Raw genomic sequence first — 143,804 nt, 5'->3', positions numbered from 1 at the left:
GTTCCAGACTCATCATGAGGTCTCTCAGGTCCAGATCCACCCTGTTCCAGACTCATCATGAGGTTTCTCAGGTCCAGATCCACCTTGTTCCAGACTCATCATGAGGTCTCTCAGGTCCAGATCCACCTTGTTCCAAACTCATCATGTGGTCTGACGGGTCCAGATCCACCCTGTTCCAGACTCATCATTTGGTCTGACGGGTCCAGATCCACCCTGTTCCAGACTCATCATGTGGTCTGACGGGTCCAGATCCACCCTCTTCCAGACTCATCATGTGGTCTGACGGGTCCAGATCCACCCTGTTCCAGTATCATCATTTGGTCTGACGGGTCCAGATCCACCCTGTTCCAGTATCATCATTTGGTCTGACGGGTCCAGATCCACCCTGTTCCAGACTCATCATGAGGTCTCTAAGGTCCAGATCCACCTTGTTCCAGACTCATCATGAGGTCTCTCAGGTCCAGATCCACCTGGTTCCAAACTCATCATGTGGTCTGACGGGTCCAGATCCACCCTGTTCCAGTATCATCATTTGGTCTGACAGGTCCAGATCCACCCTGTTCCAGACTCATCATGTGGTCTGACGGGTCCAGATCCACCCTGTTCCAGACTCATCATGTGTTCTTACGGGTCCAGATCCACCCTGTTCCAGACTCATCATGTGGTCTGACGGGTCCAGATCCACCCTGTTCCAGACTCATCATGTGGTCTCACAGGTCCAGATCCACCCTGTTCCAGACTCATCATGAGGTCTGACGGGTCCAGATCCACCCTGTTCCAGTATCATCATTTGGTCTGACGGGTCCAGATCCACCCTGTTCCAGACTCATCATGAGGTCTCACAGGTCCAGATCCACCTTGTTCCAGACTCATCATATGGTCTCACAGGTCCAGATCGACCCTGTTCCAGACTCATCATGAGGTCTCTCAGGTCCAGATCCACCCTGTTCCAGACTCATCATGTGGTCTGACGGGTCCAGATCCACCCTCTTCCAGACTCATCATGAGGTCTCTCAGGTCCAGATCCACCTTGTTCCAGACTCATAATATGGTCTCACAGGTCCAGATCGACCCTGTTCCAGACTCATCATGAGGTCTCTCATGTCCAGATCCACCTTGTTCCAGACTCATCATGTGGTCTGACGGGTCCAGATCCACCCTCTTCCAGACTCATCATGTGGTCTGACGGGTCCAGATCCACCCTCTTCCAGACTCATCATGTGGTCTGACAGGTCCAGATCCACCCTGTTCCAGACTCATCATGTGGTCTGACGGGTCCAGATCCACCCTCTTCCAGACTCATCATGTGTTCTTACGGGTCCAGATCCACCCTGTTCCAGACTCATGATGAGGTCTCTCAGGTCCAGATCCACCCTGTTCCAGACTCATCATGAGGTTTCTCAGGTCCAGATCCACCCTGTTCCAGACTCATCATGAGGTGTCTCAGGTCCAGATCCACCTTGTTCCAGACTCATCATGTGGTCTCTCAGGTCCAGATCCACCTTGTTCCAGACTCATCATGTGGTCTGACGGGTCCAGATCCACCCTCTTCCAGACTCATCATGTGGTCTGACGGGTCCAGATCCACCCTGTTCCAGACTCATCATGTGGTCTCACAGGTCCAGATAGACCCTGTTCCAGACTCATCATGAGGTCTCTCAGGTCCAGATCCACCTTGTTCCAGACTCATCATGTGGTCTGACGGGTCCAGATCCACCCTCTTCCAGACTCATCATGTGGTCTGACGGGTCCAGATCCACCCTCTTCCAGACTCATCATGTGGTCTGACAGGTCCAGATCCACCCTGTTCCAGACTCATCATGTGGTCTGACGGGTCCAGATCCACCCTATTCCAGACTCATCATGAGGTCTGACGGGTCCAGATCCACCCTGTTCCAGACTCATCATGTGGTCTGACTGGTCCAGATCCACCTTGTTCCAGACTCATCATGTGGTCTGACGGGTCCAGATGCACCCTGTTCCAGACTCATCATGAGTTCTCTCAGGTCCAGATCCACCTTGTTCCAGACTCATCATGTGGTCTGACGGGTCCAGATCTACCCTGTTCCAGACTCATCATGTGGTCTGACGGGTCCAGATCCACCCTCTTCCAGACTCATCATGTGGTCTAACGGGTCCAGATGCACCCTGTTCCAGACTCATCATGAGTTCTCTCAGGTCCAGATCCACCTTGTTCCAGACTCATCATGTGGTCTGACGGGTCCAGATCTACCCTGTTCCAGACTCATCATGTGGTCTGACGGGTCCAGATCCACCCTCTTCCAGACTCATCATGTGGTCTGACGGGTCCATATCCACCCTCTTCCAGACTCATCATGTGGTCTCACAGGACCAGATCCACCTTGTTCCAGACTCATCATGAGGTCTCTCAGGTCCAGATCCACCCTGTTCCAGACTCATCATGTGGTCTGACAGGTCCAGATCCACCCTGTTCCAGACTCATCATGTGGTCTGACAGGTCCAGATCCACCCTGTTCCAGACTCATCATGTGGTTTTACGGGTCCAGATCCACCCTGTTCCAGACTTATCATATGGTTTTACGGGTCCAGATCCACCTTGTTCCAGACTCATCATGAGGTCTCTCAGGTCCAGATCCACCTTGTTCCAGACTCATCATGTGGTCTCTCAGGTCCAGATCCACCTTGTTCCAGACTCATCATGTGGTCTGACGGGTCCAGATCCACCCTGTTCCAGACTCATCATGTGGTCTCTCAGGTCCAGATCCACCTTGTTCCAGACTCATCATGTGGTCTGACGGGTCCAGATCCACCCTGTTCCAGACTCATCATGTGGTCTGACAGGTCCAGATCCACCCTGTTCCAGACTCATCATGAGGTCTCTCAGGTCCAGATCCACCTTGTTCCAGACTCATCATGTGGTCTGACGGGTCCAGATCCACCCTGTTCCAGACTCATCATGTGGTCTCTCAGGTCCAGATCCACCTTGTTTCAGACTCATCATGAGGTCTGACGGGTCCAGATCCACCCTCTTCCAGACTCATCATGAGGTCTCTCAGGGCCAGATCCACCCTGTTCCAGACTCATCATGTGTTCTTACGGGTCCAGATCCACCCTGTTCCAGACTCATCATGTGGTCTGACGGGTCCAGATCCACCCTCTTCCAGACTCATCATGTGGTCTGACGGGTCCAGATCCACCCTCTTCCAGACTCATCATTTGGTCTGACAGGTCCAGATCCACCCTGTTCCAGACTCATCATGTGGTCTGACGGGTCCAGATCCACCCTTTTCCAGACTCATCATGAGGTCTGACGGGTCCAGATCCACCCTGTTCCAGACTCATCATGTGGTCTGACGGGTCCAGATCCACCTTGTTCCAGACTCATCATGTGGTCTCTCAGGTCCAGATCCACCCTGTTCCAGACTCATCATGTGGTCTGACGGGTCCAGATCCACCCTCTTCCAGACTCATCATGTGGTCTGACGGGTCCAGATCCACCCTGTTCCAGACTCATCATGTGGTCTCTCAGGTCCAGATCCACTTTGTTTCAGACTCATCATGAGGTCTGACGGGTCCAGATCCACCCTCTTCCAGACTCATCATGAGGTCTCACAAGTCCAGATCCACCCTGTTCCAGACTCAACATGTGGTCTGATGGGTCCAGATCCACCCTGTTCCAGACTCATCATGTGGTCTCACAAGTCCAGATCCACCCTGTTCCAGACTCATCATGTGGTCTGATGGGTCCAGATGCACCCTGTTCCAGTCTCATCATGTGGTCTCACAGGTCCAGATCCACCCTGTTCCAGACTCATCATGTGGTTTTACGGGTCCAGATCCACCCTGTTCCAGTCTCATCATGTGGTCTCACAGGTCCAGATCCACCCTGTTCCAGACTCATCATGTGGTCTGACAGGTCCAGATCCACCCTGTTCCAGACTTATCATGTGGTCTCACAGGTCCAGATCCACCCTGTTCCAGACTCATCATGTGGTCTGACAGGTCCAGATCCACCATGTTCCAGTCTCATCATGTGGTCTCACAGGTCCAGATCCACCCTGTTCCAGACTCATCATGTGGTCTGACAGGTCCAGATCCACCCTGTTCCAGACTTATCATGTGGTTTTACGGGTCCAGATCCACCCTGTTCCAGACTCATCATGAGGTCTCTCAGGTCCAGATCCACCTTGTTCCAGACTCATCATGTGGTCTGACGGGTCCAGATCCACCCTGTTCCAGACTCATCATGAGGTCTCTCATGTCCAGATCCACCTTGTTCCAGACTCATCATGTGGTCTGACGGGTCCAGATCCACCCTGTTCCAGACTCATCATGCGGTCTCTCATGTCCAGATCCACCCTGTTCCAGACTCATCATGAGGTCTCTCATGTCCAGATCCACCTTGTTCCAGACTCATCATGTGGTCTGACGGGTCCAGATCCACCCTGTTCCAGACTCATCATGAGGTCTCTCATGTCCAGATCCACCCTGTTCCAGACTCATCATGAGGTCTCTCAGGTCCAGATCCACCTTGTTCCAGACTCATCATGTGGTCTGACGGGTCCAGATCCACCCTGTTCCAGACTCATCATGAGGTCTCTCAGGTCCAGATCCACCCTGTTCCAGACTCATCATGGGGTTTTACGGGTCCAGATCCACCCTGTTCCAGACTCATCATGGGGTTTTACGGGTCCAGATCCACCCTGTTCCAGACTCATCAAGTGGTCTCACAGGTCCAGATCCACCTTGTTCCAGACTCATCATGTGGTCTGACGGGTCCAGATCCACCCTGTTCCAGACTCATCATGTGGTCTGACAGGTCCAGATCCACCCTGTTCCAGTCTCATCATGTGGTCTCACAGGTCCAGATCCACCCTGTTCCAGACTCATCATGTGGTCTGACAGGTCCAGATCCACCCTGTTCCAGACTTATCATGTGGTTTTACGGGTCCAGATCCACCCTGTTCCAGACTCATCATGAGGTCTCTCAGGTCCAGATCCACCTTGTTCCAGACTCATCATGTGGTCTGACGGGTCCAGATCCACCCTGTTCCAGACTCATCATGAGGTCTCTCATGTCCAGATCCACCTTGTTCCAGACTCATCATGTGGTCTGACGGGTCCAGATCCACCCTGTTCCAGACTCATCATGAGGTCTCTCATGTCCAGATCCACCCTGTTCCAGACTCATCATGAGGTCTCTCATGTCCAGATCCACCCTGTTCCAGACTCATCATGAGGTCTCTCAGGTCCAGATCCACCTTGTTCCAGACTCATCATGTGGTCTGACGGGTCCAGATCCACCCTGTTCCAGACTCATCATGTGGTCTGACGGGTCCAGATCCACCCTGTTCCAGACTCATCATGAGGTCTCTCAGGTCCAGATCCACCCTGTTCCAGACTCATCATGGGGTTTTACGGGTCCAGATCCACCCTGTTCCAGACTCATCATGTGGTCTCACAGGTCCAGATCCACCTTGTTCCAGACTCATCATGTGGTCTGACGGGTCCAGATCCACCCTGTTCCAGACTCATCATGTGGTCTGACGGGTCCAGATCCACCCTGTTCCAGACTCATCATGTGGTCTGACGGGTCCAGATCCACCCTGTTCCAGACTCATCATTTGGTCTGACAGGTCCAGATCCACCCTGTTCCAGACTCATCATGTGGTCTGACGGGTCCAGATCCACCCTCTTCCAGACTCATCATGTGGTCTGACGGGTCCAGATCCACCCTGTTCCAGACTCATCATGAGGTCTCTCAGGTCCAGATCCACCTTGTTCCAGACTCATCATGTGGTCTGACGGGTCCAGATCCACCCTGTTCCAGACTCATCATGAGGTCTCTCAGGTCCAGATCCACCCTGTTCCAGACTCATCATGGGGTTTTACGGGTCCAGATCCACCCTGTTCCAGACTCATCATGTGGTCTCACAGGTCCAGATCCACCTTGTTCCAGACTCATCATGTGGTCTGACGGGTCCAGATCCACCCTGTTCCAGACTCATCATGTGGTCTGACGGGTCCAGATCCACCCTGTTCCAGACTCATCATGTGGTCTGACGGGTCCAGATCCACCCTGTTCCAGACTCATCATGTGGTCTGACGGGTCCAGATCCACCCTGTTCCAGACTCATCATGTGGTCTGACGGGTCCAGATCGACCTTGTTTCAGACTCATCATGAGGTCTGACGGGTCCAGATCCACCTTGTTCCAGACTCATCATGTGGTCTGACGGGTCCAGATCCACCCTGTTCCAGACTCATCATGTGGTCTGACGGGTCCAGATCCACCCTGTTCCAGACTCATCATGAGGTCTCTCAGGTCCAGATCCACCCTGTTCCAGACTCATCATGAGGTTTCTCAGGTCCAGATCCACCTTGTTCCAGACTCATCATGAGGTCTCTCAGGTCCAGATCCACCTTGTTCCAAACTCATCATGTGGTCTGACGGGTCCAGATCCACCCTGTTCCAGACTCATCATGTGGTCTGACGGGTCCAGATCCACCCTCTTCCAGACTCATCATGTGGTCTGACGGGTCCAGATCCACCCTGTTCCAGACTCATCATGTGGTCTGACGGGTCCAGATCGACCTTGTTTCAGACTCATCATGAGGTCTGACGGGTCCAGATCCACCTTGTTCCAGACTCATCATGTGGTCTGACGGGTCCAGATCCACCCTGTTCCAGACTCATCATGTGGTCTGACGGGTCCAGATCCACCCTGTTCCAGACTCATCATGAGGTCTCTCAGGTCCAGATCCACCCTGTTCCAGACTCATCATGGGGTTTTACGGGTCCAGATCCACCCTGTTCCAGACTCATCATGTGGTCTGACGGGTCCAGATCCACCCTGTTCCAGACTCATCATGAGGTCTCTCAGGTCCAGATCCACCCTGTTCCAGACTCATCATGTGGTATGACGGGTCCAGATCCACCCTGTTCCAGACTCATCATGTGGTCTGACGGGTCCAGATCCACCCTCTTCCAGACTCATCATGAGGTCTCTCAGGTCCAGATCCACCTTTTTCCAGACTCATCATGAGGTCTCTCAGGTCCAGATCCACCTTGTTCCAAACTCATCATGTGGTCTCTCAGGTCCAGATCCACCTTGTTCCAAACTCATCATGAGGTCTCTCAGGTCCAGATCCACCTTTTTCCAGACTCATCATGAGGTCTCTCAGGTCCAGATCCACCTTGTTCCAAACTCATCATGAGGTCTCTCAGGTCCAGATCCACCCTGTTCCAGACTCATCATGAGGCCTCTCAGGTCCAGATCCACCTGGTTCCCAACTCATCATGTGGTCTGACGGGTCCAGATCCACCCTGTTCCAGTATCATCATTTGGTCTGACGGGTCCAGATCCACCCTGTTCCAGACTCATCATGTGGTCTGACGGGTCCAGATCCACCCTGTTCCAGACTCATCATGTGTTCTTACGGGTCCAGATCCACCCTGTTCCAGACTCATCATGTGGTCTGACGGGTCCAGATCCACCCTGTTCCAGACTCATCATGTGGTCTGACGGGTCCAGATCCACCCTCTTCCAGACTCATCATGTGGTCTGACGGGTCCATATCCACCCTCTTCCAGACTCATCATGTGGTCTCACAGGACCAGATCCACCTTGTTTCAGACTCATCATGAGGTCTTACGGGTCCAGATCCACCCTGTTCCAGACTCATCATGTGGTCTGACGGGTCCATATCCACCCTCTTCCAGACTCATCATGTGGTCTCACAGGACCAGATCCACCCTGTTCCAGACTCATCATGAGGTCTCTCAGGTCCAGATCCACCCTGTTCCAGACTCATCATGTGGTCTGACAGGTCCAGATCCACCCTGTTCCAGACTCATCATGTGGTCTTACGGGTCCAGATCCACCCTGTTCCAGTCTCATCATGTGGTCTCACAGGTCCAGATCCACCCTGTTCCAGACTCATCATGTGGTTTTACGGGTCCAGATCCACCCTGTTCCAGACTTATCATATGGTTTTACGGGTCCAGATCCACCCTGTTCCAGACTCATCATGAGGTCTCTCAGGTCCAGATCCACCTTGTTCCAGACTCATCATGTGGTCTGACGGGTCCAGATCCACCCTGTTCCAGACTCATCATTTGGTCTCTCAGGTCCAGATCCACCTTGTTCCAGACTCATCATGTGGTCTGACGGGTCCAGATCCACCCTCTTCCAGACTCATCATGTGTTCTTACGGGTCCAGATCCACCCTCTTCCAGACTCATCATGAGGTCTCTCAGGTCCAGATCCACCCTGTTCCAGACTCATCATGAGGTCTCTCAGGTCCAGATCCACCCTGTTCCAGACTCATCATGGGGTTTTACGGGTCCAGATCCACCCTGTTCCAGACTCATCATGTGTTCTTACGGGTCCAGATCCACCCTGTTCCAGACTCATCATGTGGTCTGACGGGTCCAGATCCACCCTCTTCCAGACTCATCATGTGGTCTGACAGGTCCAGATCCACCCTGTTCCAGTCTCATCATGTGGTCTGACGGGTCCAGATCCACCTTGTTCCAGACTCATCATGTGGTCTGACGGGTCCAGATCCACCCTGTTCCAGACTCATCATGTGGTCTGACGGGTCCAGATCCACCCTCTTCCAGACTCATCATGTGGTCTGACGGGTCCAGATCCACCCTGTTCCAGACTCATCATGTGGTCTCTCAGGTCCAGATCCACCTTGTTTCAGACTCATCATGAGGTCTGACGGGTCCAGATCCACCCTCTTCCAGACTCATCATGAGGTCTCTCAGGTCCAGATCCACCCTGTTCCAGACTCATCATGTGGTCTGACGGGTCCAGATCCACCCTGTTCCAGACTCATCATGAGGTCTGACGGGTCCAGATCCACCCTGTTCCAGACTCATCATGTGGTCTGACGGGTCCAGATCCACCCTCTTCCAGACTCATCATGTGGTCTGACGGGTCCAGATCCACCCTGTTTCAGACTCATCATGTGGTCTGACGGGTCCAGATCCACCCTCTTCCAGACTCATCATGTGGTCTCACAGGACCAGATCCACCCTGTTTCAGACTCATCATGTGGTCTGACGGGTCCAGATCCACCCTGTTCCAGTATCATCATTTGGTCTGACGGGTCCAGATCCACCCTCTTCCAGACTCATCATGGGGTTTTACGGGTCCAGATCCACCCTGTTTCAGACTCATAATGAGGTCTTACGAGTCCAGATCCACCCTGTTCCAGACCCATCATGTGGTCTCACAGGTCCAGATCCACCCTGTTCCAGACTCATCATGTGGTCTCACAAGTCCAGATCCACCCTGTTCCAGACTGATCATGTGGTCTGATGTGTCCAGATCCACCCTGTTCCAGACTCATCATGTGGTCTCACAAGTCCAGATCCACCCTGTTCCAGACTCATCATGAGGTCTCTCAGGTCCAGATCCACCCTGTTCCAGACTCATCATGTGGTCTCACAAGTCCAGATCCACCCTGTTCCAGACTCATCATGAGGTCTCTCAGGTCCAGATCCACCCTGTTCCAGACTCATCATGTGGTCTGAAGGGTCCAGATCCACCCTGTTCCAGTCTCATCATGTGGTCTCACAGGTCCAGATCCACCCTGTTCCAGACTCTTTATGTGGTTTTGCGGGTCCAGATCCACCCTGTTCCAGACTTATCATATGGTTTTACGGGTCCAGATACACCCTGTTCCAGACTCATCATGAGGTCTCTCAGGTCCAGATCCACCTTGTTCCAAACTCATCATGTGGTCTCACAGGTCCAGATCCACCCTGTTCCAGACTCATCATGTGGTTTTACGGGTCCAGATCCACCCTGTTCCAGACTCATCATGTGGTTTTACGGGTCCAGATCCACCCTGTTCCAGACTTATCATATGGTTTTACGGGTCCAGATCCACCCTCTTCCAGACTCATCATGAGGTCTCTCAGGTCCAGATCCACCCTGTTCCAGACTCATCATGTGGTCTGACGGGTCCAGATCCACCCTGTTCCAGATTCATCATGAGGTCTCTCAGGTCCAGATCCACCCTGTTCCAGTATCATCATTTGGTCTGACAGGTCCAGATCCACCCTGTTCCAGACTCATCATGTGGTCTGACGAGTCCAGATCCACCCTGTTCCAGACTCATCATGTGTTCTTACGGGTCCAGATCCACCCTGTTCCAGACTCATCATGTGGTCTCTCAGGTCCAGATCCACCCTGTTCCAGACTCATCATGAGGTCTCTCAGGTCCAGATCCACCTTGTTCCAGTATCATCATTTGGGCTGACAGGTCCAGATCCACCCTGTTCCAGACTCATCATGTGGTCTGACGGGTCCAGATCCACCCTGTTCCAGTATCATCATTTGGTCTGACGGGTCCAGATCCACCCTGTTCCAGACTCATCATGTGGTCTGACGGGTCCAGATCCACCCTCTTCCAGACTCATCATGTGGTCTCACAGGTCCAGATCCACCCTGTTCCAGACTCATCATGAGGTCTCTCAGGTCCAGATCCACCTTGTTCCAGTATCATCATTTGGTCTGACAGGTCCAGATCCACCCTGTTCCAGACTCATCATGAGGTCTCTCAGGTCCAGATCCACCCTGTTCCAGACTCATCATGTGGTCTGACGGGTCCAGATCACCTGTTCCAGACTCATCATGAGGTCTCACAGGACCAGATCCACCCTGTTCAAGACTCATCATGAGGTCTCTCAGGTCCAGATCCACCTTGTTCCAGACTCATCATATGGTCTCACAGGTCCAGATCGACCCTGTTCCAGACTCATCATGAGGTCTCTCAGGTCCAGATCCACCTTGTTCCAGACTCATCATGTGGTCTGACGGGTCCTGATCCACCCTGTTCCAGACTCATCATGTGGTCTCACAGGACCAGATCCACCCTGTTCCAGTCTCATCATGTGGTCTGACGGGTCCAGATCCACCCTGTTCCAGACTCATCATGTGGTCTCACAGGACCAGATCCATCCTGTTCCAGACTCATCATGTGGTCTCTCAGGTCCAGATCCACCCTGTTCCAGACTCATCATGTGGTCTCACCGGTCCAGATCCACCCTGTTCCAGACTCATCATGTGGTCTCACAAGTCCAGATCCACCCTGTTCCAGACTCATCATGTGGTCCAACGGGTCCAGATCCACCCTGTTCCAGACTCATCATGTGGTCTTACGGGTCCAGATCCACCCTGTTCCAGTCTCATCATGTGGTCTCACAGGTCCAGATCCACCCTGTTCCAGACTCATCATGTGGTTTTACGGGTCCAGATCCACCCTGTTCCAGTCTCATCATGTGGTCTCACAGGTCCAGATCCACCCTGTTCCAGACTCATCATGTGGTCTCACAGGTCCAGATCCACCCTGTTCCAGACTCATCATGTGGTCTGACGAGTCCAGATCCACCCTGTTCCAGACTCATCATGTGTTCTTACGGGTCCAGATCCACCCTGTTCCAGACTCATCATGTGGTCTCTCAGGTCCAGATCCACCCTGTTCCAGACTCATCATGAGGTCTCTCAGGTCCAGATCCACCTTGTTCCAGTATCATCATTTGGTCTGACAGGTCCAGATCCACCCTGTTCCAGACTCATCATGTGGTCTGACGGGTCCAGATCCACCCTGTTCCAGTATCATCATTTGGTCTGACGGGTCCAGATCCACCCTGTTCCAGACTCATCATGTGGTCTGACGGGTCCAGATCCACCCTCTTCCAGACTCATCATGTGGTCTCACAGGTCCAGATCCACCCTGTTCCAGACTCATCATGAGGTCTCTCAGGTCCAGATCCACCTTGTTCCAGTATCATCATTTGGTCTGACAGGTCCAGATCCACCCTGTTCCAGACTCATCATGAGGTCTCTCAGGTCCAGATCCACCCTGTTCCAGACTCATCATGTGGTCTGACGGGTCCAGATCCACCCTGTTCCAGACTCATCATGAGGTCTCACAGGACCAGATCCACCCTGTTCAAGACTCATCATGAGGTCTCTCAGGTCCAGATCCACCCTGTTCCAGACTCATCATGAGGTCTCACAGGACCAGATCCACCCTGTTCCAGACTCATCATATGGTCTCACAGGTCCAGATCGACCCTGTTCCAGACTCATCATGAGGTCTCTCAGGTCCAGATCCACCTTGTTCCAGACTCATCATGAGGTCTCACAGGTCCAGATCCACCTTGTTCCAGACTCATCATGTGGTCTGACGGGTCCTGATCCACCCTGTTCCAGACTCATCATGTGGTCTCACAGGACCAGATCCACCCTGTTCCAGTCTCATCATGTGGTCTGACGGGTCCAGATCCACCCTGTTCCAGACTCATCATGTGGTCTCACAGGACCAGATCCACCTTGTTCCAGACTCATCATGTGGTCTCTCAGGTCCAGATCCACCCTGTTCCAGACTCATCATGTGGTCTCACAGGTCCAGATCCACCCTGTTCCAGACTCATCATGTGGTCTCACAAGTCCAGATCCACCCTGTTCCAGACTCATCATGTGGTCTGACGGGTCCAGATCCACCCTGTTCCAGACTCATCATGTGGTCTTACGGGTCCAGATCCACCCTGTTCCAGTCTCATCATGTGGTCTCACAGGTCCAGATCCACCCTGTTCCAGACTCATCATGTGGTTTTACGGGTCCAGATCCACCCTGTTCCAGTCTCATCATGTGGTCTCACAGGTCCAGATCCACCCTGTTCCAGACTCATCATGTGGTCTCACAGGTCCAGATCCACCCTGTTCCAGACTCATCATGTGGTCTTACGGGTCCAGATCCACCCTGTTCCAGTCTCATCATGTGGTCTCACAGGTCCAGATCCACCCTGTTCCAGTCTCATCATGTGGTCTCACAGGTCCAGATCCACCCTGTTCCAGACTTATCATATGGTTTTACGGGTCCAGATACACCCTATTCCAGACTCATCATGAGGTCTGACGGGTCCAGATCCACCCTCTTCCAGACTCATCATGAGGTCTCTCAGGTCCAGATCCACCCTGTTCCAGACTCATCATGTGTTCTTACGGGTCCAGATCCACCCTCTTCCAGACTCATCATGTGGTCTCACAGGTCCAGATCCACCCTGTTCCAGACTCATCATGAGGTCTGACGGATCCAGATCCACCCTGTTCCAGACTCATCATGTGGTTTGACGGGTCCAGATCCACCCTCTTCCAGACTCATCATCAGGTCTCACAGGTCCAGATCCACCCTGTTCCAGACTCATCATGTGGTCTCACAAGTCCAGATCCACCCTGTTCCAGACTCATCATGTGGTCTCACAGGACCAGATCCACCTTGTTCCAGACTCATCATGTGTTCTTACGGGTCCAGATCCACCCTGTTCCAGACTCATCATGTGGTCTCACAGGTCCAGATCCACCCTGTTCCAGACTCATCATGTGGTCTCACAAGTCCAGATCCACCCTGTTCCAGACTCATCATGTGGTCTTCCGGGTCCAGATCCACCCTGTTCCAGACTCATCATGTGGTCTTCCGGGTCCAGATCCACCCTGTTCCAGACTCATCATGAGGTCTCTCAGGTCCAGATCCACCTTGTTCCAGACTCATCATGTGGCCTCACAAGTCCAGATCCACCCTGTTCCAGACTCATCATGTGGTCTCTCAGGACCAGATCCACCTTGTTCCAGACTCATCATGTTGTCTGACGGGTCCAGATCCACCCTGTTCCAAACTCATCATGTGGTCTGACGGGTCCAGATCCACCCTGTTCCAAACTCATCATGTGGTCTGACAGGTCCAGATCCACCCTGTTCCAGACTCATCATGTGGTCTGACGGGTCCAGATCCACCCTCCTCCAGACTCATCATGGGGTTTTACGTGTCCAGATCCACCCTGTTTCAGACTCATCATGAGGTCTGACGAGTCCAGATCCACCCTGTTCCAGACTCATCATGTGTTCTTACGGGTCCAGATCCACCCTGTTCCAGACTCATCATGTGGTCTGACGGGTCCAGATCCACCCTGTTCCAGACTCATCATGTGTTCTTACGGGTCCAGATCCACCCTGTTCCAGACTCATCATGTGGTCTGATGGGTCCAGATCCACCCTCTTCCAGACTCATCATGTGGTCTGACAGGTCCAGATCCACCCTATTCCAGACTCATCATGTGGTCTGACGGGTCCAGATCCACCCTGTTCCAGACTCATCATGTGGTCTCACAGGTCAAGATCCACCCTGTTCCAGACTCATCATGAGGTCTCTCAGGTCCAGATCCACCTTGTTCCAGACTCATCATGTGGTCTGACGGGTCCAGATCCACCCTGTTCCAGACTCATCATGTGGTCTCACAGGTCCAGATCCACCCTGTTCCAGACTCATCATGAGGTCTCTCAGGTCCAGATCCACCCTGTTCCAGACTCATCATATGGTCTGACAAGTCCAGATCCACCCTGTTCCAGACTCATCATGTGGTCTGACGGGTCCAGATCCACCCTGTTCCAGACTCATCATGTGGTCTCACAGGTCAAGATCCACCCTGTTCCAGACTCATCATGAGGTCTCTCAGGTCCAGATCCACCCTGTTCCAGACTCATCATGTGGTCTGACGGGTCCAGATCCACCCTGTTCCAGTATCATCATTTGGTCTGATGGGTCCAGATCGACCCTGTTCCAGACTCATCATGAGGTCTCTCAGGTCCAGATCCACCTTGTTCCAGACTCATCATGTGGTCTGACAGGTCCAGATCGACCCTGTTCCAGACTCATCATGAGGTCTCTCAGGTCCAGATCCACCTTGTTCCAGACTCATCATATGGTCTCACAGGTCCAGATCAACCCTGTTCCAGACTCATCATGAGGTCTCTCAGGTCCAGATCCACCTTGTTCCAGACTCATCATGTGGTCTGACAGGTCCAGATCGACCCTGTTCCAGACTCATCATGAGGTCTCTCAGGTCCAGATCCACCTTGTTCCAGACTCATCATGTGGTCTGACAGGTCCAGATCCACCCTTTTCCAGACTCATCATGAGGTCTCTCAGGACCAGATCCACCCTCTTCCATACTCATCATGTGGTCTGACGGGTCCAGATCCACCCTCTTCCAGACTCATCATGTGGTCTCACAGGACCAGATCCACCCTGTTCCAGACTCATCATGTGGTCTGACGGGTCCAGATCCACCCTGTTCCAGACTCATCATGTGGTCTCACAGGACCAGATCCACCTTGTTTAAGACTCATCATGAGGTCTGACGGGTCCAGATCCACCCTGTTCCAGACTCATCATGTGGTCTCACAGGACCAGATCCACCCTGTTCCAGACTCATCATGTGGTCTGACGGGTCCAGATCCACCCTGTTCCAGACTCATCATGTGGTCTCACAGGACCAGATCCACCCTGTTCCAGACTCATCATGTGGTCTGACGGGTCCAGATCCACCCTCTTCCAGACTCATCATGAGGTCTCTCAGGTCCAGATCCACCCTGTTCCAGACTCATCATGTGGTCTCACAGGTCCAGATCCACCCTGTTCCAGACTCATCATGTGGTCTCACAGGTCCAGATCCACCCTGTTCCAGACTCATCATGTGGTCTGACGGGTCCAGATCCACCCTGTTCCAGACTCATCATGTGGTCTGATGGGTCCAGATGCACCCTGTTCCAGTCTCATCATGTGGTCTCACAGGTCCAGATCCACCCTGTTCCAGACTCATCATGTGGTCTGACGGGTCCAGATCCACCCTGTTCCAGACTTATCATATGGTTTTTAAGGGTCCAGATCCACCCTGTTCCAGTCTCATCATGTGGTCTCACAGGTCCAGATCCACCCTGTTCCAGACTCATCATGTGGTCTGACAGGTCCAGATCCACCCTGTTACAGACTTATCATGTGGTTTTACGGGTCCAGATCCACCCTGTTCCAGACTCATCATGAGGTCTGACGGGTCCAGATCCACCCTGTTCCAGACTCATCATGAGGTCTCTCAGGTCCAGATCCACCTTGTTCCAGACTCATCATGTGGTCTGACGGGTCCAGATCCACCCTGTTCCAGACTCATCATGAGGTCTCTCAGGTCCAGATCCACCCTGTTCCAGACTCATCATGTGGTTTTACGGGTCCAGATCCACCCTGTTCCAGACTCATCATGTGGTCTCTCAGGTCCAGATCCACCCTGTTCCAGACTCATCATGGGGTTTTACGGGTCCAGATCCACCCTGTTCCAGACTCATCATGTGGTCTCTCAGGTCCAGATCCACCTTGTTCCAGACTCATCATGTGGTCTGACGGGTCCAGATCCACCCTGTTCCAGACTCATCATGTGGTCTGACGGGTCCAGATCCACCCTGTTCCAGACTCATCATGTGGTATGACGGGTCCAGATCCACCCTCTTCCAGACTCATCATGTGGTCTGACGGGTCCAGATCCACCCTGTTCCAGACTCATCATGTGGTCTCACAGGTCCAGATCCACCCTGTTCCAGACTCATCATGTGGTCTGACGGGTCCAGATCCACCCTGTTTCAGACTCATCATGAGGTCTGACGAGTCCAGATCCACCCTCTTCCAGACTCATCATGTGGTCTCTCAGGTCCAGATCCACCTTGTTCCAACTCATCATGTGGTCTGACTGGTCCTGATCCACCCTGTTCCAGACTCATCATGAGGTCTCTCAGGTCCAGATCCACCTTGTTCCAACTCATCATGTGGTCTGACTGGTCCAGATCCACCCTCTTCCAGACTCATCATGAGGTCTCTCAGGTCCAGATCCACCCTGTTCCAGACTCATCATGTGGTCTGACGGGTCCAGATCCACCCTCTTCCAGACTCATCATGGGGTTTTACGGGTCCAGATCCACCCTGTTTCAGACTCATCATGAGGTCTGACGAGTCCAGATCCACCCTGTTCCAGACTCATCATGTGTTCTTACGGGTCCAGATCCACCCTGTTCCAGACTCATCATGTGGTCTGACGGGTCCAGATCCACCCTCTTCCAGACTCATCATGTGGTCTCACAGGTCCAGATCCACCCTGTTCCAGACTCATCATGTGGTCTGACGGGTCCAGATCCACCCTCTTCCAGACTCATCATGTGGTCTCACAGGTCCAGATCCACCCTGTTCCAGACTCCTCATGAGGTCTCTCAGGTCCAGATCCACCTTGTTCCAGACTCATCATGTGGTCTGACGGGTCCAGATCCACCCTGTTCCAGTATCATCATTTGGTCTGACGGGTGCAGATCCACCCTGTTCCAGACTCATCATGTGGTCTGACGGGTCCAGATCCACCCTGTTCCAGACTCATCATGAGGTCTCTCAGGTCCAGATCGACCCTGTTCCAGACTCATCATGAGGTCTCTCAGGTCCAGATCCACCTTGTGCCAGACTCATCATGTGGTCTGACGGGTCCAGATCCACCCTGTTCCAGACTCATCATGTGGTCTGACGGGTCCAGATCCACCCTGTTCCAGACTCATCATGTGGTCTCACAGGACCAGATCCACCTTGTTTGAGACTCATCATGAGGTCTGACGAGTCCAGATCCACCGAGTTCCAGACTCATCATGTGGTTTGACGGGTCCAGATCCACCCTGTTCCAGACTCATCATGTGGTCTGACGGGTCCAGATCCACCCTGTTCCAGACTCATCATGTGGTCTCACAGGTCCACATCCACCCTGTTCCAGACTCATCATGTGGTCTGACGGGTCCAGATCCACCCTGTTCCAGACTCATCATGTGGTCTCACAGGACCAGATCCACCCTTTTCCAGACTCATCATGTGGTCTGACGGGTCCAGATCCACCCTGTTCCAGACTCATCATGTGTTCTTACGGGTCCAGATCCACCTTGTTCCAGACTCATCATGTGGTCTGACGGGTCCAGATCCACCCTGATCCAGTATCATCATTTGGTCTGACAGGTCCAGATCCACCCTGTTCCAGACTCATCATGAGGTCTCTCAGGTCCAGATCCACCTTTTTCCAGACTCATCATGTGGTTTTACGGGTCCAGATCCACCCTGTTCCAGACTCATCATGTGGTCTCACAGGACCAGATCCACCCTGTTCCAGACTCATCATGTGGTCTGACGGGTCCAGATCCACCCTGTTCCAGACTCATCATGTGGTCTCACAGGTCCAGATCCACCCTGTTCCAGACTCATCATGTGGTCTCACAGGTCCAGATCCACCCCTTTCCAGACTTATCATATGGTTTTACGGGTCCAGATCCACCCTGTTCCAGACTCATCATGAGGTCTCTCAGGTCCAGATCCACCTTGTTCCAGACTCATCATGTGGTCTGACGGGTCCAGATCCACCCTGTTCCAGACTCAGCATGAGGTCTCTCAGGTCCAGATCCACCTTGTTCCAGACTCATCATGTGGTCTAACAGGTCCAGATCCACCCTCTTCCAGACTCATCTGGTCTGACGGGTCCAGATCCACCCTGTTCCAGACTCATCATGTGGTCTGACGGGTCCAGATCCACCCTGTTCCAGACTCATCATGAGGTCTCTCAGGACCAGATCCACCCTGTTCCAGACTCATCATGTGGTCTCACAGGACCAGATCCACCCTTTTCCAGACTCATCATGTGGTCTCACAGGACCAGATCCACCCTTTTCCAGACTCATCATGTGGTCTCACAGGTCCAGATCCACCTTGTTCCAGACTCATCATGTGGTCTCACAAGTCCAGATCCACCCTGTTCCAGACTCATCATGTGGTCTCACAGGACCAGATCCACCCTGTTCCAGACTCATCATGTGGTCTCACAAGTCCAGATCCACCCTGTTCCAGACTCATCATGTGGTCTTCCGGGTCCAGATCCACCCTGTTCCAGACTCATCATGAGGTCTCTCAGGTCCAGATCCACCCTGTTCCAGACTCATCATGTGGTCTGACGGGTCCAGATCCACCCTGTTCCAGACTCATCATGTGGTCTCACAGGTCCACATCCACCCTGTTCCAGACTCATCATGAGGTCTCTCAGGTCCAGATCCACCCTGTTCCAGACTCATCATGTGGTCTGACGGGTCCAGATCCACCCTGTTCCAGACTCATCATGTGGTCTCACAGGTCCACATCCACCCTGTTCCAGACTCATCATGTGGTCTCACAGGTCCACATCCACCCTGTTCCAGACTCATCATGTGGTCTCACAGGTCCAAATCCACCCTGTTCCAGACTCATCATTTGGTCTCTCAGGTCCAGATCCACCCTGTTCCAGACTCAGCATGTGGTCTGACAGGTCCAGATCCACCCTGTGCCAGACTCATCATGTGGTCTGACGGGTCCAGATCCACCCTGTTCCAGACTCATCTGGTCTGACGGGTCCAGATCCACCCTGTTCCAGACTCATCATGTGGTCTGACGGGTCCAGATCCACCCTGTTCCAGACTCATCATGTGGTCTGACAGGTCCAGATCCACCCTGTTCCAGACTCATCATGTGGTCTGACGGGTCCAGATCCACCCTGTTCCAGACTCATCATGTGGTCTCACAGGTCCAGATCCACCCTTTTCCAGACTCATCATGTGGTCTCACAGGACCAGATCCACCCTTTTCCAGACTCATCATGTGGTCTGACGGGTCCAGATCCACCCTGTTCCAGACTCATCATGTGGTCTGACGGGTCCAGATCCACCCTGTTCCAGACTCATCATGTGGTCTCACAGGTCCAGATCCACCCTGTTCCAGACTCATCATGTGGTCTCACAGGACCAGATCCACCCTTTTCCAGACTCATCATGTGGTCTCACAGGTCCAGATCCACCTTGTTCCAGACTCATCATGTGGTCTCACAAGTCCAGATCCACCCTGTTCCAGACTCATCATGTGGTCTCACAGGACCAGATCCACCCTGTTCCAGACTCATCATGTGGTCTCACAAGTCCAGATCCACCCTGTTCCAGACTCATCATGTGGTCTTCCGGGTCCAGATCCACCCTGTTCCAGACTCATCATGAGGTCTCTCAGGTCCAGATCCACCCTGTTCCAGACTCATCATGTGGTCTGACGGGTCCAGATCCACCCTGTTCCAGACTCATCATGTGGTCTCACAGGTCCACATCCACCCTGTTCCAGACTCATCATGAGGTCTCTCAGGTCCAGATCCACCCTGTTCCAGACTCATCATGTGGTCTGACGGGTCCAGATCCACCCTGTTCCAGACTCATCATGTGGTCTCACAGGTCCACATCCACCCTGTTCCAGACTCATCATGTGGTCTCACAGGTCCACATCCACCCTGTTCCAGACTCATCATGTGGTCTCACAGGTCCAAATCCACCCTGTTCCAGACTCATCATGAGGTCTCTCAGGTCCAGATCCACCCTGTTCCAGACTCATCATTTGGTCTCACAGGTCCACATCCACCCTGTTCCAGACTCATCATGAGGTCTCTCAGGTCCAGATCCACCCTGTTCCAGACTCATCATGTGGTCTGACGGGTCCAGATCCACCCTGTTCCAGACTCATCATGTGGTCTCACAGGTCCACATCCACCCTGTTCCAGACTCATCATGTGGTCTCACAGGTCCACATCCACCCTGTTCCAGACTCATCATGTGGTCTCACAGGTCCAAATCCACCCTGTTCCAGACTCATCATGAGGTCTCTCAGGTCCAGATCCACCCTGTTCCAGACTCATCATTTGGTCTCTCAGGTCCAGATCCACCCTGTTCCAGACTCAGCATGTGGTCTCTCAGGTCCAGATCCACCCTGTTCCAGACTCATCATGTGGTCTCACAGGTCCAGATCCACCCTTTTCCAGACTCATCATGTGGTCTCACAGGACCAGATCCACCCTTTTCCAGACTCATCATGTGGTCTGACGGGTCCAGATCCACCCTGTTCCAGACTCATCATGTGTTCTTACGGGTCCAGATCCTCCCTGTTCCAGACTCATCATGTGGTCTGATGGGTCCAGATCCACCCTCTTCCAGACTCATCATGTGGTCTCACAGGTCCAGATCCACCCTGTTCCAGACTCATCATGAGGTCTCTCAGGTCCAGATCCACCTTGTTCCAGACTCATCATGTGGTCTGACAGGTCCAGATCCACCCTGATCCAGTATCATCATTTGGTCTGACAGGTCCAGATCCACCCTGTTCCAGACTCATCATGAGGTCTCTCAGGTCCAGATCCACCTTTTTCCAGACTCATCATGTGGTTTTACGGGTCCAGATCCACCCTGTTCCAGACTCATCATGTGGTCTCACAGGACCAGATCCACCCTGTTCCAGACTCATCATGTGGTCTGACGGGTCCAGATCCACCCTGTTCCAGACTCATCATGTGGTCTCACAGGTCCAGATCCACCCTGTTCCAGACTCATCATGTGGTCTCACAGGTCCAGATCCACCCTGTTCCAGACTTATCATATGGTTTTACGGGTCCAGATCCACCCTGTTCCAGACTCATCATGAGGTCTCTCAGGTCCAGATCCACCTTGTTCCTGACTCATCATGTGGTCTGACGGGTCCAGATCCACCCTATTCCAGACTCAGCATGAGGTCTCTCAGGTCCAGATCCACCTTGTTCCAGACTCATCATGTGGTCTGACAGGTCCAGATCCACCCTGTTCCAGACTCATCATGTGGTCTCTCAGGTCTAGATCCACCCTGTTCCAGACTCATCATGTGGTCTCTCAGGTCCAGATCCACCCTGTTCCAGACTCATCATGTGGTCTGACGGGTCCAGATCCACCCTCTTCCAGACTCATCTGGTCTGACGGGTCCAGATCCACCCTGTTCCAGACTCATCATGTGGTCTGACGGGTCCAGATCCACCCTGTTCCAGACTCATCATGTGGTCTGACGGGTCCAGATCCACCCTCCTCCAGACTCATCATGTGGTCTCACAGGTCCAGATCCACCCTTTTCCAGACTCATCATGTGGTCTCACAGGACCAGATCCACCCTTTTCCAGACTCATCATGTGGTCTCACAGGACCAGATCCACCCTTTTCCAGACTCATCATCTGGTCTCACAGGTCCAGATCCACCTTGTTCCAGACTCATCATGTGTTCTTACGGGTCCAGATCCACCCTGTTCCAGACTCATCATGTGGTCTGATGGGTCCAGATCCACCCTCTTCCAGACTCATCATGTGGTCTCACAGGTCCAGATCCACCCTGTTCCAGACTCATCATGAGGTCTCTCAGGTCCAGATCCACCTTGTTCCAGACTCATCATGTGGTCTGACGGGTCCAGATCCACCCTGATCCAGTATCATCATTTGGTCTGACAGGTCCAGATCCACCCTGTTCCAGACTCATCATGAGGTCTCACAGGACCAGCTCCACCCTGTTCCAGACTCATCATGTGGTCTGACGGGTCCAGATCCACCCTGTTCCAGACTCATCATGTGGTCTCACAGGTCCAGATCCACCCTGTTCCAGACTCATCATGTGGTCTGACGGGTCCAGATCCACCCTGTTCCAGACTCATCATGTGGTCTCTCAGGTCCAGATCCACCTTGTTCCAGACTCATCATGTGGTCTGACGGGTCCAGATCCACCCTGTTCCAGACTCATCATGTGGTCTCACAGGTCCACATCCACCCTGTTCCAGACTCATCATGTGGTCTCACAGGTCCAGATCCACCCTGTTCCAGACTTATCATATGGTTTTACGGGTCCAAATCCACCCTGTTCCAGACTCATCATGAGGTCTCTCAGGTCCAGATCCACCCTGTTCCAGACTCATCATTTGGTCTCTCAGGTCCAGATCCACCCTGTTCCAGACTCAGCATGTGGTCTGACAGGTCCAGATCCACCCTGTTCCAGACTCATCTGGTCTGACGGGTCCAGATCCACCCTGTTCCAGACTCATCATGTGGTCTGACGGGTCCAGATCCACCCTGTTCCAGACTCATCTGGTCTGACGGGTCCAGATCCACCCTGTTCCAGACTCATCTTGTGGTCTGACGGGTCCAGATCCACCCTGTTCCAGACTCATCATGTGGTCTCACAGGTCCAGATCCACCCTGTGCCAGACTCATCATGTGGTCTGACGGGTCCAGATCCACCCTGTTCCAGACTCATCTGGTCTGACGGGTCCAGATCCACCCTGTTCCAGACTCATCTGGTCTGACGGGTCCAGATCCACCCTGTTCCAGACTCATCATGTGGTCTCACAGGACCAGATCCACCCTTTTCCAGACTCATCATGTGGTCTGACGGGTCCAGATCCACCCTGTTCCAGACTCATCATGTGTTCTTACGGGTCCAGATCCTCCCTGTTCCAGACTCATCATGTGGTCTGATGGGTCCAGATCCACCCTCTTCCAGACTCATCATGTGGTCTGATGGGTCCAGATCCACCCTGTTCCAGACTCATCATGAGGTCTCTCAGGTCCAGATCCACCTTTTTCCAGACTCATCATGTGGTTTTACGGGTCCAGATCCACCCTGTTCCAGACTCATCATGTGGTCTCACAGGACCAGATCCACCCTGTTCCAGACTCATCATGTGGTCTGACGGGTCCAGATCCACCCTGTTCCAGACTCATCATGTGGTCTCACAGGTCCAGATCCACCCTGTTCCAGACTCATCATGTGGTCTGACGGGTCCAGATCCACCCTGTTCCAGACTCAGCATGAGGTCTCTCAGGTCCAGATCCACCCTGTTCCAGACTCATCATGTGGTCTCACAGGTCCAGATCCACCCTGTTCCAGACTTATCATATGGTTTTACGGGTCCAGATCCACCCTGTTCCAGACTCATCATGAGGTCTCTCAGGTCCAGATCCACCTTGTTCCAGACTCATCATGTGGTCTGACGGGTCCAGATCCACCCTGTTCCAGACTCAGCATGAGGTCTCTCAGGTCCAGATCCACCTTGTTCCAGACTCATCATGTGGTCTGACGGGTCCAGATCCACCCTGTTCCAGACTCAGCATGAGGTCTCTCAGGTCCAGATCCACCCTGTTCCAGACTCATCATGTGGTCTCTCAGGTCTAGATCCACCCTGTTCCAGACTCATCATGTGGTCTCTCAGGTCCAGATCCACCCTGTTCCAGACTCATCATGTGGTCTGACGGGTCCAGATCCACCCTCTTCCAGACTCATCTGGTCTGACTGGTCCAGATCCACCCTGTTCCAGACTCATCATGTGGTCTGACGGGTCCAGATCCACCCTGTTCCAGACTCATCATGTGGTCTGACGGGTCCAGATCCACCCTGTTCCAGACTCATCATGAGGTCTCTCAGGACCAGATCCACCCTGTTCCAGACTCATCATGTGGTCTGACGGGTCCAGATCCACCCTCTTCCAGACTCATCATGTGGTCTCACAGGACCAGATCCACCCTTTTCCAGACTCATCATGTGGTCTCACAGGACCAGATCCACCCTTTTCCAGACTCATCATGTGGTCTCACAGGACCAGATCCACCCTTTTCCAGACTCAGCATGAGGTCTCTCAGGTCCAGATCCACCCTGTTCCAGACTCATCATGTGGTCTCTCAGGTCCAGATCCACCCTCTTCCAGACTCATCATGTGGTCTCACAGGACCAGATCCACCCTTTTCCAGACTCATCATGTGGTCTCACAGGACCAGATCCACCCTTTTCCAGACTCATCATGTGGTCTCACAGGTCCAGATCCACCCTTTTCCAGACTCATCATGTGGTCTCACAGGACCAGATCCACCCTTTTCCAGACTCATCATGTGGTCTCACAGGACCAGATCCACCCTTTTCCAGACTCATCATGTGGTCTCACAGGTCCAGATCCACCTTGTTCCAGACTCATCATGTGGTCTCACAAGTCCAGATCCACCCTGTTCCAGACTCATCATGTGGTCTCACAGGACCAGATCCACCCTGTTCCAGACTCATCATGTGGTCTTCCGGGTCCAGATCCACCCTGTTCCAGACTCATCATGTGGTCTCACAAGTCCAGATCCACCCTGTTCCAGACTCATCATGTGGTCTCACAGGACCAGATCTACCCTGTTCCAGACTCATCATGTGGTCTCACAAGTCCAGATCCACCCTGTTCCAGACTCATCATGTGGTCTTCCGGGTCCAGATCCACCCTGTTCCAGACTCATCATGAGGTCTCTCAGGTCCAGATCCACCCTGTTCCAGACTCATCATGTGGTCTTCCGGGTCCAGATCCACCCTGTTCGTGACTCATCATGTGGTCTCACAAGTCCAGATCCACCCTGTTCCAGACTCATCATGTGGTCTTCCGGGTCCCGATCCACCCTGTTCCAGACTCATCATGTGGTCTCACAGGACCAGATCCACCCTGTTCCAGACTCATCATGTGGTCTCACAGGACCAGATCCACCCTGTTCCAGACTCATCATGTGGTCTTCCGGGTCCAGATCCACCCTGTTCCAGACTCATCATGTGGTCTGACGGGTCCAGATCCACCCTGTTCCAGACTCATCTGGTCTGACGGGTCCAGATCCACCCTGTTCCAGACTCATCATGTGGTCTTCCGGGTCCAGATCCACCCTGTTCCAGACTCATCATGTGGTCTGACGGGTCCAGATCCACCCTGTTCCAGACTCATCATGAGGTCTCTCAGGTCCAGATCCACCCTGTTCCAGACTCATCATGTGGTCTGACGGGTCCAGATCCACCCTGTTCCAGACTCATCATGAGGTCTCTCAGGTCCAGATCCACCCTGTTCCAGACTCATCATGTGGTCTTCCGGGTCCAGATCCACCCTGTTCCAGACTCATCATATGGTCTGACGGGTCCAGATCCACCCTGTTCCAGACTCATCATGTGGTCTCACAGGTCCAGATCCACCCTGTTCCAGACTCATCATGTGGTCTGACGGGTCCAGATCCACCCTGTTCCAAACTCATCATGTGGTCTCTCAGGTCCAGATCCACCTTGTTCCAGACTCATCATGTGGTCTGACGGGTCCAGATCCACCCTGTTCCAGACTCATCATGTGGTCTCACAGGTCCACATCCACCCTGTTCCAGACTCATCATGTGGTCTCACAGGTCCAGATCCACCCTGTTCCAGACTTATCATATGGTTTTACGGGTCCAAATCCACCCTGTTCCAGACTCAGCATGTGGTCTGACAGTTCCAGATCCACCCTGTGCCAGACTCATCATGTGGTCTGACGGGTCCAGATCCACCCTGTTCCAGACTCATCTGGTCTGACGGGTCCAGATCCACCCTGTTCCAGACTCATCATGTGGTCTGACGGGTCCAGATCCACCCTGTTCCAGACTCAGCATGTGGTCTGACAGGTCCAGATCCACCCTGTGCCAGACTCATCATGTGGTCTGACGGGTCCAGATCCACCCTGTTCCAGACTCATCTGGTCTGACGGGTCCAGATCCACCCTGTTCCAGACTCATCTGGTCTGACGGGTCCAGATCCACCCTGTTCCAGACTCATCATGTGGTCTCACAGGACCAGATCCACCCTTTTCCAGACTCATCATGTGGTCTGACGGGTCCAGATCCACCCTGTTCCAGACTCATCATGTGTTCTTACGGGTCCAGATCCTCCCTGTTCCAGACTCATCATGTGGTCTGATGGGTCCAGATCCACCCTCTTCCAGACTCATCATGTGGTCTGATGGGTCCAGATCCACCCTGTTCCAGACTCATCATGAGGTCTCTCAGGTCCAGATCCACCTTTTTCCAGACTCATCATGTGGTTTTACGGGTCCAGATCCACCCTGTTCCAGACTCATCATGTGGTCTCACAGGACCAGATCCACCCTGTTCCAGACTCATCATGTGGTCTGACGGGTCCAGATCCACCCTGTTCCAGACTCATCATGTGGTCTCACAGGTCCAGATCCACCCTGTTCCAGACTCATCATGTGGTCTGACGGGTCCAGATCCACCCTGTTCCAGACTCAGCATGAGGTCTCTCAGGTCCAGATCCACCCTGTTCCAGACTCATCATGTGGTCTCACAGGTCCAGATCCACCCTGTTCCAGACTTATCATATGGTTTTACGGGTCCAGATCCACCCTGTTCCAGACTCATCATGAGGTCTCTCAGGTCCAGATCCACCTTGTTCCAGACTCATCATGTGGTCTGACGGGTCCAGATCCACCCTGTTCCAGACTCAGCATGAGGTCTCTCAGGTCCAGATCCACCTTGTTCCAGACTCATCATGTGGTCTGACAGGTCCAGATCCACCCTGTTCCAGACTCATCATGTGGTCTCTCAGGTCTAGATCCACCCTGTTCCAGACTCATCATGTGGTCTCTCAGGTCCAGATCCACCCTGTTCCAGACTCATCATGTGGTCTGACGGGTCCAGATCCACCCTCTTCCAGACTCATCTGGTCTGACTGGTCCAGATCCACCCTGTTCCAGACTCATCATGTGGTCTGACGGGTCCAGATCCACCCTGTTCCAGACTCATCATGTGGTCTGACGGGTCCAGATCCACCCTGTTCCAGACTCATCATGAGGTCTCTCAGGACCAGATCCACCCTGTTCCAGACTCATCATGTGGTCTGACGGGTCCAGATCCACCCTCTTCCAGACTCATCATGTGGTCTCACAGGTCCAGATCCACCCTTTTCCAGACTCATCATGTGGTCTCACAGGACCAGATCCACCCTTTTCCAGACTCATCATGTGGTCTCACAGGACCAGATCCACCCTTTTCCAGACTCATCATGTGGTCTCACAGGTCCAGATCCACCTTGTTCCAGACTCATCATGTGGTCTCACAAGTCCAGATCCACCCTGTTCCAGACTCATCATGTGGTCTCACAGGACCAGATCCACCCTGTTCCAGACTCATCATGTGGTCGTCCGGGTCCAGATCCACCCTGTTCCAGACTCATCATGTGGTCTCACAAGTCCAGATCCACCCTGTTCCAGACTCATCATGTGGTCTCACAGGACCAGATCTACCCTGTTCCAGACTCATCATGTGGTCTCACAAGTCCAGATCCACCCTGTTCCAGACTCATCATGTGGTCTTCCGGGTCCAGATCCACCCTGTTCCAGACTCATCATGAGGTCTCTCAGGTCCAGATCCACCCTGTTCCAGACTCATCATGTGGTCTTCCGGGTCCAGATCCACCCTGTTCGTGACTCATCATGTGGTCTCACAAGTCCAGATCCACCCTGTTCCAGACTCATCATGTGGTCTTCCGGGTCCCGATCCACCCTGTTCCAGACTCATCATGTGGTCTCACAGGACCAGATCCACCCTGTTCCAGACTCATCATGTGGTCTCACAGGACCAGATCCACCCTGTTCCAGACTCATCATGTGGTCTCACAAGTCCAGATCCACCCTGTTCCAGACTCATCATGTGGTCTTCCGGGTCCAGATCCACCCTGTTCCAGACTCATCATGAGGTCTCTCAGGTCCAGATCCACCCTGTTCCAGACTCATCATGTGGTCTTCCGGGTCCAGATCCACCCTGTTCCAGACTCATCATGTGGTCTGACGGGTCCAGATCCACCCTGTTCCAGACTCATCTGGTCTGACGGGTCCAGATCCACCCTGTTCCAGACTCATCATGTGGTCTTCCGGGTCCAGATCCACCCTGTTCCAGACTCATCATGTGGTCTGACGGGTCCAGATCCACCCTGTTCCAGACTCATCATGAGGTTTCTCAGGTCCAGATCCACCCTGTTCCAGACTCATCATGTGGTCTTCCGGGTCCAGATCCACCCTGTTCCAGACTCATCATGTGGTCTGACGGGTCCAGATCCACCCTCTTCCAGACTCATCATGTGGTCTCACAGGTCCAGATCCACCCTTTTCCAGACTCATCATGTGGTCTCACAGGACCAGATCCACCCTTTTCCAGACTCATCATGTGGTCTGACGGGTCCAGATCCACCCTGTTCCAGACTCATCATGTGTTCTTACGGGTCCAGATCCACCCTGTTCCAGACTCATCATGTGGTCTGACGGGTCCAGATCCACCCTCTACCAGACTCATCATGTGGTCTGACGGGTCCAGATCCACCCTGTTCCAGACTCATCATGAGGTCTCTCAGGTCCAGATCCACCTTGTTCCAGACTCATCATGTGGTCTGACGGGTCCAGATCCACCCTGATCCAGTATCATCATTTGGTCTGACAGGTCCAGATCCACCCTGTTCCAGACTCATCATGAGGTCTCTCAGGTCCAGATCCACCCTGTTCCAGACTCATCATGAGGTCTCACAGGACCAGATCCACCCTGTTCCAGACTCATCATGTGGTCTGACGGGTCCAGATCCACCCTGTTCCAGACTCATCATGTGGTCTCACAGGTCCAGATCCACCCTGTTCCAGACTCATCATGTGGTCTGACGGGTCCAGATCCACCCTGTTCCAGACTCAGCATGAGGTCTCTCAGGTCCAGATCCACCTTGTTCCAGACTCATCATGTGGTCTGACAGGTCCAGATCCACCCTGTTCCAGACTCATCATGTGGTCTCACAGGTCCAGATCCACCCTGTTCCAGACTCATCATGTGGTCTGACGGGTCCAGATCCACCCTCTTCCAGACTCATCTGGTCTGACGGGTCCAGATCCACCCTGTTCCAGACTCATCATGTGGTCTGACGGGTCCAGATCCACCCTGTTCCAGACTCATCATGTGGTCTGACGGGTCCAGATCCACCCTCTTCCAGACTCATCATGTGGTCTCACAGGTCCAGATCCACCCTTTTCCAGACTCATCATGTGGTCTCACAGGACCAGATCCACCCTGTTCCAGACTCATCATGTGGTCTCACAGGACCAGATCCACCCTTTTCCAGACTCATCATGTGGTCTCACAGGTCCAGATCCACCCTTTTCCAGACTCATCATGTGGTCTCACAGGTCCAGATCCACCCTGTTCCAGACTCATCATGTGGTCTGACGGGTCCAGATCCACCCTCTTCCAGACTCATCATGTGGTCTCACAGGACCAGATCCACCCTTTTCCAGACTCATCATGTGGTCTCACAGGACCAGATCCACCTTGTTCCAGACTCATCATGTGGTCTCACAAGTCCAGATCCACCCTGTTCCAGACTCATCATGTGGTCTTCCGGGTCCAGATCCACCCTGTTCCAGACTCATCATGAGGTCTCTCAGGTCCAGATCCACCCTGTTCCAGACTCATCATGTGGTCTCACAGGACCAGATCCACCCTGTTCCAGACTCATCATGTGGTCTCACAAGTCCAGATCCACCCTGTTCCAGACTCATCATGTGGTCTGACGGGTCCAGATCCACCCTGTTCCAGACTCATCATGTGGTCTCACAGGACCAGATCCACCCTGTTCCAGACTCATCATGTGGTCTCACAGGACCAGATCCACCCTGTTCCAGACTCATCATGTGGTCTCACAAGTCCAGATCCACCCTGTTCCAGACTCATCATGTGGTCTTCCGGGTCCAGATCCACCCTGTTCCAGACTCATCATGAGGTCTCTCAGGTCCAGATCCACCCTGTTCCAGACTCATCATGTGGTCTTCCGGGTCCAGATCCACCCTGTTCCAGACTCATCATGAGGTCTCTCAAGTCCAGATCCACCTTTTTCCAGACTCATCATGTGGTTTTACGGGTCCAGATCCACCCTGTTCCAGACTCATCATGTGGTCTCACAGGACCAGATCCACCCTGTTCCAGACTCATTATGTGGTCTGACGGGTCCAGATCCACCCTGTTCCAGACTCATCATGTGGTCTCACAGGACCAGATCCACCTTGTTTGAGACTCATCATGAGGTCTGACGAGTCCAGATCCACCGAGTTCCAGACTCATCATGTGGTCTGACGGGTCCAGATCCACCCTGTTCCAGACTCATCATGTGGTCTGACGGGTCCAGATCCACCCTGTTCCAGACTCATCATGTGGTCTCACTGGTCCAGATCCACCCTGTTCCAGACTCATCATGTGGTCTGACGGGTCCAGATCCACCCTGTTCCAGACTCATCATGAGGTCTGATGGGTCCAGATCCACCCTGTTCCAGACTCATCATGTGGTCTCACAGGTCCAGATCCACCCTGTTCCAGACTTATCATATGGTTTTACGGGTCCAGATCCACCCTCTTCCAGACTCATCATGAGGTCTCTCAGGTCCAGATCCACCTTGTTCCAGACTCATCATGTGGTCTGACGGGTCCAGATCCACCCTGTTCCAGACTCATCATGTGGTCTGACGGGTCCAGATCCACCCTGTTCCAGACTCATCATGACGTCTCTCAGGTCCAGATCCACCCTGTTCCAGACTCATCATGTGGTCTGACGGGTCCAGATCCACCCTGTTCCAGACTCATCATGTGGTCTGACGGGTCCAGATCCACCCTGTTCCAGACTCATCATGAGGTCTCTCAGGTCCAGATCCACCTTGTTCCAGACTCATCATGTGGTCTCTCAGGTCCGGATCCACCCTGTTCCAGACTCATCATGTGGTCTGACGGGTCCAGATCCACCCTCTTCCAGACTCATCTTGTCTGACGGGTCCAGATCCACCCTGTTCCAGACTCATCATGTGGTCTGACGGGTCCAGATCCACCCTGTTCCAGACTCATCATGTGGTCTGACGGGTCCAGATCCACCCTGTTCCAGACTCATCATGTGGTCTGACGGGTCCAGATCCACCCTCTTCCAGACTCATCATGTGGTCTGACGGGTCCAGATCCACCCTGTTCCAGACTCATCATGTGGTCTGACAGGTCCAGATCCACCCTGTTCCAGACTCATCATGTGGTCTGACGGGTCCAGATCCACCCTCTTCCAGACTCATCATGTGGTCTGACGGGTCCAGATCCACCCTGTTCCAGACTCATCATGTGGTCTGACGGGTCCAGATCCACCCTCTTCCAGACTCATCATGTGGTCTCACAGGTCCAGATCCACCCTTTTCCAGACTCATCATGTGGTCTCACAGGACCAGATCCACCCTTTTCCAGACTCATCATGTGGTCTCACAGGACCAGATCCACCCTTTTCCAGACTCATCATGTGGTCTCACAGGTCCAGATCCACCTTGTTCCAGACTCATCATGTGGTCTCACAAGTCCAGATCCACCCTGTTCCAAACTCATCATGTGGTCTCACAGGACCAGATCCACCCTGTTCCAGACTCATCATGTGGTCTCACAAGTCCAGATCCACCCTGTTCCAGACTCATCATGTGGTCTTCCGGGTCCAGATCCACCCTGTTCCAGACTCATCATGAGGTCTCTCAGGTCCAGATCCACCCTGTTCCAGACTCATCATGTGGTCTCACAGGACCAGATCCACCCTGTTCCAGACTCATCATGTGGTCTCACAAGTCCAGATCCACCCTGTTCCAGACTCATCATGTGGTCTTCCGGGTCCAGATCCACCCTGTTCCAGACTCATCATGTGGTCTCACAGGACCAGATCCACCCTGTTCCAGACTCATCATGTGGTCTCACAGGACCAGATCCACCCTGTTCCAGACTCATCATGTGGTCTTCCGGGTCCAGATCCACCCTTTTCCAGACTCATCATGAGGTCTCTCAGGTCCAGATCCACCCTGTTCCAGACTCATCATGTGGTCTTCCGGGTCCAGATCCACCCTGTTCCAGACTCATCATGAGGTCTCTCAGGACCAGATCCACCTTGTTCCAGACTCATCATGTGGTCTGACGGGTCCAGATCCACCCTGTTCCAGACTCATCATGTGGTCTCAGAAGTCCAGATCCACCCTGTTCCAGACTCATCATGTGGTCTTCCGGGTCCAGATCCACCCTGTTCCAGACTCATCATGAGGTCTCTCAGGTCCAGATCCACCCTGTTCCAGACTCATCATGTGGTCTTCCGGGTCCAGATCCACCCTGTTCCAGACTCATCATGAGGTCTCTCAAGTCCAGATCCACCTTTTTCCAGACTCATCATGTGGTTTTACGGGTCCAGATCCACCCTGTTCCAGACTCATCATGTGGTCTCACAGGACCAGATTCACCCTGTTCCAGACTCATTATGTGGTCTGACGGGTCCAGATCCACCCTGTTCCAGACTCATCATGTGGTCTCACAGGACCAGATCCACCTTGTTTGAGACTCATCATGAGGTCTGACGAGTCCAGATCCACCGAGTTCCAGACTCATCATGTGGTCTGACGGGTCCAGATCCACCCTGTTCCAGACTCATCATGTGGTCTGACGGGTCCAGATCCACCCTGTTCCAGACTCATCATGAGGTCTGATGGGTCCAGATCCACCCTGTTCCAGACTCATCATGTGGTCTCACAGGTCCAGATCCACCCTGTTCCAGACTTATCATATGGTTTTACGGGTCCAGATCCACCCTCTTCCAGACTCATCATGAGGTCTCTCAGGTCCAGATCCACCTTGTTCCAGACTCATCATGTGGTCTGACGGGTCCAGATCCACCCTGTTCCAGACTCATCATGACGTCTCTCAGGTCCAGATCCACCCTGTTCCAGACTCATCATGTGGTCTGACGGGTCCAGATCCACCCTGTTCCAGACTCATCATGTGGTCTGACGGGTCCAGATCCACCCTCTTCCAGACTCATCATGTGGTCTGACGGGTCCAGATCCACCCTGTTCCAGACTCATCATGTGGTCTGACGGGTCCAGATCCACCCTGTTCCAGACTCATCATGTGGTCTGACGGGTCCAGATCCACCCTGTTCCAGACTCATCATGTGGTCTGACGGGTCCAGATCCACCCTCTTCCAGACTCATCATGTGGTCTGACGGGTCCAGATCCACCCTGTTCCAGACTCATCATGTGGTCTGACGGGTCCAGATCCATCCTCTTCCAGACTCATCATGTGGTCTCACAAGTCCAGATCCACCCTGTTCCAGACTCATCATGTGGTCTCACAGGACCAGATCCACCCTGTTCCAGACTCATCATGTGGTCTCACAGGTCCAGATCCACCCTGTTCCAGACTCATCATGTGGTCTCACAAGTCCAGATCCACCCTGTTCCAGACTCATCATGTGGTCTTCCGAGTCCAGATCCACCCATTTCCAGACTCATCATGTGGTCTGACGGGTCCAGATCCACCCTGTTCCAGACTCATCATGAGGTCTCTCAGGACCAGATCCACCCTTTTCCAGACTCATCATGTGGTCTGACGGGTCCAGATCCACCCTGTTCCAGACTCATCATGTGGTCTCACAGGTCCAGATCAACCCTGTTCCAGACTCATCATGAGGTCTCTCAGGTCCAGATCCACCTTGTTCCAGACTCATCATGTGGTCTGACGGGTCCAGATCCACCTTGTTCCAGACTCATCATGTGTTCTTACGGGTCCAGATCCACCTTGTTCCAGACTCATCATGTGGTCTGACGGGTCCAGATCCACCTTGTTCCAGACTCATCATGTGTTCTTACGGGTCCAGATCCACCCTGTTCCAGACTCATCATGTGGTCTCACAGGACCAGATCCACCCTGTTCCAGACTCATCATGTGGTCTCACAGGTCCAGATCCACCCTGTTCCAGACTCATCATGTGGTCTCACAAGTCCAGATCCACCCTGTTCCAGACTCATCATGAGGTCTCTCAGGACCAGATCCACCTTGTTCCAGACTCATCATGTGGTCTGACGGGTCCAGATCCACCCTGTTCCAAACTCATCATGTGGTCTGACGGGTCCAGATCCACCCTGTTCCAGACTCATCATGGGGTTTTACGGGTCCAGATCCACCCTGTTCCAGACTCATCATGTGGTCTCACAAGTCCAGATCCACCCTGTTCCAGACTCATCATGAGGTCTCTCAGGACCAGATCCACCTTGTTCCAGACTCATCATGTGGTCTGACGGGTCCAGATCCACCCTGTTCCAAACTCATCATGTGGTCTGACGGGTCCAGATCCACCCTGTTCCAGACTCATCATGTGGTCTGACGGGTCCAGATCCACCCTCTTCCAGACTCATCATGGGGTTTTACGGGTCCAAATCCACCCTGTTTCAGACTCATCATGAGGTCTGACGAGTCCAGATCCACCCTGTTCCAGACTCATCATGTGTTCTTACTGGTCCAGATCCACCCTGTTCCAGACTCATCATGTGGTCTGACGGGTCCAGATCCACCCTGTTCCAGACTCATCATGTGGTCTGACGGGTCCAGATCCACCCTGTTCCAGACTCATCATGAGGTCTTCCGGGTCCAGATCCACCCTTTTCCAGACTCATCATGAGGTCTCTCAGGACCAGATCCACCTTGTTCCAGACTCATCATGTGGTCTGACGGGTCCAGATCCACCCTGTTCCAGACTCATCATGTGGTCTGACGGGTCCAGATCCACCCTGTTCCAAACTCATCATGTGGTCTGACGGGTCCAGATCCACCCTGTTCCAGACTCATCATGGGGTTTTACGGGTCCAGATCCACCCTATTCCAGACTCATCATGGGGTTTTACGGGTCCAGATCCACCCTCTTCCAGACTCATCATGTGGTCTCACAGGTCCAGATCCACCCTGTTCCAGACTCATCATGAGGTCTGACGGGTCCAGATCCACCCTGTTCCAGACTCATCATGAGGTCTCTCAGGTCCAGATCCACCTTGTTCCAGTCTCATCATGTGGTCTCACAGGTCCAGATCCACCCTGTTCCAGACTCATCATGTGGTCTCACAGGTCCAGATCCACCCTGTTCCAGACTCATCATGAGGTCTCTCAGGTCCAGATCCACCCTGTTCCAGACTCATCATGTGGTCTGACGGGTCCAGATCCACCCTGTTCCAGACTCATCATGTGGTCTCACAGGTCCAGATCCACCCTGTTCCAGACTCATCATGAGGTCTCTCAGGTCCAGATCCACCTTTTTCCAGACTCATCATGTGGTTTTACGGGTCCAGATCCACCCTGTTCCAGACTCATCATGTTGTCTCACAGGTCCAGATCCACCTTGTTCCAGACTCATCATGTGGTCTGACGGGTCCAGATCCACCCTGTTCCAGACTCATCATGTGGTCTGACGGGTCCAGATCCACCCTGTTCCAGACTCATCATGAGGTCTCTCAGGTCCAGATCCACCTTGTTCCAGACTCATCATGTGGTCTGACGGGTCCAGATCCACCCTGTTCCAGACTTATCATGTGGTCTCACAGGTCCAGATCCACCCTTTTCCAGACTCATCATGTGGTTTTACGGGTCCAGATCCACCCTGTTCCAGACTCATCATGTGGTTTTACGGGTCCAGATCCTCCCTGTTCCAGACTTATCATGTGGTCTCACAGGTCCAGATCCACCCTGTTCCAGACTCATCATGAGGTCTCTCAGGTCCTGATCCACCTTGTTCCAGACTCATCATGTGGTCTGACGGGTCCAGATCCACCCTGTTCCAGACTTATCATGTGGTTTTACGGGTCCAGATCCACCCTGTTCCAGACTCATCATGTGGTCTGACGGGTCCAGATCCACCTTGTTCCAGACTCATCATGAGGTCTCTCAGGTCCTGATCCACCTTGTTCCAGACTCATCATGTGGTCTGACGGGTCCAGATCCACCCTTTTCCAGACTCATCATGTGGTTTTACGGGTCCAGATCCACCCTGTTCCAGACTCATCATGTGGTCTGACGGGTCCAGATCCACCTTGTTCCAGACTCATCATGTGGTCTGACGGGTCCAGATCCACCCTGGTCCAGACTCATCATGTGGTCTGACGGGTCCAGATCCACCTTGTTCCAGACTCATCATGAGGTCTCTCAGGTCCAGATCCACCTTGTTCCAGACTCATCATGTGGTCTGACGGGTCCAGATCCACCCTGTTCCAGACTCATCATGAGGTCTCTCAGGTCCAGATCCACCCTGTTCCAGACTCATCATGAGGTCTCTCAGGTCCAGATCCACCTTGTTCCAGACTCATCATGTGGTCTGACGGGTCCAGATCCACCCTGTTCCAGACTCATCATGTGGTCTGACGGGTCCAGATCCACCCTGTTCCAGACTCATCATGTGGTCTGACGGGTCCAGATCCACCCTGTTCCAGTCTCATCATGTGGTCTGACGGGTCCAGATCCACCCTGTTCCAGACTCATCATGTGGTCTGACGGGTCCAGATCGACCCTCTTCCAGACTCATCATGTGGTCTGACGGGTCCAGATCCACCCTCTTCCAGACTCATCATGTGGTCTGACGGGTCCAGATCCACCCTGTTCCAGACTCATCATGTGATCTGACGGGTCCAGATCCACCCTGTTCCAGACTCATCATGAGGTCTCTCAGGTCCAGATCCACCTTGTTCCAGACTCATCATGTGGTCTGACGGGTCCAGATCAACCCTGTTCCAGACTCATCATGTGGTCTGACGGGTCCAGATCCACCCTGTTCCAGACTCATCATGTGGTCTGACGGGTCCAGATCCACCCTCTTCCAGACTCATCATGTGGTCTGACGGGTCCAGATCCACCTTGTTCCAGACTCATCATGTGGTCTGACGGGTCCAGATCCACCCTGTTCCAGACTCATCATGAGGTCTCTCAGGTCCAGATCCACCTTGTTCCAGACTCATCATGTGGTCTGAAGGGTCCAGATCCACCCTGTTCCAGACTCATCATGTGGTCTGACGGGTCCAGATCCACCCTCTTCCAGACTCATCATGTGGTCTGACGGGTCCAGATCCACCCTCTTCCAGACTCATCATGTGGGCTCACAAGGTCCAGATCCACCCTGTTCCAGACTCATCATGTGGTCTGACGGGTCCAGATCCACCTTGTTCCAGACTCATCATATGGTCTGACGGGTCCAGATCCACCCTGTTCCAGACTCATCATGAGGTCTCTCAGGTCCAGATCCACCTTGTTCCAAACTCATCATGTGGTCTGACGGGTCCAGATCCACCCTTTTCCAGACTCATCATGTGGTCTGACGGGTCCAGATCCACCCTCTTCCAGACTCATCATGGGGTTTTACGGGTCCAGATCCACCCTGTTTCAGACTCATCATGTGGTCTCACAAGTCCAGATCCACCCTGTTCCAGACTCATCATGTGGTCTGACGGGTCCAGATCCACCCTGTTCCAGACTCATCATGTGGTCTTACGGGTCCAGATCCACCCTCTTCCAGACTCATCATGTGGTCTCACAGGTCCAGATCCACCCTGTTCCAGACTCATCATGTGGTCTGACGGGTCCAGATCCACCCTCTTCATGACTCATCATGAGGTCTCTCAGGTCCAGATCCACCCTGTTCCAGACTCATCATGTGGTCTGACGGGTCCAGATCGACCCTGTTCCAGACTCATCATGAGGTCTCTCAGGTCCAGATCCACCCTGTTCCAGACTCATCATGTGGTCTCACAGGACCAGATCCACCTTGTTCCAGACTCATCATGTGGTCTGACGGGTCCAGATCCACCCTCTTCCAGACTCATCATGAGGTCTCTCAGGTCCAGATCCACCCTGTTCCAGACTCATCATGTGGTCTCACAAGTCCAGATCCACCCTGTTCCAGACTCATCATGTGGTCTGACGGGTCCAGATCCACCCTGTTCCAGACTCATCATGTGGTCTTACGGGTCCAGATCCACCCTGTTCCAGACTCATCATGTGGTCTCACAGGTCCAGATCCACCCTGTTCCAGACTCATCATGTGGTCTCACAGGTCCAGATCCACCCTGTTCCAGACTTATCATATGGTTTTACGGGTCCAGATCCACCCTGTTCCAGACTCATCATGAGGTCTCTCAGGTCCAGATCCACCCTGTTCCAGACTCATCATGTGGTCTCACAGGACCAGATCCACCTTGTTCCAGACTCATCATGTGGTCTGATGGGTCCAGATCCACCCTTTTCCAGACTCATCATGTGGTCTCTCAGGTCCAGATCCACCCTGTTCCAGACTCATCATGTGGTCTGACGGGTCCAGATCCACCCTGTTCCAGACTCATCATGTGTTCTTACGGGTCCAGATCCACCCTGTTCCAGACTCATCATGTGGTCTCACAGGTCCAGATCCACCCTGTTCCAGACTCATCATGTGGTCTCACAGGACCAGATCCACCCTGTTCCAGACTCATCATGTGGTCTCACAGGTCCAGATCCACCCTGTTCCAGACTCATCATGTGGTCTCACAAGTCCAGATCCACCCTGTTCCAGACTCATCATGTGGTCTTCCGGGTCCAGATCCACCCTGTTCCAGACTCATCATGTGGTCTCACAAGTCCAGATCCACCCTGTTCCAGACTCATCATGTGGTCTGACGGGTCCAGATCCACCCTCTTCCAGACTCATCATGGGGTTTTACGGGTCCAGATCCACCCTGTTCCAGACTCATCATGAGGTCTGACGGGTCCAGATCCACCCTGTTCCAGACTCATCATGAGGTCTCTCAGGTCCAGATCCACCTTGTTCCAGACTCATCATGTGGTCTCAAAGGTCCAGATCCACCCTGTTCCAGACTCATCATGAGGTCTGACGGGTCCAGATCCACCCTGTTCCAGACTCATCATGAGGTCTCTCAGGTCCAGATCCACCTTGTTCCAGACTCATCATGAGGTCTGACGGGTCCAGATCCACCCTGTTCCAGACTCATCATGAGGTCTGACGGGTCCAGATCCACCCTGTTCCAGACTCATCATGTGGTCTGACGAGTCCAGATCCACCCTGTTCCAGACTCATCATGAGGTCTGACGGGTCCAGATCCACCCTGTTCCAGACTCATCATATGGTTTTACGGGTCCAGATCCACCCTGTTCCAGACTCATCATGAGGTCTGACAGGTCCAGATCCACCATGTTCCAGACTCATCATGAGGTCTCTCAGGTCCAGATCCACCTTGTTCCAGACTCATCATGTGGTCTCACAAGTACAGATCCACCCTGTTCCAGACTCATCATGAGGTCTCTCAGGTCCAGATCCACCTTGTTCCAGACTCATCATGTGGTCTCACAGGTCCAGATCCACCCTGTTCCAAACTCATCATGAGGTCTCTCAGGTCCAGATCCACCTTGTTCCAGACTCATCATGTGGTCTCACAGGTCCAGATCCACCCTGTTCCAGACTCATCATGAGGTCTGACGGGTCCAGATCCACCCTGTTCCAGACTCATCATGTGGTCTCTCAGGTCCAGATCCACCCTGTTCCAGACTCATCATGTGGTCTCACAGGTCCAGATCCACCCTGTTCCAGACTCATCATGAGGTCTGACGGGTCCAGATCCACCCTGTTCCAGACTCATCCTGAGGTCTCTCAGGTCCAGATCCACCTTGTTCCAGACTCATCATGTGGTCTGACGGGTCCAGATCCACCCTTTTCCAGACTCATCATGTGGTCTCACAGGTCCAGATCCACCCTGTTCCAGACTCATCATGAGGTCTCTCAGGTCCAGATCCACCTTGTTCCAGACTCATCATGTGGTCTGACGGGTCCAGATCCACCCTGTTCCAGACTCATCATGAGGTTTTACGGGTCCAGATCCACCCTGTTCCATACTCATCATGTGGTCTGACAGGTCCAGATCCACCTTGTTTCAGACTCATCATGAGGTCTGACGAGTCCAGATCCACCCTGTTCCAGACTCATCATGTGGTCTGACGGGTCCAGATCCACCCTGTGCCAGACTCATCATGTGGTCTGACAGGTCCAGATCCACCCTGTTCCAGACTCATCATGTGGTCTGACGGGTCCAGATCCACCCTTTTTCAGACTCATCATGTGGTCTGACAGGTCCAGATCCACCCTCTTCCAGACTCATCATGTGGTCTCACAGGTCCAGATCCACCCTGTTCCAGACTCATCATGTGGTCTGACAGGTCCAGATCCACCCTTTTTCAGACTCATCATGTGGTCTGACGGGTCCAGATCCGCCCTGTTCCAGACTCATCATGTGGTCTGACGGGTCCAGATCCACCCTTTTTCAGACTCATCATGTGGTCTCACAGGACCAGATCCACCCTTTTCCAGACTCATCATGTGGTCTGACGGGTCCAGATCCGCCCTGTTCCAGACTCATCATGTGGTCTCACAGGACCAGATCCACCCTTTTCCAGACTCATCATGTGGTCTGACAGGTCCTTATCCACCCTGTTCCAGACTCATCATGTGGTCTCACAGGACCAGATCCACCCTGTTCCAGACTCATCATGTGGTCTCACAAGTCCAGATCCACCCTGTTCCAGACTCATCATGTGGTCTCACAGGACCAGATCCACCTTGTTCCAGACTCATCATGTGGTCTCACAGGTCCAGATCCACCCTGTTCCAGACTCATCATGAGATCTCTCAGGTCCAGATCCACCTTGTTCCAGACTCATCATGTGGTCTCACAGGTCCAGATCCACCCTGTTCCAGACTCATCATGAGGTCTGACGGGTCCAGATCCACCCTGTTCCAGACTCATCATGAGATCTCTCAGGTCCAGATCCACCTTGTTCCAGACTCATCATGAGATCTCTCAGGTCCAGATCCACCTTGTTCCAGACTCATCATGTGGTCTCACAAGTCCAGATCCACCCTGTTCCAGACTCATCATGTTGTCTTCCGGGTCCAGATCCACCTTGTTCCAGACTCATCATGTGGTCTGACGGGTCCAGATCCACCCTTTTCCAGACTCATCATGAGGTCTCTCAGGTCCAGATCCACCTTGTTCCAGACTCATCATGTGGTCTGACGGGTCCAGATCCACCCTGTTCCAGACTCATCATGTGGTCTCACAGGTCCAGATCCACCCTGTTCCAGACTCATCATGAGGTCTCTCAGGTCCAGATCCACCCTGTTCCAGACTCATCATGTGGTCTGACGGGTCCAGATCCACCCTGTTCCAGACTCATCATGAGGTTTTACGGGTCCAGATCCACCCTGTTCCAGACTCATCATGTGGTCTCACAGGACCAGATCCACCCTGTTCCAGACTCATCATGTGGTCTCACAGGTCCAGATCCACTCTGTTCCAGACTCATCATGTGGTCTGACGGGTCCAGATCCACCTTGTTCCAGACTCATCATGTGGTCTGACGGGTCCAGATCCACCCTCTTCCAGACTCATCATGTGGTTTTACGGGTCCAGATCCACCCTGTTCCAGACTCATCATGTGGTCTGACGGGTCCAGATCCACCTTGTTTCAGACTCATCATGAGGTCTGACGGGTCCAGATCCACCTTTTTCCAGACTCATCATGTGGTTTTACGGGTCCAGATCCACCCTGTTCCAGACTCATCATGTGGTCTGACAGGTCCAGATCCACCCTGTTCCAGACTCATCATGTGGTCTGACGGGTCCAGATCCACCCTCTTCCAGACTCATCATGTGGTCTCACAGGTCCAGATCCACCCTTTTTCAGACTCATCATGTGGTCTCACAAGTCCAGATCCACCCTGTTCCAGACTCATCATGTGGTCTCACAGGACCAGATCCACCTTGTTCCAGACTCATCATGTGGTCTCACAGGTCCAGATCCACCCTGTTCCAGACTCATCATGAGGTCTGACGGGTCCAGATCCACCCTGTTCCAGACTCATCATGAGATCTCTCAGGTCCAGATCCACCTTGTTCCAGACTCATCATGTGGTCTTCCGGGTCCAGATCCACCCTTTTCCAGACTCATCATGAGGTCTCTCAGGTCCAGATCCACCTTGTTCCAGACTCATCATGTGGTCTGACGGGTCCAGATCCACCCTGTTCCAGACTCATCATGTGGTCTGACGGGTCCAGATCCACCCTGTTCCAGACTCATCATGAGGTCTGACGAGTCCAGATCCACCCTGTTCCAGACTCATCATGTGTTCTTACGGGTCCAGATCCACCCTGTTCCAGACTCTTCATGTGGTCTGACGGGTCCAGATCCACCCTGTTCCAGACTCTTCATGTGGTCTGACGGGTCCAGATCCACCCTGTTCCAGACTCATCATGTGGTCTGACGGGTCCAGATCCACCCTGTTCCAGACTCATCATGAGGTCTGACGGGTCCAGATCCACCCTGTTCCAGACTCATCATGAGGTCTCACAGGACCAGATCCACCCTGTTCCAGACTCATCATGAGGTCTCTCAGGTCCAGATCCACCCTGTTCCAGACTCATCATGAGGTTTTACGGGTCCAGATCCACCCTGTTCCAGACTCATCATGTGGTCTGACGGGTCCAGATCCACCCTGTTCCAGACTCATCATGTGGTCTCACAGGACCAGATCCACCCTGTTCCAGACTCATCATGAGGTCTCTCAGGTCCAGATCCACCCTGTTCCAGACTCATCATGAGGTTTTACGGGTCCAGATCCACCCTGTTCCAGACTCATCATGTGGTCTCACAGGACCAGATCCACCCTGTTCCAGACTCATCATGTGGTCTCACAGGTCCAGATCCACCCTGTTCCAGACTCATCATGAGGTCTCTCAGGTCCAGATCCACCTTGTTCCAGACTCATCATGTGGTCTGACGGGTCCAGATCCACCTTTTTCCAGACTCATCATGTGGTCTGACGGGTCCAGATCCACCCTCTTCCAGACTCATCATGTGGTCTCAAAGGTCCAGATCCACCCTTTTTCAGACTCATCATGTGGTCTCACAGGACCAGATCCACCCTTTTCCAGACTCATCATGTGGTCTGACGGGTCCAGATCCGCCCTGTTCCAGACTCATCATGTGGTCTCACAGGACCATATCCAGCCTTTTCCAGACTCATCATGTGGTCTCACAGGACCAGATCCACCCTGTTCCAGACTCATCATGTGGTCTCACAAGTCCAGATCCACCCTGTTCCAGACTCATCATGTGGTCTCACAGGACCAGATCCACCCTGTTCCAGACTCATCATGTGTTCTTACGGGTCCAGATCCACCTTGTTCCAGACTCATCATGTGGTCTCACAGGTCCAGATCCACCTTGTTCCAGACTCATCATGTGTTCTTACGGGTCCAGATCCACCTTGTTCCAGACTCATCATGTGGTCTCACAGGACCAGATCCACCCTGTTCCAGACTCATCATGTGGTCTCACAGGTCCAGATCCACCTTGTTCCAGACTCATCATGTGGTCTTCCGGGTCCAGATCCACCCTGTTCCAGACTCATCATGTGGTCTCTCAGGTCCAGATCCACCCTGTTCCAGACTCATCATGAGGTCTCTCAGGTCCAGATCCACCCTGTTCCAGACTCATCATGTGGTCTGACGGGTCCAGATCCACCCTGTTCCAGACTCATCATGAGGTCTCTCAGGACCAGATCCACCCTGTTCCAGACTCATCATGTGGTCTTCCGGGTCCAGATCCACCCTGTTCCAGACTCATCATGTGGTCTGACGGGTCCAGATCCACCCTGTTCCAGACTCATCATGTGGTCTGACGGGTCCAGATCCACCCTGTTCCAGACTCATCATGTGGTCTGACAGGTCCAGATCCACCCTGTTCCAGACTCATCATGTGGTCTCACAGGACCAGATCCACCCTTTTCCAGACTCATCATGTGGTCTGACGGGTCCAGATCCACCCTTTTTCAGACTCATCATGTGGTCTCACAGGACCAGATCCACCCTGTTCCAGACTCATCATGTGGTCTGACAGGTCCAGATCCACCCTGTTCCAGACTCATCATGTGGTCTCACAGGACCAGATCCACCCTGTTCCAGACTCATCATGTGGTCTCACAGGTCCAGATCCACCCTGTTCCAGACTCATCATGTGGTCTCACAGGACCAGATCCACCTTGTTCCAGACTCATCATGTGTTCTTACGGGTCCAGATCCACCCTGTTCCAGACTCATCATGTGGTCTCACAGGTCCAGATCCACCCTGTTCCAGACTCATCATGTGGTCTCACAGGTCCAGATCCACCCTGTTCCAGACTCATCATGTGGTCTCACAAGTCCAGATCCACCCTGTTCCAGACTCATCATGAGGTCTCTCAGGACCAGATCCACCCTGTTCCAGACTCATCATGTGGTCTGACGGGTCCAGATCCACCCTCTTCCAGACTCATCATGAGGTCTGGAACAGTGTTCCAGACCTCAAACCTTTTTTATCAACTCATGATGAAAAAGGTTTGATCTTTTATTCCAGCTTCACCTTCACCTTACAAAATCTATTCTTCTGCTTTATCCACTTTAACATTTTTCTACTCTATTTTAGTGATTCTCTTCTTTCAAAATTAGAACAAATTAATGTAAAATTAAATTACTTTCTGTCATTAGCTCTACCAATATTACTATAATTATAATCCGTAAGATTTATCTAAATAATCACTGAAAGACGTATGATGTGGAATAATTATATATAAATGATCAAGTTAGGCTCCAGACTATTTATAAACTATGGAAGTGTTGTGTGTCACCAGAATGAAACATTTAGAATAAATAAAGATCTTAAACCTGAATATTATTTATTAATAATTTTACTATCAAAAGAAACACAAAGTTTGGAGAGTTGATGTTGACCTGCAGAAACATTTCAGTTCTTCTTGTCAAGGATAAATTGTTGTACTCTGATTCATAGTTGTAGACAGGGATGTTGGACAGACATGAACAACACGCCAGCTACAGTGTGAGTCTCCTCTTCTCCTCGCCTCACTTTGCAGGGATTTTACAGAAAAACTTCAGTTTTTTCACGCCGAGGTGAAGAGGTGAGTGTGCGCATGTCCCAGGGTGTGTGTGTGTATGTCGCTTTTGGTTATTATGTACCAGCAGTTTCACCAATGGCCTTGCTATCTTCTTGAAATTAACATTAATGTTGTGAAAGCAATATGCACCGCTGGGAAAACACAGAGATGTAATCCTGTCTGCTTTATAACAGTGTTCCCATAGTGTCCCTGTGGTGACCCCATGGTGACTCCATGGTGACTCCATGGTGAGTCCAGAGTGTCCCTATTGTGTCCCCATGGTGTCCCCATAGTGTCCCTATAGTGTCGCCATGGTGTCCCCATGGTGACTCCAGAGTGTCCCTATTGTGTCACCATGGTGTCCCCATAGTGTCCCAATGGTGACCCCACATTGTCCCCATAGTGTCCCTATAGTGTCCCCTTGGTGTCCCCATAGTGTCCCTTTACTGTCCCATAGTGTCTCCATAGTTTCCCTGTGGTGTCCCCATACTGTCCCTATTGGGTCCCCATGGTCTCCCCATTGTGTCCCAATGGTGACCCCATAGTGCCCCCATGGTGCCCCTATAGTGACCCGGTGGTGACCTCATACTGTCCCCATAGTGTTCCCATGGTGCCCCTATAGTGTCCCCGTGGTGACCTCATAGTGTCCCAATGGTGACCCCATAGTGTGCCCATGGTGTCCCTGTGGTGTCCATATAGTGTCCCAATGGTGCCCTCATGTTATCCCCATAGTGACCCCATGGTGTCCCTATAGTGACCCAATAGTGTCTCCATGGTGTCCCCATAGTTTCCCCATGTTGTCCCAATGGTGTCCCCGTGGTGTCCATATAGTATCCCAAAGGTGTTCTCATGTTATCCCCACAGTGACCCTATGTTGTCCCCATAGTGTCCCTTTAGTGACCTCATAGTGACCCTATAGTGACCCAACAGTGTCCACAAGGTGTCACTATAGTGTCTCCATGGTTACCCCATAGTTTCCCCATGGTGTCCCCATGGTGACCCCATAGTGACCCCATATTGTCCCCATGGTGTCCCCATAGTGTCTCCATGGCGTCCCCATAGTGTCTCCATGGTGACCCCATAGTGTCTCAATGGTGTCCCTATAGTGTCCCCATGGTGACCCCATAGTGTCCCTATAGTGTCCCCATGGTGACCCCATGGTGACCCCATGGTGACCCCATAGTGTCCCTATAGTGTCCATGGTGATCCCATATTGTCCCCACATTGTCCCCATAGTGTCTCCATGGTATCCCCATGGTGTTTCTATAGTGTCCATATAGGGCCCCCATAGTGTCTCCATGGTGCTTCCATGGTGTCCCCATGGTGTCCTCAGTTTTTCCATGAAGACTGTGATGGTGACTGTGATTAATCCAAGGTAACACATTTCAACACTACACCGACTGGCGTCAGACTGCTGTTCTCCTCCTGTCCAGCAGGTGGCGGCGCGCCGCCTTCTGCCGCAAGAGGAGGTAGAAGAAGAGTCACAGCCCGGCTCACATCTGACCACTGAGATCGGACGGACCGGAACCCCCAGAGGTGAACCCGTCCGGAACCATCAGAGATAGACCCGTCCGGAGCCACTGCTAAGTCATCTGTGTGTGGAGCGCAGGAAGCTCCAGCTCTCTAGCTTCCTCACCTGCTGGTTTATATACATTCTGAACTGGTCTGCGTGTTTCTGGACTGGTTTATATACATTCTGAACTGGTTTGGGTGTTTCTGGACTGGTTTATATACATTCTGAACTGGTTAGCGTGTTTCTGGACTGGTTTATATACATTCTGAACTGGTTTGCGTGTTTCTGGACTGGTTTATATACATTCTGAACTGGTCTGCGTGCTTCTGGACTGGTTTATATACATTCTGAACTGGTTAGCGTGTTTCTGGACTGGTTTATATACATTCTGAACTGGTTTGGGTGCTTCTGGACTGGTTTATATACATTCTGAACTGGTTTGGGTGTTTCTGGACTGGTTTATATACATTCTGAACTGGTCTGCGTGTTTCTGGACTGGTTTATATACATTCTGAACTGGTTTGGGTGTTTCTGCACTGGTTTATATACATTCTGAACTGGTTTGGGTGTTTCTGGACTGGTTTATATACATTCTGAACTGGTCTGCGTGTTTCTGGACTGGTTTATATACATTCTGAACTGGTTTGGGTGTTTCTGGACTGGTTTATATACATTCTGAACTGGTCTGCGTGTTTCTGGACTGGTTTATATACATTCTGAACTGGTTTGGGTGTTTCTGGACTGGTTTATATACATTCTGAACTGGTTTGGGTGTTTCTGCACTGGTTTATATACATTCTGAACTGGTTTGGGTGTTTCTGGACTGGTTTATATACATTCTGAACTGGTTTGGGTGTTTCTGGACTGGTTTATATACATTCTGAACTGGTTTGGGTGTTTCTGGACTGGTTTATATACATTCTGAACTGGTTTGGGTGTTTCTGGACTGGTTTATATACATTCTGAACTGGTCTGCGTGTTTCTGCACTGGTTTATATACATTCTGAACTGGTATGCGTGTTTCTGGACTGGTTTATATACATTCTGAACTGGTTTGGGTGTTTCTGGACTGGTTTATATACATTCTGAACTGGTCTGCGTGTTTCTGGACTGGTTTATATACATTCTGAACTGGTCTGCGTGTTTCTGGACTGGTTTATATACATTCTGAACTGGTTTGGGTGTTTCTGGACTGGTTTATATACATTCTGAACTGGTTAGCGTGTTTCTGGACTGGTTTATATACATTCTGAACTGGTTTGCGTGTTTCTGGACTGGTTTATATACATTCTGAACTGGTCTGCGTGCTTCTGGACTGGTTTATATACATTCTGAACTGGTTAGCGTGTTTCTGGACTGGTTTATATACATTCTGAACTGGTTTGGGTGCTTCTGGACTGGTTTATATACATTCTGAACTGGTTTGGGTGTTTCTGGACTGGTTTATATACATTCTGAACTGGTCTGCGTGTTTCTGGACTGGTTTATATACATTCTGAACTGGTTTGGGTGTTTCTGCACTGGTTTATATACATTCTGAACTGGTTTGGGTGTTTCTGGACTGGTTTATATACATTCTGAACTGGTTTGGGTGTTTCTGGACTGGTTTATATACATTCTGAACTGGTTTGGGTGTTTCTGCACTGGTTTATATACATTCTGAACTGGTTTGGGTGTTTCTGGACTGGTTTATATACATTCTGAACTGGTTTGGGTGTTTCTGGACTGGTTTATATACATTCTGAACTGGTTTGGGTGTTTCTGGACTGGTTTATATACATTCTGAACTGGTTTGGGTGTTTCTGGACTGGTTTATATACATTCTGAACTGGTCTGCGTGTTTCTGCACTGGTTTATATACATTCTGAACTGGTATGCGTGTTTCTGGACTGGTTTATATACATTCTGAACTGGTTTGGGTGTTTCTGGACTGGTTTATATACATTCTGAACTGGTCTGCGTGTTTCTGGACTGGTTTATATACATTCTGAACTGGTCTGCGTGTTTCTGGACTGGTTTATATACATTCTGAACTGGTTTGGGTGTTTCTGGACTGGTTTATATACATTCTGAACTGGTTAGCGTGTTTCTGGACTGGTTTATATACATTCTGAACTGGTTTGCGTGTTTCTGGACTGGTTTATATACATTCTGAACTGGTCTGCGTGCTTCTGGACTGGTTTATATACATTCTGAACTGGTTAGCGTGTTTCTGGACTGGTTTATATACATTCTGAACTGGTTTGGGTGCTTCTGGACTGGTTTATATACATTCTGAACTGGTTTGGGTGTTTCTGGACTGGTTTATATACATTCTGAACTGGTCTGCGTGTTTCTGGACTGGTTTATATACATTCTGAACTGGTTTGGGTGTTTCTGCACTGGTTTATATACATTCTGAACTGGTTTGGGTGTTTCTGGACTGGTTTATATACATTCTGAACTGGTTTGGGTGTTTCTGGACTGGTTTATATACATTCTGAACTGGTTTGGGTGTTTCTGCACTGGTTTATATACATTCTGAACTGGTTTGGGTGTTTCTGGACTGGTTTATATACATTCTGAACTGGTTTGGGTGTTTCTGCACTGGTTTATATACATTCTGAACTGGTTTGGGTGTTTCTGGACTGGTTTATATACATTCTGAACTGGTTTGGGTGTTTCTGGACTGGTTTATATACATTCTGAACTGGTCTGCGTGTTTCTGGACTGGTTTATATACATTCTGAACTGGTTAGCGTGTTTCTGGACTGGTTTATATACATTCTGAACTGGTTTGGGTGTTTCTGCACTGGTTTATATACATTCTGAACTGGTTTGGGTGTTTCTGGACTGGTTTATATACATTCTGAACTGGTTTGGGTGTTTCTGGACTGGTTTATATACATTCTGAACTGGTTTGCGTGTTTCTGGACTGGTTTATATACATTCTGAACTGGTTTGGGTGTTTCTGGACTGGTTTATATACATTCTGAACTGGTTTGGGTGTTTCTGCACTGGTTTATATACATTCTGAACTGGTTTGGGTGTTTCTGGACTGGTTTATATACATTCTGAACTGGTTTGCGTGTTTCTGGACTGGTTTATATACATTCTGAACTGGTCTGCGTGTTTCTGGACTGGTTTATATACATTCTGAACTGGTTTGGGTGTTTCTGGACTGGTTTATATACATTCTGAACTGGTTTGGGTGTTTCTGGACTGGTTTATATACATTCTGTACTGGTTTGGGTGTTTCTGGACTGGTTTATATACATTCTGAACTGGTTAGCGTGTTTCTGGACTGGTTTATATACATTCTGAACTGGTCTGCGTGTTTCTGGACTGGTTTATATACATTCTGAACTGGTCTGCGTGTTTATATCATCTGGTGGAGGTTCTGTCTTCTGGTTCTGTTCTGAGAATTTTCTAATGATCCACAGCACCCCGACGACCAGTTTGGAAAAACTAAAGTTGTTTTGAGACAAGATCGAGATGAACCTTGAGCCAAGACAGTGTCTCCAGGTTTGGTACGTCTAAGTCCAGTATCCTGCCTGGTACCTCCTGGTCTTGTACGTCCAGGTACGGTACCTTCTAGGTCGGATATCCCCGGTTCTCGGTACCAGCAGGTCTTTAAGCTGCTGTATGTTTGGGTTTTATTTGTTCTTCTGGAAAGATGAGATTGGAAAAGTTATTTTTCCAGTTAATAAAGCTGACTTTGACTGGGACGATGGGAAGTCGGGTCCAGGACGGTGAGACCAGAAGCAGACCCGCTGCTGGTTTGGTGTGAAGATGACAGCTGGACCGACAGAGGAGATAAAGAAACAGTTTTCCATATCTGCACTTGCAGACCTTGCTTTCATGACACACCCACCAAACACACACACACACCAAACACACACACACACACTCTGTCAGCTGATACTGACTCTACTCTCTTCCTCTATTTCAGCCAATGAGAACTGTAGCGGTCCTGGGAGGAGGAATAGGGGGTCTTGCTGCATCTTACTACCTCTGCAAGAACCCCCAGGTTACCAAGGTAGCACACACACACACACACACGTATTCCCAGTAAAATATTGTAACTGGAAAAAATTTTTGGTGTGTGTTGAAGCCGGGTGAGTTTCCGTGGGGGGGTGTATGACGTGTATGACACACACACTGCTGCAGTCGGTTCAGTCATGTATGTTGTTCTGCATCACACGTTTCAGGCTGTTTGCGGCGAGAAGCTCTCGCTCCTTGTCCCACATGGATGGGGTCGGCGGGGATTTTACAGAAACCTCCGCTTTATGGCGGCGAGGTGAAGAAGAGACCAACAAGCTTTTGATTTTTCCGTTTTCACGTGAAAGGCAGTTTCTCGATGCCGGGCTCCAGGGTCCACACTGCGTTTGGTTCTTCTTTGTCGAAGCGTAAACGGGTCTGTGACGGAAACTCAACATCAATCAGGATAAAATGTTCATCTTCATGACTGGTCTCATCAGCAAAGCAGTTTTTATGAGGAATAACTGAAAATAGTCGTCTCCCCCCCCCCCACGGTGGGTTTCCAGTAAGCGCCATGCTGCAGGGAGACCTCCAGCCTTGGGGCCTCTGACAGGTCCAGTCCACCGGCCCGCTCTCTGACGAAAGGCCGTCTCTGATTGGTGGATAAAACAGTCCTTTCTGTCTGTCTGAACGAAGGTGGTTCTGCTGGAGTTCAGCAGTCGTTTTGGCGGTTGGGTCTGGTCCTCGAGGCGATCAGATGGGACGGTGTTTGAACTGGGGCCGAGGGGGATCCGACCCGCTGGGGCGGTGGGACGCAACACACTCAACATGGTGGGTCCCATCATAGCCATGAATTCCAAAGCGGGACTGGAGCTGAAGGTTCTGACCCGGAGATGTGGTGTGTTTGCAGGTGGAAGAGCTGGGTTTGGGGACGGAGATCCTGCCGGTCCCGTTCAGCCATGTTGCCTCTAAAAACAGATTTCTGTACGTGAAGGGAAAACTGCACCGGATGCCTTCAGGAATCAGGTAACAGCTGTCAGAAATCCAGGTTCATCCGCCACGTTGAACCCTAAAACCTCCACCAGACCCCCCAAGGTCTTCCTCTCCTCCAGCAGAGGTCATGTGACCCTCCAGCTGGTCATGTGACCCTCCAGCTGGTCTACGGAGGTTTTCCAGCATTTCTATCCATCCAGGAGGTTTACAATCCAGACACAACATGTAGTGTTTATTCAGAGACTCTAGATGGTAAATCCACCATTATTTATCACATCTTCATCACCATCACTACCATGTTGCTAAGAGACCTCTATCTTCACCTGGACATGATGATGAAGACACTTCCTGTCAGACTTTCCACCAATCAGAGAGCTTAAACTGACGGTAACGTCCAATCAGGAGCAGAGAAGAAGGGAAGTAATGGCTGCCTTGGGAAATGTTCCTGAAGTTTCCTCTCAACGCTGTTTGAGACATAAACTGCTTTTCTTGTCCTGACGATGATTTTATTGGAATATTCCAGACGGTTGTGGAGCAAACTCCTAGACGGATTCCCGACACGTCTGGCTGCAAAATGTCTTGTTTGGTTACGGGCTGACATGTCTTTCCAACCCTTCTGTCTGTCTCAGCGGACTTCTCCGAACGGTGCCGCCCTTCTCCCGCCCCCTCCTCTTCAGCATCGCCACGGAGATTCTGGTGAAGAAAGGGACAAACGATGACGAATCCATCCACTCGTTCGTTTCCAGGAGACTCGGGAAGGAGGTGAGAGGCGTGATGGACGGATGAGGAGAGGCGTGATGGACGGATGAGGAGAGGCGTGATGGACGGATGAGGAGAGGCGTGATGGACGGATGAGGAGAGGCGTGATGGACGGATGAGGAGAGGCGTGATGGACGGATGAAGAGAGGCGTGATGGACGGATGAGGAGAGGCGTGATGGACGGATGAGGAGAGGCGTGATGGACGGATGAAGAGAGGCGTGATGGACGGATGAAGAGAGGCGTGATGGACGGATGAGGAGAGGCGTGATGGACGGATGAGGAGAGGCGTGATGGACGGATGAGGAGAGGCGTGATGGACGGATGAGGAGAGGCGTGATGGACGGATGAAGAGAGGCGTGATGGACGGATGAGGAGAGGCGTGATGGACGGATGAAGAGAGGCGTGATGGACGGATGAGGAGAGGCGTGATGGACGGATGAGGAGAGGCGTGATGGACGGATGAAGAGAGGCGTGATGGACGGATGAGGAGAGGCGTGATGGACGGATGAGGAGAGGCGTGATGGACGGATGAAGAGAGGCGTGATGGACGGATGAAGAGAGGCGTGATGGACGGATGAAGAGAGGCGTGATGGACGGATGAGGAGAGGCGTGATGGACGGATGAAGAGAGGCGTGATGGACGGATGAGGAGAGGCGTGATGGACGGATGAGGAGAGGCGTGATGGACGGATGAGGAGAGGCGTGATGGACGGATGAAGAGAGGCGTGATGGACGGATGAAGAGAGGCGTGATGGACGGATGAGGAGAGGCGTGATGGACGGATGAGGAGAGGCGTGATGGACGGATGAGGAGAGGCGTGATGGACGGATGAGGAGAGGCGTGATGGACGGATGAGGAGAGGCGTGATGGACGGATGAAGAGAGGCGTGATGGACGGATGAAGAGAGGCGTGATGGACGGATGAAGAGAGGCGTGATGGACGGATGAGGAGAGGCGTGATGGACGGATGAGGAGAGGCGTGATGGACGGATGAAGAGAGGCGTGATGGACGGATGAAGAGAGGCGTGATGGACGGATGAGGAGAGGCGTGATGGACGGATGAAGAGAGGCGTGATGGACGGATGAAGAGAGGCGTGATGGACGGATGAAGAGAGGCGTGATGGACGGATGAGGAGAGGCGTGATGGACGGATGAGGAGAGGCGTGATGGACGGATGAGGAGAGGCGTGATGGACGGATGAAGAGAGGCGTGATGGACGGATGAGGAGAGGCGTGATGGACGGATGAAGAGAGGCGTGATGGACGGATGAAGAGAGGCGTGATGGACGGATGAAGAGAGGCGTGATGGACGGATGAAGAGAGGCGTGATGGACGGATGAGGAGAGGCGTGATGGACGGATGAGGAGAGGCGTGATGGACGGATAAGGAGAGGCGTGATGGACGGATGAGGAGAGGCGTGATGGACGGATGAGGAGAGGCGTGATGGACGGATGAAGAGAGGCGTGATGGACGGATGAGGAGAGGCGTGATGGACGGATGAGGAGAGGCGTGATGGACGGATGAGGAGAGGCGTGATGGACGGATGAGGAGAGGCGTGATGGACGGATGAGGAGAGGCGTGATGGACGGATGAAGAGAGGCGTGATGGACGGATGAGGAGAGGCGTGATGGACGGATGAGGAGAGGCGTGATGGACGGATGAGGAGAGGCGTGATGGACGGATGAGGAGAGGCGTGATGGACGGATGAGGAGAGGCGTGATGGACGGATGAGGAGAGGCGTGATGGACGGATGAGGAGAGGCGTGATGGACGGATGAGGAGAGGCGTGATGGACGGATGAAGAGAGGCGTGATGGACGGATGAGGAGAGGCGTGATGGACGGATGAAGAGAGGCGTGATGGACGGATGAGGAGAGGCGTGATGGACGGATGAGGAGAGGCGTGATGGACGGATGAAGAGAGGCGTGATGGACGGATGAAGAGAGGCGTGATGGACGGATGAAGAGAGGCGTGATGGACGGATGAGGAGAGGCGTGATGGACGGATGAAGAGAGGCGTGATGGACGGATGAGGAGAGGCGTGATGGACGGATGAGGAGAGGCGTGATGGACGGATGAGGAGAGGCGTGATGGACGGATGAGGAGAGGCGTGATGGACGGATGAGGAGAGGCGTGATGGACGGATGAGGACTAACTTCCCCCTGCGGTCCAGCTGGCGGACATCGCCGTGGACAGTCTGTGCCGTGGCGTGTTTGCAGGCGACTGCAGGAAGCTGAGCGTGCGCTCCTGTTTTCCTTCCCTCTACAACGCCGAGCAGCACAGAGGATCGCTGACGCTGGGAATGCTGCTTGGATCAGGTACTATAGTTACTTTGGTCCACATGTGTCCTGCTGTGTATATCTGGACGTCTGGACATCTGGACGTCAGCAGCCTGCTTGTTGTGTCCACAGGTCCAACGCCGACCGTCTCTGCCGGACCGTTGGCTCAGAGGTCCATCAAAGAGTCGTGGGCCCAGTGGTCCCTGAAGAGGGGGATGGAATCGCTCCCAGAATCCCTCAGCGACTTCCTCCAGCGGAGCGGGAAGGTTGAGCTTCACAGAGACGCTGCAGTGAGGCAGATTAACCCTTCAGCTGCTGGTTGGACGGTCAGTAATCTGATTACTGCTCCAGCATTCCACCCCTGGTCTGCATCCAGTGTTGTAGCGTCCACATCTGTCTCCAGGTCCAGTTGGAGGATGGAGTCGTGTCTGCTGATCACATCATCTCGGCTCTTCCTGCAAAAGGTCAGACTGGTGGTCATGGAAACCTTCTGGTCAGACTGGTTGTCATGGAAACCTTCTGGTCAGACTGGTTGTCATGGAAACCTTCTGGTCAGACTTGTTGTCATGGAAACCTTCTGGTCACCTGACATTCACCACTGAATCTAGAAAGAAAACGACTTCACCGTCTCATAAACACAGTCTGAAGACCTGTCCTCTGTCCTGTCAGCCTTGTCCTCTGTCCTGCCGTCCTGCTGTCGGCCCCTCGTCCAGCAGCTCCAGGACATCTCTGCTGTCACCGTCGCCGTTGTAAACCTGGAATACGAAGGCGGCATCCTGCCCGTGACCGTAAGACAAACGCATGTTTTCACCTGCGGGTTTAAGAAGTTCCAAGTGTTTCCGATGCTTGGATAACTTTAATGAGACATTTCCTGTGGGAGAAATCAACATTCCTCCGACCCGAGTCCTTTAATCCAAGTCCTCCGACCCGAGTCCTTTAATCCTAGTCCTCCGACCCGAGTCCTTTAATCCAAGTCCTCCGACCCGAGTCCTTTAATCCAAGTCCTCCGACCCGAGTCCTTTAATCCAAGTCCTCCGACCCGAGTCCTCTAATCCAAGTCCTCCGACCCCAGTCCTCTAATCCAAGTCTTCCGACTCGTCCTCTAATCCAAGTCTTCCGACCCGAGTCCTCTAATCCTAGTCCTCCGACCCGAGTCCTTGAATCCAAGTCTTCCGACCCGAGTCCTCTAATCCAAGTGTTCCGACCCGAGTCCTCTAATCCTAGTCCTCCGACCCGAGTCCTTTATACCTAGTCCTCCGACCCGAGTCCTCTAATCCAAGTCCTCCGACCCCAGTCCTCTAATCCGACTCCTCCGACCCCAGTCCTCTAATCCGACTCCTCCGACCCCAGTCCTCTAATCCGACTCCTCCGACCCCAGTCCTCTAATCCTTGTCCTCCGACCCGAGTCCTTTATTCCTAGTACTCCGACCCGAGTCCTCTAATCCAAGTCCTCCGACCCCAGTCCTCTAATCCGACTCCTCCGACCCCAGTCCTCTAATCCGACTCCTCCGACCCCAGTCCTCTAATCCGACTCCTCCGACCCCAGTCCTCCGACCCGAGTCCTTTAATCCTAGTCCTCCGATCCGAGTCCTTTAATCCTAGTCCTCCAACCCGAGTCCTCTAATCCGACTCCTCCGACCCCAGTCCGCTACTCCTAGTCCTCCGACCCCAGTCCTCTAATCCAAGTCCTCCGACCCCAGTCCTCTATTCCTAGTACTCCGACCCGAGTACTTTAATCCTAGTCCTCCGACCCGAGTCCTTTAATCCTAGTCCTCCGACCCGAGTCCTTTAATCCAAGTCCTCCGACCCGAGTCCTTTAATCCAAGTCCTCCGACCCGAGTCCTTTAATCCAAGTCCTCCGACCCGAGTCCTCTAATCCAAGTCCTCCGACCCCAGTCCTCTAATCCAAGTCTTCCGACTCGTCCTCTAATCCAAGTCTTCCGACCCGAGTCCTCTAATCCTAGTCCTCCGACCCGAGTCCTCGAATCCAAGTCTTCCGACCCGAGTCCTCTAATCCAAGTGTTCCGACCCGAGTCCTCTAATCCTAGTCCTCCGACCCGAGTCCTTTATACCTAGTCCTCCGACCCGAGTCCTCTAATCCAAGTCCTCCGACCCCAGTCCTCTAATCCGACTCCTCCGACCCCAGTCCTCTAATCCGACTCCTCCGACCCCAGTCCTCTAATCCGACTCCTCCGACCCCAGTCCTCTAATCCTTGTCCTCCGACCCGAGTCCTTTATTCCTAGTACTCCGACCCGAGTCCTCTAATCCAAGTCCTCCGACCCCAGTCCTCTAATCCGACTCCTCCGACCCCAGTCCTCTAATCCGACTCCTCCGACCCCAGTCCTCTAATCCGACTCCTCCGACCCCAGTCCTCCGACCCGAGTCCTTTAATCCTAGTCCTCCGACCCGAGTCCTTTAATCCTAGTCCTCCAACCCCAGTCCTCTAATCCGACTCCTCCGACCCCAGTCCGCTACTCCTAGTCCTCCGACCCCAGTCCTCTAATCCAAGTCCTCCGACCCCAGTCCTCTAATCCAAGTCCTCCGACCCCAGTCCTTTATTCCTAGTACTCCGACCCGAGTCCTTTAATCCTAGTCCTCCGACCCGAGTCCTTTAATCCTAGTCCTCCGACCCGAGTCCTTTAATCCTAGTCCTCCGACCCGAGTCCTTTAATCCTAGTCCTCCGACCCCAGTCCTTTAATCCTAGTCCTCCGACCCCAGTCCTTTAATCCTAGTCCTCCGACCCCAGTCCTTTAATCCTAGTCCTCCGACCCCAGTCCTTTAATCCTAGTCCTCCGACCCGAGTCCTTTAATCCAAGTCCTCCGACCCGAGTCCTCTAATCCAACTCCTCCGACCCCAGTCCTCTAATCCAAGTCCTCCGACCCCAGTCCTCTAATCCAAGTCCTCCGACCCCAGTCCTTTGATCCTAGTCCTCCGACCCGAGTCCTTTGATCCATGTCCTCCGACCCGAGTCCTTTGATCCATGTCCTCCGACCCGAGTCCTTTAATCCTAGTCCTCCGACCCGAGTCCTTTAATCCAAGTCTTCCGACCCGAGTCCTTTAATCCAAGTCTTCCGACCCGAGTCCTTTAATCCAAGTCTTCCGACCCGAGTCCTTTAATCCAAGTCTTCCGACTCGAGTCCTTTAATCCAAGTCTTCCGACCCGAGTCCTTTAATCCAAGTCTTCCGACCCGAGTCCTTTAATCCAAGTCTTCCGACCCGAGTCCTTTAATCCAAGTCTTCCGACCCGAGTCCTTTAATCCAAGTCTTCCGACCCGAGTCCTTTAATCCAAGTCTTCCGACCCGAGTCCTTTAATCCAAGTCTTCCGACCCGAGTCCTTTAATCCAAGTCTTCCGACCCGAGTCCTTTAATCCAAGTCTTCCGACCCGAGTCCGCTACTCCTAGTCCTCCGACCCAGTCCTCTTATCCAAGTCCTCGGACCCCAGTCCTTTATTCCTAGTCCTCCGACCCCAGTCCTCTAATCCGACTTCTCCGACCCGAGTCCATTAATCCTAGTCCTCCGACCCGAGTCCTTTAATCCTAGTCCTCCGACCCGAGTCCACTACTCCTAGTCCTTCGACCCCAGTCCTCTAATCCAAGTCCTCCGACCCCAGTCCTTTATTCCTAGTCCTCCGACCCCAGTCCTCTAATCCGACTTCTCCGACCCGAGTCCATTAATCCAAGTCCTCCGACCCGAGTCTCTTAATCCAACTCCACCGACCCGAGTCCTTTAATCCTAGTCCTCCGACCCGAGTCCCTTAATCCAACTCCCCCGACCCGAGTCCTTTAATCCTAGTCCTCCGACTCGAGTCCTTTAATCCTAGTCCTCCGACCAGAGTGATTTAATTCTAGTCCTCCGACCCGAGTCCTTTAATCCTAGTCCTCCGACCCGAGTCCTTTAATCCTAGTCCTCCGACCCGAGTCCTTTAATCCTAGTCCTCCGACCCGAGTCCTTTAATTCTAGGCCTCCGACCCGAGTCCTTTAATTCTAGTCCTCCGACAGGAGTCCTTTAATTCTAGTCCTCCGACAGGAGTCCTTTAATTCTAGTCCTCCGACAGGAGTCCTTTAATCCTAGTCCTCCGACCCGAGTCCTTTAATCCTAGTCCTCCGACCCGAGTCCTTTAATCCTAGTCCTCCGACCCGAGTCCTTTAATCCTAGTCCTCCGACCCGAGTCCTTTAATCCTAGTCCTCCGACCCGAGTCCTTTAATCCTAGTCCTCTGACCCGAGTCCTTAAATCCAAGTCCTCCGACCCGAGTCCTCTAATCCTAGTCCTCCGACCCCAGTCCGCTACTCCTAGTCCTCCGACCCCAGTCCTCTAATCCAAGTCCTCCGACCCCAGTCCTTTATTCCTAGTCCTCCGATCCCAGTCCTCTAATCCGACTTCTCCGACCCGAGTCCATTAATCCAAGTCCTCCGACCCGAGTCTCTTAATCCAACTCCACCGACCCGAGTCCTTTAATCCTAGTCCTCCGACCCGAGTCCTTTAATCCTAGTCCTCTGACCCGAGTCCTTTAATCCTAGTCCTCTGACCCGAGTCCTTTAATCCAAGTCCTCCGACCCGAGTCCTTTAATCCTAGTCCTCCGACCCGAGTCCTTTAATCCTAGTCCTCCGACCCGAGTCCTTTAATCCTAGTCCTCCGACCCGAGTCCTTTAATCCTTGTCCTCCGACCCTAGTCCTTTAATCCTAGTCCTCCGACCCTAGTCCTTTAATCCTAGTCCTCCGACCCGAGTCCTTTCATCCACATCCACTTACCCGAGTCCTTTCATCCACATCCACTTACCCGAGTCCTTAAATCCAAGTCCTCCGACCCCATTCCTCTAATCCTAGTCCTCCGACCCGAGTCCTTTCATCCTAGTCCTCCGACCCGAGTCCTTTCATCCTAGTCCTCCGACCCGAGTCCTTTCATCCTAGTCCTCCGACCCGAGTCCTTTCATCCTAGTCCTCCGACCCGAGTCCTTAAATCCAAGTCCTCCGACCCCACCCTCTAATCCAAGTCCTCCGACCCGAGTCCTCTACTCCTAGTCCTCCGACCCCAGTCCTCTAATCCAAGTCCTCCGACCCCAGTCCTTTATTCCTAGTCCTCCGACCCCAGCCCTCTAATCCGACTTCTCCGACCCGAGTCCATTAATCCAAGTCCTCCGACCCGAGTCCCTTAATCCAAGTCCTCCGACCCGAGTCCTCTAATCCAAGTCCTCCGACCCGAGTCCTCTAATCCAAGTCCTCCGACCCGAGTCCTCTAATCCAAGTCCTCCGACCCCAGTCCTCTAATCCAAGTCCTCCGACCCCAGTCCTCTAATCCAAGTCCTCCGACCCCAGTCCTCTAATCCAAGTCCTCCGACCCCAGTCCTCTAATCCAAGTCCTCCGACCCCAGTCCTCTAATCCTAGTCCTCCGACCCGAGTCCTCTAATCCTAGTCCTCCGACTCGAGTCCTTTCATCCAAATCCACTGACCCGAGTCCTTTAATCCTCGTCCTACGACCAGAGTCCTTTAATCCTCGTCCTACGACCAGAGTCCTTTAATCCTCGTCCTCCGACCAGAGTCCTTTATTCCTAGTCCTCCGACCCGAGTCCTTTATTCCTAGTCCTCCGACCCCAGTCCTTTATTCCTAGTCCTCCGACCCGAGTCCTTTATTCCTAGTTCTCCGACCCCAGTCCTCTAATCCAAGTCCTCCGACCCCAGTCCTTTAATCCAAGTCCTCCGACCCCAGTCCTTTAATCCAAGTCCTCCGACCCCAGTCCTTTAATCCAAGTCCTCCGACCCCAGTCCTTTAATCCAAGTCCTCCGACCCCAGTCCTTTAATCCAAGTCCTCCCAGTCCTTTAATCCAAGTCCTCCGACCCCAGTCCCTTAATCGTCGTCCTCCGACCCCAGTCCCTTAATCGTCGTCCTCCGACCCCAGTCCCTTAATCGTCGTCCTCCGACCCCAGTCCCTTAATCGTCGTCCTCCGACCCCAGTCCCTTAATCGTCGTCCTCCGACCCCAGTCCCTTAATCGTAGTCCTCCGACCCCAGTCCCTTAATCGTAGTCCTCCGACCCCAGTCCCTTAATCGTAGTCCTCCGACCCCAGTCCCTTAATCGTAGGCCTCCGACCCCAGTTCCCTTAATCGTAGGCCTCCGACCCCAGTCCCTTAATCGTAGTCCTCCGACCCCAGTCCCTTAATCGTAGTCCTCCGACCCCAGTCCCTTAATCGTAGTCCTCCGACCCCAGTCCCTTAATCGTAGTCCTCCGACCCCAGTCCCTTAATCGTAGGCCTCCGACCCCAGTTCCCTTAATCGTAGTCCTCCGACCCCAGTCCCTTAATCGTAGTCCTCCGACCCCAGTCCTCTAATCCGACCCCAGTCCTCTAATCCGACTCCTCCGACCCCAGTCCTCTAATCCGACCCCAGTCCTCTAATCCGACTCCTCCTGCCCCAGTCCTCTAATCCGACTCCTCCGACGCCAGTCCTCTAATCCGACCCCAGTCCTCCAATCCGACTCCTCCTGCCCCAGTCCTCTAATCCGACTCCTCCTGCCCCAGTCCTCTAATCCGACTCCTCCTGCCCCAGTCCTCTAATCCGACTCCTCCGACCCCAGTCCTCTAATCCAAGTCCTCCGACCCCAGTCCTTTATTCCTAGTCCTCCGACCCCAGTCCTCTAATCCAAGTCCTCCGACCCCAATCCTCTAATCCGACTTCTCTGACCCGAGTCCTTTAATCCAAGTCCTCCGACCCGAGTCCCTTAATCCAACTCCACCGACCCGAGTCCTTTAATCCTAGTCCTCCGACCCGAGTCCCTTAATCCAACTCCTCTGACCCGAGTCCTTTATACGTAGTCCTCCGACCCGAGTCCTTAAATCCAAGTCCTCCGACCCGAGTCCGCTACTCCTAGTCCTCCGACCCGAGTCCGCTACTCCTAGTCCTCCGACCCAGTCCTCTTATCCAAGTCCTCCGACCCCAGTCCTTTATTCCTTGTCCTCCGACCCCAGTCCTCTAATCCGACTTCTCCGACCCGAGTCCATTAATCCTAGTCCTCCTACCCGAGTCCTTTAATGCTAGTCCTCCGACCCGAGTCCACTACTCCTAGTCCTTCGACCCCAGTCCTCTAATCCAAGTCCTCCGACCCCAGTCCTTCATTCCTAGTCCTCCGACCCCAGTCCTCTAATCCGACTTCTCCGACCCGAGTCCATTAATCCAAGTCCTCCGACCCGAGTCCCTTAATCCAACTCCACCGACCCGAGTCCTTTAATCCTAGTCCTCCGACCCGAGTCCCTTAATCCAACTCCTCTGACCCGAGTCCTTTATACGTAGTCCTCCGACCCGAGTCCTTTATACGTAGTACTCCGACCCCAGTCCTCTAATCCTAGTCCTCCGACCCCAGTCCTCTAATCCAAGTCCTCCGACCCCAGTCCTCTAATCCAAGTCCTCCGACCCGAGTCCTATAATCCTAGTCCTCCGACCCGAGTCCTTTAATCCTAGTCCTCCGACCCGAGTCCTTTAATCCTAGTCCTCCGACCCCAGTCCTTTAATCCTAGTCCTCCGACCCCAGTCCTTTATTCCTAGTCCTCCGACCCCAGTCCTTTATTCCTAGTCCTCCCACCCCAGTCCTCTATTCCTAGTCCTCCGACCCCAGTCCTTTATTCCTAGTCCTCCGACCCCAGTCCTTTTTTCCTAGTCCTCCGACCCCAGTCCTTTATTCCTAGTCCTCCGACCCCAGTCCTCTAATCCAAGTCCTCCGACCCCAATCCTCTAATCCGACTTCTCTGACCCGAGTCCTTTAATCCAAGTCCTCCGACCCGAGTCCCTTAATCCAACTCCACCGACCCGAGTCCTTTAATCCTAGTCCTCCGACCCGAGTCCCTTAATCCAACTCCTCTGACCCGAGTCCTTTATATGTAGTCCTCCGACCCGAGTCCTTTAATCCTAGTACTCCAACCCGAGTCCTTTAATCCTAGTACTCCGACCCGAGTCCTTTAATCCTAGTACTCCGACCCGAGTCCTTTAATCCTTGTCCTCCGACCCGAGTCCTTTAATCCTAGTCCTCCGACCCGAGTCCTTTAATCCAAGTCCTCCGACCCCAGTCCTCTAATCCAAGTCCTCCGACCCCAGTCCTCTGATCCAAGTCCTCCTACCCCAGTCCTCTGATCCAAGTCCTCCGACCCCAGTCCTTTGATCCTAGTCCTCCGACCCGAGTCCTTTGATCCTAGTCCTCCGACCCGAGTCCTTTGATCCTAGTCCTCCGACCCGAGTCCTTTAATCCTAGTCCTCCGACCCCAGTCCTCTAATCCGACTTCTCCGACCCGAGTCCATTAATCCAAGTCCTCCGACCCGAGTCCCTTAATCCAAGTCCTCCGACCCGAGTCCTCTAATCCAAGTCCTCCGACCCGAGTCCTCTAATCCAAGTCCTCCGACCCCAGTCCTCTAATCCAAGTCCTCCGACCCCAGTCCTCTAATCCAAGTCCTCCGACCCCAGTCCTCTAATCCAAGTCCTCCGACCCCAGTCCTCTAATCCTAGTCCTCCGACCCGAGTCCTCTAATCCTAGTCCTCCGACTCGAGTCCTTTCATCCAAATCCACTGACCCGAGTCCTTTAATCCTCGTCCTCCGACCAGAGTCCTTTAATCCTCGTCCTCCGACCCGAGTCCTTTAATCCTCGTCCTCCGACCCGAGTCCTTGAATCCAAGTCCTCCGACCCGAGTCCTTGAATCCAAGTCCTCCGACCCCAGTCCTCTAATCCAAGTCCTCCGACCCCAGTCCTTTATTCCTAGTCCTCCGACCCCAGCCCTCTAATCCGACTTCTCCGACCCGAGTCCATTAATCCAAGTCCTCCGACCCGAGTCCCTTAATCCAACTCCACCGACCCCAGTCCTTTATTCCTAGTCCTCCGACCCGAGTCCTTTATTCCTAGTTCTCCGACCCCAGTCCTCTAATCCAAGTCCTCCGACCCCAGTCCTTTAATCCAAGTCCTCCGACCCCAGTCCTTTAATCCAAGTCCTCCGACCCCAGTCCTTTAATCCAAGTCCTCCGACCCCAGTCCCTTAATCGTCGTCCTCCGACCCGAGTCCCTTAATCGTCGTCCTCCGACCCCAGTCCCTTAATCGTCGTCCTCCGACCCCAGTCCCTTAATCGTCGTCCTCCGACCCCAGTCCCTTAATCGTAGTCCTCCGACCCCAGTCCCTTAATCGTAGTCCTCCGACCCCAGTCCCTTAATCGTAGTCCTCCGACCCCAGTCCCTTAATCGTAGGCCTCCGACCCCAGTTCCCTTAATCGTAGGCCTCCGACCCCAGTCCCTTAATCGTAGTCCTCCGACCCCAGTCCCTTAATCGTAGTCCTCCGACCCCAGTCCCTTAATCGTAGTCCTCCGACCCCAGTCCCTTAATCGTAGTCCTCCGACCCCAGTTCCCTTAATCGTAGTCCTCCGACCCCAGTCCCTTAATCGTAGTCCTCCGACCCCAGTCCCTTAATCGTAGTCCTCCGACCCCAGTCCTCTAATCCGACCCCAGTCCTCTAATCCGACTCCTCCGACCCCAGTCCTCTAATCCGACCCCAGTCCTCTAATCCGACTCCTCCTGCCCCAGTCCTCTAATCCGACTCCTCCGACCCCAGTCCTCTAATCCAAGTCTTCCGACCCCAGTCCTCTAATCCAAGTCCTCCGACCCCAGTCCTCTAATCCAAGTCCTCCGACCCCAGTCCTCTAATCCAAGTCCTCCGACCCGAGTCCTTTAATCCTAGTCCTCCGACCCGAGTCCTATAATCCTAGTCCTCCGACCCGAGTCCTATAATCCTAGTCCTCCGACCCGAGTCCTTTAATCCTAGTCCTCCGACCCCAGTCCTTTATTCCTAGTCCTCCGACCCCAGTCCTTTATTCCTAGTCCTCCCACCCCAGTCCTTTATTCCTAGTCCTCCGACCCCAGTCCTTTATTCCTAGTCCTCCGACCCCAGTCCTTTCTTCCTAGTCCTCCGACCCCAGTCCTTTATTCCTAGTCCTCCGACCCCAGTCCTCTAATCCAAGTCCTCCGACCCCAATCCTCTAATCCGACTTCTCTGACCCGAGTCCTTTAATCCAAGTCCTCCGACCCGAGTCCCTTAATCCAACTCCACCGACCCGAGTCCTTTAATCCTAGTCCTCCGACCCGAGTCCCTTAATCCAACTCCTCTGACCCGAGTCCTTTATACGTAGTCCTCCGACCCGAGTCCTTTAATCCTAGTACTCCAACCCGAGTCCTTTAATCCTAGTACTCCGACCCGAGTCCTTTAATCCTTGTCCTCCGACCCGAGTCCTTTAATCCTAGTCCTCCGACCCGAGTCCTTTAATCCAAGTCCTCCGACCCGAGTCCTCTAATCCAACTCCTCCGACCCCAGTCCTCTAATCCAAGTCCTCCGACCCCAGTCCTCTGATCCAAGTCCTCCGACCCCAGTCCTCTGATCCAAGTCCTCCGACCCCAGTCCTTTGATCCTAGTCCTCCGACCCGAGTCCTTTGATCCTAGTCCTCCGACCCGAGTCCTTTGATCCTAGTCCTCCGACCCGAGTCCTTTGATCCTAGTCCTCCGACCCGAGTCCTTTAATCCAAGTCTTCCGACCCGAGTCCTTTAATCCAAGTCTTCCGACCCGAGTCCTTTAATCCAAGTCTTCCGACCCGAGTCCTTTAATCCAAGTCTTCCGACCCGAGTCCTTTAATCCAAGTCTTCCGACCCGAGTCCTTTAATCCAAGTCTTCCGACCCGAGTCCTTTAATCCAAGTCTTCCGACCCGAGTCCTTTAATCCTCATCCTCCGACCAGTCCTTTAATCCTAGTCCTCCGACCAGTCATTAATTCTAGTCCTCCGACCCGAGTCCTTTAATCCTAGTCCTCCAACCCGAGTCCTTAAATCCAAGTCCTCCGACCCGAGTCCGCTACTCCTAGTACTCCGACCCGAGTCCGCTACTCCTAGTCCTCCGACCCAGTCCTCTTATCCAAGTCCTCCGACCCCAGTCCTTTATTCCTAGTCCTCCGACCCCAGTCCTCTAATCCGACTTCTCCGACCCGAGTCCATTAATCCTAGTCCTCCGACCCGAGTCCTTTAATCCTAGTCCTCCGACCCGTGTCCACTACTCCTAGTCCTTCGACCCCAGTCCTCTAATCCAAGTCCTCCGACCCCAGTCCTTTATTCCTAGTCCTCCGACCCCAGTCCTCTAATCCGACTTCTCCGACCCGAGTCCATTAATCCAAGTCCTCCGACCCGAGTCCCTTAATCCAACTCCACCGACCCGAGTCCTTTAATCCTAGTCCTCCGACCCGAGTCCCTTAATCCAACTCCTCTGACCTGAGTCCTTTATACGTAGTCGTCCGACCCGAGTCCTTTATACGTAGTACTCCGACCCCAGTCCTCTAATCCTAGTCCTCCGACCCCAGTCCTCTAATCCAAGTCCTCCGACCCGAGTCCTATAATCCTAGTCCTCCGACCCGAGTCCTTTAATCCTAGTCCTCCGACCCGAGTCCTTTAATCCTAGTCCTCCGACCCCAGTCCTTTAATCCTTGTCCTCCGACCCCAGTCCTTTATTCCTAGTCCTCCGACCCCAGTCCTTTATTCCTAGTCCTCCGACCCCAGTCCTTTATTGCTAGTCCTCCGACCCCAGTCCTTTATTCCTAGTCCTCCGACCGCAGTCCTTTATTCCTAGTCCTCCGACCCCAGTCCTCTAATCCAAGTCCTCCGACCCCAATCCTCTAATCCGACTTCTCTGACCCGAGTCCTTTAATCCAAGTCCTCCGACCCGAGTCCCTTAATCCAACTCCACCGACCCGAGTCCTTTAATCCTAGTCCTCCGACCCGAGTCCTTTATACGTAGTGCTCCGACCCGAGTCCTTTAATCCTAGTACTCCAACCCGAGTCCTTTAATCCTAGTACTCCGACCCGAGTCCTTTAATCCTAGTACTCCGACCCGAGTCCTTTAATCCTTGTCCTCCGACCCGAGTCCTTTAATCCTAGTCCTCCGACCCGAGTCCTTTAATCCTAGTCCTCCAACCCGAGTCCTTAAATCCAAGTCCTCCGACCCGAGTCCGCTACTCCTAGTCCTCCGACCCGAGTCCGCTACTCCTAGTCCTCCGACCCAGTCCTCTTATCCAAGTCCTCCGACCCCAGTCCTTTATTCCTAGTCCTCCGACCCCAGTCCTCTAATCCGACTTCTCCGACCCGAGTCCATTAATCCTAGTCCTCCGACCCGAGTCCTTTAATCCTAGTCCTCCGACCCGAGTCCACTACTTCTAGTCCTTCGACCCCAGTCCTCTAATCCAAGTCCTCCGACCCCAGTCCTTTATTCCTAGTCCTCCGACCCCAGTCCTCTAATCCGACTTCTCCGACCCGAGTCCATTAATCCAAGTCCTCCGACCCGAGTCTCTTAATCCAACTCCACCGACCAGAGTCCTTTAATCCTAGTCCTCCGACCCGAGTCCCTTAATCCAACTCCCCCGACCCGAGTCCTTTAATCCTAGTTCTCCGACCCGAGTCCTTTAATCCTAGTCCTCCGACCCGAGTCCTTTAATCCTAGTCCTCCGACCCGAGTCCTTTAATCCTAGTCCTCTGACCCGAGTCCTTAAATCCAAGTCCTCCGACCCGAGTCCGCTACTCCTAGTCCTCCGACCCCAGTCCGCTACTCCTAGTCCTCCGACCCCAGTCCTCTAATCCAAGTCCTCCGACCCCAGTCCTTTATTCCTAGTCCTCCGATCCCAGTCCTCTAATCCGACTTCTCCGACCCGAGTCCATTAATCCAAGTCCTCCGACCCGAGTCTCTTAATCCAACTCCACCGACCCGAGTCCTTTAATCCTAGTCCTCCGACCCGAGTCCTTTAATCCTAGTCCTCTGACCCGAGTCCTTTAATCCTAGTCCTCTGACCCGAGTCCTTTAATCCTAGTCCTCTGACCCGAGTCCTTTAATCCTAGTCCTCTGACCCGAGTCCTTTAATCCTAGTCCTCTGACCCGAGTCCTTTAATCCTAGTCCTCTGACCCGAGTCCTTTAATCCTAGTCCTCCGACCCGAGTCCTTTAATCCTAGTCCTCCGACCCGAGTCCTTTAATCCTAGTCCTCCGACCCGAGTCCTTTAATCCTAGTCCTCCGACCCGAGTCCTTTAATCCTAGTCCTCCGACCCGAGTCCTTTAATCCAAGTCTTCCGACCCGAGTCATTTAATCCAAGTCTTCCGACCCGAGTCCTTTAATCCAAGTCTTCCGACCCGAGTCCTTTAATCCTCATCCTCCGACGAGTCCTTTAATCCTCATCCTCCGACCAGTCCTTTAATCCTAGTCCTCCGACCAGTCATTTAATTCTAGTCCTCCGACCCGAGTCCTCTAATCCTAGTCCTCCGACCCGAGTCCTTAAATCCAAGTCCTCCGACCCGAGTCCTTTCATCCTAGTCCTCCGACCCGAGTCCTTTCATCCTAGTCCTCCGACCCGAGTCCTTTCATCCTAGTCCTCCGACCCGAGTCCTTAAATCCAAGTCCTCCGACCCCACCCTCTAATCCAGGTCCTCCGACCCGAGTCCTCTAATCCCAGTCCTCCGACCCCAGTCCTTTATTCCTAGTCCTCCGACCCGAGTCCCTTAATCCAAGTCCTCCGACCCGAGTCCTCTAATCCAAGTCCTCCGACCCGAGTCCTCTAATCCAAGTCCTCCGACCCGAGTCCTCTAATCCAAGTCCTCCGACCCGAGTCCTCTAATCCAAGTCCTCCGACCCCAGTCCTCTAATCCAAGTCCTCCGACCCCAGTCCTCTAATCCAAGTCCTCCGACCCCAGTCCTCTAATCCTAGTCCTCCGACCCGAGTCCTCTAATCCTAGTCCTCCGACTCGAGTCCTTTCATCCAAATCCACTGACCCGAGTCCTTTAATCCTCGTCCTCCGACCAGTCCTTTAATCCTCGTCCTCCGACCCGAGTCCTTTAATCCTCGTCCTCCGACCCTAGTCCTTGAATCCAAGTCCTCCGACCCCAGTCCTCTAATCCAAGTCCTCCGACCCGAGTCCATTAATCCAAGTCCTCCGACCCGAGTCTCTTAATCCAACTCCACCGACCAGAGTCCTTTAATCCTAGTCCTCCGACCCGAGTCCCTTAATCCAACTCCCCCGACCCGAGTCCTTTAATCCTAGTTCTCCGACCCGAGTCCTTTAATCCTAGTCCTCCGACCCGAGTCCTTTAATCCTAGTCCTCCGACCCGAGTCCTTTAATCCTAGTCCTCTGACCCGAGTCCTTAAATCCAAGTCCTCCGACCCGAGTCCGCTACTCCTAGTCCTCCGACCCCAGTCCGCTACTCCTAGTCCTCCGACCCCAGTCCTCTAATCCAAGTCCTCCGACCCCAGTCCTTTATTCCTAGTCCTCCGATCCCAGTCCTCTAATCCGACTTCTCCGACCCGAGTCCATTAATCCAAGTCCTCCGACCCGAGTCTCTTAATCCAACTCCACCGACCCGAGTCCTTTAATCCTAGTCCTCCGACCCGAGTCCTTTAATCCTAGTCCTCTGACCCGAGTCCTTTAATCCTAGTCCTCTGACCCGAGTCCTTTAATCCTAGTCCTCTGACCCGAGTCCTTTAATCCTAGTCCTCTGACCCGAGTCCTTTAATCCTAGTCCTCTGACCCGAGTCCTTTAATCCTAGTCCTCTGACCCGAGTCCTTTAATCCTAGTCCTCCGACCCGAGTCCTTTAATCCTAGTCCTCCGACCCGAGTCCTTTAATCCTAGTCCTCCGACCCGAGTCCTTTAATCCTAGTCCTCCGACCCGAGTCCTTTAATCCTAGTCCTCCGACCCGAGTCCTTTAATCCAAGTCTTCCGACCCGAGTCATTTAATCCAAGTCTTCCGACCCGAGTCCTTTAATCCAAGTCTTCCGACCCGAGTCCTTTAATCCTCATCCTCCGACGAGTCCTTTAATCCTCATCCTCCGACCAGTCCTTTAATCCTAGTCCTCCGACCAGTCATTTAATTCTAGTCCTCCGACCCGAGTCCTCTAATCCTAGTCCTCCGACCCGAGTCCTTAAATCCAAGTCCTCCGACCCGAGTCCTTTCATCCTAGTCCTCCGACCCGAGTCCTTTCATCCTAGTCCTCCGACCCGAGTCCTTTCATCCTAGTCCTCCGACCCGAGTCCTTAAATCCAAGTCCTCCGACCCCACCCTCTAATCCAGGTCCTCCGACCCGAGTCCTCTAATCCCAGTCCTCCGACCCCAGTCCTTTATTCCTAGTCCTCCGACCCGAGTCCCTTAATCCAAGTCCTCCGACCCGAGTCCTCTAATCCAAGTCCTCCGACCCGAGTCCTCTAATCCAAGTCCTCCGACCCGAGTCCTCTAATCCAAGTCCTCCGACCCGAGTCCTCTAATCCAAGTCCTCCGACCCCAGTCCTCTAATCCAAGTCCTCCGACCCCAGTCCTCTAATCCAAGTCCTCCGACCCCAGTCCTCTAATCCTAGTCCTCCGACCCGAGTCCTCTAATCCTAGTCCTCCGACTCGAGTCCTTTCATCCAAATCCACTGACCCGAGTCCTTTAATCCTCGTCCTCCGACCAGTCCTTTAATCCTCGTCCTCCGACCCGAGTCCTTTAATCCTCGTCCTCCGACCCTAGTCCTTGAATCCAAGTCCTCCGACCCCAGTCCTCTAATCCAAGTCCTCCGACCCGAGTCCTCTAATCCAAGTCCTCCGACCCCAGTCCTTTATTCCTAGTCCTCCGACCCCAGCCCTCTAATCCGACTTTTCCGACCCGAGTCCATTAATCCAAGTCCTCCGACCCGAGTCCCTTAATCCAACTCCACCGACCCGAGTCCCTTAATCCAACTCCACCGACCCGAGTCCCTTAATCCAACTCCACCGACCCGAGTCCTTTAATCCTAGTCCTCCGACCCGAGTCCCTTAATCCAACTCCTCTGACCTTAGTCCTTTATACGTAGTCCTCCGACCCGAGTCCTTTATACGTAGTACTCCGACCCCAGTCCTCTAATCCTAGTCCTCCGACCCCAGTCCTCTAATCCAAGTCCTCCGACCCGAGTCCTATAATCCTAGTCCTCCGACCCGAGTCCTTTAATCCTAGTCCTCCGACCCGAGTCCTTTAATCCTAGTCCTCCGACTCCAGTCCTTTAATCCTAGTCCTCCGACCCCAGTCCTTTATTCCTAGTCCTCCGACCCCAGTCCTTTATTCCTAGTCCTCCCACCCCAGTCCTTTATTCCTAGTCCTCCGACCCCAGTCCTTTATTCCTAGTCCTCCGACCCCAGTCCTTTATTCCTAGTCCTCCGACCCCAGTCCTCTAATCCAAGTCCTCCGACCCCAATCCTCTAATCCGACTTCTCTGACCCGAGTCCTTTAATCCAAGTCCTCCGACCCGAGTCCCTTAATCCAACTCCACCGACCCGAGTCCTTTAATCCTAGTCCTCCGACCCGAGTCCTTTATACGTAGTCCTCCGACCCGAGTCCTTTAATCCTAGTACTCCGACCCGAGTCCTTTAATCCTAGTACTCCGACCCGAGTCCTTTAATCCTAGTACTCCGACCCGAGTCCTTTAATCCTTGTCCTCCGACCCGAGTCCTTTAATCCTAGTCTTCCGACCCGAGTCCTTTAATCCAAGTCCTCCGACCCCAGTCCTCTGATCCAAGTCCTCCGACCCCATTCCTCTGATCCAAGTCCTCCGACCCCAGTCCTCTGATCCAAGTCCTCCGACCCCAGTCCTTTGATCCTAGTCCTCCGACCCGAGTCCTTTGATCCTAGTCCTCCGACCCGAGTCCTTTGATCCTAGTCCTCCGACCCGAGTCCTTTAATCCTAGTCCTCCGACCCGAGTCCTTTAATCCAAGTCTTCCGACCCGAGTCCTTTAATCCAAGTCTTCCGACCCGAGTCCTTTAATCCAAGTCTTCCGACCCGAGTCCTTTAATCCTCATCCTCCGACGAGTCCTTTAATCCTCATCCTCCGACCAGTCCTTTTATCCTAGTCCTCCGACCAGTCATTTGATTCTAGTCCTCCGACCCGAGTCCTTTAATCCTAGTCCTCCAACCCGAGTCCTTAAATCCAAGTCCTCCGACCCGAGTCCGCTACTCCTAGTCCTCCGACCCGAGTCCGCTACTCCTAGTCCTCCGACCCAGTCCTCTTATCCAAGTCCTCCGACCCCAGTCCTTTATTCCTAGTCCTCCGACCCCAGTCCTCTAATCCGACTTCTCCGACCCGAGTCCATTAATCCTAGTCCTCCGACCCGAGTCCTTTAATCCTTGTCCTCCGACCCGAGTCCACTACTCCTAGTCCTTCGACCCCAGTCCTCTAATCCAAGTCCTCCGACCCCAGTCCTTTATTCCTAGTCCTCCGACCCCAGTCCTCTAATCCGACTTCTCCGACCCGAGTCCATTAATCCAAGTCCTCCGACCCGAGTCTCTTAATCCAACTCCACCGACCAGAGTCCTTTAATCCTAGTCCTCCGACCCGAGTCCCTTAATCCAACTCCCCCGACCCGAGTCCTTTAATCCTAGTCCTCCGACCCGAGTCCTTTAATCCTAGTCCTCCGACCCGAGTCCTTTAATCCTAGTCCTCCGACCCGAGTCCTTTAATCCTCGTCCTCTGACCCGAGTCCTTAAATCCAAGTCCTCCGACCCGAGTCCGATACTCCTAGTCCTCCGACCCCAGTCCGCTACTCCTAGTCCTCCGACCCCAGTCCTCTAATCCAAGTCCTCCGACCCCAGTCCTTTATTCCTAGTCCTCCGACCCCAGTCCTCTAATCCGACTTCTCCGACCCGAGTCCATTAATCCAAGTCCTCCGACCCGAGTCCCTTAATCCAACTCCACCGACCCGAGTCCTTTAATCCTAGTCCTCCGACCCGAGTCCTTTAATCCTAGTCCTCTGACCCGAGTCCTTTAATCCTAGTCCTCTGACCCGAGTCCTTTAATCCTAGTCCTCTGACCCGAGTCCTTTAATCCTAGTCCTCTGACCCGAGTCCTTTAATCCTAGTCCTCTGACCCGAGTCCTTTAATCCTAGTCCTCTGACCCGAGTCCTTTAATCCTAGTCCTCTGACCCGAGTCCTTTAATCCTAGTCCTCCGACCCGAGTCCTTTAATCCTAGTCCTCCGACCCGAGTCCTTTAATCCTAGTCCTCCGACCCGAGTCCTTTAATCCTAGTCCTCCGACCCGAGTCCTTTAATCCAAGTCTTCCGACCCGAGTCATTTAATCCAAGTCTTCCGACCCGAGTCATTTAATCCAAGTCTTCCGACCCGAGTCCTTTAATCCAAGTCTTCCGACCCGAGTCCTTTAATCCTCATCCTCCGACGAGTCCTTTAATCCTCATCCTCCGACCAGTCCTTTAATCCTAGTCCTCCGACCAGTCATTTAGTTCTAGTCCTCCGACCCGAGTCCTTTAATCCTAGTCCTCCGACCCGAGTCCTTAAATCCAAGTCCTCCGACCCGAGTCCTTTCATCCTAGTCCTCCGACCCGAGTCCTTTCATCCTAGTCCTCCGACCCGAGTCCTTTCATCCTAGTCCTCCGACCCGAGTCCTTTCATCCTAGTCCTCCGACCCGAGTCCTTAAATCCAAGTCCTCCGACCCCACCCTCTAATCCAGGTCCTCCGACCCGAGTCCTCTAATCCCAGTCCTCCGACCCCAGTCCTCTATTCCTAGTCCTCCGACCCGAGTCCCTTAATCCAAGTCCTCCGACCCGAGTCCTCTAATCCAAGTCCTCCGACCCGAGTCCTCTAATCCAAGTCCTCCGACCCGAGTCCTTTAATCCAAGTCCTCCGACCCGAGTCCTCTAATCCAAGTCCTCCGACCCCAGTCCTCTAATCCAAGTCCTCCGACCCCAGTCCTCTAATCCTAGTCCTCCGACCCCAGTCCTCTAATCCTAGTCCTCCGACCCCAGTCCTCTAATCCTAGTCCTCCGACCCGAGTCCTCTAATCCTAGTCCTCCGACTCGAGTCCTTTCATCCAAATCCACTGACCCGAGTCCTTTAATCCTCGTCCTCCGACCAGTCCTTTAATCCTCGTCCTCCGACCCGAGTCCTTTAATCCTCGTCCTCCGACCCGAGTCCTTGAATCCAAGTCCTCCGACCCCAGTCCTCTAATCCAAGTCCTCCGACCCGAGTCCTCTAATCCAAGTCCTCCGACCCCAGTCCTTTATTCCTAGTCCTCCGACCCCAGCCCTCTAATCCGACTTTTCCGACCCGAGTCCATTAATCCAAGTCCTCCGACCCGAGTCCCTTAATCCAACTCCACCGACCCGAGTCCCTTCATCCAACTCCACCGACCCGAGTCCTTTATTCCTAGTCCTCCGACCCGAGTCCTTTATTCCTAGTCCTCCGACCCCAGTCCTTTATTCCTAGTCCTCCGACCCGAGTCCTTAAATCCAAGTCCTCCGACCCGAGTCCTTTCATCCTAGTCCTCCGACCCAAGTCCTTTCATCCTAGTCCTCCGACCCGAGTCCTTTCATCCTAGTCCTCCGACCCGAGTCCTTAAATCCAAGTCCTCCGACCCCAGTCCTCTAATCCAAGTCCTCTGACCCGAGTCCTTTATTCCTAGTCCTCCGACCCCAGTCCTTTATTCCTAGTCCTCCGACCCGAGTCCTTAAATCCAAGTCCTCCGACCCGAGTCCTTTCATCCTAGTCCTCCGACCCGAGTCCTTTCATCCTAGTCCTCCGACCCGAGTCCTTTCATCCTAGTCCTCCGACCCGAGTCCTTAAATCCAAGTCCTCCGACCCCACCCTCTAATCCAGGTCCTCCGACCCGAGTCCTCTAATCCCAGTCCTCCGACCCCAGTCCTTTATTCCTAGTCCTCCGACCCCAGTCCCTTAATCCAAGTCCTCCGACCCGAGTCCTCTAATCCAAGTCCTCCGACCCGAGTCCTCTAATCCAAGTCCTCCGACCCGAGTCCTCTAATCCAAGTCCTCCGACCCGAGTCCTCTAATCCAAGTCCTCCGACCCCAGTCCTCTAATCCAAGTCCTCCGACCCCAGTCCTCTAATCCAAGTCCTCCGACCCCAGTCCTCTAATCCAAGTCCTCCGACCCCAGTCCTCTAATCCTAGTCCTCCGACCCGAGTCCTCTAATCCTAGTCCTCCGACTCGAGTCCTTTCATCCAAATCCACTGACCCGAGTCCTTTAATCCTCGTCCTCCGACCAGTCCTTTAATCCTCGTCCTCCGACCCGAGTCCTTTAATCCTCGTCCTCCGACCCGAGTCCTTGAATCCAAGTCCTCCGACCCCAGTCCTCTAATCCAAGTCCTCCGACCCGAGTCCTCTAATCCAAGTCCTCCGACCCCAGTCCTTTATTCCTAGTCCTCCGACCCCAGCCCTCTAATCCGACTTTTCCGACCCGAGTCCATTAATCCAAGTCCTCCGACCCGAGTCCCTTAATCCAACTCCACCGACCCGAGTCCCTTAATCCAACTCCACCGACCCGAGTCCTTTAATCCTAGTCCTCCGACCCGAGTCCCTTAATCCAACTCCTCTGACCTTAGTCCTTTATACGTAGTCCTCCGACCCGAGTCCTTTATACGTAGTACTCCGACCCCAGTCCTCTAATCCTAGTCCTCCGACCCCAGTCCTCTAATCCAAGTCCTCCGACCCGAGTCCTTTAATCCTAGTCCTCCGACCCCAGTCCTTTAATCCTAGTCCTCCGACCCGAGTCCTTTAATCCTAGTCCTCCGACCCCAGTCCTTTAATCCTAGTCCTCCGACCCCAGTCCTTTATTCCTAGTCCTCCGACCCCAGTCCTTTATTCCTAGTCCTCCCACCCCAGTCCTTTATTCCTAGTCCTCCGACCCCAGTCCTTTATTCCTAGTCCTCCGACCCCAGTCCTTTATTCCTAGTCCTCCGACCCCAGTCCTCTAATCCAAGTCCTCCGACCCCAATCCTCTAATCCGACTTCTCTGACCCGAGTCCTTTAATCCAAGTCCTCCGACCCGAGTCCCTTAATCCAACTCCACCGACCCGAGTCCTTTAATCCAACTCCACCGACCTGAGTCCTTTAATCCTAGTCCTCTGACCCGAGTCCTTTAATCCTAGTCCTCTGACCCTAGTCCTTTAATCCTAGTCCTCTGACCCGAGTCCTTTGATCCAAGTCCTCCGACCCCAGTCCTCTGATCCAAGTCCTCCGACCCCAGTCCTCTGATCCAAGTCCTCCGACCCCAGTCCTTTGATCCTAGTCCTCCGACCCGAGTCCTTTGATCCTAGTCCTCCGACCCGAGTCCTTTGATCCTAGTCCTCCGACCCGAGTCCTTTGATCCTAGTCCTCCGACCCGAGTCCTTTAATCCAAGTCTTCCGACCCGAGTCCTTTAATCCAAGTCTTCCGACCCGAGTCCTTTAATCCTCATCCTCCGACGAGTCCTTTAATCCTCATCCTCCGACCAGTCCTTTAATCCTAGTCCTCCGACCAGTCCTTTAATCCTAGTCCTCCGACCAGTCATTTAATTCTAGTCCTCCGACCCGAGTCCTTTAATCCTAGTCCTCCAACCCGAGTCCTTAAATCCAAGTCCTCCGACCCGAGTCCGCTACTCCTAGTCCTCCGACCCGGGTCCGCTACTCCTAGTCCTCCGACCCAGTCCTCTTATCCAAGTCCTCCGACCCCAGTCCTTTATTCCTAGTCCTCCGACCCCAGTCCTCTAATCCGACTTCTCCGACCCGAGTCCATTAATCCTAGTCCTCCGACCCGAGTCCTTTAATCCTAGTCCTCCGACCCGAGTCCACTACTCCTAGTCCTTCGACCCCAGTCCTCTAATCCAAGTCCTCCGACCCCAGTCCTTTATTCCTAGTCCTCCGACCCCAGTCCTCTAATCCGACTTCTCCGACCCGAGTCCATTAATCCAAGTCCTCCGACCCGAGTCTCTTAATCCAACTCCACCGACCAGAGTCCTTTAATCCTAGTCCTCCGACCCGAGTCCCTTAATCCAACTCCCCCGACCCGAGTCCTTTAATCCTAGTCCTCCGACCCGAGTCCTTTAATCCTAGTCCTCCGACCCGAGTCCTTTAATCCTAGTCCTCCGACCCGAGTCCTTTAATCCTCGTCCTCTGACCCGAGTCCTTAAATCCAAGTTCTCCGACCCGAGTCCGCTACTCCTAGTCCTCCGACCCCAGTCCGCTACTCCTAGTCCTCCGACCCCAGTCCTCTAATCCAAGTCCTCCGACCCCAGTCCTTTATTCCTAGTCCTCCGATCCCAGTCCTCTAATCCGACTTCTCCAACCCGAGTCCATTAATCCAAGTCCTCCGACCCGAGTCTCTTAATCCAACTCCACCGACCCGAGTCCTTTAATCCTAGTCCTCCGACCCGAGTCCCTTAATCCAACTCCACCGACCTGAGTCCTTTAATCCTAGTCCTCTGACCCAAGTCCTTTAATCCTAGTCCTCTGACCCGAGTCCTTTAATCCTAGTCCTCTGACCCGAGTCCTTTAATCCTAGTCCTCTGACCCGAGTCCTTTAATCCTAGTCCTCTGACCCGAGTCCTTTAATCCTAGTCCTCCGACCCGAGTCCTTTAATCCTAGTCCTCCGACCCGAGTCCTTTAATCCTAGTCCTCCGACCCGAGTCCTTTAATCCTAGTCCTCCGACCCGAGTCCTTTAATCCAAGTCTTCCGACCCGAGTCATTTAATCCAAGTCTTCCGACCCGAGTCCTTTAATCCAAGTCTTCCGACCCGAGTCCTTTAATCCTCATCCTCCGACGAGTCCTTTAATCCTCATCCTCCGACCAGTCCTTTAATCCTAGTCCTCCGACCAGTCATTTAATTCTAGTCCTCCGACCCGAGTCCTTTAATCCTAGTCCTCCGACCCGAGTCCTTAAATCCAAGTCCTCCGACCCGAGTCCTTTCATCCTAGTCCTCCGACCCGAGTCCTTTCATCCTAGTCCTCCGACCCGAGTCCTTTCATCCTAGTCCTCCGACCCGAGTCCTTAAATCCAAGTCCTCCGACCCCACCCTCTAATCCAGGTCCTCCGACCCGAGTCCTCTAATCCCAGTCCTCCGACCCCAGTCCTTTATTCCTAGTCCTCCGACCCGAGTCCCTTAATCCAAGTCCTCCGACCCGAGTCCTCTAATCCAAGTCCTCCGACCCGAGTCCTCTAATCCAAGTCCTCCGACCCGAGTCCTCTAATCCAAGTCCTCCGACCCCAGTCCTCTAATCCAAGTCCTCCGACCCCAGTCCTCTAATCCAAGTCCTCCGACCCCAGTCCTCTAATCCAAGTCCTCCGACCCGAGTCCTCTAATCCTAGTCCTCCGACTCGAGTCCTTTCATCCAAATCCACTGACCCGAGTCCTTTAATCCTCGTCCTCCGACCGGTCCTTTAATCCTCGTCCTCCGACCCGAGTCCTTGAATCCTCGTCCTCCGACCCGAGTCCTTGAATCCAAGTCCTCCGACCCCAGTCCTCTAATCCAAGTCCTCCGACCCGAGTCCTCTAATCCAAGTCCTCCGACCCCAGTCCTTTATTCCTAGTCCTCCGACCCCAGCCCTCTAATCCGACTTTTCCGACCCGAGTCCATTAATCCAAGTCCTCCGACCCGAGTCCCTTAATCCAACTCCACCGACCCGAGTCCCTTAATCCAACTCCACCGACCCGAGTCCTTTATTCCTAGTCCTCCGACCCGAGTCCTTTATTCCTAGTCCTCCGACCCCAGTCCTTTATTCCTAGTCCTCCGACCCGAGTCCTTAAATCCAAGTCCTCTGACCCGAGTCCTTTCATCCTAGTCCTCCGACCCGAGTCCTTTCATCCTAGTCCTCCGACCCGAGTCCTTTCATCCTAGTCCTCCGACCCGAGTCCTTAAATCCAAGTCCTCCGACCCCACCCTCTAATCCAAGTCCTCCGACCCCACCCTCAAATCCAGGTCCTCCGACCCGAGTCCTCTAATCCCAGTCCTCCGACCCCAATCCTTTATTCCTAGTCCTCCGACCCGAGTCCCTTAATCCAAGTCCTCCGACCCGAGTCCTCTAATCCAAGTCCTCCGACCCGAGTCCTCTAATCCAAGTCCTCCGACCCGAGTCCTCTAATCCAAGTCCTCCGACCCCAGTCCTCTAATCCAAGTCCTCCGACCCCAGTCCTCTAATCCAAGTCCTCCGACCCCAGTCCTCTAATCCTAGTCCTCCGACCCGAGTCCTCTAATCCTAGTCCTCCGACTCGAGTCCTTTCATCCAAATCCACTGACCCGAGTCCTTTAATCCTCGTCCTCCGACCAGTCCTTTAATCCTCGTCCTCCGACCCGAGTCCTTTAATCCTCGTCCTCCGACCCGAGTCCTTTAATCCTCGTCCTCCGACCCGAGTCCTTGAATCCAAGTCCTCCGACCCCAGTCCTCTAATCCAAGTCCTCCGACCCCAGTCCTCTAATCCAAGTCCTCCGACCCCAGTCCTTTATTCCTAGTCCTCCGACCCCAGCCCTCTAATCCGACTTTTCCGACCCGAGTCCATTAATCCAAGTCCTCCGACCCGAGTCCCTTAATCCAACTCCACCGACCCGAGTCCCTTAATCCAACTCCACCGACCCGAGTCCTTTATTCCTAGTCCTCCGACCCGAGTCCTTTATTCCTAGTCCTCCGACCCCAGTCCTTTATTCCTAGTCCTCCGACCCCAGTCCTTTATTCCTAGTCCTCCGACCCCAGTCCTCTAATCCAAGTCCTCCGACCCCAGTCCTTTAATCCAAGTCCTCCGACCCCAGTCCTTTAATCCAAGTCCTCCGACCCCAGTCCTTTAATCCAAGTCCTCCGACCCCAGTCCTTTAATCCAAGTCCTCCGACCCCAGTCCTTTAATCGTCGTCCTCCGACCCCAGTCCCTTAATCGTCGTCCTCCGACCCCAGTCCCTTAATCGTCGTCCTCCGACCCCAGTCCCTTAATCGTCGTCCTCCGACCCCAGTCCCTTAATCGTCGTCCTCCGACCCCAGTCCCTTAATCGTCGTCCTCCGACCCCAGTTCCCTTAATCGTAGTCCTCCGACCCCAGTCCCTTAATCGTAGTCCTCCGACCCCAGTCCCTTAATCGTAGTCCTCCGACCCCAGTCCCTTAATCGTAGTCCTCCGACCCCAGTCCCTTAATCGTAGTCCTCCGACCCCAGTTCCCTTAATCGTAGGCCTCCGACCCCAGTCCCTTAATCGTAGTCCTCCGACCCCAGTCCCTTAATCGTAGTCCTCCGACCCCAGTCCTCTAATCCGACCCCAGTCCTCTAATCCGACTCCTCCGACCCCAGTCCTCTAATCCAAGTCCTCCGACCCGAGTCCTTTAATCCTAGTCCTCCGACCCCAGTCCTTTAATCCTAGTCCTCCGACCCGAGTCCTTTAATCCTAGTCCTCCGACCCCAGTCCTTTAATCCTAGTCCTCCGACCCCAGTCCTTTATTCCTAGTCCTCCGACCCCAGTCCTTTATTCCTAGTCCTCCCACCCCAGTCCTTTATTCCTAGTCCTCCGACCCCAGTCCTTTATTCCTAGTCCTCCGACCCCAGTCCTTTATTCCTAGTCCTCCGACCCCAGTCCTCTAATCCAAGTCCTCCGACCCCAATCCTCTAATCCGACTTCTCTGACCCGAGTCCTTTAATCCAAGTCCTCCGACCCGAGTCCCTTAATCCAACTCCACCGACCCGAGTCCTTTAATCCAACTCCACCGACCTGAGTCCTTTAATCCTAGTCCTCTGACCCGAGTCCTTTAATCCTAGTCCTCTGACCCGAGTCCTTTAATCCTAGTCCTCTGACCCGAGTCCTTTGATCCTAGTCCTCTGACCCGAGTCCTTTGATCCAAGTCCTCCGACCCCAGTCCTCTGATCCAAGTCCTCCGACCCCAGTCCTCTGATCCAAGTCCTCCGACCCCAGTCCTTTGATCCTAGTCCTCCGACCCGAGTCCTTTGATCCTAGTCCTCCGACCCGAGTCCTTTGATCCTAGTCCTCCGACCCGAGTCCTTTGATCCTAGTCCTCCGACCCGAGTCCTTTAATCCAAGTCTTCCGACCCGAGTCCTTTAATCCAAGTCTTCCGACCCGAGTCCTTTAATCCTCATCCTCCGACCAGTCCTTTAATCCTCGTCCTCCGACCAGTCCTTTAATCCTAGTCCTCCGACCAGTCATTTAATTCTAGTCCTCCGACCCGAGTCCTTTAATCCTAGTCCTCCGACCCGAGTCCTTTAATCCTAGTCCTCCAACCCGAGTCCTTAAATCCAAGTCCTCCGACCCGAGTCCGCTACTCCTAGTCCTCCGACCCGGGTCCGCTACTCCTAGTCCTCCGACCCAGTCCTCTTATCCAAGTCCTCCGACCCCAGTCCTCTTATCCAAGTCCTCCGACCCCAGTCCTTTATTCCTAGTCCTCCGACCCGAGTCCATTAATCCTAGTCCTCCGACCCGAGTCCATTAATCCTAGTCCTCCGACCCGAGTCCTTTAATCCTAGTCCTCCGACCCGAGTCCACTACTCCTAGTCCTTCGACCCCAGTCCTCTAATCCAAGTCCTCCGACCCCAGTCCTTTATTCCTAGTCCTCCGACCCCAGTCCTCTAATCCGACTTCTCCGACCCGAGTCCATTAATCCAAGTCCTCCGACCCGAGTCTCTTAATCCAACTCCACCGACCAGAGTCCTTTAATCCTAGTCCTCCGACCCGAGTCCCTTAATCCAACTCCCCCGACCCGAGTCCTTTAATCCTAGTCCTCCGACCCGAGTCCTTTAATCCTAGTCCTCCGACCCGAGTCCTTTAATCCTAGTCCTCCGACCCGAGTCCTTTAATCCTCGTCCTCTGACCCGAGTCCTTAAATCCAAGTTCTCCGACCCGAGTCCGCTACTCCTAGTCCTCCGACCCCAGTCCGCTACTCCTAGTCCTCCGACCCCAGTCCTCTAATCCAAGTCCTCCGACCCCAGTACTTTATTCCTAGTCCTCCGATCCCAGTCCTCTAATCCGACTTCTCCAACCCGAGTCCATTAATCCAAGTCCTCCGACCCGAGTCTCTTAATCCAACTCCACCGACCCGAGTCCTTTAATCCTAGTCCTCCGACCCGAGTCCCTTAATCCAACTCCACCGACCTGAGTCCCTTAATCCTAGTCCTCTGACCCGAGTCCTTTAATCCTAGTCCTCTGACCCGAGTCCTTTAATCCTAGTCCTCTGACCCGAGTCCTTTAATCCTAGTCCTCTGACCCGAGTCCTTTAATCCTAGTCCTCTGACCCGAGTCCTTTAATCCTAGTCCTCCGACCCGAGTCCTTTAATCCTAGTCCTCCGACCCGAGTCCTTTAATCCTAGTCCTCCGACCCGAGTCCTTTAATCCTAGTCCTCCGACCCGAGTCCTTTAATCCTTGTCCTCCGACCCGAGTCCTTTAATCCAAGTCTTCCGACCCGAGTCCTTTAATCCAAGTCTTCCGACCCGAGTCATTTAATCCAAGTCTTCCGACCCGAGTCCTTTAATCCAAGTCTTCCGACCCGAGTCCTTTAATCCTCATCCTCCGACGAGTCCTTTAATCCTCATCCTCCGACCAGTCCTTTAATCCTAGTCTTCCGACCAGTCATTTAATTCTAGTCCTCCGACCCGAGTCCTTTAATCCTAGTCCTCCGACCCGAGTCCTTAAATCCAAGTCCTCCGACCCGAGTCCTTTCATCCTAGTCCTCCGACCCGAGTCCTTTCATCCTAGTCCTCCGACCCGAGTCCTTTCATCCTAGTCCTCCGACCCGAGTCCTTTCATCCTAGTCCTCCGACCCGAGTCCTTAAATCCAAGTCCTCCGACCCCACCCTCTAATCCAGGTCCTCCGACCCGAGTCCTCTAATCCCAGTCCTCCGACCCCAGTCCTTTATTCCTAGTCCTCCGACCCGAGTCCCTTAATCCAAGTCCTCCGACCCGAGTCCTCTAATCCAAGTCCTCCGACCCGAGTCCTCTAATCCAAGTCCTCCGACCCCAGTCCTCTAATCCAAGTCCTCCGACCCCAGTCCTCTAATCCAAGTCCTCCGACCCCAGTCCTCTAATCCAAGTCCTCCGACCCCAGTCCTCTAATCCAAGTCCTCCGACCCCAGTCCTCTAATCCTAGTCCTCCGACCCGAGTCCTCTAATCCTAGTCCTCCGACTCGAGTCCTTTCATCCAAATCCACTGACCCGAGTCCTTTAATCCTCGTCCTCCGACCGGTCCTTTAATCCTCGTCCTCCGACCCGAGTCCTTGAATCCAAGTCCTCCGACCCGAGTCCTTGAATCCAAGTCCTCCGACCCAGTCCTCTAATCCAAGTCCTCCGACCCGAGTCCTCTAATCCAAGTCCTCCGACCCCAGTCCTTTATTCCTAGTCCTCCGACCCCAGCCCTCTAATCCGACTTTTCCGACCCGAGTCCATTAATCCAAGTCCTCCGACCCGAGTCCCTTAATCCAACTCCACCGACCCGAGTCCCTTAATCCAACTCCACCGACCCGAGTCCTTTATTCCTAGTCCTCCGACCCGAGTCCTTTATTCCTAGTCCTCCGACCCCAGTCCTTTATTCCTAGTCCTCCGACCCGAGTCCTTAAATCCAAGTCCTCTGACCCGAGTCCTTTCATCCTAGTCCTCCGACCCGAGTCCTTTCATCCTAGTCCTCCGACCCGAGTCCTTTCATCCTAGTCCTCCGACCCGAGTCCTTAAATCCAAGTCCTCCGACCCCACCCTCTAATCCAAGTCCTCCGACCCCACCCTCTAATCCAGGTCCTCCGACCCGAGTCCTCTAATCCCAGTCCTCCGACCCCAATCCTTTATTCCTAGTCCTCCGACCCGAGTCCCTTAATCCAAGTCCTCCGACCCGAGTCCTGTAATCCAAGTCCTCCGACCCGAGTCCTCTAATCCAAGTCCTCCGACCCGAGTCCTCTAATCCAAGTCCTCCGACCCCAGTCCTCTAATCCAAGTCCTCCGACCCCAGTCCTCTAATCCAAGTCCTCCGACCCCACCCTCTAATCCAGGTCCTCCGACCCGAGTCCTCTAATCCCAGTCCTCCGACCCCAATCCTTTATTCCTAGTCCTCCGACCCGAGTCCCTTAATCCAAGTCCTCCGACCCGAGTCCTGTAATCCAAGTCCTCCGACCCGAGTCCTCTAATCCAAGTCCTCCGACCCGAGTCCTCTAATCCAAGTCCTCCGACCCCAGTCCTCTAATCCAAGTCCTCCGACCCCAGTCCTCTAATCCAAGTCCTCCGACCCCAGTCCTCTAATCCTAGTCCTCCGACCCGAGTCCTCTAATCCTAGTCCTCCGACTCGAGTCCTTTCATCCAAATCCACTGACCCGAGTCCTTTAATCCTCGTCCTCCGACCAGTCCTTTAATCCTCGTCCTCCGACCCGAGTCCTTTAATCCTCGTCCTCCGACCCGAGTCCTTGAATCCAAGTCCTCCGACCCCAGTCCTCTAATCCAAGTCCTCCGACCCGAGTCCTCTAATCCAAGTCCTCCGACCCCAGTCCTTTATTCCTAGTCCTCCGACCCCAGCCCTCTAATCCGACTTTTCCGACCCGAGTCCATTAATCCAAGTCCTCCGACCCGAGTCCCTTAATCCAACTCCACCGACCCGAGTCCCTTAATCCAACTCCACCGACCCGAGTCCTTTATTCCTAGTCCTCCGACCCGAGTCCTTTATTCCTAGTCCTCCGACCCCAGTCCTTTATTCCTAGTCCTCCGACCCCAGTCCTTTATTCCTAGTCCTCCGACCCCAGTCCTCTAATCCAAGTCCTCCGACCCCAGTCCTTTAATCCAAGTCCTCCGACCCCAGTCCTTTAATCCAAGTCCTCCGACCCCAGTCCTTTAATCCAAGTCCTCCGACCCCAGTCCTTTAATCCAAGTCCTCCGACCCCAGTCCCTTAATCGTCGTCCTCCGACCCCAGTCCCTTAATCGTCGTCCTCCGACCCCAGTCCCTTAATCGTCGTCCTCCGACCCCAGTCCCTTAATCGTCGTCCTCCGACCCCAGTCCCTTAATCGTCGTCCTCCGACCCCAGTCCCTTAATCGTCGTCCTCCGACCCCAGTTCCCTTAATCGTAGGCCTCCGACCCCAGTCCCTTAATCGTAGTCCTCCGACCCCAGTCCCTTAATCGTAGTCCTCCGACCCCAGTCCCTTAATCGTAGTCCTCCGACCCCAGTCCCTTAATCGTAGTCCTCCGACCCCAGTTCCCTTAATCGTAGGCCTCCGACCCCAGTCCCTTAATCGTAGTCCTCCGACCCCAGTCCCTTAATCGTAGTCCTCCGACCCCAGTCCTCTAATCCGACCCCAGTCCTCTAATCCGACTCCTCCGACCCCAGTCCTCTAATCCGACTCCTCCGACCCCAGTCCTCTAATCCGACCCCAGTCCTCTAATCCGACTCCTCCTGCCCCAGTCCTCTAATCCGACTCCTCCTGCCCCAGTCCTCTAATCCGACTCCTCCGACCCCAGTCCTCTAATCCGACCCCAGTCCTCTAATCCGACTCCTCCTGCCCCAGTCCTCTAATCCGACTCCTCCGACCCCAGTCCTCTAATCCGACCCCAGTCCTTTAATCCGACTCCTCCTGCCCCAGTCCTCTTATCCGACTCCTCCGACCCCAGTCCTCTAATCCGACTCCTCCGACCCCAGTCCTCTAATCCGACCCCAGTCCTTTAATCCGACTCCTCCTGCCCCAGTCCTCTAATCCGACTCCTCCGACCCCAGTCCTCTAATCCGACCCCAGTCCTCTAATCCGACTCCTCCGACCCCAGTCCTCTAATCCGACTCCTCCTGCCCCAGTCCTCTAATCCGACTCCTCCTGCCCCAGTCCTCTAATCCGACTCCTCCGACCCCAGTCCTCTAATCCGACCCCAGTCCTCTAATCCGACTCCTCCTGCCCCAGTCCTCTAATCCGACTCCTCCGACCCCAGTCCTCTAATCCGACCCCAGTCCTTTAATCCGACTCCTCCTGCCCCAGTCCTCTTATCCGACTCCTCCGACCCCAGTCCTCTAATCCGACTCCTCCGACCCCAGTCCTCTAATCCGACCCCAGTCCTTTAATCCGACTCCTCCTGTCCCAGTCCTCTAATCCGACTCCTCCTGTCCCAGTCCTCTAATCCGACTCCTCCGGCCCCAGTCCTTTAATCCGACTCCTCCTGCCCCAGTCCTCTAATCCGACTCCTCCGACCCCAGTCCTCTAATCCGACCCCAGTCCTCTAATCCGACTCCTCCGACCCCAGTCCTCTAATCCGACCCCAGTCCTCTCATCCGACTCCTCCTGCCCCAGTCCTCTAATCCGACTCCTCCGACCCCAGTCCTCTAATCCGACTCCTCCGACCCCAGTCCTTTAATCCGACTCCTCCTGCCCCAGTCCTCTAATCCGACTCCTCCGACCCCAGTCCTCTAATCCGACCCCAGTCCTCTAATCCGACTCCTCCGACCCCAGTCCTCTAATCCGACCCCAGTCCTCTAATCCGACTCCTCCTGCCCCAGTCCTCTAATCCGACTCCTCCGACCCCAGTCCTCTAATCCAAGTCTTCCGACCCCAGTCCTCTAATCCAAGTCCTCCGACCCCAGTCCTCTAATCCAAGTCCTCCGACCCCAGTCCTCTAATCCAAGTCCTCCGACCCGAGTCCTTTAATCCTAGTCCTCCGACCCGAGTCCTATAATCCTAGTCCTCCGACCCGAGTCCTTTAATCCTAGTCCTCCGACCCGAGTCCTTTAATCCTAGTCCTCCGACCCCAGTCGTTTATTCCTAGTCCTCCGACCCCAGTCCTTTATTCCTAGTCCTCCCACCCCAGTCCTTTATTCCTAGTCCTCCGACCCCAGTCCTTTATTCCTAGTCCTCCGACCCCAGTCCTTTATTCCTAGTCCTCCGACCCCAGTCCTCTAATCCAAGTCCTCCGACCCCAATCCTCTAATCCGACTTCTCTGACCCGAGTCCTTTAATCCAAGTCCTCCGACCCGAGTCCTTTAATCCAAGTCTTCCGACCCGAGTCCTTTAATCCAAGTCTTCCGACCCGAGTCCTTTAATCCAAGTCTTCCGACCCGAGTCCTTTAATCCAAGTCTTCCGACCCGAGTCCTTTAATCCAAGTCTTCCGACCCGAGTCCTTTAATCCTCATCCTCCGACGAGTCCTTTAATCCTCATCCTCCGACGAGTCCTTTAATCCTAGTCCTCCGACCAGTCATTTAATTCTAGTCCTCCGACCCGAGTCCTTTAATCCTAGTCCTCCAACCCGAGTCCTTAAATCCAAGTTCTCCGACCCGAGTCCTTTCATCCTAGTCCTCCGACCCGAGTCCTTTCATCCTAGTCCTCCGACCCGAGTCCTTTCATCCTAGTCCTCCGACCCGAGTCCTTAAATCCAAGTCCTCCGACCCCACCCTCTAATCCAGGTCCTCCGACCCGAGTCCTCTAATCCCAGTCCTCCGACCCCAGTCCTTTATTCCTAGTCCTCCGACCCGAGTCCCTTAATCCAAGTCCTCCGACCCGAGTCCTCTAATCCAAGTCCTCCGACCCGAGTCCTCTAATCCAAGTCCTCCGACCCGAGTCCTCTAATCCAAGTCCTCCGACCCCAGTCCTCTAATCCAAGTCCTCCGACCCCAGTCCTCTAATCCAAGTCCTCCGACCCCAGTCCTCTAATCCTAGTCCTCCGACCCGAGTCCTCTAATCCTAGTCCTCCGACTCGAGTCCTTTCATCCAAATCCACTGACCCGAGTCCTTTAATCCTCGTCCTCCGACCAGTCCTTTAATCCTCGTCCTCCGACCCGAGTCCTTTAATCCTCGTCCTCCGACCCGAGTCCTTGAATCCAAGTCCTCCGACCCCAGTCCTCTAATCCAAGTCCTCCGACCCGAGTCCTCTAATCCAAGTCCTCCGACCCCAGTCCTTTATTCCTAGTCCTCCGACCCCAGCCCTCTAATCCGACTTTTCCGACCCGAGTCCATTAATCCAAGTCCTCCGACCCGAGTCCCTTAATCCAACTCCACCGACCCGAGTCCTTTATTCCTAGTCCTCCGACCCGAGTCCTTTATTCCTAGTCCTCCGACCCCAGTCCTTTATTCCTAGTCCTCCGACCCCAGTCCTTTATTCCTAGTCCTCCGACCCCAGTCCTCTAATCCAAGTCCTCCGACCCCAGTCCTTTAATCCAAGTCCTCCGACCCCAGTCCTTTAATCGTCGTCCTCCGACCCCAGTCCTTTAATCGTCGTCCTCCGACCCCAGTCCTTTAATCGTCGTCCTCCGACCCCAGTCCCTTAATCGTCGTCCTCCGACCCCAGTCCCTTAATCGTCGTCCTCCGACCCCAGTCCCTTAATCGTCGTCCTCCGACCCCAGTCCCTTAATCGTCGTCCTCCGACCCCAGTCCCTTAATCGTAGTCCTCCGACCCCAGTCCCTTAATCGTAGGCCTCCGACCCCAGTTCCCTTAATCGTAGGCCTCCGACCCCAGTCCCTTAATCGTAGTCCTCCGACCCCAGTCCCTTAATCGTAGTCCTCCGACCCCAGTCCCTTAATCGTAGTCCTCCGACCCCAGTTCCCTTAATCGTAGGCCTCCGACCCCAGTCCCTTAATCGTAGTCCTCCGACCCCAGTCCCTTAATCGTAGTCCTCCGACCCCAGTCCTCTAATCCGACCCCAGTCCTCTAATCCGACTCCTCCGACCCCAGTCCTCTAATCCGACCCCAGTCCTCTAATCCGACTCCTCCTGCCCCAGTCCTCTAATCCGACTCCTCCGACCCCAGTCCTCTAATCCGACCCCAGTCCTCTAATCCGACTCCTCCTGCCCCAGTCCTCTAATCCGACTCCTCCGACCCCAGTCCTCTAATCCGACCCCAGTCCTTTAATCCGACTCCTCCTGCCCCAGTCCTCTTATCCGACTACTCCGACCCCAGTCCTCTAATCCGACTCCTCCGACCCCAGTCCTCTAATCCGACCCCAGTCCTTTAATCCGACTCCTCCTGCCCCAGTCCTCTAATCCGACTCCTCTGACCCCAGTCCTTTAATCCGACTCCTCCTGCCCCAGTCCTCTAATCCGACCCCAGTCCTTTAATCCGACTCCTCCTGCCCCAGTCCTTTAATCCAAGTCTTCCGACCCGAGTCCTTTAATCCTCATCCTCCGACGAGTCCTTTAATCCTCATCCTCCGACCAGTCCTTTAATCCTAGTCCTCCGACCAGTCATTTAATTCTAGTCCTCCGACCCGAGTCCTTTAATCCTAGTCCTCCAACCCGAGTCCTTAAATCCAAGTTCTCCGACCCGAGTCCTTTCATCCTAGTCCTCCGACCCGAGTCCTTTCATCCTAGTCCTCCGACCCGAGTCCTTAAATCCAAGTCCTCCGACCCCACCCTCTAATCCAGGTCCTCCGACCCGAGTCCTCTAATCCCAGTCCTCCGACCCCAGTCCTTTATTCCTAGTCCTCCGACCCGAGTCCCTTAATCCAAGTCCTCCGACCCGAGTCCTCTAATCCAAGTCCTCCGACCCGAGTCCTCTAATCCAAGTCCTCCGACCCGAGTCCTCTAATCCAAGTCCTCCGACCCCAGTCCTCTAATCCAAGTCCTCCGACCCCAGTCCTCTAATCCAAGTCCTCCGACCCCAGTCCTCTAATCCTAGTCCTCCGACCCGAGTCCTCTAATCCTAGTCCTCCGACTCGAGTCCTTTCATCCAAATCCACTGACCCGAGTCCTTTAATCCTCGTCCTCCGACCAGTCCTTTAATCCTCGTCCTCCGACCCGAGTCCTTTAATCCTCGTCCTCCGACCCGAGTCCTTGAATCCAAGTCCTCCGACCCCAGTCCTCTAATCCAAGTCCTCCGACCCGAGTCCTCTAATCCAAGTCCTCCGACCCCAGTCCTTTATTCCTAGTCCTCCGACCCCAGCCCTCTAATCCGACTTTTCCGACCCGAGTCCATTAATCCAAGTCCTCCGACCCGAGTCCCTTAATCCAACTCCACCGACCCGAGTCCTTTATTCCTAGTCCTCCGACCCGAGTCCTTTATTCCTAGTCCTCCGACCCCAGTCCTTTATTCCTAGTCCTCCGACCCCAGTCCTTTATTCCTAGTCCTCCGACCCCAGTCCTCTAATCCAAGTCCTCCGACCCCAGTCCTTTAATCCAAGTCCTCCGACCCCAGTCCTTTAATCGTCGTCCTCCGACCCCAGTCCTTTAATCGTCGTCCTCCGACCCCAGTCCTTTAATCGTCGTCCTCCGACCCCAGTCCCTTAATCGTCGTCCTCCGACCCCAGTCCCTTAATCGTCGTCCTCCGACCCCAGTCCCTTAATCGTCGTCCTCCGACCCCAGTCCCTTAATCGTCGTCCTCCGACCCCAGTCCCTTAATCGTAGTCCTCCGACCCCAGTCCCTTAATCGTAGGCCTCCGACCCCAGTTCCCTTAATCGTAGGCCTCCGACCCCAGTCCCTTAATCGTAGTCCTCCGACCCCAGTCCCTTAATCGTAGTCCTCCGACCCCAGTCCCTTAATCGTAGTCCTCCGACCCCAGTCCCTTAATCGTAGTCCTCCGACCCCAGTCCCTTAATCGTAGTCCTCCGACCCCAGTCCTCTAATCCGACCCCAGTCCTCTAATCCGACTCCTCCGACCCCAGTCCTCTAATCCGACCCCAGTCCTCTAATCCGACTCCTCCTGCCCCAGTCCTCTAATCCGACTCCTCCGACCCCAGTCCTCTAATCCGACCCCAGTCCTCTAATCCGACTCCTCCTGCCCCAGTCCTCTAATCCGACTCCTCCGACCCCAGTCCTCTAATCCGACCCCAGTCCTTTAATCCGACTCCTCCTGCCCCAGTCCTCTTATCCGACTACTCCGACCCCAGTCCTCTAATCCGACTCCTCCGACCCCAGTCCTCTAATCCGACCCCAGTCCTTTAATCCGACTCCTCCTGCCCCAGTCCTCTAATCCGACTCCTCTGACCCCAGTCCTTTAATCCGACTCCTCCTGCCCCAGTCCTCTAATCCGACTCCTCCGACCCCAGTCCTCTAATCCGACCCCAGTCCTCTAATCCGACTCCTCCGACCCCAGTCCTCTAATCCGACCCCAGTCCTCTAATCCGACTCCTCTTTCCCCAGTCCTCTAATCCGACTCCTCCGACCCCAGTCCTCTAATCCGACTCCTCCGACCCCAGTCCTTTAATCCGACTCCTCCGACCCCAGTCCTTTAATCCGACTCCTCCTGCCCCAGTCCTCTAATCCGACTCCTCCGACCCCAGTCCTCTAATCCGACCCCAGTCCTCTAATCCGACTCCTCCTGCCCCAGTCCTCTAATCCGACTCCTCCGACCCCAGTCCTCTAATCCAAGTCTTCCGACCCCAGTCCTCTAATCCAAGTCCTCCGACCCCAGTCCTCTAATCCAAGTCCTCCGACCCCAGTCCTCTAATCCAAGTCCTCCGACCCGAGTCCTTTAATCCTAGTCCTCCGACCCGAGTCCTATAATCCTAGTCCTCCGACCCGAGTCCTTTAATCCTAGTCCTCCGACCCGAGTCCTTTAATCCTAGTCCTCCGACCCCAGTCCTTTATTCCTAGTCCTCCGACCCCAGTCCTTTATTCCTAGTCCTCCCACCCCAGTCCTTTATTCCTAGTCCTCCGACCCCAGTCCTTTATTCCTAGTCCTCTGACCCCAGTCCTTTATTCCTAGTCCTCCGACCCCAGTCCTCTAATCCAAGTCCTCCGACCCCAATCCTCTAATCCGACTTCTCTGACCCGAGTCCATTAATCCTAGTCCTCCGACCCGAGTCCTTTAATCCTAGTCCTCCGACCCGAGTCCTTTAATCCTAGTCCTCCAACCCGAGTCCACTACTCCTAGTCCTTCGACCCCAGTCCTCTAATCCAAGTCCTCCGACCCCAGTCCTTTATTCCTAGTCCTCCGACCCCAGTCCTCTAATCCTACTTCTCCGACCCGAGTCCATTAATCCAAGTCCTCCGACCCGAGTCTCTTAATCCAACTCCACCGACCAGAGTCCTTTAATCCTAGTCCTCCGACCCGAGTCCCTTAATCCAACTCCCCCGACCCGAGTCCTTTAATCCTAGTCCTCCGACTCGAGTCCTTTAATCCTAGTCCTCCGACCAGAGTGATTTAATTCTAGTTCTCCGACCCGAGTCCTTTAATCCTAGTCCTCCGACCCGAGTCCTTTAATCCTAGTCCTCCGACCCGAGTCCTTTAATTCTAGTCCTCCGACAGGAGTCCTTTAATCCTAGTCCTCCGACAGGAGTCCTTTAATCCTAGTCCTCCGACAGGAGTCCTTTAATCCTAGTCCTCCGACCCGAGTCCTTTAATCCTAGTCCTCCGACCCGAGTCCTTTAATCCTAGTCCTCCGACCCCAGTCCTCTAATCCGACCCCAGTCCTCTAATCCGACTCCTCCGACCCCAGTCCTCTAATCCGACCCCAGTCCTCTAATCCGACTCCTCCTGCCCCAGTCCTCTAATCCGACTCCTCCGACCCCAGTCCTCTAATCCGACTCCTCCGACCCCAGTCCTTTAATCCGACTCCTCCTGCCCCAGTCCTCTAATCCGACTCCTCCGACCCCAGTCCTCTAATCCGACCCCAGTCCTCTAATCCGACTCCTCCGACCCCAGTCCTCTAATCCGACCCCAGTCCTCTAATCCGACTCCTCCTGCCCCAGTCCTCTAATCCGACTCCTCCGACCCCAGTCCTCTAATCCAAGTCTTCCGACCCCAGTCCTCTAATCCAAGTCCTCCGACCCCAGTCCTCTAATCCAAGTCCTCCGACCCCAGTCCTCTAATCCAAGTCCTCCGACCCGAGTCCTTTAATCCTAGTCCTCCGACCCGAGTCCTATAATCCTAGTCCTCCGACCCGAGTCCTTTAATCCTAGTCCTCCGACCCGAGTCCTTTAATCCTAGTCCTCCGACCCCAGTCGTTTATTCCTAGTCCTCCGACCCCAGTCCTTTATTCCTAGTCCTCCCACCCCAGTCCTTTATTCCTAGTCCTCCGACCCCAGTCCTTTATTCCTAGTCCTCCGACCCCAGTCCTTTATTCCTAGTCCTCCGACCCCAGTCCTCTAATCCAAGTCCTCCGACCCCAATCCTCTAATCCGACTTCTCTGACCCGAGTCCTTTAATCCAAGTCCTCCGACCCGAGTCCTTTAATCCAAGTCCTCCGACCCGAGTCCTTTAATCCAAGTCTTCCGACCCGAGTCCTTTAATCCAAGTCTTCCGACCCGAGTCCTTTAATCCAAGTCTTCCGCCCCGAGTCCTTTAATCCAAGTCTTCCGACCCGAGTCCTTTAATCCAAGTCTTCCGACCCGAGTCCTTTAATCCTCATCCTCCGACGAGTCCTTTAATCCTCATCCTCCGACCAGTCCTTTAATCCTAGTCCTCCGACCAGTCATTTAATTCTAGTCCTCCGACCCGAGTCCTTTAATCCTAGTCCTCCAACCCGAGTCCTTAAATCCAAGTTCTCCGACCCGAGTCCTTTCATCCTAGTCCTCCGACCCGAGTCCTTTCATCCTAGTCCTCCGACCCGAGTCCTTAAATCCAAGTCCTCCGACCCCACCCTCTAATCCAGGTCCTCCGACCCGAGTCCTCTAATCCCAGTCCTCCGACCCCAGTCCTTTATTCCTAGTCCTCCGACCCGAGTCCCTTAATCCAAGTCCTCCGACCCGAGTCCTCTAATCCAAGTCCTCCGACCCGAGTCCTCTAATCCAAGTCCTCCGACCCGAGTCCTCTAATCCAAGTCCTCCGACCCCAGTCCTCTAATCCAAGTCCTCCGACCCCAGTCCTCTAATCCAAGTCCTCCGACCCCAGTCCTCTAATCCTAGTCCTCCGACCCGAGTCCTCTAATCCTAGTCCTCCGACTCGAGTCCTTTCATCCAAATCCACTGACCCGAGTCCTTTAATCCTCGTCCTCCGACCAGTCCTTTAATCCTCGTCCTCCGACCCGAGTCCTTTAATCCTCGTCCTCCGACCCGAGTCCTTGAATCCAAGTCCTCCGACCCCAGTCCTCTAATCCAAGTCCTCCGACCCGAGTCCTCTAATCCAAGTCCTCCGACCCCAGTCCTTTATTCCTAGTCCTCCGACCCCAGCCCTCTAATCCGACTTTTCCGACCCGAGTCCATTAATCCAAGTCCTCCGACCCGAGTCCCTTAATCCAACTCCACCGACCCGAGTCCTTTATTCCTAGTCCTCCGACCCGAGTCCTTTATTCCTAGTCCTCCGACCCCAGTCCTTTATTCCTAGTCCTCCGACCCCAGTCCTTTATTCCTAGTCCTCCGACCCCAGTCCTCTAATCCAAGTCCTCCGACCCCAGTCCTTTAATCCAAGTCCTCCGACCCCAGTCCTTTAATCCAAGTCCTCCGACCCCAGTCCTTTAATCGTCGTCCTCCGACCCCAGTCCTTTAATCGTCGTCCTCCGACCCCAGTCCCTTAATCGTCGTCCTCCGACCCCAGTCCCTTAATCGTCGTCCTCCGACCCCAGTCCCTTAATCGTCGTCCTCCGACCCCAGTCCCTTAATCGTCGTCCTCCGACCCCAGTCCCTTAATCGTAGTCCTCCGACCCCAGTCCCTTAATCGTAGGCCTCCGACCCCAGTTCCCTTAATCGTAGGCCTCCGACCCCAGTCCCTTAATCGTAGTCCTCCGACCCCAGTCCCTTAATCGTAGTCCTCCGACCCCAGTCCCTTAATCGTAGTCCTCCGACCCCAGTTCCCTTAATCGTAGGCCTCCGACCCCAGTCCCTTAATCGTAGTCCTCCGACCCCAGTCCCTTAATCGTAGTCCTCCGACCCCAGTCCTCTAATCCGACCCCAGTCCTCTAATCCGACTCCTCCGACCCCAGTCCTCTAATCCGACCCCAGTCCTCTAATCCGACTCCTCCTGCCCCAGTCCTCTAATCCGACTCCTCCGACCCCAGTCCTCTAATCCGACCCCAGTCCTCTAATCCGACTCCTCCTGCCCCAGTCCTCTAATCCGACTCCTCCGACCCCAGTCCTCTAATCCGACCCCAGTCCTTTAATCCGACTCCTCCTGCCCCAGTCCTCTTATCCGACTCCTCCGACCCCAGTCCTCTAATCCGACCCCAGTCCTTTAATCCGACTCCTCCTGCCCCAGTCCTCTAATCCGACTCCTCCGACCCCAGTCCTCTAATCCGACTCCTCCGGCCCCAGTCCTCTAATCCGACCCCAGTCCTTTAATCCGACTCCTCCTGCCCCAGTCCTCTAATGCGACTCCTCCGACCCCAGTCCTCTAATCCGACCCCAGTCCTCTAATCCGACTCCTCCGACCCCAGTCCTCTAATCCGACTCCTCCTGCCCCAGTCCTCTAATCCGACTCCTCCGACCCCAGTCCTCTAATCCGACTCCTCCTGCCCCAGTCCTCTAATCCGACTCCTCCTGCCCCAGTCCTCTAATCCGACTCCTCCGACCCGACTCCTCTAATCCGACTCCTCCGTCCCGAGTCCTCTAATCCAAGTCCTCCGTCCCAAGTCCTTTCCTCCTGTTTTCATCAGAGATGATCAGTTTCCTCTAATCAATGTTCCCAGCTGGTCATTAACAGACCAGTTCACGTCTGGCTGAATTCTCCTCTTGGGGACGAATTTGATCGTTTTATTGAAAACGTTTCTGAGCGTTGGAGACGCCATGTTTCTTCCACGATGTTTCCGTCATGTGTGAAACTTTGTATAGATCTTCATTTCAAACTGTAAGCCTGTGTGTGTGTGTGTGTGTGTGTGTGTGTGTGTGTGTGTGTGTGTGTGTTCGCGCGCGTGCGTGCGTGCGTCATAGGGCTTCGGTCATCTGGTTCCTTCATCAGAGGATAAGGGTCTGCTTGGGGTGGTTTACGACTCGATTCCTTTCCCCCAACACAACAGAGCCGATGGACCCACAACTAGATTGACGGTACACAAAGAATAAAATGTTTTTAACATAAAATTTAGTAAATGTTGAAAAACTTTCAGACATGAAGACAGGACTGCATCTTTGATCAGGTTCATAGATCGGAATGTATAAACTGATCTCATGTTGTTTTCGTAACAGAAACTAAAAGTCAGAATCAGTCGAGCATGCTCTCATGTTAGCAGCTAAGACTAGGGTCGCCACCCGTCCCGTAAAATACGGAATCGTCCTTTAATTGACAGACAAACGTTGCGTCCCAGATTGAACCAATACGAGACGCACTTTGTTCCGTATTTTCATATCTTTCCAACAGCCTACACATGTCAGTCACATCAACACTCAATCTAAAAATAATGAACTAAATTAAAAATACAACAGCCAGAAAAAATGTTCTTTTCATGCAGAATCTGCAGGTCCAGCCTCCTCCCCTCTCGCCTGTTGGACAGTCACGGTTGCCTGGAGACAGACACGACTCATGCACCGCGCCTTTTAAACATGTCTCCTGTCGCCTACCTGGTTCTCTACCTGCTGGAAATAAAAAGCGATATGTAAAACAGACGTAAAGAGATGCGGCGTCAGTGAAGAGGTTTATAAGTCAGATTGTACAACAGGGACTGTTCAGTCACCCACGGTGGACTGTCTGACATCTAACAGCATCAGGACAGCAGGATCATTTATTTATATGCTATATTAGCCAATATAAATACCATATATCCCCATTAAATAAATAAATTAGCCTTTTTTATTAGTTGTAACACTGTCATGACATGACTTCCCTCCAAGTCATAAAGCAGCAAACTGAAACGGTCCGATATGCAGGATTAAACAATGTGGAGCCGTATTTCACGGCACGACGTGGAATCAGCGCGTGATTCCGCACTGATTCATGCTAGCAGCTGATGCTAAGACTGCATGCTCTCACATCATGTATGGGAATTTTACTTATAGAACACAATTCATCAACAACAGGGTGTTTCAAAGTGCTTTACAGACAGTAAAACATTAGAAAATAAGCATGATTTAAAATAAAACAGGGAAGCAAGGAAAAACTGATGTAAGACCGGATCCAGGTGACCTTGGGGTCTGACAGGTTCATACTGTAAGAATCTCAGAACTGGACTGATGTGCTCCACTTTTATAGTCTTAGTGAAGACTGGAGTTCTGAATGAGCTGCAGGTGCCTCATAGATGTTTTAGGAAGACCCGTAAAAACACTGTTAGAGTAATCAAACTGACTTAAAGAGAAAGCCTGGACCAGTTTTTCCAGGTCCTACTGTGACGTCAGATTCTTTATCCTTGATATAATCTCAAGGTGATCGTAAGCTGACTTTATTCCCTTATTATGTTTTTCAAAATTTAAGCCTGAGTCCACCGCTACACCCATATTCATGGCCTGGTTGGTGGTCTCTAGGTCCGAGTCCACCGCTACACCCATATTCATGGCCTGGTTGGTAGTCTCTAGGTCCGAGTCCACCGCTACACCCATATTCATGGCCTGGTTGGTGGTCTCTAGGTCCGAGTCCACCGCTACACCCATATTCATGGCCTGGTTGGTAGTCTCTAGGTCCGAGTCCACCGCTACACCCATATTCATGGCCTGGTTGGTGGTCTCTAGGTCCGAGTCCACCGCTACACCCATATTCATGGCCTGGTTGGTGGTCTCTAGGTCCAAGTCCACCGCTACACCCATATTCATGGCCTGGTTGGTGGTCTCTAGGGCCGAGTCCACCGCTACACCCATATTCATGGCCTGGTTGGTGGTCTCTAGGTCCGAGTCCACCGCTACACCCATATTCATGGCCTGGTTGGTGGTTTTTAGTCTGAGTCCATCACTACAGCCAGATTTCTGGCCTGGTTGGTGGTTTTTAGGTGTACAGAATGATGCTCTGTGGTTATCTGTGGTCGTTTCTCTTTGGCTCCAAAGACGATCACCTCAGTTTTGTTTTTGTTTAGCTAAAGAAAGTTTAGGCACATTCAGTCATTAATCTCTTCAATATATTTCTCAAAGTCCTGTACAGGTCCTCGGTTTCCTGATGAGTGGAAAATAAATGCTTAAAAGAACCTGAAATTTTGCATACCGACTTAGTTAAATACTTGCTAAAGAACTGACATACTTTGAGACTGAAATTGTTACTTAGATATACTACAAAAAATAGCTTTGAAAGAAAACTGTTTGGTGAGTTTCAAACTAGCAAATGCCTCAAACAAAGATGAGAAGAGAGAAAATGAGCCACTAACTAAATAAAACTGAATTTAAGCGAAAAGACATGATGATCACAACTCCCAAGGATGTGCCCGTGGACACCCAGGAACTCATCAGCAGGCACGCAGAGCTATCCATGTATGAGTTACAGATGACCATCCTGAAGACTGTTAAGGACAGATGAACTGGGTGTTTGATAAGCAGCAACGCAGCAGATACCAAAAAGGTAAAAGTCTCTCGAGATTGCACATGAAGAAATCAACAATACTGCACTAAAAAAGCAATGTGAAAAGCCCCAGATGGAAACAATGTCACTAAAAGAGCGTTTAACGGGCGTAAGAAGCGGAGATGGTCCTGACATCTCTGCGGCTGAGCAGAAGAAGAGAACGAGAACAGCAAGCACAGAGTGACAGATAAATGTCAGAAGATCGCACCTGAACTGTGAACTCAAGCAACTGAAGGCATCGTCATCACATGCAGGCTGCGAAGAAGAGCTGACAAGATCATCATCCTCTTCACGCTCCACTCCATCTGGAGAGCTGCACAAAACAACACTTATCTACGTCTTGGGAAGGACTTGACGAAAGAAGACGAGCTGTGCAGTGGCCAGTCACAAGGACGGTAGCAAAGCCCACTTTATTGGAGTTAAAGGGTACATAGATGGAAAAGAACGTCACCATAAATGAAAAAAAGCTGTCTATGAATGAAAAGAATCTCACAGTTTTTCCCACATAACTGTTTACTGTGGAACAACGCCTATATATTACACACAAAACACTTTACTACATAATTGGTCTATAAATAATGTTAGCACGGTGAATGATCTACTAAATGCAAATGATCAATTTTACTCCTATGAGATGTTTATGGAAAAATATGGAATTATAATTTCACAAGGAGAGTTTTACATGGTAAGTGAGTCTATTCCTGCGAGTATTATTTCTCTGGCGCTGAGCATCCAGGTAGATTTTAAGCTTCTTTCGTTGTTTTTAAATGTCCTAATGGTTTTAGGTCTTCTTATTTATTTGACCCTGTTTCACATCATAAGCCCTCGCGGACCCTGATGTCTTCTGGTACCGGCCTTTTAAATATCTCAAAAGTTAGAACTAAAACCTACGGCAACACCTGGTTCCAGTTTTATGGTCTTCCCCTCTGGAACAGCCTGCCAGAGGACCTCAGAGCCACAAAGACTGCAAATCTTTGTACAAAGAGGCTAAAGACCTTTATATTCTAGCTTTTACTTATAATTGATAAAATCAATTTTTTATTCATGTGTTTATTTATTTATTCATTTTTATCTTTTATATATCATTGTCTTACCTAAATTTATGTATTTCTATATTATGTTTAATCTTATTGTTCTAATTACTGTTTTACAGAATTATAGGTTTATTTTTATTCTTTTGTTTTCTTTAGTTATTTTATCTTGTTTCTTTCTTATTTTATTTTATCTTTTAACTTTTTAGTTTCAGTGTTTTTTTTTTAATGGGGATCCTCCCCAAACAGGTGAGCTGCACCTGTTTAGTCAGCCGGGTTGGTCCTCGCCGGGGGTCGTCATGGCCTGGGGTCATCCTGGCCGAGGGTCGTCCTGGCCGAGGGTCGTCCTGGCCGAAAGTCGTCCTGGCCGAAGGTCGTCCTGGCCGAGGGTTAGTCCTACTGGGTTCGTCCTGGCCGAGGGTGGTCCTGGCGGAATTCATCCTGGCCGAGGGTCGTCATTGTGGAATTTGTCCTGGCCGGGGGTCGTCCTGTCTGGGGTCGTCCTGTCTGGGGTCGTCCTGGCAGGGGTCGTCCTGGCCGAGAGTCATCCTGGCGGGGTTCGTCCTGGCCGAGGGTCGTACTGGCGGAATTCATCCTGAGCGAGGGTCGTCCTTATGGGGTTCGTCCAGACCGAGGGTCGTCCTGATGGGGTTGGTCCTGGCCGAGGGTCGTCCTGGCGGAATTCGTCCTGACCAAGGGTCATCCTGACAGGGTTCGTCCCGGCCGAGGGGTCGTCCTGGCCGAGAGTCATCCTGGCGGGGTTCGTCCTGGCCGCGGGTCGTCCTGGCCGCGGGTCGTCCTGGCCGAGGATCGTCCTGGCGGAATTTGTCCTGACCAAGGGTCGTCCTGACGGGGTTCGTCCTGGCCGAGGGTCGTCCTGGCTGAGGGTCGTCCTGGCCGAATTCAGCCTGATCGAGGGTCGTCCTGACGGGGTTGGTCCTGGAGGGGTTTGTCCTTGCCGAGGGTCGTCTTGGGCGAGGGTCATCCTGACCGAGGGTCGTCCTTGGCGAGGATCATCCTTACCGTGGGTCTTCCTTACCGAGGGTCATCCTGGCCGAGGGTCGTCCTGGCCGAGGGTCGTCCTGACCCAGGGTCGTCTTGGCTGAGGGTCGTCCTGGCTGAGGGTCGTCCTGGCCGAATTCGGCCTGATCCAGGGTCGTCCTGACGGGGTTGGTCCTGGAGGGGTTTGTCCTTGCCGAGGGTCGTCCTTGGCGAGGATCATCCTTACCGTGGGTCTTCCTTACCGAGGGTCATCCTGGCCGAGGGTCGTCCTGGCCGAGGGTCGTCTTGGCCGAGGGTCGTCCTGGCCGAGGGTCGTCCTTACCGAGGGTCGTCCTTACCGAGGGTCGTCCTGGCGGGGTTTGTACTGGTGGGGTTTTTCCTGGCCGAGGGTCATCCTGACCGAGGGTCTTCCTGACCCAGGGTCATCCTGGCCGAGGGTCGTCCTGACTGAGGGTCGTCCTGGCCGAGGGTTGTCCTGGCGGGGTTGGTCCTACTGGGTTCATCCTGGCCGAGGGTCATCCTGGCAGAGGGTCGACTTTGCAAAGGATCGTCTTGGCCAAGGGTCGTCCTGGTGGAATTCGTCCTGAACAAGGGTCGTCCTAACAGGGTTCATCCTGGCCAAGGGTCGTCATGGCGGGGTTCGTCCTGACCGAGGGTTGTCCTGACGGGGTTCGTCCTGACCGAGGGTCGTTCTGACGGGGTTTGTCCTGACCGAGGGTCGTTCTGACGGGGTTTGTCCTGGCCGAGGGCCATTCTGACCGAGGGTCGGCCTCACCGGGTTGGTCCTGGCCATGGGCCGTCCTGGCCGAGGGCGTCCTGGCGGGGTTTTGTCCTGGCCAGGGTCGTACTGGCGGAATTCGTCCTGACCGAGGGTCGTCCTGGCCGAGGATCATCCTGGCGGAATTCGTCCTGACCGAGTGTCGACCTGACCGAGGGTCGTCCTTACAGGTTTGGTTTTGATCGAGGGTCGTCCTGACAGGTTTGGTACTGACAGAGGGTCGTCCTTACGAGGTTGGTCGTGGCGGGGTTTGTCGTGGCCAAGGGCCATCCTGGCCGAGGGCCGTCCTGGCAGAATTCGTCCTGGCCGAGGGTCGTCATGGCGGAATTCGTCCTGGCTGAGGTTCGTCTTGCCTGGTGGTCGTCCTGGCCGAGGGTCGTCCTGGCAGAGGATCGTCCTGGCGGAATTCGTCCTGACCAAGGGTCGTCCGCACGGTGTTGGTCCTGGCCGAGGGTAATCCTGGCGGAATTCGGCCTGACTGAGGGTTGTCTCTCCAGCAGTTCGTCCTGGCGGGGTTCGTCCTGGCCGAGGATCGTCCTGACCGAGCGTCGTCGTTGCGGAATTTGGCCTGGCCGAGGGTCGTCTTGCCCGGGGTTGTCCTGGCAGGGCTTTTCCTGGCTGAGGGTCGTCCTGGCGGAATTCATACTGACCTAGGGTCGTCCTGGGCGAGGGTCGTCCTTGCGGAATTTGTCCTGACGGGGTTCGTCCTGGCCGAGGGGTCGTCCTGGGTGTGGGTCGTCTTTCCAGGGGGTCTTCCTAGCGGGGTTCATCCTACTGGGTTCGTCCTGGCCGAGGGTCGTCCTGGCGGGGTTTGTCCTACTGGGTTCCTCCTGGCCGAGGGTCGTCCTGGCGGGGTTCCTCCTACTGGGTTCGTCCTGGCCGAGGGTCGTCCTTACGAGGTTGGTTGTGGCGGGGTTTGTCCTGGCCAAGGGCCGTCCTGACCGAGGGTCGTCCTGGGCGAGGGTCATCCTTTCCGAGGTTCTTCCTGACCGAGGGTCATCCTGGCAGGTTTTTTCCTGACGGGGTTGGTCCTGGCTGAGGTTCGTCTTGCCTGGGGGTCGTCCTGGCCGAGGGTCGTCCTGGCCGAGGATCGTCCGGGCAGAGGATCGTCCTGGCGGAATTCGTCCTGACCAAGGGTCGTCCGCACGGTGTTGGTCCTGGCCGAGGGTAATCCTGGCGGAATTCGGCCTGACTGAGGGTTGTCTCTCCAGCAGTTCGTCCTGGCGGGGTTCGTCCTGGCCGAGGGTCGTCTTGGCCGAGGATCGTCCTGACCGAGCGTCGTCTTTGCGGAATTTGGCCTGGCCGAGGGTCGTCTTGCCCGGGGTTGTCCTGGCAGGGCTTTTCCTGGCTGAGGGTCGTCCTGGCGGAATTCATACTGACCTAGGGTCGTCCTGGGCGAGGGTCGTCCTTGCGGAATTTGTCCTGACGGGGTTCGTCCTGGCCGAGGGGTCGTCCTGGGTGTGGGTCGTCTTTCCAGGGGGTCTTCCTAGCGGGGTTCATCCTACTGGGTTCGTCCTGGCCGAGGGTCGTCCTGGCGGGGTTTGTCCTACTGGGTTCCTCCTGGCCGAGGGTCGTCCTGGCGGGGTTCCTCCTACTGGGTTCGTCCTGGCCGAGGGTCGTCCTTACGAGGTTGGTTGTGGCGGGGTTTGTCCTGGCCAAGGGCCGTCCTGACCGAGGGTCATCCTGGGCGAGGGTCATCCTTTCCGAGGTTCTTCCTGACCGAGGGTCATCCTGGCAGGTTTTTTCCTTACGGGGTTGGTCCTGGCCGAGGGTCGTCCTGGCAGAATTCGTCCTGGCTGTGGGTCGTCTTTCCAGGGCGTCATCCTGGCGGGGTTAATCCTACTGGGTTCATCCTGGCCGAGGGTCGTCTTGGCGGGGTTTGTCCTACTGGGTTCGTCCTGGCTGAGGGTCGTCCTGGCCGAGGATCGTCTTGGCAAAGGGTCGTCCTGGTGGAATTCGTCCTGACCAAGGGTTGTCCTGACGGGGTTCGTACTAACCGAGGGTCGTCCTGGCCGAGGATCATCCTGACGGGGTTGGTCCTGGCCAAGGGCCGTCCTGGCCGAGGGTCGTACTCGCGGAATTCGTCCTGACAGAGGGTCGTCCTGACAGGTTTGGTCCTGACCGAGGGTCGTCCTTACGAGGTTGGTTGTGGCGAGGTTTGTCCTGGCCAAGGGCCGTCCTGACCGAGGGTCGTCCTGGGCGAGGGTCATCCTTTCCGAGGTTCTTCCTGACCGAGGGTCATCCTGGCCGAGGGTCGTCCTGGCGGGGTTTGTCCTACTGGGTTCCTCCTGGCCGAGGGTCGTCCTGGCGGGGTTCCTCCTACTGGGTTCGTCCTGGCCGAGGGTCGTCCTTACGAGGTTGGTTGTGGCGGGGTTTGTCCTGACCGAGGGTCGTCCTGGGCGAGGGTCATCCTTTCCGAGGTTCTTCCTGACCGAGGGTCATCCTGGCCAAGGGTCGTCTTGGCCGGGTTCGTCCTGACCGAGGGTCGACCTGGCGGGTTTGTCATAGCCGGTTCGTCCTGACGGGTTCCAAATCAATAAAGTTTAATTTGATTTAGATGCTTCTCTGTCTTGAACAGCAGCCACTAATTATTTCTGACATCTTAGTTACGGATAATAGATGTAACAACAATGGTTTTATTGGAAACCTACTGAATCCTGTCACAACTCCTACATGTAAACACCGATGGACATTCCTGGACTAAAAACTCTGGAACGTGATTATCCTACTGCTCCATCAGCATATAAATTCTTTCCAACGGTATCTAACACCTGTACATGTGGATGTGAGGGAGAAGCCATGAGCATGTTGTTGTTGATCTTTCCATCTAACTTCCTTTTTGATACATCTCTCACAAGATAAGAGATTTTTATCTGAGCAAAGTGGAAATACTTCTTGTAATCACTAACTCAAATCTATCAGCCAATGAAAAATATAGCATTCATTTAGTAATTAGCTAAATACTACTTGCACAAAATGATTTTTTACCCTCATTTTACAACTTTAGATTAACAGTCCTTGGCGTGTTTTGGAACAACATTGAGAGTCTAAAAAAGAAAAATCAATGAACAAAAACAATTAAATTTTGGAAACAGTTTAACTTTAATGTATAGCAGATCTGTTAAGTGGTTTTTTTTCTTTGAGTTAAGTTGTTTTATGTGGTTCTGTTTATTTAATCTTTTCTTTTTCTGTTTTTGTTTATGTTCCGTTAACTTCTGAATTGTACAGTTTTGATACTTTATTTTCACACTTTGTACAACTGTATTTCTATAATAATAAATGTTAATTAAAAAAATGACAAAAACACCACAAGAAGAAAATTACAATCTTATTTATTGTTCTTTTTCTTCTTCTGGTGCTTTTTGTTTGGTCATTTCTGCGTCGTCTTCTCTGGTTTGTTTCTTTTTGTGCTAGCTGTACAACTCAACACTGCCCCACTGGTTTCCAGGAGTTCTGCTCCGTTTTCTGCATCAAGTAACGGACAGCGAAGCTCCTTGAAAACACACAGGAGACAGATGAAACTCTCCGTTGTCTCTGAATCGTTGGGCAGAAATGGGCCCTTCAGAAGGAGACTGGACAGGTCCGGTTTGTTTGGAAAGGTGCAGAGAAACCATCCAGTGTGGTGGTGGGGGGGTGATGATCGGGGTCTAACATAAAGGACCTAGACACCTTTCTGAACGTGAACTCCTCTGGATACCAGGATTTAAGTTAGCGATCAGTAAAAACATACCCAGTGACATCCATCATGTCCATCTGCGGTTGAAGGACCAGAGCTTTACCACCAGCTGCTTTAAATGTGAATATAAGTTCACCTTTAACCTGAGCTAACGTACTTTTCCCAGGTGATGATGGGTGGAGCCTGGTTCCAGGAAGCATTTGGACCTCCAGAGTCCGTGACAGCAGAGAGTCTGTTGTTGAGGGCAACTGGTGCGGTTTGCAGCCATCTTGGTGTGTCTGCAGCTCCCAGTTGGAGTCGAGTAACTCTCCACAGGGTAACAGCAGAAATCACATTTTCTTTTTTTTATTGCTTCTTTTAAAGAAAACTTTTTTTTTTTTTTTTTTTTTTGCTTTTCCCGTGTTAAGAATTCTAGTTTTCATGGCAACAAACTGAAAACTTGGTGATGTTTCCCCCTCAGGACTGCATACCTCAGTACCAGCTGGGACATCATCAGAGAGTTGGTGAGTAGCGGGCTTGTGGAAAAGTCTGTCTGGAAGTGAGGCAGAAACAACATTTCGTTTGGTTTTCCAGAGTCCCTGCGGAGCTTCGTAAAGGACAACAACCTGTCGCTGTCGCTGACCGGTTCCTCCTTTGATGGCGTGTCGGTAAATGATGTCATCTTCAGTGGTCGGACTGCTGTGGACCAGTTGTTGGGGGGCGGGGTCTGAGTGATGCAGGTGGGGGGCGGGGTCTGAGTGATGCAGGTGGGGGGCGGGGTCTGAGTGATGCAGGTGGAGGGGCGGGGTCTGTGTGATGCAGGTAGGGGCCGAGGTTGGAGTGATGCAAGTGGGGGGCGGGGTCTGAGTGATGCAGGTGGGGGGCGGGGTCTGAGTGATGCAGGTGGGGGGGCGGGGTCTGAGTGATGCAGGTGGGGGGCGGGGTCTGAGTGATGCAGGTGGGGGGGCGGGGTCTGTGTGATGCAGGTAGGGGCCGAGGTTGGAGTGATGCAAGTGGGGGTTGGGGTCTGAGTGATGCTGTTGGGAAGCGGGGGGCGGGGTAGATCTGCTGACGTTATCATGTTAGCGACACATGCTGCGGTGCTCAGGCCGTGCTGGTTATTTGTCCTGAACACAGTGAAACTGCTGAGCTGAAAATATGTTTGAGGTTCTGTCAACCTCCAGGACGTGATCTTTGCTCCTGGTTGAATTGGAAACCCTGATAATAAATGATTATGTTAATAAAGTTCTGTGACTCTGGTCTGAGTTAGAACGATGCTGAAGTTTGGTTTCTTCTGACTGGAAGTGACACTGGAACCCGACAGTTTAAGACCAGTTCAAACTGGATTCACTGGAGACGAAGGGATCCCTCAGGCGTGGATCAGAGTGTAACATTCAGAGGTTTTAAACTGCTTTAGGTGTTAGTCCAGTACTCCTCAGCACATGCCGCTTAGCTGTGCTGTCCCACATGGATCTACATCTGCCTCACTGCCAGTTTATCAGTTTTTTTCTGGGGTCCGTCTGTGAAAATCCAGGAGTTCCAGCAACTTAGCTGTGTTGCAGACTATGTTCAGAAATATTAGTTATTTCTAAGAGCTTCATTTTGTTAAATTAGTTGAATGAATGCAGATGCAAATCAAAAGGGTTATATTTGATCAATCTGAGTTGTGAAGTTGTTCATACTTTAGTTTTAGGTGATGTAATGGAAAGCCTGACTATTCAGATTAAAATTGATAAAGATAATAGTATATTCTTATGTTGTATTTATAAAACTCCTGGTATTTATATTGAGCCCTTTATTGGTTGTTTATCTAAGGTTTTGGGTAACTTCAGTAAACAGAAGTCAGTTTTTGTTTGTGGTGATTTCAATGTTGATTTATTTAAATGGAAAACTCATAAACCAACTTTTATTTTTTATGAATGAAATGTTTAGTTATGGTTTAAGACCCATAATTGATAAGCCCACAAGGGTAACTCAAGAAAGTGCAACTCTTCTAGATAATATTTTTTACTAACATTGACGATATTTCTTAGTTGTCTTTTGATGAGCGATATTACTGACCATTTTCCCGTCTTTGTGAATATTTCAAATATAAAACCTAATAAGAGACTACAGAATCAGGTAGGTATTTTGATAAGAGCTAAAACGCCAGAAGCTATTAAAGCATTTAAAACAAAGCTAGCTCATTATGAATGGGATGGCGTCTGTCGATGATCCAAATGAGGCTTATGTGGTATATTTGTCTAGATGGTCTGAACTCTATGATTGTCATTGTCCAATGATAAGATTCTATCAAAAAGAAAAATGTAAAAGGAACCCTTGGATAACAACAGGTCTGCAAAAAGCATGTCATAAGAAAAATATTCTTTGTGAAATATTTAAAAAATAGAACTGATGAAAACTTGAGGGAATATAAAACTTACAAAAATAAATTAATTTCACTCTTAAGGATACAAAAGAAACTGTATTATAATAAAAACTTTGAAAATTGCAAGACAAATATTAAACAAATTTGGAATGTAATAAATCAGGTTTTGAATAGATTCAACAATAAAGAAGTTCCACATTGTTTCTGTAAGAACAGTAAACAAAAAATAGAAAATAAGCAAATGATCCCAGATGAATTAAATAACTATTTTGTTGACATGGGGCCATCCCTAGCAAAATAAAATTCAGTACAGGATACAGATAAGTTTCTCCTTGATAATATAGTTAAAGTAAATATGAAGCCTATGTGTCTATGTGGACTGACTGAAAAGGATGTTATTGATACAGTAACGGCTTTTAAAAAAAAAAAAAAAAACATAAATCACATAGATATGATGATTATTAAAGAAGTTATTGATGAAATAGTTAAACCACTCACTCATATTTTTAATCAATCATTTCTGAGTGGTATAGTTCCAGATGATATGAAGGTTATTCCAATTTTTGAAAATGGCAATAAGCATCTTCTGTAGAAATATAGGCCAATATCTATTTGTCATCAATTTTCTAAAATTCTAGAGAAGAGAAAAAAAAAAGGTTATTTAGTGAAGAACAATATGGATTTCATCAACACCTATGCTATCATAAATATGCTTGAGCAGGTTAGTTCTGTTTTGGATAAAAATGAAATTTCAATAGGTATTTTCTTGATCTACAGTGAGCTTTTGATACTATTGACCATATGGTCAATTATTTTAAAAAATGTGAAAACTATGGGATTCGTGGTACATGTTCTCTATTGGGTCAAAAGTTACTTAGAAAATTGTCAACAATGTGTCCATCTAAAAGATACTGTATCTGGACTGGAGACCATAACATGTGGAGTACCTCAAGATTCTGTGATTGGCCCAAAACTTATTTTCATAAACAATATTTGTAATTTGTCAGACATATTTAAATGGTTTATATTTGCTGATGATACTACTTTAGTTTGTTCAGGCAAAAAATTAAATGAGCTCCTATCATTAATAGAAAAAGGATTGATTTTATTCAAAACCTGGTTTGACAGAAATAAGTTGTCACTGAATGTATCTAAAACTAAATTCTTGATATTTGGAAGGAAAAAAGAGTCACTTAAAGAGGTCAAATTAACAATACATGGCACTGAAATTGAAAGTTTTTGATGTGAAATTTCTAGGGGTTATAATAGATTCTAAATTAACCTGGAAAGACCATGTGCATTACATAAAGGTTAAAATGAGAAAATGCTTGGTATCTTGTACAAAACTAAAGATTTATTACCAAAACAAAAAAGCATTGTCTATAATCTACTGTACCTTAATACTTCCGTATATGTCATACTGTGTTGAACTGTAGGGTGGCGCCCACAAGACAACTCTGAATGACATTATTCTATTACAAAAACATGCCAAACGCTTTATAAATAATGTTGGACATTATGATCACACACATCCATTATTTATTAAATCAAAACTCATGAAATTTGATTATTTAGTTCACTATAAGACGATACAAGTTATGTTCAAGGCTAAACGAGAAGGTGTCCAAAATTACTTTAAGCTTCAGCAGACTAAGTATAACTTGAGAGACAGTTGTAAATTTATTGTTCCAACATCCCTCTTGGAAGTAGAGGGATGGAAGTCATTACTTCCTCTGTAGATGTTTGTCCTTTCGGGGGTTCAACTGTGGAATAAACTCAGTAATGCGGTAAAAAATTGTAATTCTTTATTTCTATTTAAAAAGATTATTTATCACTTTATTTTTGAGAGATATGCAACTTTATAAGTGATTTCTCTTTATAAAAGACACACATTGTGTATGTAATGCATCTGCTTTTGTTATTTGTATAATTTCAGGTAACTACATGTAAGTGTACATTATTAGGCATACAAGCTTTAGTTCTGCCTATTTTGTTTTTGTTTTACTTGATTGTTTTGTTGTTGTTTTTAAATGGACAAACTGATTGTGACTAATACAAAGAAAACAAAATAAACTAATTAACTAAATGGATGTTCTTTGTCCACAAGCTTCATCCTGTAGAATGTGAAAAACATTCTATATGTACCATGTCAGGATTGTAGTGCACAAGGCGTACACCAGGAAGCAGAAGACTACTACAGCGTACAGTCTGGAGATACATTTATACCATAAAATGATGCAGCAACTGGATCAAACCTGACATATACAATGTTAAAGGGTTAAACTGCATCAGCTGACTGGATAAAAGTTTTTATTTAAGTCTGTTTATTAAAGTCGAGCTGGATCTTTTTCTTTTTTTTGGATCTTTTCAATTCCATTCTAGATTGCGCCGTCTGTTGGCAGCAAATTGTAGTAGCTCTGACTTGCTATCTTGATTTTTTAAAAGTACAAACTCTTCCCTCATAGATATTATCTCAAACAAGTTTTGGTTTTTTTTTCTCTGAGGATTTCATGCCGGTTCGGAGGGTGTGCTGCAAGGAAGATTTTTCTGCATATTTTTGCTCTTTCAAGACGGGATCAACTAATTAAACTCTCCCAAATCAGGATTATCAGCGAAACAACAAATCAAATCCCGATGGAGTTGAAAAGAAAGAGAAGAGGATGCAGAGCGGGAGTCAGACAGAGGAGAAAACGATGGAGATTTAAACCATTTCTCCTGACCGTCATCATGGGTAATGTGAGATCACTAGCTAACAAAACGGACGAGCTCCAGATGCTAACAAGGTCTCAGAAAGAATACAGAGAGTGCAGTATTATGTGCTTCACCGAGACATGGCTGCATGAACACATCCCTGACTGTAATGTGTCTGTACCGGGCTTTAAAACGGTCCGTGCAGACCGCAGTAGACAACACAGCAGAAAGCTAAAGGGTGGTGGAATTGCAGTGCTGGTTAACCAGCGTTGGTGTCATCCTGGACATGTTACTGTCAAGGAGAAGATATGCACAAGGGACATGGAACTGTTAGCTGTGAGCTTCCGTCCATATTATTTACCCAGAGAGTTTACCTGTGTTATTCTGGTAGCGGTTTATATAATACCTGGTACCGCACCAGACACAGCCTGTGACGTCATCAGCTCCGTCGTTGCTCGGCTACAAACACAGCATCCAAACTCATTCATGGCGATCTCCGGAGACTTCAACAATGTCTCCCTCTCTGCAACTCTACCAACATTCCAGCAGTTTGTCAGCTGCTCCACCAGAGAAAATAAGATGTTGGACTTATTTTATGCAAATATGAATAATGGATACAGTTGTTCTGCCCTGCCTCCTTTAGGAAGATCTGACCATAATCTGGTTCTTCTCACCTCCACCTACAAGCCCATCGTTCAGCAGCAACCAGTCATCACAAAGACTATCAACATCTGGTCTGCTGAAGCTGAAGATGCTCTTAGAGGAGGCTTTGAGGCTACAGACTGGAACGTCCTCTGTGAACCTCATGGAGACGACATCAACGCCATGACTGAGTGTGTGACAGATTACATAAACTTCTGTGTGGACAGCATCGTCCCAACAAGAACAGTGAGGTGCTTCCCCAATAACAAACCCTGGATCACCAGTGACCTGAAAAAGCTGCTGAACATCAAAAAGAAAGCCTTCAGGGATGGAGACAGGGAGTTATTGAGGGCAACACAAAAACAACTTAAAACCCAAACTAAGAAGTGCAAGGAGGACTACAGGAAGAAGTTAGAAAGTCAGCTCCAGCAGAATAACCTGAGGGATGTGTGGTCTGGAATGAAGAAGATCACCGGCTTCAAGTTAAAGGGGGACCAGCCTGATGGAGGTCTGGACAGAGCTAATGAGCTGAACATATTCTTCAACAGGTTCAGTTCACCCCCTACCTCCAGCCCAACAGACCACACACCCTCCATAAGCCCACTGCTTTCCTGTCACGCCTCCAATCTGTCACCCTGCAGCTCAGTCATGGACCAGAACACAGCTTCATCTCCCTCCACATCAGGACATCCTGAGACCTCCACCTTGTTTGTCTCCTGCAATCAGGTTATGAAGCAACTTGAGAAACTGAACCAGAACAAGGCTGCAGGTCCAGATGGTGTCAGTCCCAGAGTTCTCAAGACCTGCTCAAAACAACTATGTCCGATTCTCCAGCACCTTTTCAACACCAGTCTGAGACAAAATAGAGTCCCAGTGCTGTGGAAAACCTCCTGCCTTGTTCCAGTGCCTAAAAAAACACAACCAGCTGAACCAAGTGGCTACAGACCAGTTGCCCTGACATCTCACATCATGAAAGTCCTGGAGAGACTCTTACTGGCTCACCTCAACAAGCAAGTAAACACCTTTCAGGACCCATTCCAGTTTGCATATGGTAATGGACTTGGGGTTGAAGATGCCATCATATACCTGCTCCAGAGAGCACACTCTCATCTGGACCATTCAGGCAGCACTCTGAGGGTCATGTTCTTTCATTTCTCAGTGCTTTTAATACCATTCAGCTGCTTTGTTATGTAAGAAGCTCCATAAATTCCAGGTGGATACCTCCACAACCACCTGGATCTATGACTACCTCACAAACAGACCCCAGTTTGTGAGACTGAAAGGTTGTGTGTCTGAGATGGAGGTCAGCAGCACTGGTGCACCACAAGGAACTGTACTCTGGCCATTCCTCTTCACACTGTACACCTCAGACTTCCAGTCCAACTCTGAGTCCTGTCATCTGCAGAAATACTCTGATGACTCTGCAGTTGTGGGGTGTATCAGGGATGGACAAGAAGCAGAGTACAGAGAACTGGTCAGTCAGTTTGTTAAATGGTGCGGTGACAATCATCTCATATTAAATAGCAGCAAAACAAAAGAGATGATTGTTGACTTCAGGAGGAAGAAGAATAAACAAAGCACTGTTTCCATCCTGGGAGAGGAGGTGGAGGTGGTGGAGGAATACAAGTATCTTGGAGTTCAGCTGGACAACAAACTGGACTGGAAATGCAACACTGACTACATCTACAAGAAAGGTCAGAGCAGACTGTACTTCTTAAGGAAGCTGAGATGGTTTAACGTCTGCACCAAGATGTTGCATATCTTCTATAAGTCTGTTGTGGAGAGTGCAGTCAGCTTTGCAGCATCTGCTGGGGTAGTAGCATCAGAACCAGAGACTTGAAGAGAATCAACAAACTGATCCAGAAAGCTGCTTCTGTGCTTGGAGTAACTCTGGAGCCGCTGGAGCTGATTGTCCAAAGAAGAATGCTGCACAAGCTGATGAAGATGATGGAGGATTCTTCACACCCTCTCCACAACACAGTGATGAAACAACAAAGTGTGTTCAGTGAGAGGCTTCTTCAGGTCCGATGTAAGACTGAAAGATACAGAAGATCATTCCTGCCAGCAGCCATCAGCCTCTGGAACAAGACCTCCTCTAGTTATTATTATTATATACTACAATATTTCCCTTTGGGGATTAATAAAGTATTTCTCATTTTCATCCATTCATCTACCTGGAACAGATCTGGAGACTTGTGATCACATGACCTGCTCCTTGCTGGCTTCCTGCTTGGACTCTGATGTTTCTAGAGCCTCAAACCTGGGGTAGGAAATGTTGTGGAGCTAGCACCCTGTCTTAGCTCCTCCTCGTCTTGGCTCCGCCCCTGTATTAACCCCTCCCCCTGCACTGGCTCCTCCCCCTCTGGTTCTGCTCCTTGCGTGATCCGAGGCTTTTTTATCCGCAGCTTTTTCCACCAACAATTTTCTCTTTCTCGGCTGTTTAGCAGGAGGAGGCAAATAAACCGAGCCGTATTCCTGCATTTTCTCAGCCATGTTTATGTTCCGAGTTTCTTCTTCTCTACTTTGTATTTTCATCCTAACGCTCTGTTTATATGCAGGGTGTGGCTATCAGGTATGTTCTGCTGGAGGGGGAGGAGGGAGCCTTCCCTAAAGGAAAATCTAAACTATTTATCATGCAGCAGGTCTGGTTCTGTGGAGTCTGGATGGATTCAGCACTGTTTTCCTGGTCCTCCTTCAGAAGATCCTTCTGGTTGACATGGACCTGAACGATCCCAGTATCCCTCCAGATCAGACACAGTTCTAGAAGTTTACTGAACCAGAAATGTTTCAGAATGAACAAATCCAGACTGAACAAGCTCAGTTTTATTTTCAACCATGACTGAAAACAACAAAACAAAAACAATAACAAGTAAAACGGACGAGTCTGTCTATCTGAGGCCCAGTTTCTTCTTCTCCTTCTGTTTCTTGCGGACAACCTCGATGTTCCGGTCTTTCCACATGCTCTTCCTCAGTTTGATCGGCCGACTGCCCACGTACTTCCCTGAGGATAGAGCATTGCGCCTCCTGTCAGGGAATCGCCATGGCAACCATGCAGGTGTGTGTGTTGGTGCGTCCACTCACCGTTCATCTCTCTCATGGCTCGGACGTAGTCGTTTGGATCTTTGAAGCTGACGAAACCGTAGCCTTTGGTTTTTCCTGTCCGTTTATCTCTGACAACCTGGAGACGACAAAACACAAACACTGAAGCGTCGGCCATCCGTCGTCCACCTGGACGTGGCTGGGGACATGGACGCTTAGACGGGCACAACATTTGTGTCAGGAGGCTCTGAGACGTATCGTGTGGTTGGTCAGACGTTTCACATGGGCGGAGTTATGGTGGAAAAGCCTAAAAGAAGAAACTTGTCGCTTCCGCAGTTTTGCTGATTAAGATTAAAGAAAAGTTTTTAAACAGCTGACTGAGGTGGAGAGAACGTCGGAGGCATTTAACGACGCGAGACATTTAGGGGAACGAGGTGTTAAAAGACAAGGGACTTGGGTGAGATGGGACTAAAGCTAAGTCACGTTAACCGGCTAAAAACCGCGGTTGTTCTACGTTCTTCTGACTTGAAGCGGGAGATCGGGTACCTGTCAATCAAAAGGACACGCCCCTAAATATGCCGAATTTCGAGATTAAATTACTTTTAAACGGGCGAGTTAGAAAAAAATTCACTCCCCCCACAGTTGTCATGAAGGTAAACCTGACCTATAAACCTAAAATGTTATGTACCAGGCTGTAAACATGTTTATTTCTGCTGTAAACATGTTTATTTCTGCTGTAAACCTGTTTATTCCTGCTGTAAACCTGTTTATTCCTGCTGTAAACCTGTTTATTCCTGCTGTAAACTCGTTTATTCCTGCTGTAAACTCGTTTATTCCTGCTGTAAACATGTTTATTCCTGCTGTAAACTCGTTTATTCCTGCTGTAAACTCGTTTATTCCTGCTGTAAACTCGTTTATTCCTGCTGTAAACTCGTTTATTCCTGCTGTAAACTCGTTTATTCCTGCTGTAAACTCGTTTATTCCTGCTGTAAGCATGTTTATTTCTGCTGTAAACATGTTTATTCCTGCTGTAAACTCGTTTATTCCTGCTGTAAACTCGTTTATTCCTGCTGTAAACTCGTTTATTCCTGCTGTAAACTCGTTTATTCCTGCTGTAAACTCGTTTATTCCTGCTGTAAGCATGTTTATTTCTGCTGTAAACATGTTTATTTCCGCTGTAAACTCGTTTATTCCTGCTGTAAACCTGTTTATTCCTGCTGTAAACCTGTTTATTTCTGCTGTAAACCTGTTTATTCCTGCTGTAAACCTGTTTATTCCTGCTGTAAACCTGTTTATTCCTGCTGTAAACCTGTTTATTCCTGCTGTAAACCTGTTTATTCCTGCTGTAAACTCGTTTATTCCTGCTGTAAACCTGTTTATTCCTGCTGTGAACTCGTTTATTCCTGCTGTAAGCATGTTTATTTCCGCTGTAAACTCGTTTATTCCTGCTGTAAACCTGTTTATTCCTGCTGTAAACTCGTTTATTCCTGCTGTAAGCATGTTTATTTCCGCTGTAAACATGTTTATTTCCGCTGTAAACTCGTTTATTCCTGCTGTAAACTCATTTATTCCTGCTGTAAGCATGTTTATTTCTGCTGTAAGCATGTTTATTTCTGCTGTAAGCATGTTTATTTCTGCTGTAAACATGTTTATTTCCGCTGTAAACATGTTTATTTCCGCTGTAAACATGTTTATTTCCGCTGTAAACATGTTTATTCCTGCTGTAAACTCGTTTATTCCTGCTGTAAACTTGTTTATTCCTGCTGTAAACATGCAGGACCTTTGTGAGCTGAGGTCTTTTAGAAAGATCTTTGCACCATATCCTGGTATCTACTCTTGCGGTCCCTGCCTCCCAAGCAGGTCTGAAAAGAGCCGAGTCGGTCCGCAGGGTTCGGATTGTCCAGAATCTGTGCTAGATATTGTCTTTGGTCTTCCTGCGGTTTCCGGAATGGCAATTTTAAAAAGAAAAAACAAAACAATAAAACGGGTTTCAGGAACCTGGTCTGATCCAACCTAATAAGTCCAGAAATCTCTGAGGATCAGTAGGAGGCTTTTGGAAAGTCCGGGAGATTTGGTTCAATCCGATGGAGAGCGTTGCACTTTGTTGTTTCATCAGGTCTGACTCTGGTCCAAACAAACCGACTATCAGGACCAGAGACCCTTCCAGATCCAGAACCAACCTTGGCTTTGAGGAAGGACGGGTATCTGCTGAAGGCTCGGGCCAGGATGTCATCGTTCACCTCATTACCAAGATCGCCACAGAAGATCCGGAAATCGTCTGCAGGGAGGAAAGAACCACATCTGACCGGGTTGTAACTGTCAGGCGTCACAAGGTCACATGACATCATCACCACGAGTACTGACGGTTTTCAAGCTTCTGCTTGCAGCAGAATCCTGATTTATTTCAACATGAAACGTGGAGTTACCCGACCCAACTGTGAAACAGGAGGAATGACCTCTGATGGTCTGGACCAGATCCAAGCGGATCCAACTCAGCATGTCTGTCGGACCAGAATGTGATTCTGATCTGGACAGTGTCCTCTGGTCCTACCTGATTCCCACTCCAAGAGGCTGGCATCCTCCCAGGACGTCCCTGCTGCCGTGCGGATACACTTCTTCACCTTCTCGTTCTTGGATTTCTTCTTGTCCTCCACGGCGCTTTCAACAGGCTGGAGACACGCAACACACGGATAATGTCACAGCTGCAGTGGTTTCTATGGCAACGCTGTAGGAGTCCTGTGTTTAGACGGGTGTTCATCCAATCACATCATCAGACTGCAGACATGAGGGGACCATCTGAGGAACTTTCTCACTGACAAATAGTGGATTCATCTGGAGTTTGAGCCAAATCTCATTTTTACTCTAAAGCATCCTGTAGAACCCTGGTGCCAGTCAGCACGCAGACATTACGTTTCCATGGAGACCTGACGTTTCCATGGAGACCTGACGTTTCCAAGGAGACCTGACGTTTCCATGGAGACGTGTCGACAGGTTATGACAGGTTTATGTTATCACACACTGCTGCATCACAACATCAGGAAATGATATTAAAAGAAGTGGGCAGAGTGCAGATCCCAGTGGGACGCCGATGAACGTCTAAAAAGTGCATCAAACCAGAGAACTGCTCTGAACTGACCTCAACGTGGACAGGCTCAGGCTCACGCATGCTGGGACCAATGACGCCGCTGTTGTCCTCGCTGTCCTTCTTGTCCAGCAGACCTGCAGCCATCACCGCCGCCTGCTGCTCTGCCACTCGAGCCGCCAGCTCCTCCTGAAACATCAAGCTGCTCGTCATCACACGTCTGCTTCAAACGTCCGCATCATTCCTGCCCAACACTAACGCCTCACCATCCTGGCTTGTCTCTGAGCCCGGACGTCGGGTCTCTTCGCAGCAGGAGGAGCAGAATACACTGTTGGAGCTGCCTGGATGATTGACGGCGTTGGTTTGACTGAGGACTGGGGGACCTGTCTGGAAGGGGGGGCCGACACCATGGAGACCATGTCCCCAACCTGAGAGAGACACGAGGTTGTGAGTTAACTGGTTAACTAACCAGTTAACTTTCTGTCCGTGGTGGGACGGTTTGCCTGACCTGAGGACCGGCAGCCATGTGCTGCATGGGCGGAGACGGACCCTGTGGGATCTGGTTCTGCAGGGGAGGAGGAACCATCATGGGGGGAGGAGGAGGCGGCCGAGGAAGAGGAGGAGCTACTGGAGGACCACGCATCATCTGCAGCCGCTGACCACCTGGAAACACACTGCAGGTCTTACATCTGGACAGGAACCTGGCGACAGAAAGGCCTGGATCCTGCTGGGGTCTGTTGTCCAGGAACAACTCACTGATACTCAAACCTCAATCATCATCCTCCACAGCCGTTTCAACGCCAACAGCAAGTTCAGTTGCCATGGCAATGGCAGTGAGCAGGTGTGTGCAGACCTGGAGTCACACACCTCCCAGAGACAGATTGTAAAGAACTGGATGCTTCTAATGAACCATGACCAGAGGAGGAGGAAAGAGGTGAAGAGCCTACCCGGTCTTTGCAGGATGTGTGGGACAAACGCTGGTCTCATGATGGGAGGTGGAGGAGGACGGGCTGGAGGAACTGAGACAGACAGGAGACACAGTGAAAGAAAAAGCAGGTGTGTGGTCTGAACCCACATTCCCAACGACATCCAGCAGATTTCACACAGAAGGAAAACAGGTTTGTGGTACCTGGTCCCATGAAGACGGGAGGAGGACCCACAAAAGTAGCTGCTCTGGCCTCCAACGTCTGCTGGACCTGTGAAACACCGAGACGTGAGACAGAAAACGTCTCCTTCTGAGCAGAGAATAAATCTCTAACACAAACCTGTCTGTAGGTGTTTGTGCCGATGATCGGTCGGACGACCGGGACCGCTAAAGCCACAGGAACCGGCTCCATGACAGCTGGACTTCCTGGTACTGGACCTCCAAGAACCTCCTGCTCAAATCTAGAGAAGCAGGAAAGTGTACAGAGCGAAGACCCAGTTGACCCGCTGGTCTGAGACAGGACATCCGGACCGATAAGGTCATCAGAGAAGCTTTACTTCTTCTCCCTGTCAGTTACAGAAAGCAGCGGCCTCCAACGGCGGTCCACCCTGCAGGTTTCCCTGCTGCAACACACCTGATCCAAACCATCGACTCATTAACAAAGTGCAGAAGAGGACAACAAGTTGCTGCAGAACCTTTTCATTTAACTCAAGTGTGTTGTAGTAGGGAAACACTAAAACCTGCAGGACTGTAGCTCACGAGGACCGGAGTTGGAGACCGCAGGTCTGGAACGACCAGAACTTCCTGCGGTGTGGCTGAAGGTCTGCAGCCTCCAGGACTGGTTTTCTCCTAGTTTTGGGTGGACAACCGTTTCTTTGTAACATCCCTGTTCTCCCACATTTGTTCCAAAGTGTTCCATGACGGACCCAAAGCTGTGGAGACGTTTCTGAACTCTTCTCCAGACGGATCCCTGTCATGGTGCATCGGCAGGAAACCGCCAGGCCAGCCGGACTTTATCTGGAGTTAATCACAGCCTGGCGGCTGCTGTGAAAACAGCAAGACTGGATGTTGGAATTAAAGCTGACTAAGACTTGTGAGCATCTACGTAGATGAGATGCTTTTTCCTTTCATACTCTGTTTTTAAAAGTTTTACTGTCCCATCAGTGTGGTTTTCTGTCCAACATCTCTAAAAGAAAAGCTTTAAATGATGCTTATTGTGTCTCTGAGAGGTGAAGCTGCTGTTTCTTGGTTCGCAGAGGAGGTTTATACTCACAGAGCCATCTCAGCCTCCATCTCTTTCAGACGCTCCTCTCCTGACTTCACCGCCATGCTGGGAGGAAAACACCTGTTAACTTCTGGACCAGTTTAACCAGCAGCCCTGACTGGGAGGATAACTGGTGTCATATCCACCGCTTATCCACAACCACGTGATTCATTTCACAGAAACTTGATTTCCTGCAGCTACTTTACATAATTAACATTTTCTAACATTAATCACAGAATGGAAGAAATAAGTTCATATTTTCACCAGAGAAATTAACGTTATTACATGTTTATAACATTCAAAGTTTGGTGATTATCTTCTGAACGAAGCTAAAGCTAACTGAGACAGAAATCACGTTTTATCGCGCGCGCTGAACCATCCCAACGCACGCGCGCGCCCACACACACATCTCCATCATTAATCTACGTACATGTCTGTTAGAGAAGAGAAGAAACGAGAAGAAAAGCAGCGAAGGAGCTACAAGGATCAGCTGTGCTCAAAATCAGCAGCTTCTTCTTCTTCTTCTGCTGCTGCTGCTTCTTCTTCGGCGGTTAGCTGCACATTTGGGTGCATTACCGCCACCAGCTGTCCTGGATCAGAATCAGTAAAATTTGTTTTCTGATCTAAATAAAAGCAACTTCTTCTTTCAGAATTTCCCTGAAAAATATCTTTTTTTATCTGGAAAAAAAAAAAACTTCCTCGTATGCACCTTCTTATTATTCATATAAATACACTATCAACTTAAACAGAAACCATAGTAATAATAATAACAACAACAATTATGATAATAATAATTATGATAATCATTATAATAATAAGAAGAAGAGAACAAAGACAACCCCAGAACTCGGTTAATTTCCATTAGGTTGACTGAGAACTTGTCAAACTGTGACACAGTACATGGAATATCTGCATTACAAAATAAACAGCATATGATATAGGTAAGCTTGGCCAGCCATGTGGCATGTGGAACAAAGAGGGGTTTTGCCATAATTTCCTAATTTTTGGTCTTAACTTCTGGATCAACTATAAGGCAGAGGAATTCAGGGTCTGCAAGGGTTTATAATTAAGAGCAGGTCAGATAAAAAATTAGGCGCAACACCATTAAGACATTTATAAATGTAAGACTGCAGATAATGAAGGGCCACCTCATCTCCTATGCAACATATTTATATTTGCAAGAACTGCAAAACAGAAAAATACAGGTTATAAGAAGTGCACACTGTCTCGCCACATACTGACTAAACTTCTTCTGCCGGAGTCAGCAACTGATGCGTGAGACACCGGGCACACTCTGCTGGCGAAATCTATATTAGTACTATTGAAGGAGCTATGTCTAAACAAAGATACTGAGATTGCTTGGCCCAAGATGCACCACTTCACTGTAATTAATTTCAGCTCAGATTACTTCATTGCAGGTTCAATCATCTTCATTCTTTTATGCATGATCTTGTGGGAAAGAAACAACATCTACTCACGCCCCACGTCAAAAACCTTTTGCCCTTTCGGGCCAAACATTTGCCCAACCAGTGAGGCATTCCCACTATATACATCACCTGCCATGGTAACAATACAGCGCCCTCTAGCAGCAACAAGTCAGTGAAGAGTTAAACAAATTGGCTCCTATAACTACTTTATAGTGTAATAGGCCTTAATGTGACAACGGGGCAACCTGCATTTCCATGTATTTGTCCATGACATAGTGATTGGGAGGCGTGCCCCAGCCCCCTCTGAACCAAAATGGGTTCGTTATTGGACTTCGTTATTGGACTTTCGTTATTGGACTTCTGTGGTCGTCATGAATTGTCCAAAATGAACACTATGTTAAAGTAGAAGAGTGTTCATATGTACACCTGGCACCAGGACATTCTAGGCCGCAATTCAATTCTCGACTTTGTACACAGTGGCCACTTGCCTTGGACACTCGGGTGAAGAGGGGGGCGGAGCTTCAACTGATCACCACCTGGTGGTGAGTTGGCTCAGATGGTGGGGGAGGAAGCCGGTCAGATCTGGCAGGCCCAAACGTGTTGTGAGGGTCTGCTGGGAACGTCTGGCTGAGTCCCCCGTCAGAGCGAGCTTCAACTCCCACCTTCAGCAGAGCTTCAACCATGTCCCGAGTGAGGCGGGGGACATTGAGTCCGAATGGGCTGTGTTCCGTGCCTCTATTGCTGAGGCGGCCAGCCGGAGCTGTGGCTGTAAGGTCGTTGGTGCCTGTCGTGGCGGTAATCCCAGGACTCATTGGTGGACACCAGCAGTGAAGGATGCCGTCAAGCTGAAGAAGGAGTCCTATCTTGGCCTGTGGGACTCTGGAGGCAGCTGATGGGTACCGACAGGCTAAGCGGCATGTGGCTTCGGCTGTTGCCGAGGCAAAAACTCGGGGATGGGAGGAGTTCGGCGAGGCCATGGAGAAAGACTTCCGGACGGCTTTGAGGCGATTCTGGTCCACCATCCGGCGACTCAGGAGGGGGAAGCAGTGCTCCATCAACACTGTGTGGGGAGCTGCTGATTTCAACTCGGGACATTGTGGGTCGGTGGAGGGAATACTTCGAAGACCTCCTCAATCCTACCAACACGTCTTCCGATGAGGAAGCAGAGCTGGGGGACTCAGGGGTGGACTCTCCTATCTCTGGGGTGAAGTCGCTGAGGTGGGCTTAAGTTCTGTGGGGCTGTCCTGGCTGACACGCCTCTGCAGCATCGCGTGGACATCGGGGACAGTGCCGCTGGACTGGCAGACTGGGGTGGTGGTCCCCCTTTTTAAGAAGGGGGACCGGAGGGTGTGTTCCAATTACAGGGGAATCACACAGCCTCCCATGTAAGGTCTATTCAGGGGTCCTGGAGAGGAGGGTCCGCCGGATAGTCGAATCCCGGATTGAGGAGGAGCAGTGTGGTTTTCGTCCTGGTCGCGGAACAGTGGACCAGCTCTATACCCTCTTTGGGGTCCTGGAGGGGGCATGGGAGTTTGCCCAACCAGTCTACATGTGCTTTGTGGACCTGGAGAAGGCATTCGACCGTGTCCCCTGGGGGCTCCTGTGGGGGGTACTCCGGGAGTATGGGGTACCGGACCCCCTTGAGCGAGCTGTCCGGTCCCTGTATGACAGGTGTCAGAGCTTAGTTCGCATTGCTGGTAGTAAGTCGGATTCGTTTCCGGTGAGGGTTGGACTCCGCCAAGGCTGCCCTTTATCACCGATTCTGTTCATAACTTATATGGACAGAATTTCTAGGTGCAGCCGAGGTGTTGAGGGGATCCGACTTGGTGGCCTCAGGATTGGGTCCCTGCTTTTTGCAGATGACGTGGTCCTGTTGGCTTCATCTGGTCGTGATCTCCAGCTCTCACTTGAGCGATTCGCGGCCGAGTGTGAAGCGGCTGGGATGAGAATCAGCACCTCCAGATCTGAGACCATGGTCCTCAGCCGGAATAGGGTGGATTGCCCTCTCCGGGTCGGGAGTCAGGTCCTGCCTCAAGTGGAGGAGTTTAAATATCTCGGGGTCTTGTTCACGAGTGAGGGAAGGATGGAGCGTGAGATGGACAGACGGATCGGTGCGGCGTCTGCAGTAATGCGGACTCTGCGCCGGTCTGTCGTGGTGAAGAAGGAGCTGAGCCAGAAGGCGAAGCTCTTGATTTACCAGTCGATCTACGTTCCTACCCTCACCTATGGTCATGAGCTGTGGGTCGTGACCGAAAGAACCAGATCTCCTATACAGCCGGCTGAAATGGGTTTCCTCCGCAGGGTGGCCGGGCTCTCCCTTAGAGATAGGGTGAGGAGCTCGGTCATCTGGGAGGAGATCAGAGTAGAGCCGCTGCTCCTCCGCATCGAGAGGAACCAGTTGAGGTGGCTCGGGCATCTGGTCAGGATGCCTCCTGGACCTCCCTGGTGAGGTGTTCCAGGCACGTCCCTCTGGGAGGAGACCCCGGGGAAGACCCAGGACACGCTGGAGGGATTATATCTCTCGGCTGGCCTGGGAACGCCTCGGGATCCCCCCCGCAGAGTTGGCAAATGTGGCTGGGGAGAGGGAAGTCTGGGCTTCCCTGCTTAGGCTGTTGCCCCCGCGACCCGACCCCGGATAGAAGACGGATGGATGAGTAAAAAAACCTTAAAAACAACCCTGAAACACACATGGGGAGCCAATGCAGCACTGGTGTAATGTGTTCCTGCACTGTGGTCCTCATCTGGCGCCTCATTTCTAAACCTGCGCAGCAACGATGACTCCAGGCGGCGTACGTATGGAAACCAGGAAAAGCTGCGTAAAAAACCGTCCAGGTTTCTACAGCAGCACGTCCCACGCCTGTTTCCTTCATCAATCAGGATCAACAGTAAATTTCACCACGTGAGGAAACATCTGGCCACGCCCACATGTTGGCCATAAAAGGTCAGGCCGACGCCCTGATAAATATTAATCCATCTCATTTCCATGACGGGTCTGCAGGAAAAAAGAGGAATTTTCTGGAAAATGAGGAAGAAATTCTAACAGATAAAGCTGTAAAATGTAAAAGTATTTTATCTGGTGGAGACGGGATGGACATCAGCACCAGCAGAAAGACAGAGGAGGTCAGCAGGGGACAGATGCTGTCAGCGTCTCATCAGACCACCGGACTTATCCAGAAAGGACAAATAAAGTGGTCAGACAATAAAATGTAGGGAGAAAGTACATCTGGGTCCACAGGAGGAGGAAGTTCACCAGGGATGAAGGGGGGGGGGGGCTGTTGTCATGATGATGGGCTGTTGTCATGGCGACCGCCTCCTTTTACCTGCAGGTCTTCATGTAGAGCTTTATTAGTACGGCAGCTTCTGTACGACTTATTAACTGTGTGATGTGGCTTTTCTAACATGTAGAACTGCTTGGTTTCAGAACATTTTACTGCTGGACGTTTTACGTGCTGGAGGAACTTTTTCTCTGCTTCTGCTGTTAATGTCCAACATTCTGGGGGAAAGTTTACATTTCATTTGGTGTCTCCGTTTCCCGTTTCTCCAGATGTTGTCGTACGCCGGGGTCAGAGTTGGCGTGGAGGTTGGGACGTTTTACCGCCAAGTCGTGGCTTTATAAATCCCAGAAGTGGACTAGAACTGATGTTGGCCGGGTTTGGTGTGTCGACAGCTTTAGAAATGAGACAACGGAACTCGTATTACTGAGTTCTGGAGTAACTGTAGATTTAGGATACTCTTTTTTTTTTGGAAGACCAGTGAGTAGGGCATTACAATAATCTAGTCCACGAAAAAGCATCAGCACCTCAGTACTGCCAAGAGAGAAAACTAGGTGGACTTTAGCTATCTTTATATTATGATTAAATCCTGTTTTTGTGACATTTCTAATCTGTGGAATAAACTCCATCTTAGTGAAAAAGAACACTCAAGTTTCTCACACTCAAAACGTTTTGGTAAAATAAACTGTTTTCTGCCATCCATGGTTTTATATCCAAAATACAGTTTAAAAGGGTGATAACTGGTCTTTGGTCATCAGGAGACATGGCCATGTAAAGCTGTGTGTCATCAGCATAGCTGGGAAAACCAATGCTGCATGTCCTGATGATGTCCCTAGGCAGTAACATCCATAGATTGAAGAATATTGGGGCCAAAATTAATAATTGGTTTTAGAATTAGACTTAAGGTTCTAGGTTTTTCAGATAATTATTCTTCAAAAACAAATGCTACACAAGGGGATATTGACAATTTTTTTGAGCCTCTATCCTTTCCACAACTGACTGCCATGTCTCGGGAACATTTAGATTCAGACTTCACCACAACTGAGGTACTGGAAGCTATAAAAGCATTCCCTTCTGGAAAGGCCCCAGGCCCTGATGGGTATGGCCCTGAGTTTTATAAAACCTTTGGTAATAAATTAGTCCCGTTACTGCTAAGAGTGATGCATCATACATTCATAAATAAGTTGCTTCCACCATCACTGTACGACGCAAATGTCTGTGTCCTTTTGAAGAAAGGAAAAGATGATTCTGATCCGGGTAACTATAGACCCATTGCCTTATTAAATTATGATTTAAAAATCCTAACAAAAATTTTGGCTACAAGACTGTCAAAAAGTATAGTGCACATCATACATCCTGATCAATCAGGTTTTATACCTGGCAGATATTCTTTTTGCAATGTGCGCAAAATTCTAAACATCCTATATGCAGACTTATATAAAAATAATGGCGCTGCTATATTATCTTTAGATGCACATAAGGCCTTTGACACTACTGAGTGGCCATACCTTTTCAAAACACTTGAGAAATTTGGTTTCAGTGATATCTTTATTCAGTGGGTTAAAATTTTGTATACCAATCCCAAGTCCTCAATTCTTACTAATGGAAACAAGTCTAAACAATTTCCTCTGGGCAGAGGGGTCAGGCAGGGGGATCCTTTATCCCCCCTGCTTTTCAATATTGCATTGGAACCACTAGCTATAGGGATTCGTGAACACTCAGACATTAAGGGTATTAAATTTGGTAAGGTAGAAACTTGTGTGACATTGTATGCAGACGATCTGCTTATCTGTTTATCGGAGCCCAAGACCTCTGGTCCCATTCTCATGGAATATGTAAAGTTGTTTGGACAGATATCTGGATACACTATAAATTGTGAAAAGAGCGAATTTATGCCTTTGGGAGACAAACTATCAGAAGAATTTTTGAATTCTTTACCTTTTAGCATAGTTAGCAATCACTTTAACTACTTAGGATTAAAACTCACAAAAGATCCCAAACATCTCTTTAAAGCAAATTATGTTGAACTGATGGAAAAACTTAAAAGCAACATTGAAGCCTGGAGGATATTACCTTTGACTATGATTGGACGAGTCAATGCAATTAAAATGGTTAGTTTACCGAGATTTTTGTATTTATTCCAGAATCTGCCACTCTATTTAAGTTCATCCTTCTTTAAAAAATTGGACTCTATAATTTTGCCTTTTGTGTGGGGATTTAAATCACATAGGATATCTAAAGCTCATGTTCATAAATCAACGGACAAAGGAGGTCTTGGGCTCCCAATTTTCAAACACTACTATTGGGCTGCCAACTCCAGGGCCCTCACCTTTTGGAAACGTGGGAACCTTATAGATATATAGAGGGGCAAAGAAGCACACCTTCTTGGTTACAGCTTGAGGTTCCTGATGTTGATGTTTCACTAAGTACATTCTTGTTTTCTAGTACTAAATTAGATAAGTCATTCAAGAAAAGTTTTGTCCTGAGGAACTCCTTGCCTATATTACAGCAGATCAAATCTGGAAATCAGTTGATTAAAGATTCAATATATACTCCAATTCGCCAAAATCCTCTATTTAAGCCTGGGCAAATGGACACAGCATTTGGTATTTGGAAAAGAAAAGGCATCAGATCTTTGGCTGACCTATATATTAATGGTTACTTTGCCTCTTTTGCTCAATTACAGGATAAATACAACATTCCAAATTCACACTTCTTTCGCTACCTTCAAATTAGGCATTATGTGAAACAAACGTTTGAAAATTTTGAATCTATTCCAACCACTCATCTTTTTTATGACAATCTGCGACTTGCTCCTGACTCTAAACACTTGATTTCCAGGTTTGTAAATTGCTTTACTACCTCTGTCAATACGGAACACTTGAGGGTAGCCTGGGCTCAGGATTTAAATTCAGAGGTGTCACATGAACTTTGGGATAAAGCCATATCATTGCCGTTACCGTTGCCGTTACATATCGTTACCGACTTATTCAGTATAAAGTGATCCATAGGTTACGCTATTCAAAAACAAAATTGAACAAAATGTTTCCTGCAGTCTCCTCCCAGTGTGATAAATGTTCCTCTGCTGAAGGAACACTTGCCCGCCTATTTTGGTTCTGTCCTCAATTATTTGGTTTTTGGTCTACAATTTTTGAATGGTTTTCTAAATCTTATTCTAGAAATATTAAACCAGATCCCAACCTGGCAATATTTGGACATTTAACTGACAATCTAAGATACACGACAGACATGCTGTTGGCCTTACAGCTTGGTATGGTGGTTGCTAAAAAAACTAATTCTGTTAAATTGGAAATCCTCCACTCCCCCAAATTTTGAGCACTGGCTGAAAGAAATGATTTCTGTCATTCAAATGGAACAACTCCGGTTAAACAATATGGACAGACAACATAGACATATTGCAATATGGGGACCCTTCTTGGCTCAATGCCAAATTACAACATCTATATAAAATAAAGACGGTATTTACTGTATACACTATTTGTGAATGTTGAAATGTAAACAACACATGCATAATTGTCAATTGCTTTTGTCTTTCTGTCAACTTGTCTGGCAGGGTTCATTGTTTGCGTTTTGTGGTTTGTTTGTACTCATAAAAATGTAAATTCAATAAATATAATATTTAAAAAAAAAAAAAAAAAAAAGGTTCTAGGTTTTTAGTTGACGGTTCGGTCTCCCAGTCTTTCCTCACCATGTCTTGTATTTCCCCCAGCTGGCATTATGCTAGCGTTACTGGATTCAGCCTTCTAGTGCAGATTAGCTTTAGCCCATTGGTTAGCTAGTCTGTTGCAATGACATCAGTAAGTTGTCAAATGTAATGCCGGTGTTTGAACACAACTCATTCATTCATTCATTTTTCTGGCCTAATCCAAAGGGTCGGGAAGATGGAGCCTATCCGAGCAATCATCAGATGAGACAGGTTTTATCAGGTTTTCTGGGAAACTAATCAATCATTTAGGGGATAAAGAAGGACACTGGCTGATTGCAGTGAGAGATTAGTGTGAACAAACAATTATTATCCTGTCAATTTATGGCTATAATAAGAAAACACAAAATAGAAATATATTTGTCAAACTAGATAGGCTGGTGACAGAATGGAAAGCTACTTATGGAACTGATACAATTATCATAGGAGGGGATTATAATATTGTTCCAAACTCATGGTTAGAAAGGCGACCACCGAGGGGTCTGCAGCCAGAAAACAATGAAGTGTTATACAATTTCTGCATAGACACTGACACATTTGATTACTGGAGATTAAATAACCCTGCAAAGTAGGAATATACTTGGATTAGAGCTGCAAATGGTAACCAAAGGTCAAGACTGGATTACTGGATTCTTCCGCATTCAATTAACAATGTGGTTCAGAAATGTGAGATTCATGCATCTCCACTCTCTGATGATTGTTTAATAAGTTTGTCTTTGACAATTACCAAACTAAGCCCTTCCTGCAATATTTGGAAATGTAATAATATTCTTCTAGTAAATAATGACTTTTGTAAGCAAATAAAGACTCTCGCAGACAAAGTAAAATATATGGAAATGTCAAACAGAGGTAAATGGGAATGGTTTAAATTTTAAACTAAAAGGTTAGGAATAGAAGTAGGTAAAACCAAGGCTAAAACAAGCAAACTAAAGCAAAATGAAATATTAAGAAAGAAAAATTTACTCAGTGAAAAAGCTAACATTTCAGAGGAAGAGCAAGCTGAATTAAACTCTCCACAAAAACAACTTGATGAAATTATCTAGAAAAAGCAAATGGAGCTTTTGTTCAATCCAGGGCGAAATAGAGGAAGGTGAAAAAAACAACATATTTTTTTGGTTCAGAAAAATTTAGACAAACAAAACAGAAGAATTGATAAATTAAAAAATGCTAACTCGCTTATAGAAGACTCAGATTTAATACAAGAGGAAGTTCAACTTTTCTACTCTAACTTATATATAGATCAAGCCTTAAAAAAGAAGACTGAGTATTTTTTCATGTCTATAAAGGATATCAAAATGATAGAAAATGATGACAAACAACGTGTGGAGGCTCAAATTACTATTCAATAATTAGAAAATGCCTTGAAAAAAATGAGTAATGGAAGGTCACCTGGAGTTTATTGACTAACCACAGAATTCTTACAATTCTTTTGGCAAGAGATCAAAGAATTAATATTAAATATATTTATTGATTGTATTGAAGAAGGATGTCTTACTCTGCCAATGAAAACAGGTATAATAACATTAATCCCAAAACCAAATAAAGACAGTTGGAGACCAATTTCATTGCTTTGCAATTATTATAAACTTTTGGCTTTAGTATATGCTGAGAGATTAAAAATAGTAATTGATAAAATAGTGGATTAAACTCAATCAGCATTTATTAAAGGTAGAAGTATCCATAATAATGTTAGATTAATATTGGACATGCTGGATTACCAATCCTTTTTAAAGTCTGAAAGCCTAATATTATTTATAGATTATTTCAAAGAACAACCATCAGGATGTGGTCCTGCTGGACCGGTTCTCCTGTTCCTCCATCAGGATGTGGTCCAGTCCTGCTGGACCGGTTCTCCTGTTCCTCCATCAGGATGTGGTCCAGTCCTGCTGGACCGGTTCTCCTGTTCCACCATCAGGATGTGGTCCAGTCCTGCTGGACCGGTTCTCCTGTTCCTCCATCAGGATGTGGTCCAGTCCTGCTGGACCGGTTCTCCTGTTCCACCATCAGGATGTGGTCCAGTCCTGCTGGACCGGTTCTCCTGTTCCTCCATCAGGATGTGGTCCAGTCCTGCTGGACCGGTTCTCCTGTTCCACCATCAGGATGTGGTCCAGTCCTGCTGGACCGGTTCTCCTGTTCCACCATCAGGATGTGGTCCAAATTTGGTTTTGACAAAAAATTCTGTTCTGTACTAAAAATGTTTTATACTGACATTTACAGGTATATCTCATTAAACCCAGGTATATCACCTAGGATTAATATAACACGTGGAATACGTCAAGGACGCCCGATTCATCCAAAACTGTTCATTTTATGCACACAGTTACTGGCATACTGAATAATAAGTCACCCAGACTTCCAAGGCATCAGTTTGCAGATGACATAGAGTTCTTCTTGAAAGATAAATCTGTGGTTGGAAATGCCTTGAATCTTATCTCAGTTTTTTCCAAAGCTTCTGGTCTTCATCTAAACATAAAAAAGTGAAATACTAACATTATATGAGTGTAGAAACAAAGAAATAATGTCAATCCCTGTAAAAAAAAAAAAAAGAAGTTAAATACCTTGGTGTTAAACTGATCAAAGATGAAAAACAAAGAGAAGAGCTGAACATGAAAGGAAAAATAGATCAGTTGCAAATATCAGCAGAGATCTGTCCATTTCTGGACGTAAACTGTCCAAAGCAGAGGGTATTTCTAAACTTCTATATCCATGCCAGTCTCTGTCCATTACACCAAAGAATGTTAGAAAGGTCGACTCCATCATTTATAAATTTATCTGGAAAAACACGACCAATTCTGCCAGAAAATCCCAGCTGGTAAAAGAATACAACACAGGAGGTGTTAAAACAGTGGACTTTGAGGAAATGGTCGCAACGTTTAAATTAAAATGGTTGAAAGGCTTCATGTTGAAGCCAGATTCAGTATGGTTTCACATCCATCTTTAAAATGTTTGGAGGGATCCACTTTCTACTGCAATGTGATTTAGAAACATCCAAACTGCCTTTCAACTTATCAGAGTTCCATAAACAAGTTTGGAATCATTGGAGGATGGTGTTTACCCATAACTTCACCCCACACTGTGCCACCCTGTGGAACAACAGAGGAACCAACTAAATGACTTTATTTAACCAGTTATGGCTTGATAATGGCCTTCTCTTTGTACACGATATCTTGGACACAAATGGTGAAATTTTACAGTTGGAAGAATTTGAAAGTAAATTTAATATTCAGATTTCCCACAAAGACTACAGGAAAATATGTAAATGTGTCCCTGTAGCCCTGATACAGCTGGTAAATGTAATTATGTTTGGTAATGTCCAAATTAAACTTCCAAATTTATTGATTTGAGAACTGAAGATTACCGACAATAAATGTAAAAACAAATTTTTTAAAAAATGCTTTCAAGAGACATATTTATCATGATTATAATAAAAAGATCAAATATAGAATATTAAAAAAAATCCGACAATGTCCAAAAACCACTGGGAATTTCTGAAATGGCCAATTGCACCCAAAGTGAGAGAAATGCAATTTAACATTCTGAATAACTACGATCCATCGGCGGAGACATTGAGGGTAGATTTGGTTTTGATCCCTGAGAATGGTGAACAAATGGAGCATCTGGTCTTCCCACGCTCAGCGAGGAGCAGATTCTGGCAACATATTCACAGATGGTTAAGTAGGAAAATTAGTGGAATTGAACAATTCACAATTGAAGATATTATTTTTTACAACTCAAACCTTACCAAAGAGGTTTCTCTTCTGACAAAAATATTATAATAATTATGGGTAAAATAAATAAATGGAAAAAACAGATGCCAAATATAAACTGCTTTAAAAATGAATTCAGAATATTCCTGTCCTTCATTAAATACATTAATAATCCAAATCAGACTGTTGCTAATCTTTGCGATGCTGTAAAATGTTTGACCCTGTTGGTTGTTTTTTATGTTTGTATGGTAATTTTACATAAAGAAAATGCCTTGCCTTGTTTTGTTTCTTTTTTTTTTGTAATTGTCTCTACTAGATGTTGTAATAAAGTGTGGAAAAAAACAGAAGCAGCCCCCTGTGTCTACGGCCCCCCTTCGCGTAAAGTCTGGCTCCGCCCCTGTGAGCAGGTCCAATCAGCGCGCCCACCAGGTGTGATAATGAGAAAAAAGTTGAGCTGAGATCAGGTCCAGACTGGGTTCCAGGTGTGGCTGCTTCTGTTTTCGGACCATGTTGGTGTTCGTCTGGATTCTCTGGAGATTGTTCCACGGTTCCGTGGGAGGTCCGGTTCCACGCCAGGTATGGTCGGAGGAGGTGAAGTCCTTGAACGCAGCAGAGCTTGGAGCCTCCAGACCTTTATTCTACCGCCTTCCCGTTTTCCTGCACGCGCCCGGACCTCTTGTGCCTCCGGAGCTGTTCCAGCCGGTCCCCCATAAAACCGCTGTCCCCGCCGGACTCACCGCGCTGCTGGTCCCGCCCACAGACCAGCAGGAGACAGGCCGAGACGCGGGACGGCGCGCCGTGGATGTCTGGTGCGGGATGGACACCATCACGGTGCGCGTGGACCGCTTCCAGCTGCGGGCCTGGACCACCCCGGCCCTGTTCCGACTGGGTTCCTGTGAAGCCAACAGGGTGACCTCACGCTACCTGTTCTTCCACTACAGCCTGATGGAGTGTGGCGGAGACGTCATGGTGAGGACATGCGCACGTGCACAGACATAAACATCAGATGATGAAACTGGGACATTTTATCTGGATGGAAAATATGAGTCTGATGCAGCAACACGTCTGTAGGTCCACGGAGATGTTTAGCATCGTGTAGCATCTCCTCTTCTGGACTGCAGCAGACCGGTTCTCCTGTTCCACCATCAGGATGTGGTCCAGCTGGACCAGTTCTCCTGTTCCACCATCAGGATGTGGTCCAGCGTGGTCCTGCTGGACCAGTTCTCCTGTTCCACCATCAGGATGTGGTCCAGCTGGACCAGTTCTCCTGTTCCACCATCAGGATGTGGTCCAGCTGGACCAGTTCTCCTGTTCCACCATCAGGATGTGGTCCAGCGTGGTCCTGCTGGACCAGTTCTCCTGTTCCACCATCAGGATGTGGTCCAGCTGGACCAGTTCTCCTGTTCCACCATCAGGATGTGGTCCTGTGGTTTAGTGGGGTGGGTTCTGGTCCTGGTCCTGTGGTTTAGTGGGGTGGGTTCCGGTCCTGGTCCTGTGGTTTAGTGGGGTGGGTTCCGGTCCTGTGGTTTAGTGGGGTGGGTCCTGGTCCTGTGGTTTAGTGGGGTGGGTCCTGGTCCTGTGGTTTAGTGGGGTGGGTCCTGGTCCTGGTCCTGTGGTTTAGTGGGGTGGGTCCTGGTCCTGTGGTTTAGTGGGGTGGGTCCTGGTCCTGTGGTTTAGTGGGGTGGGTCCTGGTCCTGTGGTTTAGTGGGGTGGGTCCCGGTCCTGTGGTTTAGTGGGGTGGGTCCCGGTCCTGTGGTTTAGTGGGGTGGGTCCCGGTCCTGTGGTTTAGTGGGGTGGGTTCCGGTCCTGTGGTTTAGTGGGGTGGGTCCTGGTCCTGTGGTTTAGTGGGGTGGGTCCTGGTCCTGTGGTTTAGTGGGGTGGGTCCTGGTCCTGTGGTTTAGTGGGGTGGGTTCCGGTCCTGTGGTTTAGTGGGGTGGGTCCCGGTCCTGTGGTTTAGTGGGGTGGGTTCCGGTCCTGTGGTTTAGTGTGGTGGGTTCTGGTCCTGTGGTTTAGTGGGGTGGGTCCCGGTCCTGTGGTTTAGTGGGGTGGGTTCTGGTCCTGTGGTTTAGTGGGGTGGGTTCTGGTCCTGTGGTTTAGTGGGGTGGGTTCCGGTCCTGTGGTTTAGTGGGGTGGGTTCCGGTCCTGTGGTTTAGTGGGGTGGGTCCCGGTCCTGTGGTTTAGTGGGGTGGGTTCCGGTCCTGTGGTTTAGTGGGGTGGGTTCCGGTCCTGTGGTTTAGTGGGGTGGGTTCCGGTCCTGTGGTTTAGTGGGGTGGGTTCTGGTCCTGTGGTTTAGTGGGGTGGGTTCCGGTCCTGTGGTTTAGTGGGGTGGGTTCCGGTCCTGTGGTTTAGTGGGGTGGGTCCTGGTCCTGTGGTTTAGTGGGGTGGGTTCCGGTCCTGTGGTTTAGTGGGGTGGGTTCCGGTCCTGTGGTTTAGTGGGGTGGGTTCCGGTCCTGTGGTTTAGTGGGGTGGGTTCTGGTCCTGTGGTTTAGTGGGGTGGGTTCCGGTCCTGTGGTTTAGTGGGGTGGGTTCCGGTCCTGTGGTTTAGTGGGGTGGGTCCTGGTCCTGTGGTTTAGTGGGGTGGGTTCCGGTCCTGTGGTTTAGTGGGGTGGGTCCTGGTCCTGTGGTTTAGTGGGGTGGGTTCCGGTCCTGTGGTTTAGTGGGGTGGGTCCTGGTCCTGTGGTTTAGTGTGGTGGGTTCTGGTCCTGTGGTTTAGTGGGGTGGGTTCCGGTCCTGTGGTTTAGTGGGGTGGGTTCCGGTCCTGTGGTTTAGTGGGGTGGGTTCTGGTCCTGTGGTTTAGTGGGGTGGGTCCTGGTCCTGTGGTTTAGTGGGGTGGGTTCCGGTCCTGTGGTTTAGTGGGGTGGGTTCTGGTCCTGTGGTTTAGTGGGGTGGGTTCTGGTCCTGTGGTTTAGTGGGGTGGGTTCTGGTCCTGTGGTTTAGTGGGGTGGGTTCTGGTCCTGTGGTTTAGTGGGGTGGGTCCTGGTCCTGTGGTTTAGTGGGGTGGGTTCTGGTCCTGTGGTTTAGTGGGGTGGGTCCTGGTCCTGTGGTTTAGTGGGGTGGGTTCCGGTCCTGTGGTTTAGTGGGGTGGGTTCTGGTCCTGTGGTTTAGTGGGGTGGGTTCTGGTCCTGTGGTTTAGTGGGGTGGGTTCTGGTCCTGTGGTTTAGTGGGGTGGGTTCCGGTCCTGTGGTTTAGTGGGGTGGGTTCTGGTCCTGTGGTTTAGTGGGGTGGGTTCTGGTCCTGTGGTTTAGTGGGGTGGGTCCCGGTCCTGTGGTTTAGTGGGGTGGGTTCCGGTCCTGTGGTTTAGTGGGGTGGGTCCCGGTCCTGTGGTTTAGTGGGGTGGGTCCCGGTCCTGTGGTTTAGTGGGGTGGGTCCCGGTCCTGTGGTTTAGTGGGGTGGGTCCCGGTCCTGTGGTTTAGTGGGGTGGGTTCCGGTCCTGTGGTTTAGTGGGGTGGGTTCCGGTCCTGTGGTTTAGTGGGGTGGGTTCCGGTCCTGTGGTTTAGTGGGGTGGGTTCCGGTCCTGTGGTTTAGTGGGGTGGGTTCCGGTCCTGTGGTTTAGTGGGGTGGGTTCCGGTCCTGTGGTTTAGTGGGGTGGGTCCTGGTCCTGTGGTTTAGTGGGGTGGGTTCTGGTCCTGTGGTTTAGTGGGGTGGGTCCCGGTCCTGTGGTTTAGTGGGGTGGGTTCTGGTCCTGTGGTTTAGTGGGGTGGGTCCCGGTCCTGTGGTTTAGTGGGGTGGGTTCTGGTCCTGTGGTTTAGTGGGGTGGGTTCTGGTCCTGTGGTTTAGCGAGGATGGTTCTGGTCAAGTTCACAGACCTGCTGGTCCAGTTCTGGACCAGAACCAACCTGTTCCCAGTTAAACCAGTAAAATCTTCTCTGTGTTGCTTGTCCAGTCTTATGTTGCTCCTCTTTCAAATTTTTGCAGATGTGGGTGTCTCCCATGTTGCCATGGCGACAAAGATCAATGGATCAGTTTGACTGTAATCTTTAAACGTTCAGATCTGCTTTCTTCCAGCAGAAACTCATTCAGCTGAAATGAATCGTAAATCTGCAGGTTGTCGGTGGTCAGCTGGTGTATTCATTCCTGATGAGCTACACTCCACCTTCACAAGACCACGTCATCCGAGTTTTCCCTCTGCATCTTCCCATCCACTGTCACTACAACAGGTAAATATTCCTCTGTCTATCTGTCCACCCAGTTCCTTGCTGCTAACCCAGAGTCGGTCGTAGGGTCAGCTAGCTCATCAGGAAGCCCAGACTTCTCTCTCCAGCCACATTCACCAGCATGTCCTGGAGGATCCCGAGGCCTACTCAGTCCAGCCAAACAAAGTCCCTCCAGCATGTCCTGGGTCTTCCTTGCAGTCTCCAGGTGTTCTGGAGACACATCTCCGAGTGGGACGTGTCCAGAACACCTCACCAGGTTGATGTCCAGGAGGCATCCTGACCAGATGTCTGTTCCACCTCGTCTGGTTCCTCTGGATGTGGAGGAGATGCAGTTCTACTCTGATCTCCTCCTGGATGGTGGAGCTTCTGTGTCTAAGGGAGAGTCCGGACACCCTGAGGAGGAAACTCATTCCAGCTGCTTGTTGCCATGTTCTGCTTCTTTGGGTCTCTACAGCTGCTGATGATAGGTGAGGGTAGGAACATAGACGGTAAATCCAGATCTTCTCCTTTCAGCTCAGCTCCTTCTTCACCAGGACAGACTGATGCAGAGTCCACATCACTGCAGACCTGCACCTATCCTCCTGCAGATCTCCTGCTTCCCTCCAGTCCTGAACAAGACTCCGACATACAGGAATTTCTCCATTTGGGGCAGGACCTCATTCCTGACCTGGAGCGGAGCCACCATCCTTTCCTGGCTGAAGACCAGGATTTCAGATTTGGAGGTGCCCATTCTCATCCCAACTGCTTTACTGCGAATCGCTCCAGAAAAGGCTGGATACCTGATGCAACTGTCAGAACCACATCATCTGCAAAGAGCAGAGACTCTAATCCGAGTTCACCAAACCGGATCACCTTCCCACCTTGACTGATCCGAGGAATCTGTGTCCTTAAAAACGATTGGTGTGATCGGTGATAGAGTCCAGCTCTCACTGGAAACTAATCGGATTTACCGCCAGCAATGCAGACAACCTCTGATCCTACAGGGACCAGACATCGGGGGCCAGTACTCCACCCTCCACCCCCCCCCCCCCCCCCCCCCCCCCCCGACAGGAGCAGTATTGGTCACGTTACTTTTAAAAAGTAATTTACTCAGTTACTATTTGTAACTGGGGGGGGGGGGGGGGTAACTGTTAAAGCAGAAGGCGCTCCTTTGTCAGAGAATTTGGATTTTTCTGTCAGTTGAGCTTCTTCATTTAACATGTAGTTAAATCATTGTTTAACTTCTTCAAACAAGAATGAATGAAACTGACGATACTCTCATACAACCGTCCATATTTATTGTCCTTGAACGAAGAGCAACAGGTTTATCCTGTACTTCATGAACTATCTTAGCAAAAGTAAACATCTATACCATATAAAGTGTGTTTACCTCTAAGGCTGAATAAATCAAACTCTCCCAATCTGAGACAAACAGTCTGGAAGACAGGCTGGTGGATTTCAAGTCTTCATTAAAACAGTTTAACATGTTCTCGCTTTTTACCTCAGTGTTTATATCACCTCGAAAATGCCATTTTTTTTTTTCAGATTTCTCCAGACTCACCATTTCCTCTGCTTCGTCCAGGTGTGTGTGTGTGGGGGGGGGGGGGGGGGGTATGGGTATGGGTGGCGTGCGGCGTGCAACAGGCTTGTGTGGAAAAACGCCGGCTCCGCTTGGCAGCCATGAAACATGGCTCTGGCTTAGTCGTCACATACCTCCTTACCACACTGCTCCTCCTCATTCCGGGATTCGACTATCCGGCGGACCCTCCTCTCCAGGACCCCTGAATAGACCTTACCAGGGAGGCTGAGGAGTGTGATTCCCCTGTAATTGGAACACACCCTCCGGTCCCCCTTCTTAAAAAGGGGGACCACCACCCCAGTCTGCCAATCCAGCGGTACTGCCCCCGATGTCCACGCGATGCTGCAGAGGCGTGTCAGCCAGGACAGCCCCACAGCATCCAGAGCCTTAAGGAACTCCGGGTGGATCTCATCCACCCCCGGGGCCTTGCCGCCAAGGAGCTTTTTGACCACCTCAGCGACTTCAGCCCCAGAGATAGGAGAGTCCACCCCTGAGTCCCCCAGCTCTGCTTCCTCATAGAATGTCCTGGTGCCAGGATGTGAACACTTATGCTCAAACACGGCGCTTGTTGTGGACAATCTGTGACGAGCACAGGAGTTTAAACAAACACCACTCGGGTTCATATTGGAGGGGAGTTCCTCCCAGTCACACCCTTCCAGGTCTCACTGTCATTGCCTACTGGAGCATTGAAGTCCTCCAGCAGATCGAGGAGTCCCTGTAGGGAGTGCTCTTCAACAGTCAGGACAGGTCTTCAAAAAGGGTGGGTCCAGTTAGCTGCTGTTTGTTGCACAAACTGGCTGGAGGAGGATGAGGAGGAACTGGAGCTGGACTCCTGCTAACTTTCATTCACCAGGTCAAACATCTGGTCGCTGCAGGTTCCATTACTCCTATCAAGTGGGATTCAGACCACAGATCCATCAGACGACGTTCCTGAAGAGTCTGAGAAGCAAGCTGGCGTTCAGCCTCATGGTCTGCGATGGTAAGTTCTCCTCACCAGGAGCTGCAGGAATCTAATTGGGTAGCGCTGCTTTCGTCATGGCATGTCTTCTCCTGTGTCCCAGCCCAGTGGAACCCCCTCCCTCCAGGACACAGCTTCCTTTTAGGAGAGCAGGTGTATTTTCTGGCTGAGGCTGGAGTTCTGCTGGCTGGAGAGAGGCTTTATGTGGACTGGTGTTACGCTACGAGCTCTGAGGAACCCAGCAGCTCACCCCGGCTGGATGTTATCTCCAACTATGGGTCTGTAACACACATTTACCACTCTTATGTTTCGGTTTTCCATTCTGATGGTGTTTTCTGGCTGCAGATGCATGACGGACAGCAGGAGGGATGGCAGCCGTTCCCAGTTCCTGTCAGGAGGGGGTGCTGTGCTGAAGTTCTCTGTTGATGCCTTTCTGTTCAGAGGAGTCTCACATGTAAGATGAAGACATTCCCATGAGTTTGGTGGGTGTTTGTGTTTCCATCATGAGACCCTGCTGGAGTTAAACTGGTCTGCCAGTGATGAGATGGATGATGAAGGTGGGCGAATGATAGTGGATTTAAGCGTGAGGTGGTTCCTCTCTGCATAAAAGGCTTCAGGCTATTCAGGGCAGCAGAAACACCAGTTCACATCCTGGTTAGACCTCAGCTCTCGATCTTTTCCAAGCGCTGGTCTCCATTAGTTTTACATGAACCAAATACAGGAAGTGGACTACAATGCAGGGCATTGTGGTTAAATGCAACCAGCACTTTGGGGTAAGTGTGACGATAGGCAGTTCAGGATGTGAGAAATGTCTTGGAGTCAGACCTGGAAGAACTCTGTAAATAGCTCCATGTTTTACTCTGATTTAAACACAAGTTGGGGTGGGGAGTGGAGCATGTTATTGAAAAGATCTGATTTATTTGAGAAGTGCAGCGTGAACACAGTCAGTCTAGAAGAATGTTATTACCGCTCCAACTGAAACAAGCCCAGTGGTGGATTCCCTGTTTTACTGAGGCACGTTGGTCCAGCCTGGTCCAGCCCTAAACCTGAGGTAGGTAATGCTGGGGAGCTAGCAAGACCCTGCCTTGGCTCCTCCCCCTGCACTGGTCCCTCCCCTACCATGACCCCTCCCCTCTCCTGGCTCCTCCCTCTGTACTCTTCTTCCAAACTTTGGTTCAGGTAGTTCGTATTTTTGTTTTTAGTTCCAGATTTTAGATTCAGATTGACCAGCATCACTGTTTTATGGCAACAATCCTTTTATTTAAAGGGTTCCTATGATGGTATTTGGAGTTTTCTGAGCTTTCTACAGTGTTACAGTGTTGAATCCTCATCAGACATGTGAACGACACTGTTTTTTATCACCTAAACACGTGTTTGAGTTTGAGTTTGAGTTCCAGCACGCTCTCCGTTCGGTTTCCATGGCAACGAAAAACTCGTGGTTTTAGAGTTTTTTCTACGTGGAAATCCTTGTGACGTCCCGGGGGATAAGGTTCGGTGACTGGTTACCTTCTACTGGTTAACAAGGGCATGTACAAATACATCAGGCGGGTGGAAAACGTGGGATAAAGTTATTTCCAACGATGGCTGGTGAGTTTACCAAAGAGAGACATCCTGCTGCATTCGTTGCTGTGGGTTGCTGTTTTCCACTTCGTTTTCAGGCTCTGATTCAGGTTCCAACATGTAGGGCTGGATGCTATGTGTTGACATTGTAGTTTGTTTTTTATTGAGTTCATATTAGCCTAATCCTTCTGTTTATGAGACGTTACAATGACGGTGAAAGCAGATGCGGTGCGCGCTCCCGATGTAGTGCAGTGGCGGGAGGCGGGGCTTAATGCGGAAGAGTCTCAATCCACTCGTTTTGCCCGCAGGCTGATCTGACAGCCTACGGAGAGGGTCGGTCTGAAGTAAATAAAGCCATTTGTGACAATAACTCCATCAATCCCAGCCCTTCTGGGCTCAGAAATAAAAATAAATTAGCCTGAAATGCACAGAATAGTTCCACTTTAAAGACCGCTAAAGCTGAAAACGGTGATATTGGAGGGGGTGAGATGATCCCTGTCATGACACATCAATAGTACGTTACCAGCATTCATTCATTCTCCGAACTGCTTCGTCCAACTAAGGGTTGCGGAGAAGCTGGAGTCTATCCCAGCAATCCTCAGGATACATCAGGCAGGTACATCTGGACAGGTTGCCCGTTCGTCGCAGGGCTAACACAGAAAAACACATTCACGTTCACACCGACTCCTAGGCACAATTAAGATTAGCCAATTAACCAAGCATGCATGTGTTTGGATGGTGGGAGGAAGCTGGAGAACCCACACATACAGGGGGGACACATGCCACATGCTTTACCAGCATTTTTCCATTAAAACAGCAGAGTATTAACTGTGGTGTTTGTGTGCAGGCCCAGTTCCTCCACTGCTCAATGTCTGTTGGTCTTGAAGCCACTCATGCTGCAAAGTCCTGCAACTATAACCAGGCAGCTGGCAGGTCAGTAACTTCTGTAAGTTGTTTTTTTTTTTTTGTTTTTTTTTTTGTTTTTTGTAAAACTGTAGGTTTCTATGACACATTTTACATGAACAGTAATGAGGTAGAAATTCATCAGAATGAATAAACGGCTCGTTTATAATGTCATAATGTAAAGGGTTTCAGAAACATGTCACCTGATAACAACAGACATCTACAGTGGCTTAGTTTTAATCAATATAATGCAGCACTACGCTTAGTTTAGAGAATCTGTGAGCCAAGCTAACAGCTGCTGCTCAGCTAGCAGTTGCTATGACAACCACCGAAGACCAAATTTGTCTTCTGACTCAAACCCTGACTGAAAAAATGAAGTTTATTTGACTTTTTTTTTTTTTAATTGAAACTATAAATTACTTTTACATGAGATTTGAATGTAACAATGTGTCCCATCCTGTAGAAATGACTAGTTCGCTTGTTCTCAGACTGAAAATATGTCTGTTTCCCTTTATTTGCTCATTCCTGGGCTGGAAAATATAGTAAGCTGGTTGAGCAACATCACCTTTTTTTTAATATTATCTACCAAAAGACATCTGGAGGAGTAAATATTCCTTTTTAGATTTTGCTCTATATTGACATGAAGGGTGATCCAGAATGAGAATCTCCCGTTCCACCTCATCACCATGAGAATCTCCCGTTCCACCTCATCACCATGAGAATCTCCCGTTCCACCTCATCTCCATGAGAATCTCCCGTTCCGCCTCATCTCCATGAGAATCTCCCGTTCCACCTCATCACCATGAGAATCTCCCGTTCCACCTCATCACCATGAGAATCTCCCGTTCCACCTCATCTCCATGAGAATCTCCCGTTCCACCTCATCACCATGAGAATCTCCCGTTCCACCTCATCACCATGAGAATCTCCCGTTCCACCTCATCACCGTGAGAATCTCCCGTTCCACCTCATCACCATGAGAATCTCCCGTTCCACCTCATCACCATGAGAATCTCCCGTTCCGCCTCATCACCGTGAGAATCTCCCGTTCCACCTCATCTCCATGAGAATCTCCCGTTCCACCTCATCATGATGAGAATCTCCCGTTCCACCTCATCACCATGAGAATCTCCCGTTCCACCTCATCACCATGAGAATCTCCCGTTCCGCCTCGTCACGGTGAGAATCTCCCGTTCCGCCTCATCACCGTGAGAATCTCCCGTTCCACCACATCACCGTGAGAATCTCCCGTTCCACCACATCACCATGAGAATCTCCCGTTCCACCTCATCACCATGAGAATCTCCCGTTCCACCTCATCACCATGAGAATCTCCCGTTCCGCCTCGTCACGGTGAGAATCTCCCGTTCCGCCTCATCACGGTGAGAATCTCCCGTTCCACCTCATCATGGTGAGAATCTCCCGTTCCGCCTCATCACGGTGAGAATCTCCCGTTCCGCCTCATCACGGTGAGAATCTCCCGTTCCGCCTCATCATGGTGAGAATCTCCCGTTCCGCCTCATCACGGTGAGAATCTCCCGTTCCGCCTCGTCACCATGAGAATCTCCCGTTCCACCTCATCACCATGAGAATCTCTCGTTCCACCACATCTTCTATTGTCCAGTTCTGGTGAGTCTGTGTGAATTGTAGCCTCAGTTTCCTGTTCTTACTGACAGGAGGGAACCCGCTGTGGTCTTCTGCTGCTGGAGACCATCTGCTTCCAGGCTGGACGTGTTCAGAGACGATGTTCTGCAGATCTCAGATTTAAAAAAAAAAAAAAAAAAAAAAAAAAAAAGGCCATCCTAAATCTCTTAAATCACCTTTCTTTCTTATTCTGATGCTCAGTTTGATCTTCAGTTTGGCTGCATGTGATTGGCTGATCAGATGTGGGTGCTTGGTTGTTTCCTGTGCAGGTGGGAGGAGCTGACGGCTTCATCCTCGGTTTGCTCGTGCTGTGATTCTCTGTGCGCTGACGAACAGACCAGTAAGTTCTGATAATCCATCCCACACGATGGAAATGACGACAAACAGCAGGTTGGTGTTGACTGGTCCACATGCGGGTCATTTTCTCCTCAGCGTTCAGGGGCAAAGTCAGAAGTTCAGGCTGGTTTGTGGGACAGCAGGAGGAAGAGAAAGCAGAGCTGGAAGAGACAGAAGAGGACAAAATCCTGGTGGATGAAGAAGAGGGGAGTACAGGTGGAAAGCCTGTGGGTCATGAAGACCAGGAGACCAGGACTGGGAACCAGGAGGAAAAAGATGCTGCGGCTGACAGAAAAAACTGGAAAATGCCTGAAGCGGAGCAACCGGGAACGCTGGATCAGGAAGACGCGGTCATGGAGGAGGCAGCCGCCCAGCTGAGAGCGCCTCCATCGTACGGCATCATGTCCGACCAAGCCAGACCTCGGGAAAACCAGACGGCTTCGGACCAGAACACTGTCCCGTTCTTCCAGAGTTCTTATGGGACCGGATCATCTGGTGGTGGTTCTGGCCTCATCTCTGCTCCACAGAGCAACAGAAGCTCCACTGGTGACGTTTCCACAGCTGAAACCAGACCAGGCTGTTCCCATGTCCCCTGCAGGTCTGCCGGAGTCGTCCAGCAAGCCAGCAGCGGTTCTGCTACACATCTGGTCCAAGCTGCTTCCAGAGATTTCCACCCTGGAAACACGGAAACCAGCAGCCATGTTGGTCCAGAGTCTGGAATGTCGGAGAAGAATCGGAGCCGGACTGACGCAGCGTTGTGGTCCAAACTGGTCCGGTGTGGACAAACATCGGAAGCATCCGATGGACACAGCGGGGCGTTGCACCCAGAGTTCAGACACCTGATCTGTTCAGTGGATGAGCCTGGTTCTGGTTCTGGTTCGCCTCATCAGACTCGGTCCAGTGAAGCAGGAAAAGCTCAGGAAGGAGTGTCCAGTTCAGAAGAACTCCATGGTGGATACTCTGCTGTGGTGGTCTCTACAAGCTGGCAGGACTCTGACAGGAACCAGATGGCTGAGCTGGAGCTGCAGAGTCTGGGTTTTGTGGTCATGCAGCCGGCTGAGGTGGACCAGGAGTTGACACGTCGTCTGTTCTTCAGCCGTCTGGATGGAGAGAAGCAGTGATGGAGAGACTGAACAGGTCAAGAGGACGCGTCGTCATAGCAACGGTTGTTTGGTCATCGTGCCCACGTTGATGAATAAACTTCTGATCAGTCCCAATCTGTCCGTCTGTCTGTCGGCAACAGAGCTCCTGAAGTTCTCGACAGATCTTGATGAAATTTCCAGGAGTGGATTTTGGCGACGGTCCAGATCACCGTCTGGATCCTGGATCCATTGATGTGATATGGATCCTCCTCAGATTTCCTTCCCACTGGTGACCAACAGGGATTCCTCTGAATGTGTTTGAATTTATTTCAGACTGTGGAAGTATTGATTGTAAATTTTTGACCAAGTGTTCTGGTGGTCCCACCACGCTGCCCAACATCCCAAAGTTTCCTGGAATGACTGAGATGAACAGGTGTAGTTTTCATGGACATCAGAGGGACAATCTGGTACGACAGGAAATACTGATCACACCTGGTCACTTTTGTTTTTCGTCTTTGACGTTTCTAAGACTAAACACACCAAAGCCTGCATTGTGGATCGTACAGTAAATATGTAGCATATTTATCCAGTAAATAATTCCAATCTCCACCTGCTGGGATGGAAATGTGAAAATATCTGGCTGTTTAGAACTGGGATTGATTTAATAAACATTGATCCTTTTGTTGACACTTTCGGCCACCAGGGGCAGTAAATCCTTAAATACGGTACAAAAGACTGGATTTAAGTTCCCGCTGTTTGCCGAGATGATCACATTGGAACTTCCAAACGCCGGACCATGCTCCTCAGCCAGGAAAGCATGGAGTGTCCTCTCCAGGTCAGGAATGGGGAAGAGCTCCTGTATGTCGGAGTCTTGTTCAGGACTGGAGGGAAGCAGGAGATCTGCAGGAGGATGGGTGCAGGTCTGCAGTGATGTGGACTCTGCATCAGTCTGTCCTGGTGAAGAAGGAGCTGAGCTGAAAGGAGAAGATCTGGATTTACCGTCTATGTTCCTACCCTCACCTATCATCAGCAGCTGTAGAGACCCAAAGAAGCAGAACATGGCAACAAGCAGC

General features: G+C 51.2%; 2 protein-coding genes across 6 annotated transcripts; one reads left to right on the top strand and one right to left on the bottom strand.

Annotated features, from left to right (window-relative positions):
* Positions 1-46,846: 46,846 nt before the first annotated feature.
* On the top strand, positions 46,847-105,126 carry ppox (protoporphyrinogen oxidase; the record flags this gene model as incomplete). 4 transcript variants are annotated; one of them, XM_079240196.1, is made up of 13 exons in its annotated part: positions 46,847-46,920; positions 50,829-50,915; positions 51,554-51,688; positions 51,768-51,883; positions 52,480-52,612; positions 54,778-54,922; positions 55,016-55,209; positions 55,287-55,347; positions 55,553-55,671; positions 95,391-95,504; positions 104,583-104,732; positions 104,877-104,919; positions 104,990-105,126. In XM_079240196.1, the coding sequence occupies exons 2-13, from the start codon at positions 50,832-50,834 to the stop codon at positions 105,124-105,126; spliced, it is 1,431 nt and encodes a 476-aa protein (XP_079096322.1). In that variant the 5' UTR covers positions 46,847-46,920; positions 50,829-50,831. The 4 variants fall into 4 exon arrangements, with proteins under 4 accessions (XP_079096322.1, XP_079096323.1, XP_079096324.1 ...); XM_079240197.1 differs by lacking the exon at positions 46,847-46,920 and adding an exon at positions 46,941-47,047; XM_079240198.1 differs by lacking the exon at positions 46,847-46,920 and adding an exon at positions 50,100-50,406 and having other exon boundaries at positions 54,883-54,922.
* A 7,771-nt stretch (positions 105,127-112,897) lies between these two features.
* On the bottom strand, positions 112,898-118,962 carry rbm42 (RNA binding motif protein 42). Of its 2 annotated transcripts, none has more exons than XM_079240876.1 (12): positions 118,837-118,962; positions 118,416-118,472; positions 117,483-117,603; positions 117,347-117,413; positions 117,165-117,236; positions 116,726-116,880; positions 116,484-116,645; positions 116,272-116,406; positions 115,687-115,804; positions 115,316-115,413; positions 113,178-113,274; positions 112,898-113,097 (listed from the first exon to the last, which is right to left on the bottom strand). In XM_079240876.1, exons 2-12 carry the CDS (start codon positions 118,469-118,471, stop codon positions 112,985-112,987), a joined length of 1,194 nt encoding a protein of 397 aa, XP_079097002.1. In that variant the 5' UTR covers position 118,472; positions 118,837-118,962; the 3' UTR covers positions 112,898-112,984. The 2 variants fall into 2 exon arrangements, with proteins under 2 accessions (XP_079097002.1, XP_079097003.1); XM_079240877.1 differs by having other exon boundaries at positions 118,416-118,524; positions 118,837-118,909.
* Positions 118,963-143,804: the final 24,842 nt, after the last annotated feature.

The sequence above is a fragment of the Telmatherina bonti genome, assembly GCF_933228915.1.
Source record: "Telmatherina bonti genome assembly, chromosome: 5".
Classification (NCBI taxonomy): domain Eukaryota; kingdom Metazoa; phylum Chordata; class Actinopteri; order Atheriniformes; family Telmatherinidae; genus Telmatherina; species Telmatherina bonti.
This window is presented reverse-complemented; position numbering and strand designations above follow the sequence as displayed.

Bases quoted from the DNA above. Each gene is read 5' to 3' on its own strand.
- rbm42 (XM_079240876.1), bottom strand. From the start codon at position 118,471: ATGGCGGTGAAGTCAGGAGAGGAGCGTCTGAAAGAGATGGAGGCTGAG. The intron at 116,881-117,164 runs GTAGGCTCTTCA...GTGTGTTTCCAG, and splicing joins ACACATCCTGCAAAGACCGG to GTGGTCAGCGGCTGCAGATG. The intron at 115,805-116,271 runs GTCAGTTCAGAG...GCGTGTCTCCAG, and splicing joins CTGAGCCTGTCCACGTTGAG to CCTGTTGAAAGCGCCGTGGA.